The sequence below is a fragment of the Rutilus rutilus genome (assembly GCF_951802725.1).
Source record: "Rutilus rutilus genome assembly, chromosome: 13".
Classification (NCBI taxonomy): Eukaryota; Metazoa; Chordata; class Actinopteri; order Cypriniformes; family Leuciscidae; genus Rutilus; species Rutilus rutilus.
The window spans coordinates 14,023,540-14,151,383 of NC_140218.1; the positions used below are offsets into that span (position 1 = coordinate 14,023,540).

Sequence of the window (127,844 nt, forward strand, 5' to 3'; positions counted from 1 at the left end):
TGTTTCCATAATTCCATTCAAAACGTTAAACTTCCATAGATTATAAATTCAGGGCCCAAAACTTAAACGATTTCAAGTATTTAGTTGTTTATTTGTACATAATTTGGACTTCCAGCTCATAAAACCCACGAAAACAGGATTTAAATTTTTTTGAATATTACATGAAATCACACAGTAATTACACAGTGGTCATGGTCATTGAACCAGGTTTTGGTTCTTTTGGCAGTGTGGGCAGGTGCAAATCCTGCTGGAAAATGAAGTCAGCATCTCCATAAAGCTTGTCTGCTGAAGGAAGCATGAAGTGCTCTGAAAATGTCCTGGTAGACGGCTGCGTTGAGTGGACAGCACAGTGGACCAACACCAGCCGATGACCAACACAGACTGTGGAAACTTCACACTGGACTTCAAGCATCTTGGATTGTGTGCCTCTCCATTCTTCCTCCAGACTCTGGGACCTTGGTTTCCAAATGAGATGCAAAATTTGCTCTCATCAGAAAAGAGGACTTTGGTCCACTGTGCTTTATTAAATCCAGAGTCAACGCAGCCGTCTACCAGGACATTTTCAGAGCACTTCATGCTTCCTTCATTTTCCAGCAGGATTTGCACCTGCCCACACTGCCAAAAGAACCAAAACCTGGTTCAATGACCATGGTATCACTGTGTAATTACTGTGTGAGTTCATGTAATATTTGAAATCCTGTTTTTGTGGGTTTTATGAGCTGGAAGCCCAAATGATGTACAAATAAACAACTAAATACTTGAAATCGTTTAAGTTGTGGGCCCTGAATCTATAATCTATGGAAGTTTTAACGTTTTGAATGGAATTATGGAAATAAATAAACTTTTCCATGATATTCTAATTTTTTGGAAAGGGTCTGTACATCCCAGTGATGTGGGTTCTTGTAAAAGAAAAATGTAGGACGGGACTTGATTTTGTCCATGGGGAATTGATTGGTTTGCTATTGGTCGATCTCAAATGAGTGACAGGTTGTCCCGCCCTCGCGCCAGTAAACGAGAGAAGAGGAGATGTCACTGGAGGAGGGAGGGGAAGTTATTTTGATTAAAGATTGGGGGCACATTCATTACTTTATTTTGATGGTCCCCTTTGGACAATCTGTTGACTACAAGTTGTGGGGTAGGGTTTGGGAAGCTTCTGTTGTGGCATCACACCTTTCGGCACACCCATTATTCCGACCCTCCTTGTTTTGCGTTTTGTGTATAGCTAGTCCATAAATGTTGAGGTGCACTCTATATGGTCAGAGGCATGTGTGCATAATTGGTCTATTATAAGCATCTTTGAAGAGTTCAGGATGATACAATTCATTAAGGAAATGCTCAAAGTGTAAAGCAAATAATTCTGGCCTCAAAATGATTTCGAATTTTTGATGTGCAACACTGGTGATTTTGATGCTTCACTTATACGCAGACTTGAGACCAACAGTGGCAAAACTTCAAAGTTACTACCTTCCTCCTGAGGCTGTATGAAGTCATACTTCACAGGATTATTTACTTTTCATTCTCCATCAATCACAACTCTCTCTCTCTCTATGGGAAAGTGAATGCACCGGAGGAGCTGAAATCTAGCACTGGATTCCAAAATGTGTTCTGTTTCATATAGGTGTGTGAGGTTATATTATATTCTTTTCTGGAAAGTTGCAATACTGACAATACTCCTCAAGGGTCTTGAGATTGAAAGTTCATGTGTTTCAGAGTGAGTGAGCTGTAGTGAAGTTGGGCTTTGGTTCTGCATTTCTCTGCTGTGAGTTTTTATCTGATTTCCATGCCAATTCCATAGCCAAACCATGAGAGAAGTTACACAGGAACTGTCTGAAACAGGTGCTTTCTGCTTTCCTGGAAAGCTTATGCTTCTTGGGGAGTGCTGGGATATCAAATCCCTGTCCTCTTTGCACTTAAGAGGAAGATAAATGAGTTTTAGGACGTCAGAGGATTTGTGATGTTCTGACAGAAAAAGTATCCAGTGCAACCTCCTGCTGCTTTGTTTAGAGCATTCTTTAATCTCACTACCTTCTTGGTGCAAAAGTGAGCCAAAACTATTAAATCAACAAGATCTTAGACTTCAAACATCATAGCAGAGCTAGGCTTTGTTTATCAGAAAAAGAGAAATTGAAGTCTCCTAAATGAGAAATGTCTGACAAACTGTAATACAGCTTAGGTGCATCATTGTTCTTAATCGTAAGCTCCATTCAAACATGGTGATGATATCAAACTATCTTTCGCAGCTGTGGATCACTTTGTTTTATAGGATCTCACAAGCAGCATCTGCAAACTATCCGACGACAAACTCCTGGCACTCGACATGGCCAAGAAAGCTAGTTAAAACTACAAAGAAAGAATACAAATCCACATTTTTCCTTCATCTTGACACTTTTTCTCATCCTCCACAGGGTGACAATGGATGGCTTTAATATTTGTAACTTTTTCAAATCCTGGATAAATGATGTATCATCATCATTAATACCACATATACTTAATGCTGACTGGTGGATCAGGGACGTTTGAAGTCAGTGTGAAACAGAAGTTGCGATTGTTTTTCCTGCCTTATTGTGATGTATATCCCAGTGATGTGGCTTCTCGAACAAGAAAAATGTAGGACGGGGCTTGATTTGTCCATGGGGAATTGATTGGTTTGCGATTGGTCGATCTCAAATGAGTGACAGGTTGTCCCGCCCTCGCGCCAGTAAACACGTCATCAGAGAACAGATGTCACTGGAGGAGGGAGGGAAAGTTATTTTGATTGAAGATTACAGAGGCACGTGAATTTTCATTTTCATTTTGATGGTCCCCTTTAGACTATCTGTTGACTATAAGTCACGTTGCACCTACATGTCGACTAACTCTCGTTAGAGTAAGTGTCCAAACCCCTATAAAACCAGCCATCAGACTGGATTGGGAGACTAACTAAAACCAGCAAACCAGCTTAGACTGGTTTAAGATGGATTTTTCCAGTTGCTAATACCACTTGCCTCAAGACTGGTATTAGCAAGTAGCAAATCATGGTTGTGATGTAAACATATCACATAAACTACACCCTACTCAGTGTTTAAAAGTTTATCATTGGCTACAATTCCTTTCTGGTGAGTATCTAAAAATAAAATGTAGCACATGCAGAGAATTTGAACAATGTTCAAATGGTCAGATTCATGTAAATGTTTACACAAAGAGCAAATCTTTCTTTGACAGTCTCAGTGTCACTGCTGTCTTTGTGCCTTCCATGGTTTACTGTAAACGTATCAGCGCTATCGATCTCTTGTGTGATGGCTTAGTTGAAGTCTATCAGCTCAGTAGGGCAGTGATGCTGCCTGGCTACGAGCTGCTAAGAACTAATCAGAGGTCTTTGCTTTCCCAGCATCCCTGACGTTGACTGCATCCCACTTCCGCCCAGTCACATGACCCAAACGCTACGTTTCCCATCATAGAGCAGAGTGTGTCAGTGCGATTCTTCCAGAGAAACCGGAGATGAACCGCACACACTTAGACGCACATGCCGTCTAGACGTCAGAAAACCTCTATTAATGATTTCCTTGAAAGCATCACAAATGCTGTTGTTGCGTAATATTGGTTTGACTGGCAGAGTTTATGTCAAGGTTTTTGATGCCTGCAGAATATCTGGATAGATCTCCACTAATAATGCAGGAAGTACCATGGTGCTAACAGGAACTGCACCACAGCACTTATCGTAATGTAAGGGATATGTTCACTTAGAGGAAATGATGACAGTGATTACAAATACTCCCGGATCTTCCAGAAAGCAGGAATTTATTTTAATTCTGAGGCTGATGACAAAAAAAAAAAAAAAGACCAAAATAAAATAAAAAATGGCTTGATGGATGTGTGAATGTGGATATATTTACATTACAGGCAACGGAGGTTAGCCAAGAGATATTAAAGATGAGGCAGAAAGTTGTTCTCACCATGAATTACAGTGGGTACGGAAAGTATTCAGACCCCCTTAAATTTTTCACTCTTTGTTATGTTGCAGCCATTTGCTAAAATCATTTAAGTTCATTTTTTTTCCTCATTATGGTACACACAGCACCCCATATTGACAGAAAAACACAGAATTGTTGACATTTTTGCACATTTATTAAAAAAGAAAAACTGAAATATCACATGGTCCTAAGTATTCAGACCCTTTGCTCAGTATTTAGTAGAAGCACCCTTTTGATCTAATACAGCCATGAGTCTTTTTGGGAAAGATGCAACAAGTTTTTCACACCTGGATTTGGGTATCCTCTGCCATTCCTCCTTGCAGATCCTCTCCAGTTCTGTCAGGTTGGATGGTAAACGTTGGTGGACAGCCATTTTCAGGTCTCTCCAGAGATGCTCAATTGGGTTTAAGTCAGGGCTCTGGCTGGGCCATTCAAGAACAGTCACGGAGTTGTTGTGAAGCCACTCCTTCGTTATTTTAGCTGTGTGCTTAGGGTCATTGTCTTGTTGGAAGGTGAACCTTCGGCCCAGTCTGAGGTCCAGAGCACTCTGGAGAAGGTTTTCGTCCAGGATATCCCTGTACTTGGCCGCATTCATCTGTCCCTCGATTGCAACCAGTCGTCCTGTCCCTGCAGCTGAAAAACACCCCCACAGCATGATGCTGCCACCACCATGCTTCACTGTTGAGACTGTATTGGACAGGTGATGAGCAGTGCCTGGTTTTCTCCACACATACCGCTTAGAATTAAGGCCAAAAAGTTCTATCTTGGTCTCATCAGACCAGAGAATCTTATTTATCACCATCTTGGAGTCCTTCAGGTGTGCTTTCATGTGTCTTGCACTGAGGAGAGGCTTCCGTCGGGCCACTCTGCCATAAAGCCCAGACTGGTGGATGGCTGCAGTGATGGTTGACTTACTACAACTTTCTCTCCCGACTGCATCTCTGGAGCTCAGCCACAGTGATCTTTGGGTTCTTCTTTACCTCTCTCACCAAGGCTCTTCTCCCCCGATAGCTCAGTTTGGCCGGACGGCCAGCTCTAGGAAGGGTTCTGGTCGTCCCAAACGTCTTCCATTTAAGGATTATGGAGGCCACTGTGCTCTTAGGAGCCTTAAGTGCAGCAGAAATGTTTTTGTAACCTTGGCCAGATCTGTGCCTTGCCACAATTCTGTCTCTGAGCTCTTCAGGCAGTTCCTTTGACCTCATGATTCTCATTTGCTCTGACATGCACTGTGAGCTGTAAGGTCTTATATAGACAGGTGTGTGGCTTTCCTAATCAAGTCCAATCAGTATAATCAAACACAGCTGGACTCAAATGAAGGTGTAGAACCATCTCAAGGATGATCAGAAGAAATGGACAGCACCTGAGTTAAATATATGAGTGTCACAGCAAAGGGTCTGAATACTTAGGACCATGTGATATTTAAATTTTTCTTTTTTAATAAATGTGCAAAAATGTCAACAATTCTGTGTTTTTCTGTCAATATGGGGTGCTGTGTGTACAATAATGAGGAAAAAAATGAACAAATGATTTTAGCAAATGGCTGCAATATAACAAAGAGTGAAAAATTTAAGGGGGTCTGAATACTTTCCGTACCCACTGTATATTCAATTTCATTGAATTGTTGCTGTCAAGTGCATTGCAATGTCGTCACACCTGACGACATTGCAATGCACTTGACAAACAGATGCTGTCACTACAGCTAGAGCTTTTTCTGAAGAAAATGTGAATCACTTGCTATAAAAGGCAATATGACAATGCTAGGGTGATGGTTGCTAAGGTGTTCTGAGAGGTTTTCAGCACGTTGATAGGGTGTTACACAATGAATTTGGCTTGGTAACTGAAGCCTACATTTGCATATGGAAGGCACGTTTATCCAAAGCAACTTTGAATATACACTATACTGTTCAAAGAGTTGTTTTTTTGTGTTTTTGAAAGTCTCCTATAGGTTCACCAAGACTGCATTTATTTAATCAAAAATACAGTAATATTGTGAAATATGAATACATTTTTAAATAAATGTGCTCTACTTTAATATATTTTAAAATGTAATTTATTCCTGTGATGCAAAGCTGAATTTTCGGGCATCATTACTCTAGTCTTCAGTGTCACATGATCCTTCAGAAATCATACAGCTGATTTGCAGCTCAAAAAACATTACTGATTATTATTAATGTTGAAAACAGCTGTGCTGCTTAATATTTTTGTGGAAACCATTTCCCCCCCAGGATTCTTTGATGAATAGAATAAAAGCTGAATAAAAGATTAAATCTCTCTAAAAAAGACATTTTTACATATATTAATACTATTAAATACTTTTGAACATATAAATGCAGCCTGAGTGAGCATAAAATACTTCTTTCAAAAACATTAAAACATCTTTTTGACAAAAAAGGGCCCTTTTATGCTTCTGAAGTTTAACCTTTTCTTTTCTTTGCTTTGGCAGAGGCTATATAAAGGATTTATTTTCTTTCGGGGAGGAAGAAACAGAACATTCCAGAGCCAAACAGAAATCTACCACTTTGTTTTTCTCTGTTTTGGCTTCCCACGCCAGCAAAGACAGTTCCAAAGTTGTTTGGAGATGCAGGAGAACACCAAGAAAACATGCGGTTGACATGAGTGTGTGAAGCGTCCACTGTTTTCGAGCACATGGGAGGGAAGAAAGTGGGTGTGTCTGTCTTTTTCCTAGGATCTGGCCACCAGACGATGTACTGTTTGACCTTCTCTCCGACACCTCCCTACATCCAAACTTATTCTCTGCCCTGAATCATGTTAAAGGTTAGCGCGTCTTGCCTCCCCCAGAAAACATCATTAGAGATCGCAGAGGAACCTCTCTGGCAGGATGGCATTGTGTGTAGGCTGACTGCGTATGTGATATCTTTGAGGAGAACACTTTAGTGGGTGTCTCCATTTGCACTTTAAAGGCTTAAGAAGGGACGCTAATGACACTGCTTCTGTGCAACAATACACATGGACGCACTTATTTTTTTTCAAACAGGGAAGACAAGATGGGTCTTTATTCAACCTGAAGAGCAAAGCATGCTGTCAACAATTATAACAGATTATCATCCCACGCTACAGAAGTATTTCTAAAAAAGGACACTATTAAAAAAATGAGAGGAGAGAGAAAATGAGAGAAAGCAACAGGTGCCAATATGATAACGTTAGTCGGTTATAAAGGGGAAAAAATAGCAAAGTGTGTATACATTTAACAATAATGAGTAGATAAAATGTACACTGTCATTTAATACAAATGACTTTAATAAAAATATTAAAGCCAGTTGTTTCATTTGGGAAACTATGTTCTTTTTTAAATATATTTTACTTAAAGGGATAGTTCACCCAAAAATCATTTATCGTTTAAAAATAACCTCTGTCACAACTGGTAAGACAAGACGAAGAGCAAGGGATCTATTTGCAGCAATAAAACTTTATTCATAACAAAAAACAAAGAAGATAATCCATAGTGCAGGACCCGTGACAGCTTTCTAACACAAAGACAACACAGAGACCCAAACTGAGGGTTTAAATACAAGACATTTTGGGGCAGTTTACACCTGGCCACTTCATCTGTTTTCTGTGATCGGATAGCATATTCAATCGTGAAAAGAAGGTGTAAATGTTCTCCGAAATGCATTCGAGACGGATTTAAATCCGATCGCTCAAACCACTTCAGGATGTGGTCTGGGCCACATTCCAGACGAAACTGGACAAGAGTAAATGCATCTGGTTGTTGAAACCACATATGTTAATTTTACTCCTCCCAACAATGCTTAAAAAATAAATGTGTGTGAGCGTGTTATAGGCTATATGTCATGTTATAGCCAGATATGACGTGACGGCGCTACTGCAGAACGCATAACCGCAGATGAGCAGCTGAGCACGTATTCATCAAGCCAATGTGCAAACTATCGCAAATCAAAGTGAAAGTAAGTCGCAGACGCTTAACACAATCATCTTCATTAAAAGTAAAGAAACGAAATGATCTTACTAGTGCTGTGTTACTGCTCTCTCCTATAGAGGGTTTTCACTACACGTCATCAATCCGGAAGTCGGCCATTTTGGAGGCACTGAACGTAAACAATGCCACTGACCTGAACGGACTCGCAAATTTGGCTGATTATTGCTGCTGAAAATGGTCGAGTTTTGGACTGTACTAATCGGTCGCACCGGGAAAAAACATTTCGAGTTCTTTAGACTGTCAGAAGTCAAAGAGAAGAGGGCAAAAAAAATTAAGAAATAAGGCATTTGTGGTTGAGAGAGGCACAGCATCAGCCACATGTGTAAATGAAGCGTTGACTATGGCTAAAATGTTGACGTAGTTAACTATGGCTACATTCACACTGTCAGTCCAAATCCGATTATTAGACCTTATGTAGCCCCCCCCCCCCCCCCCCTCCCCCCTTTTCAGCGCTGCGCTCGTTGTTCTCTTTTGACTTCCGGTCTGTATTTTCATTTATTAATGAACGGCTCGTTTTAAAATCTTCCCGGTCGACTGACATTTGTTAAGTCATCTGCTTTAAACATTACAGTCCTCATGATAACTTTCATTAACTTTACATTAAGTAAATCCACTTCAAAAGCGAATTACTCCTGGACAGCAATGCCATAGAAATATACAGAGCGACCGCAAAAACGGAAGTTAAAAGACAATATTCTAAAGATGGTGGCGCCCTTGTTTCTCTGGTGCATAAGGTCTATTGCGGTCTTTGATTTTGAAATGAGCTGACATCTGTTGCTTTCGGTGACATGAACTCCGTTAAATCTGCTTATAGCGCCTGAATTGAAGATCGGATTTATATCCGTTTTGCGAAAACACATTTATGTGACCAGGTGTAAATAGAATCGTTTTGATAAATCAGATAGATATCTGATTATTATTATTATTATTATTATTATTATAATAAACAGGCCCAATGAGAGCTAAACAAAAAAAAGGTGGCGAACATAATCAGTAACCAAGGAAACAAATGAGAACATACTCAGAAACCAGGACAACCAAGGAAACAGGAACTAAATGGGAAAGGGAAACTAGAAGAAACTGAACAAAATAAACTTCAAACTAAAGGCCCCGATATACTTGAAGCGAAATCGAAGAACAAACTGGTGTAACGTCATCACGAATAAAATCGGGCCAAAACGAAGTTCGTTTGGAGTTTTTTTGGGGAGTTCGAAACAGCTTGCCAAAGCGAACTTGCTGGGAAAAGTTTGCTTCGACTGGTAAACCCTTTGTACATTGGTCCGTGGCGATTACGTAATAGGTAAGTATGCTCTGAGGCTCCGCCTTCTTCTCCTGTTCATTTCCTCTGTTGAGTCCGTCGAGGTCAAACGTCCTCGAGTGAAAACATAAACACTGGATAGTCGCTTTATAGTAGAAATTGCAGTGTAATTTTAATTGAAAAGCAACACTGACATGTTTTAATACTGTACAGCTGTTTGGTTTAATGCAATCTCATTGTGTAAGTGCTATATAAATAAACGACTTTACTGACTGGAGTTCCGAATTGCAGAACTCGTGCAAACATCCACGTCGCTTTTCTCACTGCTGTCATTTTTGTTGTGTGATAATTTTGTTATTGAGAGGAAAGTGCGCCGCACATATTTGCATATTCATCTAAACGAGTCAAGATGTTCGCCAACAGTATATCACTGCAAAGGTATTTTAAACTTCTTTTTACCCCTAAACAAAGAGTGAAACAGAACTTTGCTGTGAGTATAACAGGTCATTAAGAGTCTCTAAACACAAAGAACCAAAACCGTGACACCCTCATCATGTTGTCTCAAACATGTATGGCTTTCAGTGGGGTTCAGTGTTAGTTTGGACTCCATTGACTTTCATTGGTCAAATCATTTCTCAAACACACACACACACACACACACACAGAGGTCCCAGCATCACAAAGTTTGAAAAACCCTGTTTTACAGTACTGAAACCTGACAAAAATTGTGTTTTCTTTTCGTACATTCATCATTAAAATAAGCAATTCATTTGTTTGGAGGAAAACAGCCTAGGATTTGAGCGTATGATATAGTGCGTGTTAAAAACCTACTGTGTGATTATTTAAGCTTTATCTGCTCATATTTCTTTGGCCCTTTGCGGATATAGAGATACCTAAATCATTTTCGCTGTCAAGAAGTTATCAAGACCATATGAGGTAATAAAGCAAACACATGTTATTCAATCATTTACAGTAATATGGTCACAAATCCATATTTCTCTACGCTATCAAACCTAAAAAATATAAGCTGTTATTGTTTTCAGTAGCTCTCCATCTGATTGGTGAGACAATTTGTATATTAATAATTGAAACTTTACCTAAAATGAATTATCAAACCGTCTGCGCAACATTTTTGTCATGTTGAACTGTGCTTTTCTGGGATAGAGCCAGGATGAATGGCTGATCACATCACATTTCATGACAGAAGCAAGCTTGCTGCGTTGATGCAAAAATAAAACAAAATGTTTAATTAATGTGAAAGCAGGGGTGAAAAATAAAACAATGGTTCAGGAAGTAGGGTAAATGTTATGAGAGCATTAATAATGTATTTAACATGAATGAAAAATGCATGACCTGATAAACACAACGTTTCCTCTTACTCCAAACATGTTCTTGACAGGACATGGCACAGTGCACCGTGAGCTGCATAAACGACGGAGGAAATAACTGAAGAATCATTTGAAGAATGTATCAGATTACAATATTTTGTGTGTGTATACATATATTAGCATTAAATTATTTCTTTTTAAATGTAAAATTTTTCCACACAAATTTCCGTAAAAATAATACGCACTTAAAATGTTTGCCTGCTATATAATAATTCTACAATATAATAATTTAAAATGTAATGCCAATGAATAGGATAATGCTAATTTTCTCATATTCATATGAAAATGTATTATTTTTTATTTTATTTTACACAAAAAGAAGTTTAATGATGTATTAATGGGGAAACTTCCACATAAACAGCACCATTTTGTATTTTGTTTTTGTGGCAGAAAGCACAAATGATTCATCAATAGTAGTGCTGTATAACATTATTACATTATTTAATTATTATAAGTTTAGTTAAAACAGATCAAATTCTGACCAAAGCATCAGAATAAAAACTACTTTTCATGAATTTTATCACTGTCTTCAACTACACAGTAAATAAGCGCATATGATGCCAGCTTCTCTCAACCAAATTAGTTTGAATTGGCTTTCAGGTGCTTTACTCATTCATGGAAAACATATGGGTAACCTTTCAAATAAATACTCAGAATACTCAGTTTTCAAACTTAGGGTTATTTTTGCCATTAGAACTAAACCTCAACTGAACCACATCTCTGAGCGTAGTTTTGCTCCGTTCAGGATGTGGCGTCCCACTTGACCTTCTCCACACTCTGTGCTTGTATATTGATAGTTTTATATTTTATTAATTGCCTTTCCTCTCTGTCTCGTCCCTCTCTGATGTATCAACAACATGACAGATGTATGATGTGTATAAATAGTTTTGTTTGCCAAGTTTAGTCACAGAAGAAACATGCTGGGATGATGAATAATACAAACAAACAAACGCTTGACATAAAGCAGCAAATCCATTCGTGCAAGCTTTATTTGTAGTATCTTTATTTGTTTGTAGTATCTACAGAGTTTTTTAGTTTGTATGTGCATTAAATATGCATTATGTACTAGAAAATAACTTGCTTGTGGTATGACAGCATTTGATGTCATCAGTGTGTGTCATCACACGTTCAGAGAGGTCAGTACATAAGAGCAGCGAGTGGTCAGCAGTAACTTTATACGATTAGTGAGTCACTGGCTAACAAATCAGATACATTTGCAAATATGAGACGGGACAAATCAATACGGCTCAACTGCAAGATCATTGCAACAGCTCAATGTCTTAAAGGGATAATTCACCCAAAAATGAAAATTCTGTGATCAATCACTCACCATCATGTCATTCCAAACCCATAAGACTTTTGTTCATCTTCGAAACACAAATTAATATATTTTTAATGAAAGATCACAAGGAATCAGAATAAGAAAGATTTTGAGTTCATAAAGAGATCAAACAAATCCTTATGAATCAAGTGGTTTAATCCAAGTTTTCTGAAGAGACACGATCACTTTGATGAACAGATAGGCTTTAGGCTTTTATTCACATATAAACATTTGACAACGAACATACATTCATACAACGAGCATTCAAATATGGTAAATGGAACCTGCTTGATGCGCAAAAACAAACATCATTGGTTCTTGCTGAAGCTCAAACGTGCTGTGTAACATGAGAACGAACATCATTGGTTCTTGCTGAAGCTCAAACGTGCTGCGTAACATGAGAACGAACCTCATTGGTTCTTGCTGAAGCTCAAACGTGCTGCGTAACACGAGAACGAACCTCATTGGTTCTTGCTGAAGCTCAAACGTGCTGCGTAACACGAGAATGACCCTCATTGGTTCTTGCTGAAGCTCAAATGTGCTGCGTAACACGAGAATGACCCTCATTGGTTCTTGCTGAAGCTCAAACGTGCTGCGTAACATGAGAACGAACCTCATTGGTTCTTGCTGAAGCTCAAACGTGCTGCGTAACACGAGAAAGAACATCATTGGTTCTTGCTGAAGCTCAAACATGCTGCGTAACATGAGAACGAACCTCATTGGTTCTTGCTGAAGCTCAAACGTGCTGTGTAACACGAGAAAGAACCTCATTGGTTCTTGCTGAAGCTCAAACGTGCTGCGTAACATGAGAACGAACCTCATTGGTTCTTGCTGAAGCTCAAACATGCTGTGTAACACGAGAAAGAACATCATTGGTTCTTGCTGAAGCTCAAACGTGCTGCGTAACATGAGAACGAACCTCATTGGTTCTTGCTGAAGCTCAAACGTGCTGCGTAACACGAGAACGAACCTCATTGGTTCTCGTGCGTCAAGCAAGCTTGAGCTTCTGTTCATTTTCATTTGTGGGTGAACTAACCCTTTAAGCTAGTTTATATTAAAAATAAAATCAGTTAATTATAGAATTAATTAATAATCATCTATAAATTGTATATGGCAAAATATGCTTACCACTGGAATTTTTTTATTTAATAAAATGACTTATTTCTTTCTGATGTTTTGCTACATAAAAGTAGGAAAACTCTCTCAGCGTGCATGTGATATTTTTAGGGCCTCCGGGGTCTCTGACTATTGGAAATCCCATTAGATATGACTGCCCGTGTTTGTCTCAAAGATCCTTCCGGAAGGGCTGTCTGTGTTTGACAACGTGTCTCAGCTACAAGGCAGATGGGAATCTCTTCAAAAAGACATGATGACGCAGGTAAGGGCCAATAAGGCCAAATCAAATCAGTCAGAAAAGAGCGAGATGTGCAGAGAATGAGAGAGGAAGGAGGATGGAAGGATACAATTTTGAGCGTGTGTCATTCAGAATCAAGGAAAGAGGATAATAGCGTCCTTGTCTGGGTCAAACAAACCCATTACTGTACAAACACACTGAAAAGTTGTCGGTGTCAGATCACCTCTTGAATTGTTCCTCTTTTAATTTAATAGTGTTTATCATTTAACAAGCTGCTTTTTCTGTAACATTGACTAAACTTAACTATATTTTGCACAGTGTAATGGGTAAATATTGTAAATAAAAGATGATTGGAGTATGTTTTACAAGTCTTTCTATACTTCAAAATCTCATATAATTCAAAGTGTTACTTGCCATCTCTTTGTAATTAGTTGTGAAATTTATTAGCAATTTCTGAGTGAAAATTGTTTCAAAGTAGATACTACACCAATTTGTTTGTGTGTGTGTGTGTGTGTGTGTGTGTGTGTGTGAGAGAGAGAGAGAGAGAGAGAGAGAGAGAGAGTATGTGTGTGCGTGGTCTCGTAAACCCTACATTATTGGGAATAAATGTTCCCAAAAAGATGGTAATATCCGAAATCCTTGTCCTTGGGGGACATTTTTTGGTCCCCATGAGGAGAACAGCTTATAAGTCATACTAATTGATGTTTTTTGAACATGTAAAAAAGTTTTCTGTGATGGGTAGGTTTAGGGGTAGGGTTAGTGTAAGGGATAGAATATACAGTTTGTAGAGTATACAAATAATTATGTCTATGGAAAGTCCCCATAAAACATGAACATTAGTGTGTGTGTGTGTGTGTGCGTGTGAGTGTGAGTGTGTGGCAGGTGATGTTCTTGTGAATTATTATTATTGAAACTATTATTACTGTTAATGTGGTCGGATCAGAAACATTTGTCAATAAAAGCTAAAAACACAAAATCAAAACCAAATCCCAAGCAAATGGTTGTATAAACCTTCATATATGACGTGGCACTTAGGACCACTTTGAACACAGACAGTACTTGGACGTTGAGTGGCGTAAATTATTCGGACAATTATGAAAATCATGAGTGACTAACACAATAGCCTTTGATGATGGTCTCTTTCAACAGAATCTCTGTGATGTCACAAGTTAGTTTGATCTCAGTCATCAAATCAAACATAAGCATCATTACAACAGCTATATTGATTGTAATATGGATGATTACATCACCAGCATTGGTTGTTCCGGCCCTTAAGGCTATTATTGTTTATTTATAAGTCAGTGAGCGTTTATTTGATTATAGTGTGCATGCGTGCTGGAGGTAGTGTGCGAGGAAAGCATGCTGAGTGTGGTTTGGCTGGATCAGCAGTGATAGTGCTTTAATGACATGGGGGAAGCCCCAATTCAGCACATTACTTACTGATATCAAAACATCCACATGCAGCGATGCACACGTACACGTTTGTTTTTAAATCATAGTGGAGAAATTCCATGAAATCGTATTGTTTTTATACTGAGCTATGATAACACATTCTTTCTACCTTTGGCAAGAAAAGTAAATGTACACCCTGTGTCTAAAAGTACAGCTGAGTTCCCAGTGTTTACTTTAGACTAGGCCTATATTTAAAAAAAAACAAATCACAAGCAAGAAGCAACAGCTAGCTTTTATAGAACAGTTCAATAAACAAGACTTAAGATACAATATAAGTCCCGTTAACACCAAGATTGGTAACTATTATAACTATATTAGCGTCCACAACAATGGAATGCTTCAGCTCTTTAAAGTCCCCGTGAACCGGAAGTTGCAAACGACTTTTCTCCAGTTTTGTGACTTATTTCCAAGTGAAACGGAATATTGAACAGAGGGCAGGGTTTTACTTTAGCGCTCCTCCTCTCCATCTCTTGCTCATAGCAGACTAACGGTTTGAGGGGAGTGGTTAAGCATTTTCAACCCAAGCCGTCAAACTGACGTCATCAGAAAAGGAACGCCATTCCAGACCGGAAGTAACTTTTCAGATTTTGATTAAAGATTACCACGGCAAACAATTTTTTTCTGTGTATTAACTTGCATGGATTACTTGTTCACCACAAGACTAGTAATCTGCGCTAACAAAGCAAATAGGGTTAATTTTGATTTCATGTCGACTTTAAAGTCGGGCGGGACTTGATTTTTTCCACCAGGAATTGATTGGATGGTTGTGGTTTGCTATTGGTCGATCTCATGTGAGTGACAGGTTGTCCCGCCCTCGCGCCAGTAAACGCATCATCAGAGAAGAGGAGAGATGAGCTGCACGAGGGAGGGGACGTTTTTTTGATGAAAGACTATGAGGGTACATTCATTTAGATGAGGATGAGGATGTCAGGAGAACGGTAAGGTAGAGAGTCAAGGAAGTCTTTGCTCACGGTAGAGACTCTAGGCCGTTGTGGCTCGCAGGTGACGCTTTCCCACGGCTCTCTGCCTCGTCCTGCTCGCTACAAACAGTTTTCAACATTGATAATAAGAATAAATGTTTCTTGAGCATATTAGAATGATTTCTGAAGGATCATGTGACACTGAAGACTGGGGAAATTATGCTGAGAATTCAGCTTTGCATCTCAGGAATAAATTACATTTAAAAAAAAAAATTAAATAGAAAACAGTAATTTAAAATTGTAACATTTCACAATATATTTTACTGTATTTTTGAAAAATCATAATTATTCCAAACTTTTGACTGGAAATTTATTTATTCCCTGTTTTAGTGTCTGGCAGGCAAAAATCATAATTTGGATCACTTATTAAAAAAAAACATAACATCTATGCTGGTTAGTCTGATTTTCGTAATCATTCGTATCTTTAAAGGCACACTATGCAGTTTCTGTTTTTGTCAAACAGCGACCCCTAGAGTCGCTGTGGAGTACTTGTATTTAACGTTACTGTTGTAAATACCACTCACACAGACCGTGCTTTCTTAATTTTCTTCGTCGACTCTGCCATGAATCACGTCTGAAATGCATGCTAGTGTCTTCCATAGAGGCTGCTTCATATGTTGTTGATGTATCTGACGTCGTGCCGTAAAGCAAGTCGTGATTCTCGCGAGATTTGTCGGGGCGCCACCTCTCAAACCTGCATTGCTGGTTTTGCCAGCGGCTATCGGGATGAATCGCCCTACTACGAGTTCGTTTACCATCTAAATGATTCTGAAGCTGTTATATTCAGGTACAAATCTTGCATAGTGTGCTTTTAAAGCAAGCAAACATGCATATAAAATGGGATGAGTTGCATGCTAACATATGTTTTCTACACGGTTAGGGTTTTTTATAGCTGCTATAAATATAGAGGATTATTTTAGTCCACCTTCTGCAGCCTCTGCTGGCAACACACGCAACACATGACAGTAGGAGTATGATTGAAGCATTCCTAAATTTTTGCTTTTATCTTGCTGCAGTCAGGGTGAGAGGGCCAGGGTCAGAACTGGCTTGATATGAAAGTTACAGATTACACTATAAAGGTTTATAGGTTCAACTTAATAACACATGCTTAGAAATGCTCAAAGAGGGGCTTTCTTTAGGCCCTGATTTAGTTTTCTGTCTACTTTTTGATTGTTAGTGCTGTCGCCATGGTGATGATGGAGGGAGTTCATTAATAACTAACAGGATGAAATGGAACGTGTCTGGATAAATCCACACATACGCAGAGAAACTAACTTGGGCTGCAGACAAGGCATTACGAATGACTCCTCTCTCTCTTGCTCTACACCCCACCTCCTTTTCAAAGATGAACATTTTCTGGGAAGATAATGATAATGTCAGAATGTCAGATATTATCTTTCTATTTCTGTGTCTCAATGTCTTCTATCTACTTTGCAGCTTTAATGAATGGAATTATGAATTCGGCCGCAGGCTGATGAAGTCGGATTGGATGAAATAGCGTGGGAGAGGAAAGAAACAGTCGGATTGGATGAAGCAAGACTCTGACAATGAATCAGATAAAGTGTATGATGAATGACTTGAGAGGTGATCAAATGAATGACCAAATCATTCATTAGACTGAATTTGATCAGCCATACAGCTCAGCTTCTGTATAGTGTAAAGAAATAAAACATTAAACCTCTATAGTATCTGAAACCATATAGTTTGTTGTGGTTGGCTGCCAGGGGGTTGCTATGTGTTCTGGATTTCTGAGTGGTTTTAGCAGGGATGGAACCAGAAAGAATTTAAATGAACACTTTTTTTATTTTTTTTATTTTTTATTGTACTTTAGTATATTTTAGAAAAATATACTTGAAGAGAAAATTTAGTTTATTTTTTAAAAGTGTATTTATTTGCACTTGATTACAAATATATTTTAGGTATATTTTAACTGTGTGCTGGAAATGATCATTGTAACTGTTCGCTGTTGTGCTTCAGGAGACCCGAGTTCGAGTCCCGGCTCGTGGACCTTTCCCGATACAGAGAACTCACTTCCTGTCTAGCTACTGTCCTATCCTAATAAAAGGCAAAAACAGCAAAAATAAATAGTAAAAAAATACAATTATATATATATATATAGTATATAGTATACTATAGTAATATATAGTATACTAAGTATACTTGAAGGTGTTTCAATTTAGAACACAAAAGTACACTAAATATACTTAAAGTTATGCTTCATAACAATTTAATTACAACTAAAATATACTTAGTACAAAATTAGTTGTTTCAAAATAGCACACTTCAAGTTAACTAATCATTAACACACTTGAAGTATACTAAATTGGTCTGGCTGCAAGTATACTTAGCTTTTTTTTTTTTTTACCAAGGACTGGCAGAGGTTAGTTGTCACAACGAGTGAGAAAGGTTGAGCGAGAAATGGCAAACAGAGGAGAGTCTGCTGGCAGAAAGCGAACGTGGCAGAATCAACATTGGCTTGGCTTTCAGAGAAGGCGAGAACTTAAAGATTTGAAAAGTTGTAAAAGCGATGTGGAGATGGCATTTTTATTACTCAACAAGTGAGTAAGGTATTTTATTCAACAGATAAGTTGCCATATATGCCATATTAGTTCATTGTAAAGCATTATCTACTGTGAAGGGTCACATTCATCCGCACAGTCAAGCCCCGTTCACACCGCCAGTGATTTTGTCCATGTATGTGGTTACAGTCAAATCATATAAAACAGTGAATCAAATCACTCCGGAACTCTGTTCTGTCTTGCCTGCAGTCGAGACTCGAGCCGGTGAAGTGAGCTCCACTGACAGTCCCTCCTATTGGTTGGCTCGCGAAATTCGCTTCTCATTTGCATAAAGTTGAAATTTCTGAACTTTTGTCGCGTTTCTCACGCCGCTTGACACGCCCACATTCTGTCGCCAACGGTCACTGTAGCTCGTGTCGCCTGAAGTCGCCAGCGCTCCATTGAAATGAATGGAATCATGTCGCTTTGTCGCTGTGTGTCGCTAGCGGTGTGAATGGGGCTTCACTCAGAGCCGAAGCACAACTAAACCAAATGCAGTTTTATTTTGTAACCGCTAGAGGGCCAAAAGTTACATAGTGTACCTTTAAATTTTTCATTTCCTGTTAGTAATTCTGTATTTGTAACAGTTCCATTAACAATTCATTTGGAATAAATAGGCTATTTTTTTTACAATGATAGTAAAAGTATAATACATTTAAAACAATTCTTGAAAATGTTTTACACATTCTTTTAGAGGTGTGTATAGCCTTATATGTATCTTTAACTACACGTTCAACAACCAGTCAGCTACTACACTGATTTAAGCCATGCATAGTTGTAAACTGTAGCTATATGTGTTTGATTCACTAAAAAGAACCATTAGTTTGATACTACACTGGTTGTTCAGTAGCAAAACTTTGTTTATTTTATCATTAAATTAAATTAAATTGTATTTATTATTTTGCTTTATCTTATCTTAGTAACAGGTTTGTAAATGTATCCAGTTCTTTGGGAAGTAGAAAAGTACATTCATTATTACAAGGTTATGGGCCCATGTGCTTCTAAATGATCATAGGACATGAAAAGATATATATATATATTTTTAATCTGCTTGTCACATTCATCTTATTAAGCAAAGATGACCAACGGTAGAAAGTGAGATGACCATTAGTTGTAAAGGCACTGACACCAATAGGTGGAGAACATCAAAGTGGATGGTGGGGTTTTTGGTTGTGTTTAGTCTTTAGTACTGATCTGAGATCAGTTATCTATCTTGGCTAGAGTGGTTATCATTAGAATTTTGAAATGAAAAGCTGTTTTTTGATCCGAGTTTGTCATAGCAGAGTGGGCGTTAAGGGAAGAGAAGTTTGAATTAACTTAACTTGTTCTCAGCTGGTGCCCACATGAGGTGAGATCCTGACTCATGCTGTCACTTTACTGTCTCACATCCCCTTTCATGGCACAATGAAGGAAACTTCTCAGCTACCTTTTTGGAATATTTAATAAAATGTAGTTGTTATCTGCGTAACCACTGTCAAATGTTCAAGTGGAGGTTGATGATTTTTATGTGGGGTTTAGACAATGACTTTTTTGCTTAAGATCAATATGAACATTTATAAATGAACAGAGACCAGCATTTAATCTAATACTGTCTGGTCATGTTCATTACAGCTGTTCATTTTCACAGGGTTTGTTATAGTTTTTGTCTTCTGGTGAAAAATTTGTAAATGTTGATCTTATCATATTTATTCATTTTACTCTTTTAGTTTACTCTTTTAATGTTAAATAACATTTTGTGCAAAAAATTACATAATGTGCAATGATTCTTTTTTTTTTTTCAACAAACAAAAATTCAAAGTAAAAATTCAAACATTTTTATGTTAAAATTTTACGTTAATATTAACGTTTATGCTAAAAAAAATTAAACAAGAAATTATAGAGAGACTGTAACATGGTTCAAGTTCACCTGTGCATTCTTTGTTTCTGTGCAAGTGTAACTTGAAATATGACTTTTTTGTTGTAGATGTATTTCTTAGTGACTGTTTCTGCATGTTGCATCATTATGCCAGTAGGTGGCGTATAGTGGTCTTTATGGATGCTTCTCAATCAGAAGGCTGTGTCCTAAGGCTACATATCTCGGCTGCAACGTCAAAGGATGTCACAATTTAAAAGATCCTTTAAAGGCAGCCTTCATTTCACATCCTTTGCTTTTTGAAGGATGCATCAAGTGTATCTTTTGCATCCTCCAATCACCCACAATCCTTTGCACACATTCCAGTTCACAAAAAAATAAAAAAATAAATAGAATTAGCAGAAAATTATTCAGCACTGAGCTTGTGTAATTTCAATACGAAATGCAAGACAAAAAATTATTTTGGAGTCAAAGGCATTATGTTTTCTTTTTTTGTGTGTAAATAATCACATAATGCTAAACTGTACGTATGGGGGCTCATAATCAAATCTCTCCCTAACTATCCAACATCCCTAACTAACTAACTCATCCCTAACCTTCTGTGTCTTCCCTAGAGTCAAGCATCTTTAAGCATCTAATACCGCTGGTGCAGAGCTGAACTATCGGTCCAGACCTGCAACCACGGTCAAGCACTCAACCCACGAATAAAAAAACCTAATTATTAATCATGAGCCGCATTGACTTACCTGTCCGAAGCCAAACACGAACTAACTGCCCCACCTACCACGAGATTCTCTGATTCTGATTCTCCTGATCCTGATTCTATTCCCTATTTAAAAGAAAAAAAAAAAGATCCCGGACGAGCCCCCATATTGTACCACTGAGAGACTACAGACGGTTGTCGTTTAGTGTACTGCAATAATAGAAAGGCAGTTAATATAATAGTTTTTAATATAAAGTATTTTTCAAATTATAATTTTAATAGTATTTTCGCGTTGTGACCGAGCTGGGGGGAAAATGTATGACGTAAAGCATTTATTGCGGGGGAAGACTGTAGCCTACAAGCCTCTGAAGGACTGGACTAGGAAGGATTCACTAGGATGCAGCCTTCTTTTTGAGAAGCACCCCACGAGTGAGCGTTGGAATCATTCATTCAAATGATTCGTTCAAAAACGCTGCTATTCTTTAGCCTGGGTTTCCCCATGCTGCCTTGTGCGCAGCGCGATTTTATTCACGCTGCTAGGCAGCCTGGACACCATGGACCAGATTTTCCCCTCAAAAAGGGAACCAATCACAGAACGGGGAGGGAGCAGCAAGACGATGACGACGTCTATGCGACACACCGAAGCAGTTTGTTTATATCTATGGATCCAACATGGCAGCAGACGCGAAGTTACCTTTCGATGCAGCCTTACATAGTGTTCTAAGTAGTTTAGAGCGCAAGTTTATTTCGTCTTCTTCCTCGTCGAATTTCTGTCGCTCTACATACGTCATCTGGTATAATTGAAACGATTGGCTATGAGCTACGCACAGGTGCATTTGATAGACATTCGTAGCGCCCAATAAACGGCTCTGGGCATTCGTAAACCACGCCTCAAATACGAGAAAATGAACATGTGGTTCCCAGACCACGTCTCAATGAGACGAGGTCTGACGTTAGCCAGGCTAGCTATTCTTATTAATGAGTCATTGAATCATTTATTCAATTGTTCAAAAATGCTGATTCATTCATGAACCAAACAAATAATTCCCTCCACTGATTCATTCAAAAACAATGAATAATTCAGGAATGAAACACCACTACTGTGTTTTGATTGGTGTTGTAAAGTTTCGCTGGTGGCGCAAAAACAAAGTATTTGGAAATATTTTGTCTGAAATATAAGTTACTCAGAATTAATTTGTTTGTTTAACTGACTGTTGTATAACAACAGAGAAAACGGCTTAATGCTTTCTGCCGAACAGATGGAAATGAATGAGGCTTCATTATCTGAATAATATTTCTGATTGGTTAATTTACATTTACATGTTTTATTCAAAGCGACTTACATTGCATTTCAAGGTACACATTTACATTCTTATCAGTTCTTGCTTTCCCTGGGAATCAAACCCATGACCTTGGCATTGCAAGCACCAACACTCTACTGTTCGAGCTACAGGAAGGCTTTACTTTCAATTTACTAATAACTTCAATTTACTAATGAAGTTAAAGTTGCCAGCCTCATCGTTTGTGCTTGTGCAGTGATTAAAATCCACCTAGCTACATTTTATGCAATATATGCGTTTGAATTATGAATGTTAATTTGATAACATTTTGAATTCATTTTTAAGGAGGCCCAGCCCTTCTCTGACAGAGCATCGAAGGCTGCTTGGTAGGTTTCTCTCTCAGGACAACCTTGGAAAGCCGGAATATTAATACCGTCTCCCCCTCATCTCATGTGACATCAGCAGTGAGATGTTGTCGGAAGGTTAAGTGAATGACTTCAAAGTGTACTTAAGTCAGTCTGCATTTCCCAAATCTGGTTCAGGAAGACCCCCTAAAAATTTTGCTTCAACTCTGACTCACATACTATGCTAACTAGTTGACAAATGTGTCTGGAGCAGAAACATTCTGTTGGGATAATCTGTCTCTGAGTCATTGGATCCACAGTACAGACAAGATTTCTTGGAATGACTGAAATTTATTACATGCACATTTACCTCCCTTATAGCAAATGCACCATATTAGAAATATATATCACTATGAAATGAATATATAACATAATTGTCAACTGAAGGTCAGGAAAATCATCTAATAGATGTTCAAAGAGCCACGTACAAGTTTGTTTTGATGTCTTTGGTTTTTAACCAGCCATTATGAGCGATATTAAGCAATTTGAGCTTAGTTTTGTATTTGCCGTAGTAATCTTTGGCTTTAAAGATGACTTAAGTAATTGTCACTGAATGTATTTAAATTCAACCAAGTGTAAATGAACATCTTGGGACTGAACAGAAAATGGGATTCCCCCTTAAAGTGAACATTTCTAACAATCACCCAACCATGAGCGTGAAATTGTAGCTAAGCACAGATCTCATAATCATATGAACTTCAGTTGTCTTGGTAATCCCAATGATTAACAAATGTGTTTTTTTGAGAGGCGGCTATTTTGTAAGGGAGAGCATCTTGAATCACTTTTGAACTGTATGCAAAAGCTCAAAAACGAATGACATGTTTATACAATTGAACTAAAGCTGAGCTGTTTTACCTAAATGCAAAACAAGGAAAAAGTGTGCAAAAGGCAACAGCACATGATGTTAAAAGTATCAAGGCTACCATCCCCCTAGCTGCTAGAACACATGGCTGTATTTTTCTGAGGCTAAAAAAGGACAGATATTTAAATCCATACTATAGTCTAAAATTAAATCATGCACCTCTTCAGAACTGGACCTGACCTATCAGGCGTTGTGCATGATAGGTTGATAAGATTCCTGCAGCTCAAACAATAGAGTATGGTGCTAACAATGGTGTGGTTGTGGGTTTATTTCCCAGGAAATGCATTAACTGGTTAAAAAAAGTGAATACCTTGAATGCAACGTACGACAAACTGGATAGAAATGTCTACCAAATGCATAAATGTAAGAATAAAAAAGCCCTAACCATGCATTTCAGCATCTTTTTCCAGTGTGTGTGTTTGAAAACCAATTACAATTTATATGGTACTGAAATTACACAATTCACCTTAAGCAGACTTAAGTTTGAGATCTTAAAGTTGTTATTTTCAATTGGTATGGTATTCTGTGTGATATGATATGGTATTCAAAAGTTTGGTGGTCAGTTTTTGTAATACTTTTGTTAAGCAAAAGTAATTAATACTTTAGTTAAGGATGCATTCAATTACTCAAAAGTGTCAAGACATTTATAATGTTACAAAAAATATATATTTCAAATAAACTGTGTTCTTTTGCACTTTCTATTCAACAAGAAATCCTGAAAGAAATCGAATTTTCCACAAAAATATTTAAGATTGTTTACTGTCACTATACAAAGTACAGTAAAATTACAGCAGTCCTTATAGTGCAATCACATAACTAGTGCAAACTAAATGTCCAATTGAAATAAGTAAAGTTAGCCTACCTAAACACAAACACACGCTACCAATACACACAAAACAGCAGCACAGCTGTTTTCAACATTAATAAAAAAAAAAAAAAAAAAGGAAATGTTTCCCAGCTAACAGGGAATGTTCTGAGAGCTTTGGCTAAATGTTCTGGCAAGGTTCTCTCTACATCTTGTAAAAAGGGGTTAACATTTAACATTCACATAATCCCCCACAAAAGTTTTTAAAACATTTTAATAAACTTAATGGAACATTATAGCAAAACGTTCAACATATTTTTGTTAGCTGGGTTGTTGAGCACCAAATCAGAGAGTGATTTATGAAGCTGCTGAAAATTCATCTTTGCCAGCAGGAATAAATTATATTTTCATTAAAATAAAAATGTTTTTCACAATATTACTGTTTTTACTGTATTTTTAATCAATGAAATGCAGCTTTGGTAAGCGTAAGAGACTTCTTTCAAAAACATCAAAACTCTTACCGACCCCAAACTGATGAATGGTTTCGTAAGTTTAAGGGATTTCCATCCCCAGATCAATTTGAAAAATAGCAGCACATCTAACAAAAGCCGCAGGATTTGAGGTATCATTCATGTTCGTAGCAACTGTAGGACTAGTTACACGCTAAGGTTTAATACTTGCCTAAGCAAGCACCACTGAAATCAAAGCAATGGAGGTCTGACGGAAAGGGTGATTTTCATCTTTAATAGAGACAGACAGTTTTAATAGTACAAAATTAGACAGAATGATGGATTATAGAATGATAAAGACCTCAACTGGTCTCTGAATGTGCATTTGATTGGTGTTACAGTAAATGTTTAATCCTCCATCAGGACTGTGGCTTGTGGCAGTGGAGAAACGAGCACTTCTACCATGTTTTTGTTCTTTTAATTCTTTGTTATTATGCAAGAAAACAATTGCAGAGGCTTTTTATTTAGCCATCTAATTGGCTATAATCAAACCATAGATTGTGACACAAGAGACGTTCTCACCTCAACCAGATGTGCCTCATCAGAAATGGATCACAGAGCTCTCTTTCTGTTTCTGCCTCCATTTCCTCACCCGGCAAACTCACGCACACGTATAAAGACCACCAACACACTAATAACTACAACCACCGACACACCCACAACCACTCGGACCTCAGCCACTCCTCTCCTGATAGCCTAAATGGTGGTCATAGGACATTATCATTAGTTCTATCAGAGGACATTTGCTCAGGAAGAGAAACAGAGCCGTGACAGTGGGTGTGGAAGATGAACCCCGCGCACAAATTATGCCGAGACGAGTCAGATGATCTCATCACTATTGATAGTAATGAGTCCAACAGCAAAGAGCACAGATACATCAGATCAAACGGTTTAGGTCATTACCGAGATGCACATGTGCACTCACTCACTCGCAGGCATACCAGACGTGCAATCACAAATACCGCACACAATGAAAATTATACAAATAAGCACACGCATGCCCACACACACGCCATAGAGGCCAGTGTCCACGGTTTGACTTCAAAAGTACTCGCATCTCATACGATTCAACTCATTAACAGTCATTTAGCATGACATGATAAAAGTCATTATACATACACACTCTTAAAAATAAAGTTTCCAATAAGAACAAAAATGGTTTTACAGCTTGACAAGTCATTCCTGTATGAAACTGGTAAAAGTTTAGTTGATTCCACATAGCAAGTAAATATTGTCTTTTTGTAAAGTTTGGAAAAATGTGCAATGATGTATCATTCACAGTAAGTACAATAGAATCTTGATAAGAAAACCTTTTTCGAAATTTCATTTTGATTTTCTCTTTTTATTCTCTAGCAGGGTTTTTATTGTTAACTAAAACAAACTACACTGTAAAAGATTGTATGATTAATAAGTAATGACAACATATGTTTGTACATTACTTTAACTCATCAAAGTAAGTTAAGCAATTTGCAACTTTTTTTAATAAGTTATACAAGATTCAACTCCTTTTTAAAGTTGAAATTACTTAAACATTCAAGTTTACTGTACTTAAAAATTTAAGGCAGCAATTTTTATACAGTGTAAAACTATTAAAAGATTTCTGTTAATTGAAATAAAGCTGAAATAAAATAAAATATAAATATTAGTTGAAAAACTTAAGCCATGAAAATTTTGAAATGTTGCCTTGTAAGCTTAAGCACTAAAAGCATTAGCTGGAAATAAAAATGAACTAAAACTAAAACTGAAATAAAAATAAATTAAACCTTAATAGCAAAAAAAAAAAAAAAAAATTAACTAATGACAAAATCACAAAACTAAATTACAAAAAGTTTACCTAAAATTAACATGAAAAGTAAAAAATGTTATCAGAAAATTCTTTGTGCGGTTTAAGAGTATATTGCGGTTGATTGTTTACCACACTTATTCGACATAATTGAAGAATTTCGCAATGTCGACAGTTATTGAACTGAACTGAATCAACATTGAACTGACGCTGAATAATGACACTATTGTCTTTTTTAGAGCTGCTTTACAGCAGAATTTAATTCTGTATGCATCATTGATCATTATTTTCCTGTTTATCACTGTAAAGCTGTTTTGAAAAAATGTGTATTGTATAAAGTGATATAAATAAAGGTGACTTGACTTGTTGTCTTGAGTTTGAGTCTGGCTTATGACATTTTCTGATCCCAGTCTCGCTCAATCTCTTATTGCTTCCTGTACTCTTTACACGTTTCTCTCTGTGCCACAGGGCCAAATATGATGTAAAAAAGACATATATAGATTCAACGGCTCTTGAGTTTACAAAAGGACATACATGTATGTATAGCATTTTCTTGCTGAAGAGCAAGTGACCTAGTTCAGTGGATTCCTGCATGTTTTCTTCTGACAGCTTATGGGATTTTGATATGTGTTTTCTTTATTCTTTTTCATTATACTGGTTATTCGTTGCCTAACATTCCTGCAGCTCAGTGTGTTTATTCTTGTTTGTATTTTAATCTTTCTTGTTGTTCCACAATCATTAGTCAATCACTCGGCTCAGCGGAACCTGCAGAGAATCACTCAACATTGCTATTAAATTATGTTTTGTAAATATTTTAAAAATGCATGTTTAACAAGTTTAAATGCATTCTGACAATTCACACCTATAATGCGCACAATGGCCTTACATACATAGGGCCTACTTTATGTATTATTAATATAACATTTTTAATCTGTTATTTGTAAAAAAAAAAATATATATATATTTTTTTTATCTTTTGTACATAAAAATGATCTCAATAAAAAATTAATTATTAAAAATATATGAAACAAATTTAAAAATTACATTATTCTTTTATTTATATAATTTGCTATTATAATGATTTAAATAAAATATAAATTATTAAAGCTGCAGTCCGTAACTTTTGGCGCTCTAGTGGTTAATAAACAGAACTGCATGCGTTTACGGAAGAACATTGTAGCCGGAGTTCTTCTCTCTGTTTATCTCTATAACGAGTCACGCAGGTACTGGGTTACTCCGCAGCGGTACGACCCGTACCAGTCTAAAATATTCTGAATACAAACACTTATTATAGGTGTCCCGTTGATTAAGGCCCCGTCCACACTACTGTGTTTTCGTTTAAAAACGGAGACCTTTTGCTACGTTTGCACCTCCCGTCCACACTAAAACGGCTAAAACGGAGACCCAAAACGGAGGACTTTAGAAACGATGACGTAGTAGAGGCTCACGCTCGGCTCTATGATTGGGTGTCATCAGTCATGGCGTATATCTTTGCTAGCAGCTGTTGTGCACGTAAATTCTGCATTTTACAATGCTATAACTACCTACATGCGCCGGAGGCAAGCTATTATTCGAGCGATCTGTGACAATTCCCGTGTGCAGCGGCGGTATCGACTGTACATGGAGCGTCGGTTTTGGGTTAACCCGGGAAGAACCAGCGCATGGTGGGATAATTTTATCAGTGAAGTTGTGTTTACACCGGCACGCGCATGCCCAGTGTTGGTGAATGGTCACGTGATCCGCGTTTTCAGTCGTTTTAATGTGGACGGAGATCAATTCTAATACGCAGCTAAAACGCTGGTGTGGACGGAGATCGTATTCGTTTTAATTCTCCGTTTCTAAACTAAAACGCAGTAGTGTGGACGGGGCCTAAGACAAAAACACGGTTTGAAAAATGGTGTACTCCCTTAAAGGGGTCATATGATGCAATTTCTTTTTTTCCTTTTTCTTTAGTGTGTTATGTAGTTGTTTGTGCATGTATAAATCTGCAGATTTACAAAGCTCAAAGTGTCAAACCTAAAGAGATATTCTTTGTGAAAGTTAAGGCTCAGCCACGCCTTCCTAAAACGCTTCATTCAAACACGCCTCCACAAATCTACATAAGTCTGTGGGGGCAGAGTTTCATAACAACGCCCAAATGCATACGCAAAGAAAGAAGGCGTAACTTTTATTCTCGCTGTATTATTGTTGCCGCCGGCGCCGCCATGTCGTGGAGACGCTGTGTTTTTCGTTGCGAAAGCCAAACTACTTTGTTCGGCCTTCCAAAAGAGGACACAATTCGAAATCAGTGGTTAAGCTTTATTTGCAACACTGTTCCAGAACAGTACAACCAAAATATTCGACTGTGTGCTGCGCATTTTTCGGAGAACTGTTTCCAGCACCTGGGAGAGTACAAGGCTAGCTGAGCACAAAGACTGGTTCTAAAAAGTGGGACAATTCCATCATTGCAAGTACATTTTGGCGGTTCTGACTCACAGACACAGCCTGTAAGTATGTTTTCATATTTTAAGAATTTGCTACTGACTATTCAAACGAGTTTTGAGCAATATAGAGATAGCGCTTGTTTGTCGTTTCTACGATCACAAATGCAGACATGGTTTTATGTTTACATAGTGTTCTCCCAGTGTTCTACCAATCTGATACGATCTGGTCCAGTCGCGCTGGCAAAGTTGATCGATCAGCTTGGTCATTGCGTTTTCCGGATCAGATTAGGGCTCGAATTGATAAGGTAGTACTGACATTATCACCTGTCATTATTGCTTTGGGAGCTGATGTTCCAAATATGGTAAGGGGCGTGACATTTCCGTCACACGCTTAAGGTATTTGGGCCAATCACAATGCCCTGGATCGCTGGCCAATCAGAGCACACCGCGCTTTTCAGAAGGATGAGCGTTGTAAAAATCGTCGCGTTTCAGAAAAGCGGGGCATAGAGGAGCAACAATAATGTACGGTATGTGTAAAATAATTACTTTTTTTTTAACCTAAAACCACGTAAACACATTGCATCAAACCAAACACACAAAATAATGTTCTTTTTAGAACCATCTTATGACCCCTTTAATAATAATTATTATTTTTTTAAGCCATTTTTCTACCCTATTTCTGGAAGATGGAAGAGAGTGAGAGAGAGACTGATATGCCTGAGATCTGCTCATCTTCAACACCTTTCCTCCACAGGTGGCAATCTGAAACTCATCTCTCTTGCCTGCTGATTTTGGCATGTAGGCCTAGCTGTTATCTTAACTTAACCTTTACAAACTTTTGAGAAAAAAGAGAGAAATATCCCTGACACGTCCAGAAGCTTCCCATGCCTGGCGTGGCTGCTGTTTCCCAGTCTTACAACAACAGCTCAGCGAGTGTATGTAAACAAGACCTCTACACTCAGCTCCATCATTTCATATCACAACTATTTTCTTTTTGATGGGGAATGTGTTTTGCCCTCCCCTGACAATCAGTCTCACTGGAAACTGTGCGCACACACACACGCAGACACAAATTTACACAAAGAATTTGGCAGGGTTGTTTGAACTAAGTTACAAAAAAAACCTGTTGCAACTGCAAACAGCACGTCTTTCATTTTGTCACTCGGCACAGATCTGCATGAAAACAATTCGTAGATAAAGGCCGAACTGACAGCGTGACATCATTCAACAATCCTTCAATCTGTCTTATAACTCAGTCTTACAAAAGACTCTTCTGACACATAATCAGTCATAATTTGTGATTCTATGCCAAATGACAATTTCAAAATGCGTGTAAATAATCCGCAGGATCACGCATGCCTTTCACAAATACTTTAAACACCTCTGTGTTTAAAACACCTGCGTTCCCGAGGAGCCACACCTATTGGCACTTTGCACGGAGACTACAATTGTAAAATACAGCCCACTGCAAAATGATCAGTTTCTCTGGTTTTACTATTTATAGATATGTGTTTGGGTAAAAATAATAATCGTTGTTTTATTCTATGAACTACTGACAACATGACAATATTGTCATTTATTTGCAGAAACCGACAACTGGTCAAAATTATAAAAAAAGATGCAGTGTTGTCAGACCTCGAATAATGGAAAGAAAATAAGTTCATATTCATTTTTAAACAACACAAAACTAATGTTTTAACTTAGGAAGAGTTCAGAAATCAATATTTGGTGGAATAACCCTGATTTTCAATCACAGCTTTCATGCGTCTTGGCATGCTCTCCACCAGTCTTTCACATTGATGTTGGGAGACTTTATACCACTCAAGCATCTCGGCTTTGTTTGATGGCTTGTGACCATCCATCTTCCTCTTGATCACATTCCAGAGGTTTTCAATGGGGTTCAGGTCTGGAGATTGAGCTGGCCATGACAGGGTCTTGATCTGGTGGTCCTCCATCCACACCTTGATTGAGCTGGCTGTGTGGCATGGAGCATTGTCCTGCTGGAAAAACCAATCCTCAGAGTTGGGGAACATTGTCAGAGCAGAAGGAAGTAAGTTTTCTTCCAGGACAACCTTGTACGTGGCTTGATTCATGCATCTATCACAAAGACAAATCTGCCCGATTCCAGCCTTGCTGAAGCACCTCCAGATCATCACCGATCCTCCACCAAATTTCACAGTCACTAGACATTAGGAGACACTAGCCATTACCATTACCCTTCAAATTGCGCAAATTGAAATTGCGAATAGAAAATATGCTTAAAGTCCGCGTGAACCGGAAGTTGCAAACGACTTTTCTCCAGTGCTGTGACGTATTTCCCAGTGAAAAGGAATATTGAACAGAGGGCAGGGTTTTACTCTAGCGCTCCTCCTCTCCATCTCTCGCTCATAGCAGACTAACGGTTTGAGGGGAGTGGTTAAGCGTTTCCCAAACCAAGCCGTCAAACATACGTCATCAGAGAAGGTCCTCCAAGGCAGAGGGGAGGAGCATTTTCAGATTTTGATTAAAGATTACAAAGCCAAAAAATTTTTTTGTGTGGATTGACTTGCATGGATGAATTGTTCACCACAAAACTAACAATTTAGGCAAACAAAGTAAATATGGTCAATTTTGAATTCATGTGGACTTTAATGGACTTTAATGGACTTTAATTTTCGCAAAAACTCCCATTTATCGTTTTTTCCTTACCATTAATGCTTGGATAACACGTCTATCTCCTTCGATTAATAATAATGGCTAGTGTGGCGGCTGCAATATATTAACCTACCAACATTCGTTGCCATGATTTTTGGAATGACTTCTCGCAAGAGGGAAAAATTACGTTTTAGTCGCATAACATCAGTTAATGGAAACGCCATCATTTCGCAATACTTTATCGACATTTAAAAAAAAATAAAAATAAAATAAAAATAAAAATCGCTAAAGTTTTGCGCAAATCTCTAATGGAAACGCGTGCCTACTGTGGCTTTTAGGCCTCTCCAGGTCTCCGTCTAACCATTAGACAACCAGGTGTTGGACAAAGCTGAAAATGTATGATCTGGGATTGATGATTCTCATTTGCTATAAAAAACATTACACATTTCAATTGGTGATCGCATCAAGGATCACTCAAATTTCGACATGCATCATCAAAAGCAGTTGTTAAGAACTGTGTTACTTTTAAAAGTATGTGTTACAATATTGCGTTGCTCCCCAAGCGGCAACATTCTAATCTGAAAAATGAAGCCTACCCGGAAGTGCGAAAAACTGCAATACATCGAAAATCCACTAGAGGGAGGTCCCAAAAGGGAGCAAATGTCCATAGACCACCATGTTAAAATGTCCGTTTTCACAGCATAAATTCATGTTTTTACAGGTTGGTCCCATGGACTTTTATTGTATTTTTCGATAGCTTCCGAGTGCCTGACAACTGTGAGGGGGGTGAATTTTTTTCTAACTCGTTAGTTTAGATCGTATTTAGATATAAAATGTATGACAAATAAGGGCGTGGTTAACTTTGATTGACAGCTTGATTGACAGCTGATAACGAGCATAGGCTCGTTCCAAGGAGAATGACAACATAAGAAGCGCCATTTTTGAACACAGTTGAAATATAATACTACTGTTTCTGTATCATGAAATGTAGTTTGAAGAGTTTTTCAGGCGAGAATGTAGTTGTTTAAAGCTCAAATCTGTGGTTTATTTAAAGATTTATGAAAATTTTATCCAGTTGTGAGATCCAGCGATGACCGGGCGCTCGGCGCTCATGTACCCCGCCTGGAACAGTCTTTCCTCGGCTAGTCGTTCTGACGTTTGCCGCTGACTCTGGCGTCTCTGTAGTGGTTAAACATGAGATATAATTCATCTTGTCTATATCTAATGGGCGATTTTTGGTCTCGTGAATCTATAATTTGTTCCCTGGGCAATCGTTTTGGCTGTGGGGAAGTTTCATAACTTTATAAGCTATTTAACTTTACCGTTGTATGGTTAGACTAGAGCGCTGACTTTGTATGTTTGACTGAATTGTTTGCTTTATTTGTATAGCTTCTTGTACCTTTTACTTATACTTTTATAATGGCTAATATTGCTAAAACTGAAATTTAACAAAAAGAGACTGGGTTGAGTTTTGTCATTTAAAATTTTAATACAACGAAGATGATCTATATGTTGTTTACTGCAACATCTGTTGTTTAGTACAAATGCACATATTGCCTGGACCATATTAAAATGTTTAATATTTTATATTTAAAACGAAAAGAGGCAGGTTTGTGTTTTATATTTTGTTTTTTTATAAATAGGCAAACGTTATGTGCAGTGAATATAATCAATACGCGTTGCCTGAACCACATTTGTGTGGCTATAATGTTTAAGATTTCTTTAAATGAAAACGAAAAGAGTTAGTATGGTGTTTTATAACATATTTCGTTGCCTAAAATATACACAGAGATAACCGGAGTAGCAGAGCGAGCTGAGTGACGCGCACTGCGTCAGAAGGTGGGCGGGGTTAGGATTTTCCAAGATTTTCCAAGATGGCGCCGCCCATACCCCCCATAAACGGCTTCAAAACCGTTCTTCAGAAAGTCTATGGGTGACGTCACAGACGCTTTGTCCATATTTTTTACAGTCTATGGTTGCTCCCTAAAAAAGTAACTAATTGCATTACTTAGTTACTTTTTATGGAAAGTAATGCGTTACATTGCGGGCGAAGAAGAAATATGCGATAGAAGCATTGCCCATGTAAAATAGCGCGATCATCAAACATTACACAGCGTACAAATCTAAACTGCCTAATGTTACCGAATAAAATGTTGAACCCATGAAGAGATATAGGATTGTTAAAACTTTTGGGGTGTTGATGGACGCTCTAAATCTGGGAAGTATTTTTAAACGCGGTTTTCTCAGCTTTTTGTTCAAAATGTTGCTTTTTTAATTAAACCTACCCAAAGTGTCAAGTGTTAATAAAAAAAGAATGCATGAGTGCTAGAATAAAATGTTTTTGTTTTTCTTCTAAGCAGAGGCTCTGTTCTTTCTTTTGATATATAGTATGTTCAGATATTCACAACAAAATATTCTGGGGGCCATGAAAGTTTTTTGAAAATTATCACAAAAGCTGGCGCTATCTGCCAACTTTAAAAAATAAAAATAAAATACATCTGGCGGGGAAAGAGTTAATTGTATCACATGAGCTAAAGTTTAATCGTGATAATGCCTAAATCTCATTATAATCGCATTATAAGGGCGCATGTAAACATAGTTATTGATATTGCTGTTTATTTCATTGTATATATCGTCAAAAAAGTTGTAATTAAAGTCAGTCTCTAGGTAGTTGTAGAATCAACCAAATGCAACGGAATTGAATAATTTGTCTTGCTTGTACAAGTATTGTTTTGATGCCAGTGTACTTTACCTTGGTTACAAAAGGCTAATTTACTCTCATTGAGGAAACAATCAAATTAGCAAACAAAAACCAACACATATTCACCAACATCCAATATAGCCTAATTTGTCTTGTAAATGCTTTGTCAAAGAGCTTCCTAATGGTGTAGGACAATAGTAACAGGGAAAGAGAGAGAGAAACAAAGCCAAAAATAAAAAACAGATTGTCAATACTGTCTGCCAGTTTAAGATGATTCTCATGCAACTGCCTTCCTTGAAGAAAAGAAAAGTAGATATAGGACGTTTATAGGATAGTTTGTCATGTATTTGTTACTTCAAAATATGGCAGCCATTTAACAAAAGAAATTTATATCAATTTTGCCAACAGAGCCATGTATATTACAGAGTAGTACAATTATATGGACTTCAAGAAGTTCAGCCAAGGTGGAATAAAAGAACACAATAAAAGAAATGTATTGGACTTAAAGAATCCCCAAGTGGTCACATAAAAAATGCTTCAGCATCCAAATGCTAGCAGAGGAAACATTTAGTCCATTTCAGAGCTCAGAGGACAAAGGAGGATAAATAGACAAACCAGATGGGCAGTCTGAGAAAGACTCCAGCATACGGAAAGGTGAATGAGGATGCAATGAGGATATGAGATTGACCACTTTTCATCAACAAAAAGCCTTATTTCTACTGCAAGAATGAGATCGTTCATTTAAGTCTGAGAATTCTGTGAAATTTCAGAATGAGAAAAAAGAAATGTATGGTGTGCTGCAGTGTAACCAAAGACATGCCACCATATGTCATGTAAGAATGCCATCATTTCAATTCAGATTTACTAATTTCCCTTACATGCTTTGTTTGCTTACAATAAAGTCTATTCTATAACGGGGCCTGGTGTTTTCCCTTGAAAACTCTTCAATGATGTATGAGGCAATCCTTTGAGTGGCATGTTTGAATTATAGATTTCCAGATATTTACAGCAGGGTTTCTGCAGGTTTCAGTAAGTAAAATTTAAGACCTTTTTAAGACATTTTAAGACCATAAAGATTGACATTTAAGACCTACACGACGCATTATCCAAGTTAGATAGATAGTTACCTCGGGATCATTTCTATCTATCTATCTAGAATTATCTGATGTGTGTGTGTGAGAGAGAGGGAGAGGTAGATATTTTTTTAATAGAGAATTGTACTTTTGCATATTATACTGTAAAAACACAATTATTGTTGATTTTAGTTGATCATAGCTGATCATAAATAGAGAGGAAATTATCACGGTTATCACAGAATCCTGGTCAAAAAGTACTAATACTACAGAATGAAGTCAATTCAACAAGTTTTATGTCGAAAAACAGAAAATAACAAATTGATTAGCATCAATATGCACTTTTTGTTTACGTAAACATTAAAATACCATTAAAAATGATGGCCAGATTTTAAAAGTCTCTTGCAACATGTTATCTACTAACATGTACAAGTTCAAATAAAGTTTTGACAAAAAAGATTTTATACAAAGATACCTCATATTTCAGCCTAATTTTTTATAAAAAGAATGAGTCAAAAAAGATAAATTACTGACATTTACACATTAGCTTTATTTATTAGTAGTGTTTGGGTGCACCCCCATCCTTCATGTTGACTGAGCTTTCAATGTTGTTATGGAAAGGGTTGATTGGTTGGTTCCTGTCACATGACCTGCGGTGCGTTTGCGGCATTCTGAAAAGTTTAGATTTTTTTCATCTCGTTGCGCCTGGTAAAAAAATTTGCGCGTCGCTTCAATTATGAGTGCGCTTGCCGCGCGACTACATTTGAACAAACTTGAGCGCGCAAAAGACGCGATATGTGAACGGCCTCTGGCGAGCTAGCTCATATCAAGCGTATTGGTAGCACGCGAGCGACGTGTTGGAGACCCCTGCTCTAGGGCTCTGCTTTGTAGGCTACAACTCGATACTTTTTTGCTAGCCTGGTTAAAACCAGACCATTCTCAGTAGTAGCCTAACTGAGTTATGGTCTGGCAAAGCTTCATTAATAACTCATTTCCAAAGGGGCGTCACCAACGGACGTCGCTCAAATGCCTCATCTGGGCGCAATTGGATAGACCTAAAACCAATCAGAGCTATCATCATCGTGTAAAGCCATATGCTGCGTCCCAATTCGCCTAAATTACACTACGCCATAAAAGTGTACTCTTTTTGTGAAGAAAAGGTATTTACTTTTGAATGTGTAGCAAAAATGTAGGCAAGCTTTGGGACATACTACTTCGTCATCTTTATCGGACGGATCTGTCGCGTGCATCCTGTCACGTAAACTGCCCTGTCAATCATCTTGTCACAGTTCAAATCCTCTATTAAATCTAATTTAATTTCCTACCGTTTCGGAGAGAAATGTAGTAGCACATTCATCTGCCAGTGGGTCTTTCATGGAGACTGTCCTCATGTGTTTGCAATTTAAATATAATGCATTTAAAAGTTGATGCGCTTCACCAACGGACGTCGCTCAAATAATCAGAGCGATCGTCATCGTGTAAAGCCCGCCCCAACGTTTCTGATTGGTGGCGCGATTTCGACGGATTAGAAATTGGCTTGAATGAGCTCTTTGCCAGGCTACTTGCAAAGCAAATCTAAATTTGCTGGAAGTTGTCTGGGTTTTCCGAGGCTACTTTTTTGCTACTTTGTAATAACTTTCTGCGGCCAGCGTTTCTGGAAATGAACGAGGGTAAACACTTTTTTAGACCTGACTAAATGAAATTTAAGACCTAGGATGAAAATCTGGCCGTTTTTAAGGCCTTAAATTTAAAGTTCAGAATTTTAGACTTTTTAACACCCCGCGGAAAGAAACCCTGTACAGTTCTCGCAAGGTTTATTTTAATTACTTGGTACAGAGGTCGAGAAATGTTGAGATACAAAGATATCAAGGAGGCAGAATTTCCATCACTTCTTGTTCCAAACTTAATTTTTAATTTAATTGTTCAGCAACTTAAAATACTTCACCCAAAAATGAACTGTAGCCTACTGTTAATTTTTTTTTTAAAGAAAACACTAAAAACTTGTTAATTTTTTTTTTACTGTAATTTATCTTATAGCATAGTGAAACAATGATATTATATTTAATGGGAAAATACATATAATTTTACGGTAACATGCATGACTCATCACATTTTATAATATTAGGTGTTTAATGCTACAATATTGTTTGTTATTTCTGCCTTGCTTCTCAAATATAATTTGCAGATGTGTATATTAAAACTTGGCACATGAAAACCGCAAACAAAATATTTGATTTTGTTGCATGAACTGCTTTTATGTTGATTTTTGGAGCCTGACATCCTCTGTATATGTAATGAAATGTAATTTTACAGTAACTTGTTGCTGCAAGTCAAATATTTTTCAGTGAAAGACCCTAAAGGACTTTTCTCCAGATGTTGCTGCAGGACCCATCACATTTTATTAAATTGAATTTAATACTTATGCTTTGTTATCAGTTATGTCAAGTGTTTAATGCTTTTGTTTGTTATTCACGCAATCCTTCTCAAATATCATTAGGGGATGTGCATATTAAACTTGGCACGTGAAAACCACACAAAATGTTTGATTTTTGGGTCAAACTATTGCTTTAAATGTCTTGCTTACGCCACCAATTCATGAGAATTGAACAACCTTTCAGATCCCATGCAATCTAAATCTTCAACCAGTAGGTTGACCGTCATTCTTTAGGTCTCGCTGTACAGAAAAGGGTTTTATGATATCTGTAGTGTAATCACTTTATCATGTGTACCTGCCTTTATGAGCACTTCACTTCACTGATAAGATAACCACACACATTAAGCTGTTTCCATGTAAACAATCCAAAACAGTGGAAGACAATGAGTTTCAACAAAGTTTTAACTGCATAACGTTATGTTGTTATAAAAAGCACACAGATTCAGAGGCCTAAGCAAACAGGGCCCTCCTCATATTAACATTTATTTTCCCTTAAGTTGTTTCCCTCAATGTTCAGGTTTAATTCTGTGTAAGACAGTGAACACTTATATTGTTAGGTGTTGGTCTAATTGACTTTTAGGGGCCCTAGATGGTTGCCTACCTTTGCCTAGTGTTGAGTCCGCCCATGCAGATCACCGTTCGTGACCGGGATGGGAGCCAAATTGCTCCATGTTCTCTTTTGCTTTGAGGGAGTGGTATGAACGAAAGCAAACACAAACTAATCCGAACTCACTTTTCTCTGGTCTGTTTGGCTGACTGTTTCTCTTGCGCTATCATTACCATTACGCAGAATAATTACATCAGCTGCAGCCACTTCCAGGCATCGATCTGTAACTCGAATCAATCCTCTGGAGACACGAAGGGATGAAATGGTAATCTATGGTGGTGTGTGAGGGGAAAAACCTGATTTTCAGGCACTATAAGAGTTCCAGTCTGTGCAATGGTGGGACAGTTCCTGGTATAGCTACGTCTCTTCCTGCAAGCACAGCTTTCTAAGTGCTTTAATGAGATAGTGGGCAAGAAAAAATGTCCATGGGATGCTGCATGTGAGAAACGGGAATAAGAGGATGTGCAGCGTATGTGTGACGAGTTTCTAATTAAAGACACGGCGATGTAAGCCCTCGAGGGACAACTCCTTCCGTCTGGCAGCCTCAATAAATTGGCGAGAATTGACGACGAATGTTTTGAGACATTTACTACAAGCGGCGCGCGCGCTCAGTGTCCACGAGGAGCTTTCACTGGAGTTTTCTCAAGTCTCGGAAACATCAGCAAGGAGTCTGACCACTCAAACTTCCCACGCTTGAGTATAATAAAGGACGATTCGCTTGAAAGGATAGTTCTCTCTCTCTCTTTTTCCCAGCTCGTTCTGCAAACCTTGCGTGGTTATATAGGCACCGGACACTCGAGACTCAATAAAACACACCGCGCGCTCAATTGCCTCAGGCTGTGCCGATTGAGAGAAAGAACAGCAGCCAACGACCGTCCTCAGGTAGGTTTACTGGAGGCATTGGTGATTCTTTTTTTTTACTTTTTTTGTTTTGTTTTTTGACCATATCATACCTAACCTAACGTTATTGCTTACACATTTTTTTCTCCGGAACTATTTTGATTTACAAAAGGATTGTAAATTAGGAGAAAAATCACTACGCTTCTATGGGCTAGATGCTTTAAATGCGAATGTGTAGTTTCTTAGCTTGTACTTTCATAGTTTAACTAGTTACTTTATCTACAGTAGCCTATCAGTCAGTTTGAATTTGGTGAATTTCAATTCAGTCTGAATTTATGTTTAGGAGCTTATTGCACATATCTCTTTAAGAACTTTGGTGTGCTCATTTATATTGTATGTCTCGTATATTTTTCCATAAAACTCCTAATAAAACGAATAATGGTTAACAATAAAATCTAGGTGCAACGCTGAGATTATTTGGTCTTGGAAGAATATGCTGAGAAATTAGTTGATACTGAAACTTTTGATTGCATATGTGGGTATCTTTCCAAATCTGAGCACAGTTTGAGACATTGTTGAAATCTGTAACTCTAGAGAAAACACGTGTGAGTTTCTGGGATCTCTTTCTCTGGAGAAACATCTGAGGAGCATGACACTTCTTGTTTTGTTCTTCATGCAATTAAATCGCTGTCGATGAGAAATAAATGAGTTTGGATTACCTAAATGATTAAAAACTACTTTGTGAATGACACAAGAATGACTAGGCGTGTCCAAACTGCCTGGTAGTGAAAGTGAAATAACACTTCTTTTTTAAGAAATCGTAAAAGCTTCCAAAGTTTATTTTTAACGTAAAGTGGACTTTTGCATCTTATAAACCCTGTGACTTCTTCACCAGGACCTGGGCAGTGCGGGACGTGCGCGCACTCTGGTTGCGGGAGCGATGTGCGCGCTGCGTGCTCCGGTGATGCTAATGGGGCTCGTAATGTTAATCTGTACCTCCGCACAAACCGATGCCAGGGCGAACAAGGTCGAAAAAACATTCAGACGGATAATGGACATCACGAGACAGGTGGAAAACATATCTGACGACGCGAGCGCGCAGGAGACAGAGCGCGCACTCGAGCCAAAGGACGCTCATAATCTCAAAACGGAAAGTGGGGAAACAATTTTAGGTAAGCAGAGCATTAAATGTCCACAAAACTAAAAATGTATGTTGCCATTGCATTGGATAATTAAATGTGGCAAGTTACATTTAATAATAATAATAAAAAAAAGATAGCACACTTTTCAAGCAAACTGTATGTTTTTAAATTAAGATAAAATGACACTTACTGGTTGTCACACCTTATAGTGGAACATGTCCATGTATGCTTCCACCATAAATCACTTTGAGACCAGTTACTTAAAAGTCATTGCAAAAATAGGTCTAGCTAATTACACTTTTCTGAACCATTTCAGTCTATAATGTTGCCACTTGGTTTGATATTTTATGTAATGCAATGAAATCACACTCTATATGCCTTATTTTTCCTTGACCTATATTTAGGAAGGATATGACTTACCCACTAGGGCACTAGCCAAAATCTTAACTCTCAAAGCATTGGGTGAAACAGTGTTGCATTGCACTGTTGAGTGCCAACTAGTCAGACACGTGATATTGGTGATCAGCGACTCCCAGTTATATCAGTGGTCTCTGGCCTAGGATTTTATAAGAGAGACAACAAACTACATGTACTTAAAAAAGTACTGAACATACATTTGTGTTGAACGAATAATTATAATATTGGTGAGTGTGTCTAAGAATAGGTGATCATGGTGTGTACAGAAAGTTTTTTGGGGGGGGGTCTAAACCGCTTAGTTAGAGCATGATCATTGCTGGGGAATGTTGAGCTGAGTATTTGTCTGAGCTTCAGACTCGTCCCTCTTGCAGGATCAGCGGATATTCAGGATTTGACCTTTGAATGTTTCTTTCTCTTTGCAGAAATCTTTCCCAGAGACCTCAGAAAGAAAGAGAAGGTTATAAAACACTTAACAGGTGAGAGACTTTTGAGTTTTCTGTGACCTCAAAGCAACAAAGGAAAACAAACGTGTTGGAGAATTTTAACTGGGCTGTTTTCCTTCCATCAGGTCCTCTTTATTTCAGTCCAAAATGCAGGAAGACTGTTTACAGGCTTTACCATAACACCAGAGACTGCACCATCCCTGCATGTGAGTACAGTCAAGCTTTCCCATCTCTTCAACCCCACAAACAGGTTACACCTCTGCCCACATGCACCAGGACCCTGTACAAACTTTATATTCATGAGTCTCAATGTCGGCTAGGTGCCCCTGATTTACCTCTGCACATGGAGTTTTAACACAGAAACAGTATAGGCTACAAATTCAGGACTCATCCAGCTGATTATCCCACTCATCAGGCTTTACTCCTGTCCTCAGACTACAAAAGGTGCGCGCGACTCCTGACGCGACTGGCGGGGAGATGTCAAGAGGGTTAACTTTACCAGGTAAGACACTTTTAATTCCTTTTTTGGTTACACTTTATTTTTTGATAGACCACTTTACACATTCTACTGACTATAAGTAACTTTGCCAACCAAATCTTATTCAGTTGCAACTCTTTAGAGTATTAGTAGACTGTTAGGTTCAGGTTAGTTGAATAAGTTGATATGTACTTGCAAAGATACTTATAAGCCACGTTTCCACCGAAATTACCCCGGAACAATTTGTCCCAGGAACTTTTTTCCCTCAGACCTGTTTCTGCGTTTCCAAGTACACTGAAGATTAGGCAAATTAGTCCGGTGACGTAGGACTGCATGCACAGCAACAGATCAACAAATGCGGCATGAACTCAACCAATCAGCATGTTCAGTGCCCAAGTCCCACCCCCGAAAGTTCCTGAACTTTGAAAAAGTACTACCTCACAAGCAGGGACTTTCTAAGGGGTAAATTGCTCCCTGGAACTTAATTTAGACCCTGGTTCCTGCGGACAAAACAAACAGAGTGCCACCCCAAAGTTCCTAGTTCCTGGGGAAAGTTCTTGCAGTGGAAACGTGGCTATGGTTAGTAAAATGTCTGTAGAGGTGTTATTAGATATTAAGCAGACAGTCTAATAATACTATAATGACAGCTGACATGTAGTTGCAAAGTTACTTATAGGTAGTAGAATGACTAAAGTGGACCATCAATATGAAGTGTTTCCCTTCTTTTATCACTGAATGAAGGAAAATTGAGAGTTACAAGAAATTGGAGAAGAGATGGAGAATGGGATATGCAGGGTTCCCATGATCCTGGAAAAGTTGATGTCATTAAAAAGCCTAAATTTAAATAATTACATCTATATGCATTGATTTAAAAGTATAATATTTAAATTTGTTTATTTTAATTTGTCAGTTTTAATTTCACATTTGTCAGAATTTGTGGGAACTCTGGATACTACACAGATTCAAAACAAAAAAAGATGTTAGATATGTAGGTAAATTACAAAAGTACAACAAAAAAGGGATTTATTCCCCACTTTCAGAGAGGATGCATGCAGCTAAAGGTTTTGAGACCGAGAACACATTCCAGGATTAGATAACTTACAGATAAACCTCCGTGTCTTAGCGTTAAGATCTTTCGGATGTGATTTAAGCATGTATATAAACTTTACATCAATGCTTTGGAGACCACTTTAGAAGGAGTGCATGTAACAAACACCGTTTCCCAATTTTTCACAGAAGGGAAAGAATTTTCACATGCATCCAAGTGCACACATGTATATGAACACAGCCAAGTCTGAAACATCACTAAACTTCACATCCTTTATCAAGCAGGTTGAAGCCAAACCAGAGTGACCCCAAGAAGGAGGAAAAAAACAGCAGTCAAGTGCCTTTGGACAAGAGAAGAAAATTTAAACCAACACGCAACATTCCACATAATCAGCATATCGCGTCCAGAACACTGCTTCTGCCTCTCCGGAGAATTGATAGAGCAGTAAATGGACAGAGTAATGGGATGCACTTGCCCAAGGACGGTGTGATGGACTCCGCATGGAGCCGATGTTAAAATACAGGACGTCAGAGAAAGAAAGCAAAAAACGCATCTGGCGTATTGGGCTCTGAACCTGTCTGCCAAAAAAGAAAACCATTTTTCCATCGTTTCATCGTGAAAAAAAGGGATTGTCGTGGTTTTCAGTTTGTTCCCATCAAATAACATGACTCGCCACAGCCAGTGATTTTTTCGTGCGACATGCCTCGATGGGGTTACAATTCAGAGCTATGACGAGAAATTGTCAATTATGGTTCATTGCAACGAGAGAGCTTTCCTTTTCTCTGTGCTAGAACTGAAAACCAGTTAACTGCATGAACGTTTCCTTTCGCTTCTGTTTGCCAGCAGACAGGTTGCCTTTTGCAGTAAAACCGTGACCAAAAGCTTTTAGTTTTTGTGTGAGACTGAGTGTGTGACTGTGGAATATATTCAGTATATTTTGATATGTAAATATTGTACAAATGAGACCTATAACAAACATATCAGCGTCTGACGTACGACTGCTTCGTTGGGATATGTATATTTAAAAGACAATATATTTAAATAAATTATGATTGTTTAAACATTGCTGTCTTTGATATAAAAGTACACCAAAAAATTTGAGGTTAATCCTTTACAGCATGAAACATAGTCTCTCTGTGTAGTTTAACAGCTTATCTTGGCATCTGAAAATATTTTTTTAGGGAGTTCATGACCTCTTATCGCTCATGGTGGATGCTTTGGATGCTTCTGAGATATTGAATTTTTTTTGTCTGTAACCACACCAAAGATAATGGTCAATCTGTTGCTAAATATCTTAGCTCATCTGCTAAAAATCCTCCAGAGAGTTTCCCAAAAATATGAAGAGGATGAATAAGAGAGGAGGATAAAGGGGGGAGAGGTGGTGGAGAACAAAAAAAAAAAAATCAGTCATGTGGCATCCATCTTTCCTCATCTAAATCACCTAGATCCTAATTAATCAAAACAAGTGGCACAATCATATTCGAAGAAACGAGGGGAAAAGCCATAAACCTGTCATAGAAATGTACAAAAATTTTGCTAAAAAGTGGAAAAATAATTTCATGCGAAAGTAATTTCAGCATTTTTTGCCGGTTTATTTTGGTGAATTTACCCTTTTCAGAGAGTATGGTCAACAGAAGCAGTTTACAGCTGCTCACACAAGCATCCTATGACAACTTATTTTACAGTTAAGACAAAGTGCTTCTCTATATGCTGCTATCATTTGGCTTGCGTGCTTCGCTTATGAAGACACTTAAAGAATGTTTCAATCAGATATTTATATGTGAATTTCTCATGATGAGGCGTTGAAGGGTTCCAGAGGATGGTCGTTGTGTGTTTGTGTGTGTGTGTGTGTGTGTGTGTGTGTGTGTGTGTGTTATGAGTGCTGCTCCAGGAAGACTTTGCAGCACCTCGCACACTGTTCATACACCGTCTCGAAGTCTTTATCACTCCCCTGTGAGCAAAAACAAACAGAAACCATTAAAGACACCAGATTAAAGACAGCACAGCTGAAATGTCTTGATAATTGGTTATGAGCATATTTAGCCCTAATTTACTGCCAGTGTTTTTTCTCTAAAATACTTTAGTATGACTGAACTGAAACAATACTTTTTGTGCCTAATTTGAGCTTAAAAGTAATACCTATGAACTACTGTTGTCAGATTGTTTTATTATTGGCAAACAGTGGAGCTGCACAAGTATTACAATACTGGCCAATAGAATTAATCTGTCTATATAAACAACAACAACAACACTAAAAAACTAAAATCAGTCATTTTAGTTACAGTCATTAATGCTACAAATGTGCTTAGACATCACAACATTATAATGTATGAACAATATATATTTCTTCTGAGATTTGCTACAGAACACATTTAACTGTGTTATTAAATTATTAGCATTTTTAAAGATTAAGTTTAAGTGTTTAAGTTTAAGTTAGATGAAAGCAAAGCTAAATATGTACATGTAAAAATAGAGGAAATTAGATTTATATAGGCTGCCATTGACTGCAATATGGAATAACAACAATATGGAGAACAGATAAAATATATATCACATCAGTGCTATTTTAGTATTTTTAATATACTGTTATAATATTTAGTCATATTTTAAAATTGGCGTTTGTATATATTTTTAGTTTTAGTCATTTTATTTTTTTCTATTTAGCTTAAATTTTTTTATATTACAGTTTATTACAGTTTAAGCTTCAGTCATTTTAGTACTTCAACTTCAAACTTATTTCAGTTAGTTGACAAGGCAACATTTCACATTTTTAAGTTTTAAATAGATATAGTAAACAATAACAACACTGTTTCGCACAATTGGTTTCTTCTATTAGCCCAGTCTGAGAAGTTCAAAAGCCAAAATAGCTGTCGATCTTCTGTGAACACACACAATACCATCCCTATCTAAAGACACTGCACTCAACAGACCACATTTTCTGTAACAATTGAATCTTGGGAGATCAAAACAAAAAAAATTAATCTAGGCCTATCTGTAGAATGAGCATCACCGTAAGAGCAATTACAGGGCTGCCCCCTAATAGTCGACAAGAAGAGGCTTAGTCGACCAAATTTTAACTAGTTGGTTAGTCCACAGGAATTGGCAAAGTCACGCAGTCCGTGACAGACAGATCATAACACGACTGGTCCATGTGTTATGTAGGGCAGGAAATCCAAATGTTCGCCTATTATTCATCGACCTCAAACGTGGCTTATCATGTAAACCATGCAAGTAGTAGCCGCTTTACATGGCCGCTCCCTTTACGTTAACCTAAATAAATGTGCGCTAGTATTAGGCGCATATCCAAGTGTTCGTGAGGAGTGTGGAAGCTAAATTAGTAGTTTAACTTAAAGGGGTATTTACGGAAAATTACCCAAAAATGAAAATTAGCCCATAATTTACTCACCCTCATGCCACCCTACGTGTATATGACATTCTTCTTTCAGACGAATATAATCAGAATTTCTCAAAAAATGTCCTGGCTCTTCCAAGCTTTATAATGCCAGTGAATGGCCGGTTTCTGTTTTGAAGTCTATAAAGTGCATCCATCCATGATAAAAGTCCACACGGTTAAAAAAGGCCTTCTGAAGGGAAGCGATGCAGCCGTCTAAGAAAAATATCCACGTTTAAAACGTTATCGACTAAAATAACTAGCTTCTGGCAGACGGCCTACGCAAGTCGACTTGCGCCAAAAGACTAAAGGCCATTGCACACCGAGTCCGAAATTCGCATCTGAAATTTTCGCACGTAAAAAAAAAAAATCGACCTCACGTTATGTCAATCATGCTTGCACACTGTCTACGAAACTTTCGTCCGTAAAAAAAAAATTCGGATTGGGTTCGATTTTCTGCGTTTTTCGCATCCACAGCCAGTGTTTTGTGAGGTTTTTTGAAAATTCAGAGCCACCGTACAGGCGAACGACAAAATCCAGAATGACGTCTGACAAGTTGATACACTTCGTCTCGCAGCACAAGTACTGTATGAAAAACAAAATGCGGATTACAAAGACACTGAATAAAATATAACCTGTATACAGCTGTTCTGTCTGCCCAGCGCTTCTGCCGGCCGCGTGTGTGCGTGTGTGTGTCCGTCCATAGACATACTGCCAGTTTCTGTTCAGGATCGACTGGTTCACGGAAATTGGTGGTCTTCTTTTTAATATGTGGCTCCAGTATCGCTAGCAAAGCATCAAACTGTTCCACTGACATTCTGAGGTAAATTTTGAATCGTTTGGGATAATTTCGCAACTCGCAAATAATGGACCCAATATTTCCTCTTTCTTATTCTCTTTTTAAGAAGAAAGAGGGCAACAAATTCATCCTCACTGCTTGACGAATCCATTTAGTATTTTTTGCGTTTTTTTTCCGCAAAGGTTTAATAAATACGCATCGGACTCAGTGTGCAAGGTTTCTGTGCGTGACGAATTTTACTGCTGACGAACACGAAAAAACGCATACGAAAATTTCAGACTCAGTGTGCAATGGCCTTAACACTTGACGATGTATGACGTAGGAGTAGCCTAAAGCTTTGACACCTCGCGCGGTTCAAACAAACGGAATGGGCAACAAACTCAAGCTCCTCCCACATTTCTCTTTAAAAATTCTCGTTTTAGACTTCTAATTCGTGAATGGTGTTTTGTTTTGCTCTATCCTCTGCACTCCCGGGTTCGTCAATGCATCATGCATCAGGTCAAGGGTTACTCTTTCGCCGTAAGTCGTTGCGTACGGCTGTCGGAAGCTAGTTATTTTAGTCGATAAAGTTTTAAATGTTGATATTTTTCTTAGACTGATGCATCGCTTCACTTCAGAAGGCCTTTATTAACCCCCCTATTAACCCCCCTGAGCTGTGTGGATTACTTTTATCATGGATGGATGCACTTTATGGACTTCAAAACAGAAACCAGACATTCACTGGCATTATAAAGCTTGGAAGAGCCAGGACATTTTTTAATATAACTCCGATTGTATTCGTCTGAAAGAAGAATGTCATATACACCTAGGATGGCTTGAGGGTGAGTAAATCATGGGCTAATTTTCCTTTTTGGGTGAACTATCGCTTTAACGTGAATTTCTCTCTAAAGGCGCATCCTTATCCCATCTATGGAGATGGCAAGTCAGAACTGTCAACTTCATCTTTGCAGCGGACACTGACTCAGAAAACACTAGTTTGTTATTATATTGTTAAAGTCCTCCTGTAGTCATTCAATTTTATCCCTTAAAACTCATCTTTGATCACCGAAATGACATATTTAAATGTTTTTTCATGCTTTAAAATAGCTTGAATGTAACACTACACCCTGGCCTTATTTAGTATTCAAGATTCTATGAATATGCAAATTAGCCCCACCTCCACTCACTCACCAACAAACGGTTTGACAAACACCAGTGATTTCAAACCGTGTTTTTGAGACTGTCTGGTTCACTGCAGTTTTAAGGAGAAAATACTCAGCAATGGGTGTTGATTCATGAATTTGCACATGGTTTGTCTTAAAGCATATTAAAAACATCACATAGACATAAACAACATTAAAAACTTGATTTTCACCACAGGGGGACTTTAAAATGTTCAGAATGTTCATCTGTTTTTTCTGACCCATTCATAATCCAAAATTTGAAATGCTCACTATAATGGTTTAGTATATCTCTGTAATAATTCAATTAATATCCTAAACGTCTAACAAGTGACTACTAGTCGACTAGAAAAATCTTTAGTCTGGGGCAGCCCTAAGCATTTGGCTGGCGAATTGGAGCGCACAGCAAACATAGCACAGCGTACAGGCCAGTTTCCTATTCTGCACTGGCAGAAAGACCTACACAATTCAGCCAGCTGGTTGTCTGCCATGAAGAAATACAAGAAAGGAAACATACAACTTTACACCTTTCAGCATGCCAAGGATAATCTTCAACAACCTCAGAATGGCTGCGACACACATGTTCTGGAAGCCTTCAGCCTAGTGAAACATCTTCACAATGTGTCCTTAATCAGCCCTTAGACACCTTCTCACCTAAAAGCGAGTTTGCTGAACTTCACAGATGTGGCTTGGAGAGCTGGTGGTGAGAGCGGGATGACCTGACAGTATCTGGAGGGGTGAATGCTAATGATCTCAGATGGGGTGGCCCGTCAGGGGCTTTCCAATTTCTATTTCTCAACACACTCAACCTTTCCCTCCCTATCATCTCTCATAATCGGACACTGCTCCCTTCCAAACATCAGTTTTGAGGTTTTATCTGTTGGCTAATAACTTTTATGTCATACTTGGGTGTTTGTGACATGTTGTGACACTAAACATCCCTTTTTAATACACTTAATAATACTCTTACATTGGCTTTATTTCAACAAACATTGAACGCATACAGATTTATCCAGAGTTTTTGGCCTAATTGTTAAAGAGATACATCACCCAAAACAAGCTGCAATTTTATCGTAATTTATTCACCGCATGCTGTTGCAAAGCCATGTGACTCTTTCCTCCATGAAACACAAAAGGAGATTATTGGATAATGTCGACACTCTTTTCCATGCAATAACAATTGAAGGAAGGCTAAAGTTCTCAAGCTTCAAAAAGAATGCAAAAGCACCATAAAAGTGGTCGATCCAATTTTTTATCTACATTCAAAGTCTTCTAATACTGTATAATAACTTTGTGAGGAACAGTCCAAATTTAAGTCATTATTCACTGAAAATCTTGATCTGGTTTAAGAAACTTCAACATAAGCCATTTTCAATGAAAACTTTTCAACCGAATCAATCGTTCACGAATCAGACTGATCTGGCTCTTCAGTTCAACTGCATTCAAGTGTATCAGTAGTACATCATTTTATTTGTCTGTTCCTCAAGCATGAGTCATAAGGAATTATTTGTAAAGTTTATTTGTATTATAAGTTTGAAAGCCTCAGCCCAAATCACTGAAACTGTATGGAGGCTCCTTAAAAGAAATCCTCTTTTTTTGTGATCCAAGGAAGAAATACAGGCTTTGAATGACACGAGGACTGAATTTTCATTTTTGACTGAAGTATTCCTTAAAAGCTGTCCTCACCCACAAGACATTAATATCCAGTGAGTGTTGACAGTTTGCAGAAACTCTGCAAATGGAGTACGCCTTAAACACACACAGATATCCACTGAGGAATCCTCATTCTTAAACATCAGTCAGGGGCCAGGACCACACAATGCATCAAATTTTCATCTTTTCTGAAAAGATCTAGACTGAGGACATGATTTATTGGCTAATTTATTGCATAAGTACATGATTATGCATTTATCCAAGCACACCACAACCAAATAAGCAGCTTGCAGCATTCCCAAAAAGTTTTCTTTACACGATCAACAACCCTCAACCAACCACAACACACACCAATAAAATGTGTATAATTTAAAAATAAAATTATAAAAAATTAGGACTGTCAGCGTTAACGTATGCGATTCATTTAAAACCCTTAATGCACTAAATTAAAGCAAATAACGCCAAGTAACTTACCGAAGCACGTGAAATTGTGTCATTAACGTGCTTGCGCCTTGATGATCTTAGAAGTCGGGAGTTTATCACTCCGCGCTAATGTAAAAAAACCCAGGCTGACTACATCAGAGATGGCAGAGAGATTAGTGACTCGCAGCTAGTTTTCAGTGAATTATTCATTAAAGTGTGTTTCGCTTTAAAACACATTCTCTGTCATGTTCTGTGATTGTTTCTGAAGTGCACTGTGTGAAATACAGACTGAACGGAACGTCAAAACATCCTAGGCCAGATGATATGTATGTTGATGTATGTTGCTATGTTTAGTAATTCTGAATGGATCTGTGTATTGTAGTAGGCATATGCGGTCAGGTCAAGGCGGTTGGATTAGATTTTTTTTGGCATTTACATGTGGTTCTGTTCAGTATTGTAACTTGACTAAAATGTAGACAAGCTCTTTGCTGATGCACTGTACACATACTTTACATTGAATTAAAAAAAAAAAAATTACTTCATGTGTGCTTTTGTGTGCATGCATTTATAAATTAAACGGACTCCTTATAACATTTGGTTATTTGGTATCCTTTTGAAGTCTTAAAATGTCCTTTTTTTTGGAAAGATTTACCTTATGAATCACCCTTCAATCTGATTGTTTACTTTGCTGGATAGAGCAAATGATGGCAAAATGAACGTGTTAAACAAGATGGTGTATGTCTAATTTTGCGATTAATCACACAAAAAGGTGCGATTACATTTTTTAAGAAGTCCTATCAAATATAATCATCAAAAATACATATTAGCAATAGTCCTGGCCACAAACTCACACCATTAGTCAAGCTACTGCTGTTTGTCAATGTCGGACTGGTCAGGATGCACAAAAAGAGCAATGTTTCAATAGTGCCACAGTGTTTTCTAAAAAATTAACCTTACGTTCTCTTTGTCTATTAAGCAGGGATAGAAGTATTTCAATATCCAAAAAAGCAATATACAAAATGTGAAATTATGAATCATCATGAATCACAAGAATCCTCCTTCCAAACAATGATTACATTTTTAAGACGAATGTGAAAAGGAAGTGATGATTGTGGGAAACATCCAAATGATCTAACATCGCTAGGTTGATTTGAAACGGTTCGCACACTAGACAGCTGGAGTCGCGATTATGGGATGAACATGAACCCTAAGACGTCATATAAACTCACAATATGTTCTTAGACCATAGGATTCTGAGGCATATGTCCAATTGATTGGATCTTTCATAATATCTATAAATAATGATAATATAGCCTAATATAATATAAAAACAGGTTTCTTCATTTTATTTTGGGCCTTTGGCTACTTTCATTGAGTATTTGGCAATAGATGACCAGGGTTTGGCACAGATCTTGCTGTGTGCATGTGTGTACACTTACATAGTACGGATCTTGGATAATAAGCTGTTTTTCAGGATCGTAGGAGCCCAGCAGCTCAATCTTGGCTTTGCTGTTTTTTATGCTGCTTGCCTTCTTGTTCAGATCTCTGTAAGAAAACAGTACACACAGCTTAGATCCTGTGCAGCCAATGAACTGGTGCATAATCATATCAATGGTGCGATTTCTTAAATTCTTCCAGATTCATTCACAAATATGATTTAAGCGCAAATGAAACTTGACAGGAACTGTCTGTTCTTTCTGCAAGTCTCCCAGGACCAGGATGTTGCAACACACACACACACACACACACACACACACACACACACACACACACACACACAGCTGAAAAAATCTAAATAAATTACTCATAACAACACACATAACAACGCCAAGGTACTGATAGCTCATGTGGTTAATCATGAATGACGAGACTATTAAAAACAAACAATAATCACTAGGAATATACAAAACTATATATCTTCAAACTAGTCTGTGGGTTGTTTGAAATATGTTTTTTCAAACTGAAGAGAAAATAAAATAATACAGATAAATATATTTAAAAAGTGCATCAAATGCACCAAATTTGACATTACTGTTTAATTCAGGATGGATATATATTTAATCAAAAATATTTTATTCTATTGACAGCCTTTTTTATTCAGCAAGGATGTATTAAATTTATATTTAAGACATTTATAATGTTACAAAATATATCTATTTAAAATAAATGCTCAGATTTTTTAACTTTCCATTCATCAAAAACCCACAATTGTTTTAAACATTGATCATAATAATAAAAAAAAAATTCAGCATATCAGAAGGATCATGTGACATGAAGACTGGAGTAATGATGCTGAAAATTCAGCTTGGCAAAGGAATAAATTACGTTTTAAAATGTATTCAAATTGAAAAGTGTTGTTCTAAATTGTAATAATATTTCACTACATTACTGTTTTTATTCAGCATTTTCTTTTGCTGAATTTCTGTGCCTTGGTGAGCATGAGACTTTAAAAACATTACAAATCTTACCGACCCCAAACTTTTGAATGGTAGTACGTTAAAATATATAGTTGCCTTTAAATTTTAGGAAGGGAGTACCTAACCTCACAAGAAGATAACGATATCTGGGGGTCAGTGGCATAAAAAAGTTTGAATGATTATTAAACTAATTGGTAGTGCTGCACGACTAATCATATTGCTATCGCGATGTCAAGCCTACGCGATTATATGACGCAAAATGTTGCGATTTTATATTAAATAAACAAATTAGCGCTGTTAACGCAATTAACGCAGCATCTGTTCATTTTTGGCATCCTTTGGCTAGTGTTACATGATCTCGCTCTTATTCATGCAAATGCTTTTAAACCATTCATGCGCGATTAGACAAAAATGAACGCGCTGCCTGTGAATGTCATGACTGTGACGCACAGAAAGACTCGCGGTAATATCGTGCGTGCGCACAAAACAGCATGCCAGAATACAGTTCTCTTTCGAGCTTGAACGAACAATAACACACACAATTATGCCAAAATGTCTTTTTGTCGAGTATCTTCATAACATAAGAGTAGTCTTATGATGAACGTGAAGAGTTGTGACTCGTGAGAGAATGAGGCGTGTGAGATCCGCGTCTCTGACAGCAGCGACTGACTGGTCTTAAAGGGACAGTACACAGTAGCCACTAATTATATCTGTCGCTAAAGTTAATCAAAGAACAAAGGGAACAGAGAAAAACACTCACTGCTCTTGACTAAATAACTTTTTTCTTTAGGCAGATTATCACTAATCTGTGTGTGCATTTATTTTCCTTGAGACCCAAGCAAGTTGACTCATGAAACCATTTGTTTATTATATCGCAATCGCAATATTGACCTCAATTATCGCAATATGACATTTTCCCCAAATCGTGCAGCCCTACTAATTGGTCGTTCAGCATCTTGACCAAGAGTCTCATTAACTCTCCAGTTCAGAGATCATCCCTTCCAGGTTTGAACCTATGGCCTTTATGTAGGATTACCAGCTCAGACCTTTAACCTTTAAGGCACACCACCCATTCACATAATAATGTCAAAATATAGCAGGAAAAATACAACAATTGATGACCTCACATGTATATTTTCAATCTTGATTAACCCAAGACAGATAATCATCGCTAAAGCTTGACTCTGAGATCGCGTCAGTCTGTCGTGCTGAGCAACGGAGAAAAAGCGGAGACCTGGAACTACAGAGAAAAGACAAGGAATCTAAAGAACTCAGTAATCTTCTTAATAAGCACTGGATCTAGCAGGAACATGTGATTCCGAATACCCCTCCCCACCCCCCATAAAGAAAAAAGACCTTCCTGCGCCCTTTACTTTATTATACCACTCATGGTACGCGCACAGACTGCTGACAGATCCATGATATAATTCATTCACTTAGTTCTGCACGATATCAAACATCATTCTCATGTCAGAACGGTAAATGTCAAGGGCCAAGTTGCTGCTCATCACTTTGAAGCTTGTCAAATCGAAGAGAAGCACACTTTTCTCAAATGCTCAGCAAATGTTCCCTAAAACTGTCGAGTTGAGACCAATAAAACAAGAAAATGCATGGCAGAAATAGAAACACATGGCAGCAAGTAATATAAGCAGAGGTGGACAAAATATACAACTTCCTTACTTGAGTGAAAGTACAGATACTACTAGGCAAATATTACTCCGTTACAAGTAAAAGTACAGAAGTACTCGTTTTAAAAATATTTAAGTATCAAAAGTTAAAAGTAAATGTCAATGCATTGTTTTATTATTGTTGTATGTAATACTTACAGTACCTTACACCTCTGAGGTAACCTAGGTCCTAGTAAATACACCTACCAGTTAGTAGTATTTCAGAGCTTTTAAAATGTTATAAAACCTATAGAAATGAAACAACTGAATTGACAAAAAAGACAGCCAATCCTCCCACCCCAACAAAAGAAGTACACATATATGTGTATCCATTCAGGCACATTTGAATCAAGTGGTCTGTAAAACTGTAAAAACCCAGCTACACAACCACAGCTGTATAAATGCCCAACAGCAATACTGCCGAGGATCTCTTTTCATCCATTTTGCCACCAGTTGAATAGCGTTCAAAGAAAATGATGGGGAAATCACTGAACTTCACGTCATGTGACCCTACAAGAGTGATTACTGATAGGCTGTCTGTCACCTGCAAAAAACAATCACGTTTCAGAGATGGAAAAAAAAAACATCCCCTGACTGACGTTACTACTTTCTACTCAAGGATCTTGACAGAAATGTAGTGGAGTAAATAGGACCATATTTGTCTTTCAAATGTAGTGAAGTTACAGTAAAAAGTTTCCAGAAAAAATAATACTCAAGTACAGATACTCAAAAAAGTGTACATAAGTACGGTACTTAAGTAAATGTACTTTGTTAATGTCCACCTCTGAATATAAATAATCGGGGTGTAAAACGTTTTGAGCTTGTCCACTTTCGACCACTTCCAGAGGTAGTAAAAACGCATTAGATTGGATTTCTTTCGCAGTGTAAATGCTCGTGGTCGAATGCGTATGAACAACAGCAAAAGTCCGCCTGCTCTCCACCTACTGACCCAATGCGTAGTCTTGTGTAGACCCAATGTAGTCTTGTGGCTGTCAGAGCAGAAAGGAAAGTTGCTGCTCTCTGTATGTTTTTCCGTCCTCTCTAGGCACGTTCATATGTAAATTGTGCGATCTTATTTCGTACATTAGATCGAAAGATCTAAAAAAGCCCATACATAGACCCTTACCTTGAAGAAATCAGTACAGAAGAGGTCGAAAGTGGACAAAAGAGACGGATTAAAACAACAGGTGTAAACAGGAATGTGTCTCCCTCGTCTACTTGTGATCAGATCGACCAAAACGTCTTAATACAACGGCCATAATCACTGAGACAAGCATGTAACTGACAGTATCAAAAACAGGCAGCCAGGCGGAGCTTGAAACACACATCGCACCCATCTGTCTCATAAAGAGAAGCATGCAGAGGTGAGCGTGGTTGATCATATATAAGACTACACAGGATTGATACATACAGGATTGATTTATTTATATACACACACACACGCGCACATATCTAACTTTATATATGCACACACACATACCATATACATTCATAGGTAATGTTTTTTGAGGGTGGGGGTGAGGGTGTCATATCTTACACAAGATATCAGAATAGCCAGATTTAGGATCCCACCACCAAAATCCCAATTGAACCCATGCACATACCTCAAGTTGCTATCGTCCATGCAGAGGATGTGGTCAAAAGTCATGAAGTCATCTTTGGTGACCTAACAAACAGAAAGACTGTGTAAGTAACCCATGTAACACTTCATTCACATTGTCCATGCAGTGACCCACTAAGCACGGGCCAGTGGTTTCAGCCCACAGCCCCCCCCCCTCCCCCATATCCTCTCTCCATTTTCATCTCTAATTCTTCCTGTCTTTCACCAAAAGAGGCAAATATGCAGCCAAAAGAGCACATTGCTGGCTTGGACAAGTTCCATGGAACATAAGCAAAAGGCCAGAGAACGAGAAGACGTGCCGTCTTTGCCTGTTCGAACATTCGCTCCCATCACTCAAGACATGGAGGTGAGAAATGGATCAAAGCACATCTGTGGCTGCATATATATGCGTGCATATATTGAGCAAGAACACATTATTCATCTGGGACACCACTGCACGGAGTGAGCCATGATATAAATCTATGTTTCCAATTTACAAAAACAACAAAGAGCAAAAACTTGAAATCTTGAACAACACATACGTGTGTGCGTGTGTGTGTGAGGGGGGTGGGGGGTGGGACGCCTGTTTGGCTACATGTGTTTCCTAGTATAATTGGGGGCTGTTGATTTGTGTGAGGTCAGCGGGACAAAGATGTCTTTAGTGTGAGCTCAGCTCCGTACAGCCCCGTATGAACCTGACCTCTAAAGGCCGAGCTAAAGCTTGCCCACATGACTGGAATATCTGACTGACGGCTGGAATCTGTGGGTGGAAAGCACGCGAGTTTGCAGTTTCTCTTAGTAATAGGTCAGTAATAGGCCAGACCATGTAAGCCTATATTTCAGGCAAAGTGATACAGCAGCCAACTTATGTTTGACAGGTTTCAATGAAGCCATTTAGGTTGTGATGACCAACAACATAAAACTAAATTAAAACTAGTGGAATAATCAAAATGGTTAAAAGAGAGAAAATGTACAATCATAATGAGAGAGAAACAATAACACTCAGACAGCTTGAAGTGAATTCATTTGTTTTACCGCACCTCTCACTAGACGCGACTGTTTATTGACCGTGCTCACCATAATGTGAACAAGGGCAAGGTGCGCTCTTGTGCGAACACTGAATTGTTACTGAAATCTTGTCACTGAAATCTTGTCACAGATTTCTCTAGGTCACCGATTTCTGCACCATTTCCTAGGCTTAGGGCTTACTGTTGTCACACTGCTCAGCTACTACAGCCACTTCATTTGCCCTATCTGCCTGAAACTAAATTATGTAATTCATATTTAAAGTCTGCGTGAACCGGAAGTTGCAAACGACTTTTCTCCAGTGTTGTGACGTATTTCCCAGTGACAAGGAATATTGAACAGAGGGCAGGGTTTTACTCTAGCGCTCCTCCTCTCCATCTCTCGCTCATTACAGACTAACGATTTGAGGGGAGTGGTTAAGCGTTTCCCAAACCAAGCCGTCAAACCTACGTCATCAGAGAAGGAACGCCATTCCAGACCGGAAGTAACTTTTCAAACTTTGATTAAAGATTAAATTCTTTAACTTGCACGGATTAATTGTTCACCACAAGACTAGTAATATGCGCTAACAAAGTAAATAGGGTCAATTTTGATTTCAGTTGGACTTTAAGCAATAGGCTATCACACGAGCAAGAGCGCTGTTGTTCCAAATATCAACAAGGAATGTCATATGTTAAGACCAACTGCAAGTGTGACGTTTTTATAAAACAGTTCAATAAATAAGTTAACATCGAGTAACTTACGTTTGAGTCACAATATTTCGAGTTAGAGAATCACTTGTTGCCACCTACTGGCGTAACTTAGTAACCTGCACACATAGTAACAGAAAAATCCCCACTACTTGAGAAAAAAAAAAGCCTTTGGCCTGGTTTCACAAACAGGGCTTAAGGCCTCATTATACTTCTGCGTCGGACCTACGCCGGAGCCTATACGCCGTAGGCAACGTGTTGGTTTTAATTTATACTTCTGTGTTGTTGTCCGCGTTGACGCGCACCTAGGGAGCATGTGAAACCCCGAGGGAGGGGTTCTGGCAGACCAATCACAGCGCTGGCGTCCGCGTAGAATTGACGCGTTGTTACATTTTTGGAGAGGTGCACGTCAGGTTACGCCGTAGGGTACGCGCGCTACACACAGCCTACGACGTAGCTACGGCGGCAGTTCGACGCAGAAGCATAAAACAGGCTTTAGATTAAGCCAACATTAGGCCTTAGTTCAATTAGGAGATATAAGTAGCTTTGATAAACATGCCTTAGAAAAAAACATTACTTGTGTGTGCATCTCGAGACAAAACAATAGCACAGACATATTTTTTAACATGTCAGTGCAAGTTGCTTTCAGTTAAAACAGCTCAAACATGCATTTTAGTCTGTGACTAGGCTTAAGCCTTGTCTGTGAAAGCGGGAGTTTATATGTTTGTCTGTGGGACCCAGCAACAGCACCAGTACCGCTTCCCTGAAACGAAGGTTAGTTATTTTTAATTGATCTCTTTTTGATTTATGTATGTGCTATGAAAGATATGCTTGTGATACATTATGGACCAAACATGTCTTATCACAATACACACCAAACACTATTTGGAAGCCAATTCAAAACAACAAACTCTGTGGAGAATTTCCTCAAGAAATGTACAAGATATGGCAGAAAACACAGAGGGAGATGGAGTCAAGAAGGGGTCAACAGCAGTCACGGATGCCTGTCAAAATCAATTTATAGGCAAGAAGTTAAAAATAAGGAAGAAAGATAAAACATCTATGGTGTGTGACAAAGATAAAGTGCTTTTGGCTGTAAATTACGATTAGAGAATGCTCACACCAGTTCTCTTGCCAAAACTGGCTTTATTTGTGTATCTGCAAGGTTTCCGTATGAGTAACACTGACTGAAGTTAGTGAAATTTTGATCAATGTGTCATTAACATCGTACTGTACATCAGTACTGTGCTGAAAGCTTCTTGCACTCTTTCTCCTACATCTATCCAGCTTATTTTTAATGTAAGAGCGTTAACTTGAATGTGCAAAGCTTCCAGTTATATTGTGCTTGGTATATATGCTGCTTTATATTGCAAACTGTTATTTGTTATCATGGAATTGTATCTTGTTGTCGTTCTCATTAACACACTGGTTTGTAGTGCAAATAATTCAATGTTATTCCTCTAGTTATATTTACCTATACCGGAAATCTCACACATTCAGAGAAAACAGCATACTTCCGCGTTGTAAAATAAGGTGGATATCACATGTACAGACAAAATCCCACATCTGCAGTACCTGTCGTGCCCTGTGATCTGTCTCTATGTCATGTTTCCTGAGGCAGGCCAGACCACGGGCGTCAGGAGCGCTGCCAATATTCCAATCTGAGGTGGCACCAGAGTCTATAACCCACTGTAACACACAGAGAACACGGTTCTAAGTGCTAATCAGGACCCCGCCGTACCTGCCGCGCCACGTGCCTCATGGACACGCCGTGTTTCTTCATGCAGGCCAGGCCACGGTGATCCGGGGGGTTTCCGATCTCATAGGTGGACGTGGCGGCACTGTCTATTCTCCACTGAAGACACACATACACACAGCATTGATGATGATGATGAAATTATACACACAAACAGAACAGAACAGAAGAATAGCATTTATCTGAAGAACTTGGTCCATATATACTGTGTGTTACTACATGAACAATCGGATCATGTTGGCCAAGTATTCTTTTTTGAATATTTCTGGCCTTGAACTTTAAGGCTGGAATGAATCTGAAACCATTTCTTTGTATTTCATCTTTTGACTCATGTCAAACTTTTTGTACAACAACATGTCATGTTTGTCCCTTGTGCAATCTCAGTAATAAAGTCAAATCTCCATAAGAGCACGTGTATCTGGCAAACAAAAATAATCACGACACTGATACACTCATCCAAAGGGAAGATGAGGTGTTAGGCTAAAAGTAGTTCAGAGATTTTTGCTCTGGAGTGCCAATGTCACTTTGTTACATACCTGCTAGAACTTTAAGACCAGATACATTACATTCATCCAGAAGATGATGTACTGTTGAAATCTATTCACTGAAGCACATGCGATTATTTATAGTCTTTGCAAGCTAAGACCAAATGTTGATATATACATCATTCAATAAAAGAAGCATCACAAGCAGTGACATACCTTGTCCACCACCCCACTGTCTGTGGCCATCTTCCTGAAAACAGCCTCAGCAATTGGGGATCTGCAAATATTCCCTGGGTATTGAGGAAAGGGAAGAATTGTATTGCTTTAGATGCCATGTAAATTACAATTTACATGTGACCAAATTCCATATACACAAACATGTACAAAATGTATCACATCATCACTCCAGTCTTCAGTGTCACATGATCCTTCAGAAATCATTCTAATATGCTGATCTGATGCTCAAGAAACATTTCTTATTATTATCAATGTTGAAAACAGTTGTGCTGTTTTATATTTATGTGGAAACAGTGATACATTTATTTTTTCAGGATTCTTTGATTATTAGAGCAAAAGAACAGAAATATGAGTCTTTAACACATTCTTGCCTAATTGAAGTATTCATCTCTTCAAAAAAAAAAAAAAAGATATATATATATTTCTGACACCAAACTTTTGACAGTAATGTATACTTATATATTTTATGTAGGCTACTTGACTACTTGCCATAAAATAAAAATAGCCAAATACATAAATAACAATACAATTTTATGCAAACTGTAAAGTGGATAATAAAAATTACCCTAATAACGTTATGAAAATGTGTAAACCTTAGTAAATGGGATTAGGCCTAGTTTTTGTGTTGAGCATGACTCACCCCGGGCAAGTGGAAAAAAAAATGTATTAGCCTAAAACTATGTTTAAGAGAATAAACATACGGGTGATCAATGCTGAAAATATACATACAGTGTAGCTTTAAGCGCCAACATTAACACGAAGTGTTTATTAATCCTATACAGCTCACGATTCATTCACTGAACGAGGCCAATAAAAATCGATTGAAACGGTGATGAAGGTTTGACGGTTTCCTCCAGCTGAAATGTTACTTCATCAGCTTCCCGTCTAAACATCACAAGTTAGAGAAGGTCTGGCGATATTTTATAATCTTTCTTACCCAAGCACACGAATAACACCGACCTTCCACCGGGAGCCGCCATATTGGTTACTTGAGGGTTGTCCGAATTTCCGCCTGTACCAAATTCACCAACAAAAAAAGTTTGTAGGTTTTTGAGGACATACATAAAAGTGTTGAAAATAAATAATTGTTTAAAAAAAAAAGTATTTTTAAGATATTACTAGTGTACAGTATATATTAATAATGTGAAAACCTGACCTACATACACACCTATACTTTAAATTCTCTCTCATATACATCATTACTATGACGTCCTCTAACAACTTTAGTATCACACAAAGTTTCCAGAGCATAGTTCTGAGAAAATGTCTTGTGTTATGGTTTGCCAGTAGGCTATGCCTAAACTGCACAATAATGATTAAGAAACTATTCCCTGGTGTCTTTTCAGGCTTGCATAAGCTTAAACAGTCCCGATTCTATTATTGGTATCATTATCCCGAGGAATGGCGTTTACAGATCTAGGTGGTCAGGTTGTAGGAAAGTCCTGTTTTCCAGACCATATTTAGAGGAAGTTTAGATTGAACTATTTTTTTCACTCAGCTGCCCGGCCTGCTTAGCCATTTTTTCTCTGTTATAAATCCAGATTATACTTATTGCTCGTGAACACCAGATGAGTGAATTTACTACACAGCAAAATATATGTGCATGCACATCTGACAAAGTCAGCATAAGAAACTCAGAGAGCCTAAAGGCTATAGAGTTGGGCCAATAGGATCTATGCAGAAATGTAACATAAATCTATGGAGTAATGTTATAAGCAACTTTCATCTGCAAAGAAAATCTCTTGAATAGAAAATAATACATTAAGTTACTTTTTTTTTAACACAAGTGCTTTACGTGTTCATGAAAAAAAGATATGTATAAGTCCATTCATTTAAGAAAATAACAATAAAAAAGGAATGAACAATAAGAAAAAGTTGCTTTAAAAAATGAATAAAAAGATATAAAGAATAAATTGAACAATCACTCTCTGTGTTAAATGTGTTGTATGGAAAATGTGATGAGTAATTGGTCTTTTTATAAACTTACACTATACCGGTCAAAATATATATATATTATTTTATTTTTCAGCAACTATACATTAAAAAAATATACAATATGAAAAATTTCTAACCTCCCCAACTCAAAATTTTCTAGTGACTGGTCACATCTAAATTTTTCAATTGGCCCAAGTGAAATTCTGTACATTTAATTTGATAATTTACAGAATTTAACTTGGACCAATTGAAGAATTTAGATGTGACCAGTCACTAGAAAATTTTGAGTTGGGGAGGTTAGAAATGTTTTAGTGATGATAATAATAATAAATGTTTCTTGAGCCTCTTCAGCATATTAGAATAATTTTTCTGAAGGATCATGTGACACTGAAGACTGAAGTATTTATGAAAATTCAGCTTTGTCATCACATGAAGAAATAAAATTGCATTAGTAATCAAATTTCACAATATGTTTTACAGTATTTTTGATCAGATGCTGTGGTGAGCATAAGAGACTTCTTTCAAAAACATAAAAAAAAACCAAACTGAACCGGTGAGTGGGATTCCAATGCATAGTATAAAGGTAACAATTTGGAGATTCCCATAAATTTCAGTAATTGTAGATAAGATAAGTAAATGTCATAGGTGGTATAGGTATCAGCTTTCCTCCTTTGGCTTTGATGCATAACACTGTCAAAGAGAATGACTAGTGAGAAATATAATGAAAACCATATTCCAGGATCAGTGACACAAGCAGTGCCAAACTTTAAGGGAGGTGATGAATCCAACCTACTGAGAAATCCAGCACAGCTTCTCTGTACAACAACAAAATTGATATCCATTGACATAGTCATTCTGTTTTGACTGAACAGAATTATTATGCAGCACAAACTGTTAGTGTTAGCACACAAGCCATGCAGATATTAATATACATCTTGATCTCTGCACTGTAGCGTATACATGCTGTATTCACAAATTCAAATTCAGCTGGTTTGCAGCTGCTCCGCACACAAATCTTTTTAAGGTTTACTTCTCGATAATGAACTTTCATTAATTATGTCTTCACGTTAACATCCTCAGCCCTGCATACGGACTAGAGGCTGACATTTTTTCGGGAATCCCACGGGTCACGGGATTCCCGTGGGATTCCTGCAGGATGGGAGTCATCTTTGCTATTAATCACGGGATTTGGACGGTACAGGATAAATGGTTAACGGGAGCAGACGGGAGCGGGAATTAACCAATAGCAAAGATGACAAAAAAAGAAAAAAGTAAATGCACCATTTTGTAGTTTCCTTTTAATACGCCTACAATGTAACGCAATTAAAAAATAACTGAAAACTGATTATAATTTAACCAACAGTAATTCTGGATTGCGTCCACCAACAAGTAAATAGGAAATAAGCGAATCAGAACACTGCGCGCCAAACCAGCAGTATGTGCGCAAGCGTGAACCACTAGTGTTTCTGTCTCACTCTGGATCTGCCACTGCATCACATTTCTCTCTGCGTGGCGTGGAGTGTCCGTTTTTATGTCGGCTTTCATGTTAACTGGTTAGAGCTTGTGTTAGAGCACAATACCTGCGTGACACACACACTTCTCGAGCCGCGCCGAAACCGCGTGCTAGAAATAGAACCGCAACCGACGCCTATTTTTCACACGACACGCAAGAGTGTTGGAAGTTTTCAGACAAAATTGAAGGCGCAAATACATATTAATAAATTACATTTTGATGCTTGAAAGTCTCTCGGTTTTGACAAATGCATATATAATTGCAATTTAAAAAATAGGCCTAATTATCGATTTTCAAATATTGCCCCTGTCAATAGGCCTACAGAACGAAATATTCTGCCGACGTTGTCTTTGCTGTATCAGGCTATATATATTATGTTTAACATCCAAATGTAGATGGTCTGTCGGCGCACAGAGCCACGCAGTCGCAGACAGCACGTGAAGTTCGTGAACACCGAATTCCCTTTTCTGTCTTATCTATTTGTGTTTGAACAGACATGTGCACGAAAAAATAAGCCAGTGTCCGTCTCAACGAGTTTCCCCGTAAACGCAGTCAAAATAAAACGGATGCGTGTCATTACCGGTATTAGATACGTGCATTCGTCTTAAAGGGACAGCACCCAATATACCTGCAGCTGTTTGTGTCACCAAAGTTAATCAAACAACAAAAGAGAAAGAGAAAAATCATGTTTTGTCAAAAGATAAACTGTATTAATATTTAATACAGTTAATTTACCTGAAAAACATAAAGCACTGCTTTATTTCTGTTTTATTGTGTATACGTTTATTTGTGTTTTATTGTATTTATATTTGTATTATGTTTATTAGTTTCTATGCAGATGCACTAGGCCTACCCTACACAATTACCCCAATCATCCTAGAATTATTCATTCTTTACAAAAAGAGCTATTCAAATCATCAGGTGAAATTGTTTTCAGGAAGTAGCAGTAAAGCAAGAAGAAGTGCAAGATAGTTTTTCTAAATTTCATTTGACTCTATGTGCCTATAGGGGTGGGTTGGGGATGGTGGCAATGTAGTATCTGGATATTTGCCGCGGGACGAGGGCTTCGATTACTGTACCTCTCTCTTTTTTGACCATACATGTGTTTGCACCCCTGTATGTATTAACTAAACACTAATTGAAGAAAAAAATATATGGGAGCGGTACAGGAGCAGGAGTCAGTTTAAACAGGAGCGGGATGGGACTGGGAGTCAATTTACCAGGAGCGGGATGGGATGGGATTATTTTTTAAACTTTGGTCTGGGAGTGGGACGGGACAAGATTTCTTTCTATGGGAGTGGGACGGGACAGGAGTGAAAATCCACTCCCGTGTCATCCTCTAATACGGACACAATATGCTGTCTTCAGGAAATGCCTGTCAGATTTGAGTAAATGAAAAAAAAGTCAATTTATTCCCCATTTGAACTTTCTTTGTCTGCACTTCATCCACTTATATTGTAAGTGAGCTATAATAAAATCTCATTCGGTCATGTGCACATCACTGACGCATTATTTAAGACATAAATTGTAATGTTGTGTGTTGAGAGACATAATCATAACTCACCCCAGACCTAAATGATTAACCTTGGAGGTCATTCAACCACATTGCTGTTTCCTATCAGAAATCTTGTCTGGAATCATTCATATTTGTTCAGAAAAACCTTGACCGATCCTTAGGTGTGGAACGGACATTTTGCTTTGTGAGATGTGTAAACAAGTTAGAAGTTTGAGGTTTTGGTTGTAATTTGTCCTGTTGCGGTTTCACATGTTAAAATTCATATGATGAAGAGGGCTCTGTATTTTTGGAGTAACTCTCATTGTGGGTTTTAGGATTTGCATTCCACTATCAATGTGTTGATTGAGTCTGTATACAATTATTGTTATTATGGGTTGTTTGAGATGCAGCATGCATGAATATTTAAAAATGTCCACGTGTTTCAGGCCAGACTGACATGATAATGAGTCTCACTCTATAATATATCTCATCTGGTACTTTCCAGCTTACTGCACAGCAGGCCCCTTGAAACACATAAATTACATCCGCACAAATTCCTGGTTCTGACTTGGTTGAGGTAAGAAATGAATTCTGGGCTTCACTTAAGTTGCTTTCTGAAGTCAGCGTTTTAGTGCATTTTGCACATTGAGCAATGCACAAACACTCCACAGAAATCCAGCCGGGGAAAAGTCTTGCCAGGGTGTTGATATGATGTCGTTACAGTGGTGTTTGATGTGTTGCTATGCGGTTGCTAGGGTGTTTTGGGTGGGTGCTATACTGGCCATGAGTTGTTTTATTGTTTGCCAGGTGAAAATCATTAGATGGCTTAGGAAAGTCAGAGCAACTATAAGTTATTTTATTGATTCAGAAATTATGTATAACAAACAGCAGGTCGTTAAGTGCACATCATGCGTGATCTCTCGCGCGCACACACACACACACACACACACACACACACACACAGTACATAGTCCCTCCCCACTAGTCTGCTGCCATCTACTGGTTTCATGGAGATCCTGCATTCATCTAGATCTCCTCCCAATGTCTTTCTGCCATTTATCTAATTATGTTTTTATGTGTTGCATGTGTTGCTTCTTTTCATACTGACACATGATATAACACTTATATGACTTCAGTCCCACACACAAGGATACACCAAACAAAAGTTCAGCAAGCCAGATCTGTCAAAAAACGTTTTCCATTGTTTGACTTTGACTCTACAACCCAGCACAAAAGGAGGAAATATGATTGAATCAGGTCACACAATGCATAAACAGATGTTGAGGAAAAAACAAGAATCAAGTCAAGTATGATATCCTTTAAAAAGATGTGTTGTCACAAAGGATCGATGAACTGTATTTTTTCCCTCCATGGGAAATATTCCCAGTACACTGTAAAAAATGATTTGATTAATAAGGTATGACAAAATGTTTTCACATCGCTTTAACTCAAAAATAACTCAAACCTTTTATAGGAGTTTTTTTCTTTAAAGTTTGATGTAATTCAAGTTGAAATAACTTAAACATACAAGTTGATTGTAGCCTACTTAAAAATTTAAGGCAGCTACATTTTTTTTTTTTACAGTAGACTAGTTCCAGCCTCCCCTAAAATCGTTAACTGTTTAATTTATTCTTATACAATATTCCTAAAGAGAATAATATATATATATTTTTTAAATGTATTTGCAAGCCCTTATTTTGGAGCCGTTAGGTTACATTTTAAGTTTCCTGGCAGTATTCCTCACCTTTAAATCTCCCGTGCCGAGCTCGCGCTGCCTTGACCTGTTAGTGGGTGGAGTAGGTGAGTATGAACAGGTAAAGGTGTGCGTCAGTATGTGCGTTTTCGTCAACCTACTATATCGGACCCCTCAACACATTTTGCAACAGTTGCGACACTGTTGTGGATTTAACACAATAGCCTACTAATCTAGACTGGATAATGCTGAAGAAAACGCAAGGCACGGGCACGGCCGACGTGGACGCGTCGCGCATTCTTGTGAAGGGGCCCGAGTTTTTGAGAAGACAACTGGAGCGAGAAAGCGAGGCGAATAAAGGACGCATCAGTGCTGTGGAGAGGCTGGCAGCCACTAAACCTCAATATGTAAAAAGCCAACAAGTGGCCAGCATCGGGTCTGCCTCCGTAAGCAGTCAAGGTTCTTCAAACGGGCACGGTTCCGTTAGGAACGCCGCAAATGTTGGTGTTAAGGACATACCGTCGCCTGAAGACGACAGCAATGTGGTAAGACGTAGCAGCTCGAAGAAACGACCGGACTCGATTTTATTATACAGACAGAAGTGTGAACTCATGAGAGGGTTGCCTGGCGGGAGGAGATTTAATAAAAAGTCATTATTCTCTCTTAAAGACAAGACAAACGCATTTTCTGAGGCGCGTGAATCTGACGTTGAGGTAAACGACAGAAAAGAGCGTGCGCTTTGCGCCACACGTGAGGAGGACTGCGTGAAAGAGTCCAGTCAGGTAACTTTACCCATCTCAAATGGGCAGCCAGGACCTCCTCCTCACAGGAGAGTCACTAGAACCCAAGAGCAGGAGCGCAAGAGCCGGAGAGGGGTGGCGCGCTCCAGCTCTGACATCAGCTCACGCTATTCGAAAAACTTCGCGGACTTCGACGTCTTCTTCAAATACTGCGGACTCGAGGGTGACGTGATTGATTCCATTGGCAAGGAGAACTTTTCCGCGCGCTCGGACGACCTCAGCTCCAGAATGCGGAGCATCAGCGTCTCGACGTCAGATGACGCATTCTCGAGGAGCAGCGACGGCCTGCATGAGGAGGAATTGCAGGAGACTGTCCGTCAAGGCCAAGGGTTGTCAGTCATCGAGCGCAACGCTCGGATCATCAAGTGGCTTTACAGCTGCAGAAATGCAGCGGAGTCGGGAAAGGTTCTTCGAGATCTGGATTAATGGGTCATGGCTGCAAACGATTTTTTTTTTTGTGTGTGCTCAACAACACATAATGTCACGGCTACTTGATTTAAAAAATACTAGCCTATTACATCCCTTAACTGTTACCATTAGAAAAAAATGAACCTTTTATTTTTAGGAGTGTATGCCTGGCTGATTTGGCTGACATGTTCATTACATTCATGTTCAACTAATCGGCTAATTCACCAATTCTAAAATTTCTTAAAGGGTTTTAGGATGTTTTTTTTTTTTTTCATTTGTGAGTGGGTGAAATAAGGTCTGATGAACATTTTGTTTTACTACATACATTACACACACCTACCATTTGAAACCACTGTTCTTTGAAAACATAAGTTGATAACAGTTTGCTATATAAGGACTAGAACAGTTTTGTCAAGCATTTACACAACTTTGTAGTTGTAGTCTTTATTTAACATCTTGTTAGCAGCTAGACTGTGTGTAATTTCTGTTGACATGAACATTTTTTAAATGCTAAACCTTTTGTACTGTATATACCAGTACTTGATCCTGGTTAATTATTACACTGTATCTACCTAGATGTCATGTTACTTGATTTTATAATATATTAAAAGTTGTCGTTTTTATATCCCATTGCAGTTTATTTCCATTGAATTCTGTGAAAACTGCCTTTGCACATAAATCTATAGTTTACAGATACAATCGTTGTTTTAGTCAAACAGGCCATGATACAAGCCTGTCAGGAATGCAGAAGGGAACACCTGGTCCTGAGATATGGAAAGATATGGTTTCAAACAAGCCGTTTTGTCCATTGTTGCGTAACAGCGGAAGCGATGGACAAAAAGCAAGTACATTCACATCCAATGTGGGTGTGTATAATTTGTGCCACTGTCACTCAAGTTCAAAGATTAGGTGTCTGTTTATCCTGACTTAATACTGACTGTCTACTCATGTCTTCCCTGACTCACTATGCCTTGGAAATGGCATAAAATTGTGTTTGAAGTAACTTGACAAGGTGTGTGCACTGTTGAGTCAAACAACCTTGCACAATTATGTAAAAATGCTGAGTAAATATGAATACCAGTTAGGAAAATCTTACTTTCTTACTTTTCTATCACTGTTATCTAAAGGGCAGTTTACTTTTGGATAAGGTAATGCAGGTGTATAGTAATTTAATGATCATAAATGCATATTTATAATGATAAAAACAACTTTAAAACACATTTTATGAATGTTAACTAACTGAACCTATGCTTCTTTTCATCATTTTGCACATGACTGAACATTTGAGAAAAAAAAAAAATTCTTCTTCTGTCAGTGTTTTCGCATGCACACAAAAACTTACCCCTCTGGCCTCCTAAAGCAGACTATGGCAGGTTAGATCTTGCAGAGGGAGTGTTCGTGGCCTTTACACTACTTTAAATTATTTTGGAAAAGCTGTTATTTTTGAATGCATGTGAGAATTATTCTAATCTTTTAGCCCGCTCATTCAACTGTAATCCAACCTGACAAGTTTGTCTGAAACCGCATCAAAAGCAAAGATGTATGACTGTCCGATGAGTTTTTGGAATTTGTCTCTGTTGAGATAATTATGAATTACGAAATACTCTTCAAATAGTGTTACAATTTAGCTGTTGTCCATTCTGTTCAAATGATCCAGGAGTCCGCCTTATTGGTACGGTTAAAAAGGATACCATTCTTCATTGGCAATAAACCTACACACAACAAGTACTTGCTATATGCATGCAAATTATTATTTATGCAGCATGGATGGACTGTACCTTTTCTTATGGCAAGACTTCTCAGCTCGGTTTGGACTTTCATCTAGGTGGGGTTTTTACCTTGCACAAATATGAGTCAGATGTCACATAATAAGGATATATCAGTAAGGGCTTTGAGTCAAACCTCTATAACATAAATGGTTGTTGTCTTAACGCATTATAGTCCTTCACGTCTATTGTGATCTCAAAATTCCGGCCAGTTGATAATACCTAGAATATCAAAATCGACTGCTGGCGGTAGATCCTTTTCCTATTTAGCACCAAAACTTTGGAACAATCTTCCTAACATTGTCCGGGAAGCAAACACACTCTGTCAGTTCAAAGCTAGACTAAAAACACATCTCTTTGACCTAGCATACACATAACACATTATAGACTTCTATAATTCCATATTGGGCTGCATAGATGAAGAATGGCGTCTACGCTAATATTAGTCTCTCTGTTTATACCGAGGTTTACCGCAGTCCGTCGGATCCAGGCCGTATCCAGATCTGATGAAGGACCAGCGCCTGGACGCGACGACAACGCAGTCCTGAAGTGTCAACAGACTCTCCGTTTCCTGAAGTGAGGTGGACCCCGGCCGTATCCAGATCAGATGGTGGATCTGCACCTGGACCTAGCCATGACGCATCCTGAAGTGCCAGCCTCATCAGTCCTGTGAAGGCCTCATCATCGACACGACCAATCTGACTTCTGACCTGTAATGCTGCCTGGATCATAATCATACACTGTTCGCTCGTTGGCCAGAGGAGAACTGGCCCCCGACTGAGCCTGGGTTCTCCCAAGGTTTTTTTCTCCATTCTGTCACCTGATGGAGTTTTGGTTCCTTGCCACTGTTGCCTTGGCTTTCGGCTTGCTTAGTTAGGGACATTTAATATTCAACAATATTATTGATATGCCTTATTATGGGTGGACAATGATGCAATTTTCTTCTAGAAACAAACTTTGTTGTATAATTTTCATGTTATCAATGTGAAGCTGCTTTGATACAATCTGTATTGTAAAAAGCGCTATATAAATAAAGGTGACTTGACTTGACCTGACTGTAGCAGTCATTATGCTGCAAAGTCTTGTTGGGAAATTGTTTTGAATTATGTCCTCCATATAAACATAAAGACATATCCTACTGTCATTTATTAGAGTAAACAAGTGAACACAAAGAAAGCACATTGACAAGTGTCGACTGTACAGTATAATGAAGGCAGGTTTTATTTGCAATGTGTTCTCAGGACAAGGTTTTTTTCTATGTGCCAGGTGTTGAAAACTACAGTAGTCGACATTTTGAAGTGGATCAAAACCTTTTATCAAAGTTATATGAATTTTGAACAATACCCGTTCTTGTCTTAGGACAACTTTGATAAATGTTTTTGATCCCCTTCGACTGTTGACTATAGCCTACTGTAATTTTTGGGTAAGACTTAAAGGTAAATGAAACTCAAACAAATAGGCTACATAAGTAAATAAATCGAATATAAATACAATATAAAAAGTAAATAAGTATTAAAATACAATAAAGATTTAATTTAACAAATAAAATGTAATAAAACACCTTACAAATTAGATATAAGACTTGATGATGGACATTGTTACTTTTTCTAGCTGCTGTGCATTTTAATAATTTTATTTTTAACTTGATTTGAACTTTTTCTATTTTCTCTCATAAAGCTCTGTACTCACTGCAGGCTGAGGGGGTGACAAATAAACCTAGCCTATATTATACTTCTATCCAAAACCAAGCAGTGGAAATGTTTATTTTGTGATGTTATTATCCAACATGATTGGTCAGTCATCGCTCATTCTATCCATTTCCCTTCCCCCCATTACAAAATCAAAACATGACAACATGTGCAACGTCTGTGTCACGTGTAAGAAGCTGCGGAGACAGAGAGCTCGGGATAATTCGGCGAGTGATCGACAGCGTCACGAACCAATCAGCTTGGGAATTCCGGGTAGCAACACAATAAATACATATACGATGGCCAATCACAATCGACGGGAGGCGTGTCTTACATTCCGCTTTTCTGACTGTTTACTTCCGTCAATATTCAACGAAAAGCAGAAAATTATCACCATAACAAAGGAAACGCTGTAAGTAAAGTTAAATATACGTCTGTTATCAATGCAAATACATTACTTTGCGCGTAAAACAACAATAGAGGTAGAGATTTAAGCTGTCTTTAGTGTTTTGTCGACGTTTAGAAAGATAAGGTTCTTGGCAGGCTTTGCATTTGAGCAAATTTGTTGACAGTAACGTAGTTGGTACAGAAGCCAGAGTTTAAATGCAATTTAAAAATTAACATCAAAATGCAAAATGTTTAATGTAATGTTTTACATCAAGATTGTGAACAAAGGCTTTTTAAGCTTTGAATGATTGTTATTGTGTGTTGTCTGATCAGATCATAATGATAAAGCCTTTGATGTGTTATAATGGTTTGAGATAAGAGTCTCTTGTATTCAGGTTTTTGGAGCAGGTGGAAGAAGATGCCTTTCTTGGGCCAAGACTGGAGATCACCAGGCTGGAGCTGGATCAAAACTGAGGATGGCTGGAAGCGCTTTGAATATTTCAGCCACAACTTGGGAGATAACATCAATGAACTTGGCTTGGAAGAGTAAGAAATGCTATGAATTATATCAATATAATGTGGAGTGATTGTTGGATCTTGATCTAGAGAGAGGTTCAAACCTGCAACCTTTCAGTTACCACCTCCGAGCTTTAACCACAAGGCTACACCACCCAAAGAAAGCGTTGAGAAACAAACTAAAAAGGAAGTGTGTATGTGTCATGTGTGGGAAGTCAGGTATCCGTGTTTAGAACTGTGTTATTGTGACCGCCTGTGGTTATTGTCTGAAGTAGCGTAGAACAGACATCCACAATTTGGTTTTGTGTGTATTCAGACACAAAATACTGACACGGTCCTTTATCTGACCATGCTGTCATGGACACAGACCTGAGGTTGGTCAGACTGAGGAAACGTGGTTGTCTGGTTTCTGCTATGTGGGGATGCAAGTAGTTATTTGGATAGCTTTAGGGTGAATCTGCATCCTATGTCTGTGTGTTAAATTTCACCAGACAAAAGACCGAACACTCACCTGTGTGTGTTGTGTAAGCTAAAACGTCTTCAGATCATAAGGACTCGCCTCATTCAGCAAGACTGGGATTAATAATTGAAAGGAACTTGCATTGGCTTGTTTATTTGCACTAGGTTTTATTGCATTCGGTGTCAGGTTTATGTCTACTAGTTAGTACTCTTCTAAATTGCAGTCTAAATTGCATGCTTGCCATCTGTTGATCACATGATATAATACTTTTTGTAGGTCGCTCTGAATAGGAGCCTCTGCTAGATGCCTTTAATGTAAACGTAATGCCTAAAGCTTATTTTGGGATTGTCATGATTAACTTTACCTTATTAACTCTCCAGATTGGACAACGACAACAAGGAGAACGTCTACGTGGGAGATGTCTGTGAAGTAGCTGCCAAGAAGAGAAAAAAGGACTTTTTCAACAACAACACTAAGTCACAGTGTAAATATGACATCATATTTAATTGCATCACCCTCACACTTAATTACAACAATGATCTTAAATTTCAAAGTGAATTAGAGTTTCTTTGGAGAATAGGCAATTATGCAGTTTAGCAGTCGTTATACAAAAATATATCACACAACAATGATCTTAAATTTAAAGGGGTAGTTTATCCAAAAATGAACATTTTGTCATCAAGTTGTTCCAAACAGTTGACGGTAGCTAATGACTTCCATAGTTGGAAAAAATACTATGGGAGTCAAACTGTCTGGTTCCCAACATTCTTCAACAGATGAAAGAAACTCGTACAGGTTTGGAACAACATGAGGGTGAGTAAATGATGACAGAATTTTTATTTTTGGGTGAACTATCCCTAACAGGGAGCTAGAATTTCTGGAATAGTGGGCCATTATGAAGTTCAGTGGTCATTATACACATAATTGACCAATCAGAATGAAGTTTTCCAGAGCTGTGTAATAATTGCTAATTAGTACATATTTTTACGTAATGCTTAATTACTTAATACTTAATTATCACAACAATGATCTAACATTTTAAAAGTGAACTATAGTTTTTTGGGACAATGGCCAATTATACAGTTAGTGGTCATTATACAAAATATGACCACAGAATGCTATATTAGACCAATCAGAATCAAGTTTTCCTATGATCTGTGTAATTACAAATTTAATAGTAGTATTTTTTCACATCCCACCCAATTACAGATAAATGCAATTAAAAACCTAAGCAGTTAAAGGGATAGTTCACCCAAAAATGAAAATTGTGTCATCATTTACTCACCCTCATGTTGTTCCAAACCTGTATGCATTTCTTCTGCTGAACACAAAAGAAGATATTTTTGAAGAATGTTGATAAACCAAAGAGTTTCCGTTTCCATTGACTTCCATTGTATTTTTTTGTCCATACATTGGAAGTCAATGGGAATCAAAACTGTACCAACATCCTTCAAAATATATTCTTTTGTGTTCAACAGAAGAAAGAAAGTCATACAAGTTTGTAAACTAAATGATGACGTAATTTGAATTTTTGGGTGGACTATCCCTTTAAGGATGTAATATATGGGTTAAATATATTTTATCCTTTTTCTTAGTTTTGTTCCAGGAGAGGTGGATCTACGTTCAGAAGGAGAGTACGAGAGAGGTGAGAGGAATTATGTCTTAGCATCATAAGACTCAAAAGTAGCAACATAAAAGTAGTTCAAGACTCAAAAAGTAGCAACATAAGTCACATAAAGCTATACGTCATTGTTTATATTTTACAGTTCTGCCAATACAATCTCTTTCAATGCGCACCGTGTGTTTGTTGTTCCAGAGACATGGGTACTGTACGCTTGGTGAGGCCTTCAATCGTCTGGACTTTTCCAGTGCCATTCAGGATGTGCGGCGATTCAACTATGTAGTCAAAGTAAGATGTTCTGATCTCTGCTGAACAATTGCTGAATACAATTGAATACCTCTCTCTATTGAAATCACAGGCCTTTATCACACTTCCGTGTTCGAAAAGCGGAAAAAACTTCCGCTGAAGCCTGTATCAATAGCTCATAGAACATGATTTTTGGGATTTTTTTAAATGTAAAAATCAGCACAGATATTTCTTCTAAAGACACCATCCTCAGTTTACAATCATTAATTGAGTATTGTGGAACAAAAAAAAAATGGTGATGATTCCGACTCATATTCAGTGATTTAAAGGAGAGCGCGCAAGCCATACTGTATCAGAGTCTGATCACCTTATTTTATTACAGAACTGCAATAATACAATACAAACAACCAATCACATTAAAGAGCATTACAATTAGACTTACTTTATGATGCAATCATCAATAATTAGATCAGATTGAAGTTGTTTAAATAAAGGAATATTTCCAGGCCATACGCAATAAAAAATAACTGATTTGATCATCGTAAGCGTGTCATATCCTCCGTGTTTAAGTGCTGTGATTGGATTTGTACTGTTGACAAAAATGGGTGGTAATGTAATGCAAAAACAAACAAAAATATAGCTGCGAGCAGCGATTGCGGGCCCAAGCCGGTGGCACCGCCACCCTGGTGCCTTAGTGTAGGCACCGGGGTGGCGGTACCGCCGGCTTTGGCCCTCCATCGCTGCTCGCAGCTATATTATATATATATATATATATATATATATATATATATATATATATATATATATACCGTTCAAAAGTTTGGGGTCAGGAAGATTTTTAATGTTTTTAGGAGAAGTCTCTTCTGCTCACCAAGGCTGCATTTATTTGATTAAAAATACAAACAAAAACAGTAATATTGTGAAATATTATTCCAATTTAAAACAGCTGTTTTCTATTTTAAAATATTTTACACTGTAATTAATTTATGTGATCAAAGCTGAGTTTTCAGAATCATTACTCCCGTCTTCAGTGTCACATGATCCTTCAGAAATCATTCTAATATGATGATTGATGGTCAATAAATATTAATTATTATTTTCAATGTTGAAAACAGTTGTGTACAGATTTTTTTTCAAAATGTGTTGATGAATGTAAAGTTCAAAAGAACAGCATTTATTTCAAATATAATTTTTTTTAACATTATAAATGTCTGTACTGTAACTTTTGATCAGTTTAACTCATTCTCGATGAATAAAAGTATTGATTTATTTTATTTCTTTCCCCCAAAATTAAAATTAAAATTATTATTGACCCCAAACTTCTGAACGGTAGTGTTTAATGTTACAAAAGCTTTAGATTTCAGATAAATGCTGTTCTTTTGAACTTTCTATTCATCAAAGACTGTACACAACTGTTTTAGACATTTAAAATAATAATGAATGTTTCTTGAGCATCAATCATCATATTAGAATAATTTCTGAAGGATCATGTGACAGTGACGACTGGAGTAATGATGCTGAAAACTCAGCTTTGATCACAGGAATAAATAACAGTTTAAAATATATTAAAATAGAAAGCAGCTGTTTTAAATTGGAATACTATTTTACAATATTACTGTTTTTGTTTGTATTTTTAATCAAATAAATGCAGCCTTGGTGAGCAGAAGAAACTTCTCTGTTATGTGCGCGCCACAGACTGCACGCACGTCCGCTTAGAGTTCCGCCTTTTGCCTTCCGTCAATATTACGTTATTAGAAAAATATTTTTTTAGAGAATCGATTTTTTGATATTTGTGAATCGATTCAGAATCGTCCACGTCCGCATCGCGATGCATCTAAGAATCAATTTTTTCTCCCACCCCTAGATTTCATACAACAGGTTAATAAACAGTTACAATTAAGTCACTTACATTTTAGATGCAATGTTGACTGTTTTTGTTCTGTTTCAGCAGCGAAAATAGTTAAACAAAGATCACGGCAGAACCATCACGCATCACGTGTTTTCTCATAACTGAACGATTCAGGATTTTTAACGAATCGGTTGACTCAAAGATTGAATGATCAATCCATAAACATCTGTCTTAATCATGATCGACTCATTCGAACGAATCGTTTGAACGAATGAATCAATGACTCGCTTATTAAGATGGATGCCTGGCGACACCTAATGGGGGTTTAGTGTTGTTTAAAAGCATCATTCTTTCCCACATGTGTGTGATTTGTGTGTGCAACATTATCATTATTTTTCTTTCACTATTATATTAGCGATTTAAAAGCACCCACTCGTGTCACACGTCGATTAACCGGTGGGAAAATATCCTCAGACACATACCTAATAAATGTATATTTAAATACAATATTGGCCTACCTGGTAAAAAGTTTTATATACTATTTTGATGTCCTTTTGGACACAAGAGGGCAGTATAGCCCTATGTTTGCTTTTTTGTTGAACCAAATAGCACTAAATAGCCTGTTTTTAACTTTTTCATTCTTCTTGAATTGCAAAAACAGAATAAAATGGGTTTAGTTGTGATATTTGTATACTTTTATATAGAAATAAATGGTATATAATTACATTTTTAGAAGATTTTTACTTTAATCCCTCGCCATAGCAAAACCGTTTGAGATATTTATTATCCATTCACAATTTAGCATATTTAATGTAGTTTCATCATGTTGAAAAAGTTTGGTACGAATAAAATAAATAGTTTAAGAGGAGTGGCTAAAAATTCAGAGGCTGATTTTGCAAAAAAATTCACATTCAGACCAAAATATCTGACTTCCTGATGGCCAGAGCTATTGAATGTAAATTAGAAAGTTGTCCGGCTTGATGAGAACAATATACAAACTATTTTTTCTTTACTGTAGTTAAAAGTAACCCCCCCACTTTTGTCAAAAGCATGTTGAAAGTGACACACTTCCTGCTGCCAGTTGGTGGCGCTATAACTTTGACTCACAATAGCTACATCCATCTGATCGGCCTCTTACCACGAACACACTGCTGAAGTTTCATCAAGATCAGTTAATGTATGCAGAAGTTATTCCACTTCCGTGTTTCTCTTTTCTCGCCATAAATTCGATTCCTCGCCACAGCCAAACCGTTCGAGATATCAAAAATCCGTCCGCAATTTAGCATCCTCAAAGTCTTGACTACATGCACACCGAGTTTGAAGGGGACACGGTGAATTTTCTAGGAGGAGTATTTCACATTCCACAGCAAGCGTTTTCCAAACAACCCATAATAGCCGACTTCCTGTTGGGCTGGCGTAAAACTTGACCGGGGTAAAGTTGTTCGGCCCGATGAGATCTATATGTGTACCGAGTTTCATATTAATTCATGCGAGCGTGTTTGATATATGGATCAAGTTTTAGAACCCCGTTCAAGGGGGCACTGTTGAGCCCCCCAGCCACGCCCGGGTACCAGCTTCAGCCCGGCCCTGATGTCCGTGGGTTCTGACCTGTGTGCAAAGTTTCAAGAGTTTTTGAGCACGTTAAGGACCCCAAAAGCCCCTGAAACCTTGATTAACAATATAAAAGCAATAGTCAAATCCCCCCCTCCCCTCACACACACACAGACACAGAGAGAGGGAGAGAAAATTCTTCAGAAAATCCACATTCAAACCAAAATATCTCTCTTCCTGTTGGTCGGAGATGGTTCATGTAAATTAGAAAGTTGTCCGGCTTGATGAGAACAATATACATAACGATTTTTGTGACTCTACTTAAAACTAAGCCCCCATTTTTGACTAAAGGTGGCGCTACTGAGCCCCTCACCACGCCCGTTTCTGAAACTTTGCACATGTCTACCGGCTAATAAATGTGATGTGTCTGTCGAGTTTCATCCAATTTCAAGTATGTTAAGAGTCTCAAAAGCATCTGAAAAGAATATTAAAGTTTGATGCGTTGCCACGGCAACAGTATTTAAGATATCAATAAACCTTTCACAGGTCTACATCTGCCGTGTGTTTACATTATACACATAAAGTTTGAAGCAAATCGGGTAAAAATAAGAGGGTGATTTCAAAGCATTTTGAAAGTGACACACTTCCTGCTGCCAGTTGGTGGCGCTATAACTTTGACTCACAATAGTCACATCCATGTGATCGGCCTCTTACAACGAACACACTGCGGAAGTTTCATCAAGATCAGTTAATGTATGCAGAAGTTATAACACACTTCCTGTTTATCTTTTCTCGCTATAAATTCGTTTCATCGCCACGGCCAAACCGTTCGAGATATCAAAAATCCATCCGCAATTTAGCATCCTCAATGTCTTGACTTCATGCTGACCGAGTTTGGTGTGGATCGGATCAATTCCCTAGGAGGAGTACATTAAATTCCACAGCATGCGTTTTTCAAACAACCCATAATAGCTGACTTCCTGTTGGGCAGAGCTAATAACTTAGAGTGCGAAAGTTGTTCGGCCCGATGAGATCTATATGTGTACCGAGTTTCATACTAATACGTTCTTGTATGTGTCCAAGATTTAAGATTGTTTTCTAGGGGGCGCTGTTGAGCCCCCCTGCCACGCCCGGGTACCAGCTTCAGCCCGGCCCTAATGGCCGCACGTTCTGACCTGCGTGCAAAGTTTCATGAGTTTTTGAGCACGTTAAAGGCCCCAAAAGCCCCCGAACCCTTGAAGAACAATAATAATAAATATAGCTGCGAGCAGCGATTACGGGCCCAAGCCGGTGGCACCGCAACCCCGGTGCCTTTAGTTACCTAAAGGCACCGGGGATGGCGGTGCCACCGGCTTTGGCCCTCCATCGCTGCTCGCAGCTATATTTATATATATATATATATATATATATATATATATATATATATATATACAGTGAGGAAAATAAGTATTTGAACACCCTGCTATTTTGCAAGTTCTCCCACTTAGAAATCATGGAGGGGTCTGAAATTGTCATCGTAGGTGCATGTCCACTGTGAGAGACATAATCTAAAAAAAAAAAATCCAGAAATCACAATGTATGATTTTTTAACTATTTATTTGTATGATACAGCTGCAAATAAGTATTTGAACACCTGAGAAAATCAATGTTAATATTTGGTACAGTAGCCTTTGTTTGCAATTACAGAGGTCAAACGTTTCCTGTAGTTTTTCACCAGGTTTGCACACACTGCAGGAGAGATTTTGGCCCACTCCTCCACACAGATCTTCTCTAGATCAGTCAGGTTTCTGGGCTGTCGCTGAGAAACACGGAGTTTGAGCTCCCTCCAAAGATTCTCTATTGGGTTTAGGTCTGGAGACTGGCTAGGCCACCCCAGAACCTTGATATGCTTCTTACAGAGCCACTCCTTGGTTATCCTGGCTGTGTGCTTCGGGTCATTGTCATGTTGGAAGACCCAGCCTCGACCCATCTTCAATGCTCTAACTGAGGGAAGGAGGTTGTTCCCCAAAATCTCGCAATACATGGCCCCGGTCATCCTCTCCTTAATACAGTGCAGTCGCCCTGTCCCATGTGCAGAAAAACACCCCAAAACCATGATGCTACCACCCCCATGCTTCACAATAGGGATGGTGTTCTTGGGATGGTACTCATCATTCTTCTTCCTCCAAACACGTTTAGTGGAATTATGACCAAAAAGTTCTGTTTTGGTCTCATCTGACCACATGACTTTCTCCCATGACTCCTCTGGATCATCCAAATGGTCATTGGCAAACTTAAGACGGGCCTTGACATGTGCTGGTTTAAGCAGGGGAACCTTCCGTGCCACGCATGATTTCAAACCATGACGTCTTAGTGTATTACCAACAGTAACCTTGGAAACGGTGGTCCCAGCTCTTTTCAGGTCATTGACCAGCTCCTCCCGTGTAGTTCTGGGCTGATTTCTCACCTTTCTTAGGATCATTGAGACCCCACGAGGTGAGATCTTGCATGGAGCCCCAGTCCGAGGGAGATTGACAGTCATGTTTAGCTTCTTCCATTTTCTAATGATTGCTCCAACAGTGGACCTTTTTTCACCAAGCTGCTTGGCAATTTCCCCGTAGCCCTTTCCAGCCTTGTGGAGGTGTACAATTTTGTCTCTAGTGTCTTTGGACAGCTCTTTGGTCTTGGCCATGTTAGTAGTTGGATTCTTACTGTTTGTATGGGGTGGACAGGTGTCTTTATGCAGCTAACGACCTCAAACAGGTGCATCTAATTTAGGATAATAAATGGAGTGGAGGTGGACATTTTAAAGGCAGACTAACAGGTCTTTGAGGGTCAGAATTCTAGCTGATAGACAGGTGTTCAAATACTTATTTGCAGCTGTATCATACAAATAAATAGTTAAAAAATCATATATTGTGATTTCTGGATTTTTTTTTTTTAGATTGTGTCTCTCACAGTGGACATGCACCTACGATGACAATTTCAGACCCCTCCATGATTTCCAAGTGGGAGAACTTGCAAAATAGCAGGGTGTTCAAATACTTATTTTCCTCACTGTATATATATATATACATACACACACACACACACATATATATATATATATATATATATGTATGTGTGTGTGTATATAAATATCTATCTATCTATATCTATATATATAGATATAGATAGATAGATATTTATATACACACACACACACATATATATATATATATATATATATATTTATAAGACAGAAAATATTACTTGTCTTACCTTATTCTGATTTTATGATACACTCAAAATATTCCACAACAAATCCTTTAAATTTAATGTAAAAATAAAAACGAAAGTAAGCAGTGTTGGTCTCACGTAACCCTCTCATTAGAATCAAAATGTTTCAATTTTTGCGATGTATTTGGATGCTAAACTATTCTTTATTATAGGCTTTGTACTTCACTCGTGTTCCAATATCGATGGAAAAAATCATCCTCTTCACACGCGCAAAAATGTTCTTGGAAACATCACAGTGGAGCTCTGCTTACTGTGAATGGTACAGATTGTACTACTGACTATTTAAACAGAGCAGTGTAATTCGTTTATGTTAGGTTGACTATTTTTATTATTATATTGTATTAGGGCTATAATGAATGTCAAGATTGCAATTCTGGAATGTGTGTGTGACGCGGTTGCGGTTGAACAGTGGACACAAAAACATAAATAAAATGTTTTAGTTAATTCCTACATCCATAGGAATACATTGAAAATGCTCGCTCTACTCCGCACCATTATCAATGTCTGTGCGGACGTCTGTATTTTACTAGTATATAGTATACTATAGTTAGCGATTTAAAAGCCCTCAGCGGTGTCACATGTCGATTAACCGGTGGGAAAATTTTATCACAGTCACATCCCTAATATATTTATATATAAATACAATAGGCCTACCTGAAAGAGAATTTTACTTGCCCGACCAGAGTATAGCCTGATTAGAACGTCAATAACAAAAAAAATAACTTGGGAATCACTAAAACGAGAGATTATTCTAATTTCATTACATTCATTTTAAGTTGCAATCAGCAGTTAATAATAAATGTATTACTGATCAATGGTAACAAGGTTGCACTGCTGAGGCTCATGCTGCTTCTCCAGGAGAATTGTAAACAAATGAGCGCAGCACACAAAAAAGCAACCCAGTTAACAACATACTGACTATAAAAATTACAAATATGGAGTTTTTATATATTTTATAACATATGATAGAGTTAAGCAACCTCACTTGACGAGTAGGCAACTATTTCCTGAATACAATCACGATTGAAACTGTGACATTGATTTCATACAACAGGTTAATAAACAGTTACAATTAAGTCACTTACATTTAGATGCAATATTGACTGTTTTTGTTCTGTTTCAGCAGCAAAAATAGTTAAACAAAGATCACAGCAACTTGTTTTCTCATTACTGAATGATTCAGCATTTTGAAACGAATCGCTTGACTCAAAGATTCAATGGTCAATCCATAAACATCTGTCTCAATCATGAATGACTCAGTCATTGGAATGAATCGTTTGAACGAATGAATCAATGACTCGCTCATTAAGATGGTCGCCTGGCGACACCTAATGGCGGTTTAGTGTTATGTTTAAAAGTATCATTCTTTCCAACGTGCACCATTATCAATGTCCGTGCGGATGTCCGTTTTTTTACTTTCACTTTTATATTAGCGATTTAAAAGCACCCGCTCGTGTCACACGTCGCTTAACCGATGGGAAAATATCCTCACAGTCATATACCTAATAAATTTATATTTAAATACAATAGGCCTACCTAGTAAAACGTTTTATATACTATTTTGATATCCTTTTGGACACAAGAGGGCAGTATAGCCCTATGTTTGCTTTTTTGTTGAAACAAATAGCACTAAATAGCCTGTTTTTAACTTTTTCATACTTCTTGAATTGCAAAAACAGAATAAAATAGGTTTAGTTCTAATATTTGTATAATTTTATATAAAAATAAATGGTGTATAATTAAATTTTAAGAATATATGAGATGTTTTCTGATTCCTTTTTTGACATTATTTTAATCCCTCGCCATGTCAAAACCGTTTGAAATATTTAATATCCGTTCACAATTTAGCATCTTTAATGTATTTTCATCGTGTTAAAAAAGTTTGGTGTGAATAAAAAAAAAACACTTAGCAGGAGTGGGTAAAAAGCAGAGGCTGAATTTGCAAATAAATCCACATTCAAACCAAAATATCTGACTTCCTATTGGTCGAAGCTAATAACTGTATATTAGAAAGTTGTCCGGCTCGATGAGACCAATGTACGTACTGATTTTTAAAACTGTGGGTAAAACTAACCCCCCCACTTTTGTCAAAAGCATTTTGAAAGTGACACACTTCCTGCTGCCAGTTGGTGGCGCTATAACTTTGACTCACAATAGTCACATCCATCTGATCGGCCTCTTACCACGAACACACTGGTGAAGTTTCATCAAGATCCGTTAATGTATGCAGAAGTTATACCACTTCGTGTTTCTCTTTTCTCGCCATAAATTCGTTTCCTCGCCACGGCCAAACCGTTCGAGATATCAAAAATCCGTCCGCAATTTAGAATCCTCAATGTCTTGACTTCATGCACACCGAGTTTGGTGGGGATTGGATGAATTCTCTAGGAGGAGTACTTCGCATTCCACAGCAAGCGTTCTCCAAACAACCCATAATTGCCGACTTCCTGTTGGGCTGGCGTAAAACTTAGAGCACGAAAGTTGTTCAGCCCGATGTGATCTATATGTGTACCGAGTTTCATATCATTACATGCAAGTGTGTTTGATTTATGGACAAGTGTTCGGATCCCATTCCAGGGGGCGCTGTTGAGCCCCCCTGCCACGCCCGGGTACCAGCTTCAGCCCGGCCCTGATGGCCGCGGGTTCTGACCTGTGTGCAAAGTTTCAAGAGTTTTCGAGCACGTTAAAGGCCCCAAAAGCCCCTGAAACATTGAAAAACAGGAATTTTAAACAAATCTCACTCAAAAGACAAATCCCCCCTCCCCTCTCACACACAGAGACACAGAGAGAGGGAGAGAAAATTCTTCAGAAAATCCACATTCAAACCAAAATATCTCTCTTCCTGTTGGTCGGAGGTAGTTAATGTCAATTAGAAAGTTGTCCGTCTTGATGAGAACAATACACATACCAAGTTTTGTTGCTGTTGATAAAACTAACCCCCCCACTTATGACTAAAGGTGGCGCTACTGAGCCCCTCACCACGCCCGTTTCTGAAACTTTGCACATGTCTACTGGCTAATAAATGTGATGTGTCTGTCGAGTTTCATCCAATTTCAAGTATGTTAAGAGTCTCAAAAGCATCAAAAAAGAATATTAAAGTTTGAAGCGTTGCCACGGCAACAGTATTAAAGATATCAAAAATCCTTTCACAGGTCTACATCTGCCGTGTGTTTACATTATACACATAAAGTTTGAAGCAAATCGGGTAAAAATAAGAGGGTGATTTCAAAGCATTTTGAAAGTGACACACTTCCTGCTGCCAGTTGGTGGCGCTATAACTTTGACTCACAATAGTCACATCCATGTGATCGGCCTCTTACAACGAACACACTGCGGAAGTTTCATCAAGATCAGTTAATGTATGCAGAAGTTATAACACACTTCCTGTTTATCTTTTCTCGCTATAAATTCGTTTCATCGCCACGGCCAAACCGTTCGAGATATCAAAAATCCGTCCGCAATTTAGCATCCTCAATGTCTTGACTTCATGCTGACCGAGTTTGGTGTGGATCGGATCAATTCCCTAGGAGGAGTACATTAAATTCCACAGCATGCGTTTTTCAAACAACCCATAATAGCTGACTTCCTGTTGGGCAGAGCTAATAACTTAGAGTGCGAAAGTTGTTCGGCCCGATGAGATCTATATGTGTACCGAGTTTCATACTAATACGTTCTTGTATGTGTCCAAGATTTAAGATTGTGTTCTAGGGGGCGCTGTTGAGCCCCCCTGCCACGCCCGGGTACCAGCTTCAGCCCGGCCCTAATGGCCGCGGGTTCTGACCTGCGTGCAAAGTTTCATGAGTTTTTGAGCACGTTAAAGGCCCCAAAAGCCCCCGAACCCTTGAAGAACAATAATAATAATAAATATAGCTGCGAGCAGCGATTACGGGCCCAAGCCGGTGGCACCGCAACCCCGGTGCCTTTAGTTACCTAAAGGCACCGGGGTGGCGGTACCGCCGGCTTTGGCCCTCCATCGCTGCTCGCAGCTATATTTATATATATATATATACCGTATATATATATATATATATATATATATACATACACACACATACATATATATGTATGTATATATATATATATATATATATATATATATATATTATTGTTCAAAAGTTTGGGGTCAGTAAGATTTTTAATGTTTTTAGGAGAAGTCTCTTCTGCTCACCAAGGCTGCATTTATTGATTAAAAATACAAACAAAAACAGTAATATTGTGAAATATTATTCCAATTTAAAACAGCTGTTTTCAATTTTAAAATATTTTACATAGTAATTCATTTCTGTGATCAAAGTTGAGTTTTCAGCATAATTACTCCAGTCTTCAGTGTCACATGATCCTTCAGAAATCATACTAATATGATGATTGATGCTCAATAAATATTCATTATTATTTTCAATGTTGAAAACATTTGTGTACAGATTTTTTTTTTTTTCAAAATGCTTTGATGAATGTAAAGTTCAAAAGAACAGCATATATTTCAAATATATATATTTTTAACATTATAAATGTCTTTACTGTAACTGTTGATCAGTTTAACTCATCCTTCATAAATAAAAGTACTGATTTATTTTATTTCTTTCCCCCAAAAATAAAATTTTAATTATTACTAACCACAAACTTCTGAACGGTAGTGTTTAACGTTACAAAAGCTTTAGATTTCAGATAAATGCTGTTCTTTTGAACTTTCTATTCATCAAAGACTGTACACAACTGTTTTCGACATTTAAAATAATAATGAATGTTTCTTGAGTATCAATCATCATATTAGAATAATTTCTGAAGGATCATGTGACAGTGACAACTGGAGTAATGGTGCTGAAAACTCAGCTTTGATCACAGGAATAAATAACAGTTTAAAATATATTAAAATAGAAAGCAGCTGTTTTAAATTGGAATACTATTTTACAATATTACTGTTTTTGTTTGTATTTTTAATCAAATAAATGCAGCCTTGGTGAGCAGAAGAAACTTCTCTGTTATGTGCGCGCCACAGACTGCACGCACGTCCGCTTAGAGTTCCGCCTTTTGCCTTCCGTCAATATTACGTTATTAGAAAAATATTTTTTTAGAGAATCGATTTTTTGACATTTGTGAATCGATTCAGAATCGTCCACGTCCACATCGCGATGCATCTAAGAATAAATTTTTTCTCCCAGCCCTAGATTTCATACAACAGGTTAATAAACAGTTACAATTAAGTCACTTACATTTTAGATGCAATGTTGACTGTTTTTGTTCTGTTTCAGCAGCGAAAATAGTTAAACAAAGATCACGGCAGAACCATCACGCATCACGTGTTTTCTCATAACTGAACGATTCAGCATTTTTAACGAATCGGTTGACTCAAAGATTGAATGATCAATCCATAAACATCTGTCTTAATCATGATCGACTCATTCGAACGAATCGTTTGAACGAACGAATCAATGACTCGCTTATTAAGATGGATGCCTGGCGACACCTAATGGCGGTTTAGTGTTGTTTAAAAGCATCATTCTTTCCCACATGTGTGTGATTTGTGTGTGCAACATTATCATTATTTTTCTTTCACTATTATATTAGCGATTTAAAAGCACCCACTCGTGTCACACGTCGATTAACCGGTGGGAAAATATCCTCAGACACATACCTAATAAATGTATATTTAAATACAATATTGGCCTACCTGGTAAAAAGTTTTATATACTATTTTGATGTCCTTTTGGACACAAGAGGGCAGTATAGCCCTATGTTTGCTTTTTTGTTGAACCAAATAGCACTAAATAGCCTGTTTTTAACTTTTTCATTCTTCTTGAATTGCAAAAACAGAATAAAATGGGTTTAGTTGTGATATTTGTATACTTTTATATAGAAATAAATGGTATATAATTACATTTTTAGAAGATTTTTTGTGTTTCCTTTTTGGACATTACTTTAATCCCTCGCCATAGCAAAACCGTTTGAGATATTATCCATTCACAATTTAGCATATTTAATGTAGTTTCATCATGTTGAAAAAGTTTGGTACGAATAAAATAAATAGTTTAAGAGGAGTGGCAAAAAATTCAGAGGCTGATTTTGCAAAAAAATTCACATTCAGACCAAAATATCTGACTTCCTGATGGCCAGAGCTATTGAATGTAAATTAGAAAGTTGTCCGGCTTGATGAGAACAATATACAAACTATTTTTTCTTTACTGTAGTTAAAACTAACCCCCCCACTTTTGTCAAAAGCATGTTGAAAGTGACACACTTCCTGCTGCCAGTTGGTGGCGCTATAACTTTGACTCACAATAGCTACATCCATCTGATCGGCCTCTTACCACGAACACACTGCTGAAGTTTCATCAAGATCAGTTAATGTATGCAGAAGTTATTCCACTTCCGTGTTTCTCTTTTCTCGCTTTAAATTCGATTCCTCGCCACGGCCAAACCGTTCGAGATATCAAAAATCCGTCCGCAATTTAGCATCCTCAAAGTCTTGACTACATGCACACCGAGTTTGAAGGGGACACTGTGAATTTTCTAGGAGGAGTATTTCACATTCCACAGCAAGCGTTTTCCAAACAACCCATAATAGCCGACTTCCTGTTGGGCTGGCGTAAAACTTGACCGGGGTAAAGTTGTTCGGCCCGATGAGATCTATATGTGTACCGAGTTTCATATTAATTCATGCGAGCGTGTTTGATATATGGATCAAGTTTTAGAACCCCGTTCAAGGGGGCGCTGTTGAGCCCCCCAGCCACGCCCGGGTACCAGCTTCAGCCCGGCCCTGATGGCCGTGGGTTCTGACCTGTGTGCAAAGTTTCAAGAGTTTTTGAGCACGTTAAGGACCCCAAAAGCCCCTGAAACCTTGATTAACAATATAAAAGCAATAGTCAAATCCCCCCCTCCCCTCACACACACAGAGACACAGAGAGAGGGAGAGAAAATTCTTCAGAAAATCCACATTCAAACCAAAATATCTCTCTTCCTGTTGGTCGGAGATGGTTCATGTAAATTAGAAAGTTGTCCGTCTTGATGAGAACAATACACATACCAAGTTTTGTGATTCTAGGAAAAACTAAGCCCCCATTTTTGACTAAAGGTGGCGCTACTGAGCCATTCCACCACGCCCGTTTCTGAAACTTTGCACATGTCTACTGGCTAATAAATGTGATGTGTCTGTTGAGTTTCATGCAATTTCAAGTATGTTAAGAGTCTCAAAAGCATCAAAAAAGAATATTAAAGTTTGATGCGTTGCCACGGCAACAGTATCTAAGATATCAATAATCCTTTCACAGGTTTACATCTGCCGTGTGTCTACATTGTACACATAAAGTTTGAAGCAAATCGGGTAAAAATAAGACACTGATTTCAAAGCATTTTGAAAGTGATGTACTTCCTGCTGCCTGTTGGTGGCGCTATAACTTTGACTCACAATAGTCACATCTGTGCGATCGGCCTCTTACAACAAACACACTGCTGAAGTTTCATCAAGATCAGTTAATGTATGCAGAAGTTATAACACACTTCCTGTTTCATTTTTTCGCCATAAATTTGTTTCCTCGCCACGGCCAAACCGTTTGAGATATCAAAAATCCGTCCGCAATTTAGCATCCTCAATGTCTTGACTTCATGCACACCGAGTTTGGAGGCGAATCGATGAATTCCCTAGGAGGAGTACATTAAATTCCACAGCATGCGTTTCCAAACAACGCTAAATAGCCAACTTCCTGTTTGGCTGGCGTAAAACTTAGAGCACGAAAGTTGTTCGGCCCGATGAGATCTATATGTGTACCGAGTTTCATATTATTACATGCAAGCGTGTTTGATTTATGGACTCGTGTTCGGATCCCGTTCCAGGGGGCGCTGTCGAGCCCCCCTGCCACGCCCGGGTACCAGCTTCAGTCCGGCCCTGATGGCCGCGGGTTCTGACGTGTGTGCAAAATTTCAAGAGTTTTCGAGCATGTTAAGAGCCCCAAAAGTGCCCGAAAGGTTGACAAAATAATAATAATAATAATAAATATAGCTGCGAGCAGCGATTGCGGGCCCAAGCCGGTGGCACCGCCACCCCGGTGCCTTTAGTTACCTAAAGGCACCGGGGATGGCGGTGCCACCGGCTTTGGCCCTCCATCGCTGCTCGCAGCTATATTTATATATATATATATATATATATATATATATATATATATATATATACACACACACACACACACACATATATATATATATATATATATGTATATAAATATCTATATATATACATATATATATATATATATGTATATAAATATCTATATACACACACACACACACACACATATATATATATATATATATATATATATATATATATATATATATATATATATATATATATACTTATATATATATATATATAAATATAAGACAGAAAATTTTACTTGTCTTACCTTATTCTGATTTTATGATACACCCAAAATATTCCACAACAAATCCTTTAAATTTAATGTAAAAATAAAAACGAAAGTAAGCAGTGTTGGTCTCACGTAACCCTCTCATTAGAATCAAAATGTTTCAATATTTGCGATGTATTTGGATGCTAAACTATTCTTTATTATAGGCTTTGTACTTCACTCGTGTTCCAATATCGATGGAAAAAAATCATCCTCTTCACACGCGCAAAAATGTTCTTGGAAACATCACAGTGGAGCTCTGCTTACTGTGAATGGTACAGATTGTACTACTGACTATTTAAACAGAGCAGTGTAATTCGTTTATGTTAGGTTGACTATTTTTATTATTATATTGTATTAGGGCTATAATGAACAGGCTGCGATGTCAAGATTGCAATTCTGGAATGTGTGTGTGTGTGTGACGCGGTTGCAGTTGAACAGTGGACACAAAAACATAAATAAAATGTTTTAGTTAATTCCTACATCCATAGGAATAAATTGAAAATGCTCGCTCTACTCCGCACCATTATCAATGTCTGTGCGGACGTCTGTATTTTACTAGTATATAGTATACTATAGTTAGCGATTTAAAAGCGCTCAGTGGTGTCACACGTCGATTAACCGGTGGGAAAATGTTATCACAGTCACATCCCTAATATATTTATATATAAATACAATAGGCCTACCTGAAAGAGAATTTTACTTGCCCGACCAGAGGATAGCCTGATTAGAACGTCAATAACAAAAAAATAACTTGGGAATCACTAAAACGAGAGATTATTCTAATTTCATTACATTCATTTTAAGTTGCAATCAGCAGTTAATAATAAATGTATTACTGATCAATGGTAACAAGGTTGCACTGCTGAGGCTCATGCTGCTTCTCCAGGAGAATTGTATACAAATGAGCGCAGCACACAAAAAAGCAACCCAGTTAACAACATACTGACTATAAAAATTACAAATATGGAGTTTTTATATATTTTATAACATATGATAGAGTTAAGCAACCTCACTTGACAAGTAGGCAACTATTTCCTGAATACAATCACGATTGAAACTGTGACATTGATTTCATACAACAGGTTAATAAACAGTTACAATTAAGTCACTTACATTTTAGATGCAATATTGACTGTTTTTGTTCTGTTTCAGCAGCAAAAATAGTTAAACAAAGATCACAGCAACTTGTTTTCTCATTACTGAATGATTCAGCATTTTGAAACGAATCGCTTGACTCAAAGATTCAATGGTCAATCCATAAACATCTGTCTCAATCATGAATGACTCAGTCATTGGAACGAATCATTTGAACGAATGAATCAATGACTCGCTCATTAAGATGGTCGCCTGGCGACACCTAATGGCGGTTTAGTGTTATGTTTAAAAGTATCATTCTTTCCAACGTGCACCATTATCAATGTCCGTGCGGACGTCCGTTTTTTTACTTTCACTTTTATATTAGCGATTTAAAAGCACCCACTCGTGTCACACGTCGATTAACCGGTGGGAAAATATCCTCAGACACATACCTAATAAATGTATATTTAAATACAATATTGGCCTACCTGGTAAAAAGTTTTATATACTATTTTGATGTCCTTTTGGACACAAGAGGGCAGTATAGCCCTATGTTTGCTTTTTTGTTGAACCAAATAGCACTAAATAGCCTGTTTTTAACTTTTTCATTCTTCTTGAATTGCAAAAACAGAATAAAATGGGTTTAGTTGTGATATTTGTATACTTTTATATAGAAATAAATGGTATATAATTACATTTTTAGAAGATTTTTAGTGTTTCCTTTTTGGACATTAATCCCTCGCCATAGCAAAACCGTTTGAGATATTTATTATCCATTCACAACTTAGCATATATAATGTAGTTTCATCATGTTGAAAAAGTTTGGTACGAATAAAATAAATAGTTTAAGAGGAGTGGCTAAAAATTCAGAGGCTGATTTTGCAAAAAAATTCACATTCAGACCAAAATATCTGACTTCCTGATGGCCAGAGCTATTGAATGTAAATTAGAAAGTTGTCCGGCTTGATGAGAACAATATAAAAACTATTTTTTCTTTACTGTAGTTAAAACTAACCCCCCCACTTTTGTCTAAAGCATGTTGAAAGTGACACACTTCCTGCTGCCAGTTGGTGGCGCTATAACTTTGACTCACAATAGCTACATCCATCTGATCGGCCTCTTACCACGAACACACTGCTGAAGTTTCATCAAGATCAGTTAATGTATGCAGAAGTTATTCCACTTCCGTGTTTCTCTTTTCTCGCCATAAATTCGATTCCTCGCCACAGCCAAACCGTTCGAGATATCAAAAATCCGTCCGCAATTTAGCATCCTCAAAGTCTTGACTACATGCACACCGAGTTTGAAGGGGACACGGTGAATTTTCTAGGAGGAGTATTTCACATTCCACAGCAAGCGTTTTCCAAACAACCCATAATAGCCGACTTCCTGTTGGGCTGGCGTAAAACTTGACCGGGGTAAAGTTGTTCGGCCCGATGAGATCTATATGTGTACCGAGTTTCATATTAATTCATGCGAGCGTGTTTGATATATGGATCAAGTTTTAGAACCCCGTTCAAGGGGGCGCTGTTGAGCCCCCCAGCCACGCCCGGGTACCAGCTTCAGCCCGGCCCTGATGGCCGTGGGTTTTGACCTGTGTGCAAAGTTTCAAGAGTTTTTGAGCACGTTAAGGACCCCAAAAGCCCCTGAAACCTTGATTAACAATATAAAAGCAATAGTCAAATCCCCCCCTCCCCTCACACACACAGAGACACAGAGAGAGGGAGAGAAAATTCTTCAGAAAATCCACATTCAAACCAAAATATCTCTCTTCCTGTTGGTCGGAGATGGTTCATGTAAATTAGAAAGTTGTCCGTCTTGATGAGAACAATACACATCCCAAGTTTTGTGATTCTAGGAAAAACTAAGCCCCCATTTTTGACTAAAGGTGGCGCTACTGAGCCATTCCACCACGCCCGTTTCTGAAACTTTGCACATGTCTACTGGCTAATAAATGTGATGTGTCTGTTGAGTTTCATGCAATTTCAAGTATGTTAAGAGTCTCAAAAGCATCAAAAAAGAATATTAAAGTTTGATGCGTTGCCACGGCAACAGTATCTAAGATATCAATAATCCTTTCACAGGTTTACATCTGCCGTGTGTCTACATTGTACACATAAAGTTTGAAGCAAATCGGGTAAAAATAAGACACTGATTTCAAAGCATTTTGAAAGTGATGTACTTCCTGCTGCCTGTTGGTGGCGCTATAACTTTGACTCACAATAGTCACATCTGTGCGATCGGCCTCTGACCACGAACACACTGCTGAAGTTTCATCAAGATCAGTTAATGTATGCAGAAGTTATAACACACTTCCTGTTTCATTTTTTCGCCATAAATTTGTTTCCTCGCCACGGCCAAACCGTTCGAGATATCAAAAATCCGTCCGCAATTTAGCATCCTCAATGTCTTGACTTCATTCCCACCGAGTTTGGAGGCGAATCGATGAATTCCCTAGGAGAAGTGTTTCAAATACCAGACCATGCGTTTCCAAACAACCCATAATAGCCGACTTCCTGTTGGGCTGGTGTAAAACTTAGAGCACGAAAGTTGTTCGGCCCGATGAGATCTACATGTGTACCGAGTTTCATATTATTACATGCAAGCGTGTTTGATTTATGGACACGTGTTCGGATCCCGTTCCAGGGGGCGCTGTCGAGCCCCCCTGCCACGCCCGGGTACCAGCTTCAGCCCGGCCCTGATGGCCGCGGGTTCTGATCTGTGTGCAAAGTTTCAAGAGTTTTCGAGCATGTTAAGGGCCCCAAAAGTGCCCGAAAGGTTGACAAAATAATAATAATAATAATAATAATAATAATAAATATAGCTGCGAGCAGCGATTACGGGCCCAAGCCGGTGGCACCGCAACCCCGGTGCCTTTAGTTACCTAAAGGCACCGGGGTGGCGGTACCGCCGGCTTTGGCCCTCCATCGCTGCTCGCAGCTATATTTATATATATATATATATATATATATATATATATATATATATATATATATATATATATATATATATATATACATATATATATATATTATACAAACATATATATATATATATATATATATATATACACACCGTTCAAAAGTTTGGGGTCAGGAAGATTTTTTATGTTTTTAGGAGAAGTCTCTTCTGCTCACTAAGGCTGCATTTATTTGATTAAAAATACAAACAAAAACAGTAATATTGTGAAACATTATTCCAATTTAAAACAGCTGTTTTCCATTTTAAAATATTTTACACTGTAATTAATTTATGTGATCAAAGCTGAGTTTTCAGCATCATTACTCCCGTCTTCAGTGTCACATGATCCTTCAGAAATCATTCTAATATGATGATTGATGGTCAATAAATATTAATTATTATTTTCAATGTTGAAAACAGTTGTGTACAGATTTTTTTTCAAAATGCGTTGATGAATGTAAAGTTCAAAAGAACAGCATTTATTTCAAATATAATTTTTTTTTAACATTATAAATGTATGTACTGTAAGTTTTGATCAGTTTAACTCATTCTCGATGAATAAAAGTATTGATTTATTTTATTTCTTTCCCCCAAAATTTAAATTTAAATTATTACTGACCCCAAACTTCTGAACGGTAGTGTTTAATGTTACAAAAGCTTTAGATTTCAGATAAATGCTGTTCTTTTGAACTTTCTATTCATCAAAGACTGTACACAACTGTTTTCGACATTTAAAATAATAATGAATGTTTCTTGAGCATCAATCATCATATTAGAATAATTTCTGAAGGATCATGTGACAGTGACGACTGGAGTAATGATGCTGAAAACTCAGCTTTGATCACAGGAATAAATAACAGTTTAAAATATATTAAAATAGAAAGCAGCTGTTTTAAATTGGAATACTATTTTACAATATTACTGTTTTTGTTCGTATTTTTAATCAAATAAATGCAGCCTTGGTGAGCAGAAGAAACTTCGCTTAAAAATCTTATTGACGCCAAATTTTTGAACAGTAGTGTATATATATTATATTAAAATGTAAGGGATAAGACACAGATAATTTTACTTGCCTGACCTGATTAGAACAATGAAAAAACTTAAATGAAAAAATGGAATCACTAAAACGAGGGCGCGATTGAACAGTGGACACATAAAAACATACTCTGTCATTTTGTTCAGAACATCATTCAAACTGCAAAGTGTTAACTTATATTTTTGTACAGTAGCAAAAAACACAACATTGTGCTTTTTTAAAATACATTCAAGCAATCCGCCTAGAAAATGAAACTAAAATGCTCACGGCTGCACAGGCATTCATAATGGTGCGCGTCCTCAGCGAGGAACGAGCAGAACAGAGTCAACGTTTTTTAGGTCATTCCTCCTTCCATAGGAATTTATTGAAAACGCTCGCTCTGCTCCGCACCATTATCAATGTCAGTGCGGACGAACATATTTTACTTTCGTTTTTAAGTTAGCGATTAAAAAGCCCTCAGCGGTGTCACACGTCAGTTAACCGGTGGTAAAATATTCTCACCGTCACATACCTAGTATATTTTTATATAGATATAATAGGCCTACCTGATTTTGAACACAAGAGGGCAGTATAGCACTATGTTTGACTTTATTTATTTATTGTTTAGACTAAACAACCATTCTGGCAGTTTTTAAACTTAAACTTCATTCTTAAATTGAAAAAAAAGAATAAAATGAGTTAAGTTCTGATATTTGTATACTTTTATATAGTAATAAATGGTGTATAATTACATTTTTAGAATATATGACCCTTTGAGTGTTTCCTTTTTAGACAATACTTTAATCCCTCGCCATAGCAAAACCGTTTGAGATATTTATTATCCGTTCACAATTTAGCATCATTAATATATTTTTATCATGTTGAAAAAGTTTGGTGGGAATAAAATAAACCACTTAGATAAAGGTGTCTAAAAATTCAGAGGCTGATTTTGCAAAAAAATTCACATTCAGACCAAAATATCTGACTTCCTGATGGCCAGAGCTATTGAATGTAAATTAGAAAGTTGTCCGGCTTGATGAGAACAATATACAAACTATTTTTTCTTTACTGTAGTTAAAAGTAACCCCCCCACTTTTGTCAAAAGCATGTTGAAAGTGACACACTTCCTGCTGCCAGTTGGTGGCGCTATAACTTTGACTCACAATAGCTACATCCATCTGATCGGCCTCTTACCACGAACACACTGCTGAAGTTTCATCAAGATCAGTTAATGTATGCAGAAGTTATTCCACTTCCGTGTTTCTCTTTTCTCGCCATAAATTCGATTCCTCGCCACGGCCAAACCGTTCGAGATATCAAAAATCCGTCCGCAATTTAGAATCCTCAAAGTCTTGACTACATGCCCACCGAGTTTGAAGGGGACACGGTGAATTTTCTAGGAGGAGTATTTCACATTCCACAGCAAGCGTTTTCCAAACAACCCATAATAGCCGACTTCCTGTTGGGCTGGCGTAAAACTTGACCGGGGGAAAGTTGTTCGGCCCGATGAGATCTATATGTGTACCGAGTTTCATATTAATTCATGCGAGCGTGTTTGATATATGGATCAAGTTTTAGAACCCCGTTCGCTGTTGAGCCCCCCAGCCACGCCCGGGTACCAGCTTCAGCCCGGCCCTGATGGCCGTGGGTTCTGACCTGTGTGCAAAGTTTCAAGAGTTTTTGAGCACGTTAAGGACCCCAAAAGCCCCTGAAACCTTGATTAACAATATAAAAGCAATAGTCAAATCCCCCCCTCCCCTCACACACACACAGACACAGAGAGAGGGAGAGAAAATTCTTCAGAAAATCCACATTCAAACCAAAATATCTCTCTTCCTGTTGGTCAGAGATGGTTCATGTAAATTAGAAAGTTGTCCGTCTTGATGAGAACAATACACATACCAAGTTTTGTGATTCTAGGAAAAACTAAACCCCCATTTTTGAGTAAAGGTGGCGCTACTGAGCCATTCCACCACCCCCGTTTCTGAAACTTTGCACATGTCTACTGGCTAATAAATGTGATGTGTCTGTTGAGTTTCATGCAATTTCATGTATGTTAAGAGTCTCAAAAGCATCAAAAAAGAATATTAAAGTTTGATGCGTTGCCACGGCAACAGTATCAAAGATATCAATAATCCTTTCACAGGTTTACATCTGCCGTGTGTCTACATTGTACACATAAAGTTTGAAGCAAATCGGGTAAAAATAAGACACTGATTTCAAAGCATTTTGAAAGTGATGTACTTCCTGCTGCCTGTTGGTGGCGCTATAACTTTGACTCACAATAGTCACATCTGTGCGATCGGCCTCTTACAACGAACACACTGCTGAAGTTTCATCAAGATCAGTTAATGTATGCAGAAGTTATAACACACTTCCTGTTTCATTTTTTCGCCATAAATTTGTTTCCTCGCCACGGCCAAACCGTTCGAGATATCAAAAATCCGTCCGCAATTTAGCATCCTCAATGTCTTAACTTCATGCACACCGAGTTTGAAGGCGAATCGATGAATTCCCTAGGAGGAGTACATTAAATTCCACAGCATGCGTTTCCAAACAACGCTAAATAGCCAACTTCCTGTTTGGCTGGCGTAAAACTTAGAGCACGAAAGTTGTTCGGCCCGATGAGATCTATATGTGTACCGAGTTTCATATCATTACATGCAAGTGTGTTTGATTTATGGACAAGTGTTCGGATCCCGTTCCAGGGGGTGCTGTTGAGCCCCGCTGCCACGCCCGGGTACCAGCTTCAGCCCGGCCCTGATGGCCGCAGGTTCTGACCTGTGTGCAAAGTTTCAAGAGTTTTCGAGCACGTTAAGGGCCCCAAAAGCCCCTGAAACCTTGAAACACACTGAAATCAATTGGAAATTCCCTCCCACCCCTCACACACACAGAGACAGAGAGAGAGAGAGAAAATTCTCCAAAAAATCACATTCAAACCAAAATATCTGACTTCCTGTTGCTCTCAGCTAATAAGTGTGAATTAGAAAGTTGTCCGGTTTAATGAGAACAATATACATAGCGAGTTTAGTGACTCTATGTAAAACTAAGCCCCCATTTTTGACTAAAGGTGGCGCTACTGAGCCCCTCACCACGCCCGTTTCTGAAACTTTGCACATGTCTACTGGCTAATAAATGTGATGTGTCTGTCGAGTTTCATGCAATTTCAAGTATGTTAAGAGTCTCAAAAGCATCAAAAAAGAATATTAAAGTTTGATGCGTTGCCACGGCAACAGTATCTAAGATATCAATAATCCTTTCACAGGTTTACATCTGCCGTGTGTCTACATTGTACACATAAAGTTTGAAGCAAATCGGGTAAAAATAAGACACTGATTTCAAAGCATTTTGAAAGTGACATATTCCTGCTGCCAGTTGGTGGCGCTATAACTTTGACTCACAATAGTCACATCCATGTGATCGGCTTCTTACCACGAACACACTGCTGAAGTTTCATCAAGATCAGTTAATGTATGCAGAAGTTCTAACACACTTCCTGTTTCATTTTTTCGCCATAAATTTGTTTCCTCGCCACGGCCAAACCGTTCGAGATATCAAAAATCCGTCCGCAATTTAGCATCCTCAATGTCTTGACTTCATGCACACCGAGTTTGGAGGCGAATCGATGAATTCCCTAGGAGGAGTACATTAAATTCCACAGCATGCGTTTCCAAACAACGCTAAATAGCCAACTTCCTGTTTGGCTGGCGTAAAACTTAGAGCACGAAAGTTGTTCGGCCCGATGAGATCTATATGTGTACCGAGTTTCATATTATTACATGCAAGCGTGTTTGATTTATGGACACGTGTTCGGATCCCGTTCCAGGGGGCGCTGTCGAGCCCCCCTGCCACGCCCGGGTACCAGCTTCAGCCCGGCCCTGATGGCCGCGGGTTCTGACGTGTGTGCAAAATTTCAAGAGTTTTCGAGCATGTTAAGAGCCCCAAAAGTGCCCGAAAGGTTGACAAAATAATAATAATAATAATAATAATAATAATAAATAATCCTACCGGAAACAATAGGGCCTTCGCCCTTTCAGGGCTTGGGCCCTAATAATCCTACCGAAAACAATAGGGCCTTCGCCCTTTCAGGGCTTGGGCCCTAATAATAATAAATAATCCTACCGGAAACAATAGGGCCTTCGCCCTTTCAGGGCTTGGGCCCTAATAATAATCCTAACGAAAACAATAGGGCCTTCGCCCCTTCAGGGCTTGGGCCCTAATAATAATCCTAACGAAAACAATAGGGCCTTCGCCCCTTCAGGGCTTGGGCCCTAATAACATAAAAAATTTAATTATTTACAGCTTTCCTGTAGCTCAAAGAGTAGAGCCAAGGTCATGGGTTCGATTCCCAGGGAAAGCAAGACCTGATAAGAATGTAAAATGTGTACCTTGAAATGCAATGTAAGTGCTTTGGATAAAAGCATCTGCCTAATGCATAAATGTAAATGTAAAATGAAATCAGTCCGATTATTCCTTCTGCAGTAACTTGGCAGTGCTGCTCGTTTATCTCATGACTGGCAGTTTCTCAGATAATGTTACAATCAAATGAAAGATGACATGGATAGTAGAGTATAATGTAAGTCTAGATAAACAGTTTTAAATATTGACGTTTATTATTAAAGGTGCTCTAAGCAATGTCACGTTTTTTTTAGGCCAAAACATTTTTTGTCACATACAGCAAACAACTCCTCACCATCCGCTAGCTGCCTGTCCCCTGAACACACTGTAAAAAAACGTGGTCTCTGTAGACACCACAGGCTCCACAAACAGCAACAAAAACAAACTGGGCCAGCCTGGACCACAAAACATAACAGACTGTTCCAGCCAATAACCGACAAGAAGGATTTGGGGGTGGGGTTTGGGGGGTTAGTGTGTAGATGAGGAGGAGGGAGGGTCTAGCTAGCCTCCGTTTTGTTTGACAATACTTTGAACGTCAACAAGAAGTGGCGTCACCCAACATCACTTAGAGCACCTTTAAGTTAAACTAAATTACCAGTAGTTAAATTTTCTTCTCAAAACTGGCGTCCGTCCATTGACAATAATGCAGTATATAGTATATTTATAGTAAATAGTACGTTTACGCTACTAATCGGAGCCGGATGTGATGACGCACGGACTGTGATAAAGGCCTATTTTCTCCCACTTCACCCTCTCTGTTTCTTTCCCTCTTAGCTTCTGCAGTTGATTGCCAAGTCCCAACTCACGTCTTTGAGTGGAGCTGCTCAGAAAAACTATTTTAATGTCCTGGAGAAGATTGTGAGAAAAGGTGAGCTGGTCTTTCAGCATTATTCACAGACTCCTTTTTCTGTGAATGAACACTTTCATGCAGAAGCCATACTGGCCTGAAATATGTGCATCTACAAAATGATACAGTATTAAAAATTGGCAATGAATCGCTATTGGTTTGTTTGGCAGTTCTGGATGACCATCAGAACCCTCGACTGATCAAGGCGTTGCTGCATGATCTAAGCTCCACCCTCTGCATCCTCATCCGAGAAGTTGGGAAGTCTGTGTTGGTCGGCAACATCAACATTTGGGTCTGCCGTTTAGAAACCATCCTAATCTGGCAACAGCAGCTCAACAATTTGCAAATTCCAAAGGTAGTCTTTTTCACAGTCTTTATATGGGCTAGGGAAGTGCAGAAATATTTTTCAAAAACCTACCTGATATCTATTTGATCAAAAAAAATAAAAATAAAAAAGATAGAAAAAAATTACATTTATATAAATGGAATAGTCAATTTCAGCCACATCTAGTTGGTTGTGGGATGACTAATTCATATGCATAATACGCAATAAATATATATATATATATATATATATAGAGAGAGAGAGAGAGAGAGAGAGAGAGAGAGAGAGAGAGAATATATATATATTATTTACGTTATCAAATTATATAAATAATGTATATTTAAGATTGCTGTCTGATAAATTTTTGGACTAAAGTGAACTGTTCAAACTGTTGTATTTCTTGTGGTTGTACTTGACAACAACCTTCTGTTTGTATTTACATGCATAACGCTAAATATGTTTCTTTGCAGCAACTTTCAAATGGGATGACACTGAGCGACCTCCCTTTGCACATGCAAAACAACATTCTGTACAAGTTTGCTGATGCCTGTGACATCATCAATCTGGGACAAGCCACACCAACACTGCACGTGCTCAGTGAGGACCGGCAACTGTGGAAGAAACTGTGCCAGTTTCATTTTGCTGAGAAACAGGTGAGGAGTAAGAATTTATTAAGTCACTCATAATTGGATGTTAAGTCAATTGGAGAATATCATTCGTTTTACCATCACACACAGCATCACAAATACTATATCAATATTTATATTTTCAAGATTTCAAGTGGTCAGAGGTGGCCCCAATTGAAGTATCACCTAGATATGAATGTCTGTTTAGGCACTTATGAATGAGGTTTTGTCTGAGATTCTTTTATATGAATCATTTTGGAGATTCAGAATGGCTGAAAATTGAGTCAGCTGCTTAATTTGAGCACAAGATGGCAGTACAGAGGGATCATGCCAAGTGTGCCGCAGAAGCCCTGAAAAGTAAAGCCAAAGCATTTCGATCGCCCCCTGGTGGCTGGCTGCAGTATAGGTATTAAACCCCGCCCTCTCCGTATAATCCAATGGGACTTGAGCCAAACAAAAACAAAAAAATTCCAAAATGGTTTCTGTCATTTTAGGCAGTTCTCATCACGCAGACGCATGTTCAAGTCTCCGTTTTCCCTGTAAGTTTGGTTTTAGTTAGTTACTTGATGCTATAAAATGGGGTTTAGCGCCATGATTGACAGCTGTGCTTGCGATTGAGTCTGCGGGAGTGGGAGTATGTGCGGTGTCATGAGAAATCGAGTCCCCCCCCCCCTGGAATTGGGTCTCCTTTAGGACCCAGGCGGTAATGCCTGATCAAAAGTTGCTGTCACAATGTCTTGACTAATTATAATTTATAACCTATTTAACTATTGCATGATGTTTATTACATTAAGTGCACAAACAACATGCTTGAAATATAGATTGAATGCCTATGTATTGCATAATAAATCAAACTGGAAACCCAAGCATGCCTAACAATATATATTTTTTTTTATAAGGAAAAGGATTGTTGCAACATACTATGTTCTGTAAAAGTAATTTAATATTAATTGTACACAATAATTGTAATGTGGTATAGTATATAAAACATTTTTGATAAATTAATTGTCATTCTATGTTCACACAAACATCATTAATTTGAAACATGTAATTGAACTATATTGAACTATGAAAAAAAAAAAATCTAAAATAATATAAGCTAAGCTAGCAGGCTAATCGGAGAAATTCTCAAACAGTAAGAATTAGAAATGCTTGATTTCACAACCTATAGCTTCAGTTATATGCTTGTAAATGAACCATGTAATTTAAAATACATTAATGGTCATTATAAACGATATAGATCATAACGTGTTTTTGCAGGAATTGTAATCAGGTGCTAAAAATACTACCCATTAAAAGTCAGTTAAACCAATGGGATCTCTCACGGATTTCTCACCCCAGGATCACTACTGCGCAGACTCGGCCTCCGAACCACGGAATCGGCAACGACCGTTACTGGGATATATTTGGCTTCAGTTTTCTACAGTGAAAGGAAGCAGAGATGCACAGTCTATCCATCATGCACACAGGCCTATAAACCACTGGCGTGCAAGAGAGGTCTCTGTTTCTCAGCAGAACTCACAGAGGTCTCTGTGTTTGTGTGTGTTCAGTTCTGCAGGCACTTGATTCTGTCAGAGAAGGGCCATGTGGACTGGAAGCTGATGTTTTTCACACTTCAGAAATACTACCCTCAGAAAGAACAGTACGGAGACACTCTGCAGTTCTGCAGGCACTGTAGCATCCTCTTCTGGAACGTAAGAAATCCTTTTTAAATGTCAAACATTCTGGTCCGTGAAGGACATCCATCCGGATTATGTGTCTATTTAGATATAAGTGCTCTTCTCAAATGTTTCCCAGTGTTGTGATCTTCTAGAACTGCAGTTTGGAGTCAGAAACCCCTTATAGACCCACATGTTAATAGTTAAGCATCAGTTTGATTCAGTGATTTAAAAATAAATATATATATTTAAAACATAAATGTAATTTATTCCTGTGATGAATTCAGTGTTAGAAGCAGTGCTGATTTAGAAGCATTTCTTATTATTACCATGCGGTTGAAAACAGTTTTTCTGCTTATTATTTTCGTGGAAACTCTAATTCAATTTTTAGTAAATGTTTTTCAGCATCCTTTGATGAATATAACGTTTATTTATTTGAAATATAAATCTTTTGTAACATTATAAATGTCTTTACTGTCTCTTTTGACCAATTTAAACTCCCAAAATCCCCAAACTTTTCAGCGGTTGAATAATTATGGATAGTTATTATGAATAGTTCACCTAAAAATGACACTACACTCAGTTAAATAAATGATGACAGATGTTGAAGTGTTAGTTCTAACATACATATTTTCACTTCAAAAAGTTTAATTTCAACAGTTTTAGGTTATATCTTCTAAATTTGCCGTCTGTGATATCAGCCCTCTTCTTGTACCCTTTGACCTTTGATTATTTTCCTGTTCTCCTCCTGGTCCCTTATCTCCCAAAGGACAGACACCTGGCTTTGATCTTTAAGGTACATGCTAAATCTGATATTAATGTGCCAGCTTTTTGAAATCATTGTCTGTTAATAAAATGTGTTTTGTTTCATCAGTCCTTTTTTCTTTTTCTCTTCACCTGTCGTCTTTTTCTCTTTCTGCCCGTCATTCGTTCTTACACTTCAATCCATTCAAATCAACTGGACTTGATCTGTCTTGTTTGTATTCTTAATATTTGAGTAGATATATGTATCTTTTTTGTAGAATCTCTTTTTTTCAATTTCTTGTGTGTTCCACATCAACGTTACACATTAAGGCTGTGTGTCCACCAAAGCGTTTTTCTCCCGAGGCTAGCATATTTTTCCAGTTTTTTTTTTTTTTTTATGTGAGCACTGCGTTTTTAAAACGGCAGCAGTGTGATCAGGTGCTGAGTGTCTATTTCACTCTGAGTGCTCTTCTTCTTTTTTTTTTATACCGGTCGCAGAGAGTTGAAGAAAGTTAAACTTTGCGTAAAACGCAGCGCTCATCACTGTCAATTTTTACCCAGCCGTCCAATCACAGTGGAGGAGGGGCGGGACAAATACCACACCGACCAACTGTCACATTCTGCTTGTTCAACGATAACAAATGACAACAACAAGCAAAAACTAGTGGCAGCGCAGGTGTGTTACATTGTGTCGGCATTTTTATATTCAGAAACAAACTATCTGCGAAATCAGATACTAGTAACAGTTCCACGGATTTTACGCATCAGCACATAAAGCATCTCAACTGAAAAAAGCACAGCAAGGTATTTTCAGAAGAGCCAGTTTTCAACTGGCAAAAAAATGCTTTGGTGGACACATGCGCTAATGCTCATCTCTGCTGATCACTTGAACATGCTTACAGTGTCAGTAACTATAATTTTTGCTTCTACTTAAGAGTTAGGAATTAGAACAGATCGCTAACACTGAGTATTACACTTCAGGTGTGTTTGACCTTTTCTAACTATTAGAATTACGAATCAGAATATCGGAATTCTATCAGAATTTTTGTCTGACGGATGATTGATAGAGGGACCCTAGCAACCCAACAGTAGTTATGTTTTCATCCACCTATTTTTATGCGGATTTAATAGAAAAAAAATGCTGGATGGAAACGCCAAGATGAGCATGCATTCTAAAAATCGTATGCGCTCAATTGAAGCAGATGATATTTTTTATCCGATAAGAAGACATGCTCATAAACTATGATGGAAACACATTAACCGAATAATTCCCTTGATGCACAATATAAAAACCCATGTGACTTTGCCTCAACAGAGGATGTGATCGGATAACTGGACTAACCAGTGGACCGATTTCATTGCCTGATCCAAAGTCTGTCGTCAGAATGATTTGGTTTAATTCCCTCCCAGAACGGTCACATGATTGCATTCCCAAACATCAGGCATCTTAACACAAAATAACATGACAGTGTTTATGCCGTTTCAGCAAGTCATTTATGATATACGATAAAAGAGCCACAGTGGCTTCCTCGATTACAGCAACTTTATTACTGATATTTTGCGCCAATTTCCCAGTAAGTGGGGACTTTGTTCTCCTGATCACATGGGATGGAAACCCTATCCTATTTTGTGCATAAGTTAAATGTATGGAATCTTTGTATGGAAACATTGCTAATGTGGCTGCAACTTTTGCATGGACAAAAAGCACTGCCGTTTTCCTCCAAAAATGTTGAAATCTGATTTTGACCGCCCTCTCTTTCCATAGCAGGACTCGGGACATCCTTGCACGGCCAACGATCCCGACAGCTGCCTCACCCCCGTCTCTCCCCAGCACTTCATAGACCTCTTCAAGTTCTGAAATTCAGAATGCTCTCGGACCTCTCCCCTTCCCACCTCCTCTGGAACACCTGCAAACAAACACCTCTAACCAAGACTCTGAACCTTTTTCCACTCTGTGCTCCAACCATGTTTCTTATTCTCCTTGACGTTTCCCAGACGGTCGTTCTATGATTAAAAAGTGTGAAAGCTCAATCCTCTGACAATGTAACGAATGATTGAATTTTCTCTTTGCCTCGCTCAAATTTTAAGGGCTTATCATGGAAAGATGTCATAATATTAGTGTTCATTTCTTTTTCTTGTTCCCCGTTGTGTTCATCTGTTCTTCGAGCACGCGAAAAGAGGCGGGATTTGGCAAGGATTGTGTGTTAAAAGCAAAAAAGCAAAACAAACCTGCTTTTGGGAAAGACGAACTGAAGGGAAAAGCGTGGGAGATCCTAAGCGGAGGTTATCTTGTCTTTTCGTGGATGTGTTTTCGTTTCTGTACCGATGGAATGCACGTCAGAAATAGTCGTAGGTTAATGTTTACGTGAGTTCTTGTGTTGTCTTGTCGTGCTGTGCGTATGTATTTAATGCGTCAACACTAAAGTCTACATTTGCATTTGCTGCACAAAACAACTTTTTACGATACACTTTTGTTAAGTCTGTCGTGAGGGCAGACGGAAAATCTAATGTAAGCTTTGCTATTTATGAACAAATGTATTTTATATCCTTTCTCTGAACTTTGTAATATTCCTTTACTATTACTGTAATATAAATGTTATTGAAATGGCTGAACTGTAGGATGTGTTTGGTACTATCAAGCATTTGCCAGATATATTATTATCTCAAATAATTAAAACTTTTGAAAAAAACCCCCCCAAAAAACAAACATTTGTTTGTTTCCATCTATCTGAACGCATAATCTCCTCTGCTTCTTTCAAAAATTGTAAAATAATTAAATCAGCTATTTTAGTTCACAAATTAGCACGGAAAATTAAAATAAATCATTTATAAATTATTTTGTGCCTCAACATTGATAATAAAGAGCTAGACTTTTTGATGAAATCTGAAAGATTTCTGTCCCTCCATTGACAGTCTACGCAACTACCACTTTGATGCTTCAAAAAGTTCATAAAGAGTTTGTAAAACTAATCCATATGAATTGAGCGGTTTAGTCCAAATTTTCTGTAGAGATACGGTCGCTTTACACTGAAAATATTTAATTAGGCTTTTATTAAACTTTGATCAGCGAACATAAACAGAAACTCAACTGAACCTGCTTGACACACGAGAATGAATCTCATTGGTTCCTCCTGAAGCTCAAATGTGATGCGTAACACGAGAATGAGCATCATTGGTTCTTCCTGAAGCTCAAACGTGATGCGTAACGCGAGAATGAACCTCATTGGTTCCTCCTGAAGCTCAAACGTGATGCGTAACGCGAGAATGAACCTCATTGGTTCTTCCTGAAGCTCAAACGTGATGCGTAACACGAGAATGAACCTCATTGGTTCCTCCTGAAGATCAAATGTGATGTGGAACACGAGAATGAACCTCATTGGTTCTTCCTGAAGCTCAAACGTGATGCGTAACACGCGAATGAACCTCATTGGTTCTTCCTGAAGCTCAAACGTGATGCGGAACACGCGAATGAACCTCATTGGTTCTTCCTGAAGCTCAAACGTGATGCGGAACACGCGAATGAACCTCATTGGTTCTTCCTGAAGCTCAAACGTGATGCGGAACACGCGAATGAACCTCATTGGTTCTTCCTGAAGCTCAAACGTGATGCGTAACACGCGAATGAACCTCATTGGTTCTTCCTGAAGCTCAAACGTGATGCGGAACACGCGAATGAACCTCATTGGTTCTTCCTGAAGCTCAAACGTGATGCGGAACACGCGAATGAACCTCATTGGTTCTTCCTGAAGCTCAAACGTGATGCGGAACACGCGAATGAACCTCATTGGTTCTTCCTGAAGCTCAAACGTGATGCGGAACACGCGAATGAACCTCATTGGTTCTTCCTGAAGCTCAAACGTGATGCGGAACACGAGAATGAACCTCATTGGTTCTTCCTGAAGCTCAAACGTGATGCGGAACACGCGAATGAACCTCATTGGTTCTTCCTGAAGCTCAAACGTGATGCGGAACACGCGAATGAACCTCATTGGTTCTTCCTGAAGCTCAAACGTGATGCGGAACACGCGAATGAACCTCATTGGTTCTTCCTGAAGCTCAAACGTGATGCGTAACATGCGAATGAACCTCATTGGTTCTTCCTGAAGCTCAAACGTGATGCGGAACACGCGAATGAACCTCATTGGTTCTTCCTGAAGCTCAAACGTGATGCGGAACACGAGAATGAACCTCATTGGTTCTTCCTGAAGCTCAAACGTGATGCGGAACACGAGAATTAACCTCATTGGTTCTTCCTGAAGCTCAAACGTGATGCGGAACACGAGAATGAACCTCATTGGTTCTTCCTGAAGCTCAAACGTGATGCGGAACACGAGAATGAACCTCATTGGTTCTTCCTGAAGCTCAAACGTGCTCTGTAACACGAGAATGAACATCATTGGTAACACGCGAGAATGAACCTCTAATTTAACAACTGTGTTTTTTGAAGCTACAAAAGGTGTCATAAAAAAATATATATGGCTTTAATTTTTTTTTTTTAAGTTTGGGGTCAGGAAGATTTTATTTATTTTTTTGAAAGAAATTAATACTTTTATTCAGAAAAGCTGAATATCAAAAGTGACAATAATACCTTTATTATGATAGAAAATACTTCTATTTCAGATTGCTGTTTTTAAACTTACTATTTATCAAAGAATCCTGAAAAAATGCATCAGTTTCCACAAAAATATTAAGCAACTGTTTTCAACATTGATAATTGAGCATTAAATCAGTATATTAGAATGATTTCTGAAGGATCGTGTAACCACAGGAATAAATTAATTTAAAAATATATTAAATTAGAAAATAATATAAAAGTTATTTTAAATTACAATCATACTTCACAATATAGCTATTTTACTGTATTTTGAGCAAATAAAAGCAGCTTTGGTGAGCATAACAGACATCTTTCAAAAACATTGAAATAAATCTTATCAACTCCAAACATTTGAACAGAAGTGAACACTGGAGAAACACACTAAACAAAACAAGACCCAAGTATAAAGTGTAACTCTTTATTTAGATTCACAAGCTTATGTGAATCCTTGGAACTACAACATATAGATACTGCCATTTAAAATCATAATACAGAAAAAGAAAATCATTCAGTAGTATCAAGGTAAAATCAAAATAAGACTCTTGCAAAGGCCCCAAATAGAAAAATCTGAAGAAAAATATAGATAAATCTGAAACTAACAATATGTAATCACATTTGTGGACTAATTATATAAAGCTAACATGAACAACTGAGAGCAGCAAACCCACTTACTCTCAAAATCTGATTATAAATAAATCTCCTAAATTCAGCAATAAGACACATTCTTCAAGCAAACCAAAGATATTACAGACTGTTTAATGGCATAGGTAAAAGGTTGATGTATAAAATATATTTCATATTAGACTTATAAATGATGATTGTCATCTTTAGCGTGTTGAGGGAGTTGGAACTCTTAAATCGAGGCACAGCAAAGAAAAATGTAGCCTACTCCATGATAAAACAGCACAGCTCTTGAGGTCTTTGGAAGGCTTGGTTTGTAACAGCAATCATTATTAACGGGATCTGGATGCTCATCCCATTCCTGGAGATCCAACCTACTTCAGAGCTTGTTTTTCTCAAATGAATCCGAAGACTTTAAGTATGTTTGATTAGTCAAAATCTCCAGGGGCAGGACTGAGCACATACACATTCAATTTAAAGGGTTAGTTCACCCCCAAAAATTTTAATTATCCCATAATTTACTCACCCTCAAGCGTCCTATAGGAAGAAAGTCACATAGCTACACTTAGATGGCTTGAGGGTGCGTAAATGATGGGATAATTTTCATTTTTGGGTGAACTAACCCTTTAAAACCCTATATGTTGTATAAAGCCACAGTAAGTTATCTTCCTTGAGACAGAAAAGTCAATAAAAATGATCAATATAGCAAGTAGTTTGGGATTTTAGCAAGGAGGAAATTATTGCATAGAGTAAGTAGCCTACAGTCCATTATGAGTGTGAATCAGCAGGCAGTAGCGATTCTAAATCTACTCTGTGGAAGGCGTTTCTACTTCATTTCACATTTAATCTTTAACTACATATCAGAGTAAATTAACCACAGCTGAATCTGCGCCATATAAACATTACAACGCAAAACGCATCGATCTCTAGTCAGCAGCGATTATGGAGATTGAGACGCGATGCGCCCTCTGTCTGTGACGGAGGGAACTGCAGCATCACTCAAACCAATCGCCACGAATAAAACGTGGATTTAAAGGCACAGTTTACCTAAAAATAGGCATTCTAGCTTAACTTCTTGACCTTTATGACGTTCCAAACCTGTGGAAGTTGTTCAGCAGAAATGTCCTGAATGCTCTTTTCCATACAAAGAAAATGATCTGGGACATGTTCATAGCAGTAAACAACAACTTATTCTTAGGTCTGCTCCTCAGATAAATTTATCGTACAAAAAAAAAGAACACAAAGAATATAGCGCACAAGTCACTTGTACTATATTTATCATATTTTCTTTTCTTTTCTTTCTTTGTCATTGTAGCAGCTACAATTTCATTGTATGGACAATAGTAGCCTACTTGGGGGGCATTTTGCTAAACTACTTATTTTGTGTTCCAGTGAGGAAAGTAAGTCAATTCAGCTTTGGAATAACACAAGGGTAAATAAATGATGATAAGATTTTCATTTTTGCCTGAACTGTTCCTTTTAAAGGGATAGTTCACCCAAAAAAGAAAATTCTGTCATCATTTACTCATCCTCATGTTGTTCAAAACCTATATGAGTGGAACGTAAATACTGTGGAAGTTAATGGCTATACCGTCAACTGTCTGGTTACCAACATTCTTCAAAATATCTTCTTTTGTGTTCAACGGAAGAAAGAAACTCATACAGGTTTGGAACAACATGAGGGTGAGTAAATGACAACATATTCATTTTTGGGTGAACTAACCCTTAAAGTGTTTAAATGTAATTTATGGGCTTTAAAAGTAATCTAGAAATCGTCAGTGACGTCAGACACCAACTGCAAATACATCCAGTGACTTCTCTGAAGGAGCTTCATTCAAAAGTTGGAAAAGCATTTTATATCAAATTATAAAAGTGAAAATATTTTTGATTGACAGGCATTTTGAGCAGGCACTCTTGGTCTGAGGGTCCTACTTTTCCCATCTGTGGGCTGTCCAATTCGAGTTGTATACAAGGGGGCGTGGCCATTCTTACAAACATTAATATTAAATCATTTAAGCCCCTCCCAAGTGCTCTCTGATAGGCTGGCTGGACTTCTGCGACGAACGGCAGCTAATTTATCTCTTGCCCGGGCCGCCCACTGGGCAGGGCCGCCATTCTGTGACTCAGTCAGACTAGCGTAGCGAGACGAGTCCTCCTCCGAACCCAAGCCAACCCAGGACGGCAAACCTAGAGAATGCGGCAAAGACAATGACAAAGGGGAAGACAGCGGGGATGAGTCACTCTTCTTCTTCTCCGGCTCATGTTTTTCCTCCTCCTTTCCGTCATTCAGCTGAGGTGGTTCCCAGCCCTCCATCTTATCAATCTTCCTCGTAGGTGTGATTTGCTTCATCGTCATGGTGATGCTGTCCCATAGACAGTGTGCTTTGTCTTTTTCTGTGTGCGGTTTGCTCTTGTCGTCCTCCCAGGTTTTCTTAGCAGACCTGAGAAAGAGAATGAAGGAGCATGATTTAATCTAAACTGAAAAAGTTCTACTTAAACAACTTCTTATCATCGTTGCTACTGCTTACATAACTGAAAAAACACTCAATAGCTGAGCAAACAAAGTATGCAATAGATCTCAGAGCAGATATTAAAAAAGTAATTATTATGATGATATATTTTTAATGTTTTCAGAAGAAGCCTCTTATGCCCACCAAAGCTGCATTTATTTGATCAGAAATACAGTAATAATGTATATACAGTACATACACATAGAATACAAATATAAAAAAACGAATATTGTGAAATATTTCAAATTTAATATTATAATTACTGTCTGTTTGAAAATGTGTTAAAATGTCATTTATTCCTGTAATGCAAAGCTGAATTTTCAGCATCATTACTCCAGTTTTCAGTGACACATGATCCTTTTAGAAATTAGGCCTATTCTAATATGCTGATTTGCTGCTCAAGTAACATTTATGCTTATAAATCAATGTTGTAAACAGTTGTGCTGCTTAATATTTTTGTAGAAACCATGATACAGTTTGTTTCAGGATTCCTTGATGTACAGACATTTCAAAAGAACAGCATTTATAAAATAGAAATCTTTTGTAGCATAATAAATATCAAGGTGATATCACTTTAATCACCTGAATGCCTCCTCTGAAAAGTATTAATGTCTTTATTTAAAAAAAAAAAAAAAAAAGATCCCAAACCTCAGAACTTTTTTGTAATATTTATTAATTTCATAAATGTTACTGAACTTACTTACCCCAAACTTTTGAGTGACAGTGTATCATGATTTCCCCCCAAAAATAAGCAGCTAAAACTGTTTTCAACATTGATAATAATAAGAAATGATCTTTCTGAAGGGTCATGTGACACCAAAGACTGAAGTTATGATGCTGAAAAGCTTTGATTACAGGAATAAATTACATTTGAACATATATTAAAAAAAAAAAAGAAAAAAAAAAGTTATTTAAATTGTAATAATATTTCACAGTATTACTGTCTTTACTGTAGTTTTGATCAAATAAATGCAGCCTTGGTGAGATTAAGAGACTACTTTCAAAAACATTAAAAAACTAATGTTTCCAAACTTATGACCGGTAGAGAGAGTGTGTGTGTGTGTGTGTGTGTGTGTGTGTGTGTGTGTGTGTGTGTGTGTGTGTGTGTGTGTATGTATGTATGTATGTGTATATATATATATATATATATATATATATATATATATATATATATATATATATATATATATATATATATATATATATATATATATATATACACACATATACATATATATATATATATATATATATATATATATACATATATATACATATATATATATATATATATATATATATATATATACACATATACACATATATATATATATATATATATATATATATATATATATATATATATATATATATATACACACATATACATTATATATTTTTAATGTTTTCTAAAGCCTCTTATGTCCACCAAAGCTGCATTTATTTGATCAAAAATACAGTAATAATGTATATACAGCACATAAACACACACATATACATATACTTCAGCAGGAAGGACAGAGGCCGGGCCACCGAGTGCGATTTTTATTTCGGACACTTGATGGTTAAGTGGCTTATTTAAAGTTACACTATGTTTATGCACAAAACCATACATGTCAAATTTTCCATTGCTATCTAAAGATGTATTTATTTCAACTTGTATTTCATATAGTATGAATATCTTCATTTCTAGGCACTCAAAGTGCTGTGTGTGCAACTTAACTGTTTGGATACATTAATCCAACTTTTATATGCAGAGTCAATAAGTAAGCCACTGGTTCATTTCCCCAAAGACTGTAAACACTGCGTCTCTGTGGGGCTTTTACAACATGGCTTTGTTTGCTTCAGCTTTCCAACGTGTCAATTTCTGGCTCAACCAACAGCAAGAATTGAAGGCAGACCAAAATATTTAGATAATGTGGCTTTGAAATTTCCCACCAAGCACATGAAACGCCGAGAAGTCTGTAAACAGCAAATAATCTGGAAAGCTCTCTGTTCTATTTTAAGTATTTATTTCTGTCTACAAAGTAAACATATGATAAACATCCATCCATCCATCTATCTATCCATCTACCCATCTATCTATCTGTCTGCCCATCCATCCACACGCATAAACTTTTAGGTTAAAATAGCTATGGAAAAATAAATACTGTTACTGTAATATAACATTACTCATAAATGTATGCTATAAGATTTCGGTCATCCTACCTAGCCCGACCTACTGGGTATAATCATCTAAAATTATTATAATCATCTAAAAATACATATTGAACTTTGATGCTTGCAAAACATGGTCACACTTTAGATTAGGGTCCAATTCTCACCATTAACTACAACTTGTCCCTCAATAAACTCCTTATTACTGCTTATTAATAGTTAGTAAAGTAGTAAAGTTTAGGTATTGGTAGGATTATGGGATGTAGAATACCAATATCCTAGTGATACGCATGCTAATAAGCAACTAGTTAATAGTGAGAATTGGACCCTAAACTAGAGTGTTACCCAAAACATTCACCAACTTCATCTAACATTAGTAAATAAAGCCAGTCTTACCCTCTTCTGTGAGAGACAGTGACTCCTGTCAGCAAGATGTGTTCATCGTCCTGAGACGGAAACAACTTTTTGTCTCCTTTCTCTCGCTTTGATTTAACCTTCTTTGACTTTGAATCCTACAAAAAGTCAAAAACATAGTCACGAACCATAGAGAAATGGCTTGTTTAATCATACAACAGGGTTCAGTAAAATGACTGCTTGTGTGTGATGTGTCAGAAAGCCTCAGCTTTGGTTTCTCAGTGAGACGGAAATACAGATGGTGAGGGATGATTGCAGGTCTAGGCCTGGCACAAAGACAACTAATCACAAAGACGCACTTCATCTTGAATCCAGGAGCAGAAAGCTGGATCTGACGGACACAAGGCATCACGCAGTAAAAACAGGAAAGGCCTATGTTGATTACAGTGGGCTGCAGGGACGGATATCTGAGCAGACGCGCGCGTGTGTGTGTGTGTGTGTGTGTGGTTTGGGTCATTTGGTGATCTGACACATTCCTTCAGACTCCCTCCTGCCTGCGTCCAGAATGACCCTCAGGATTTGAAATACCGGCCTGGATTTGCAGCTTATTATATAGGAAAGAACCTTTGACACAATTTCTGGCTCTCTTTCACAACTTGCTCGTTTTTCTGACTTGTACAGAATGTCCTTCCCTTTGACCAAAAGAAAAAAAAAAGAACAATTTTATCATCATACTGTTGGGTCATATTTCACAGCAAAATCAAAAATAATTTTTTTAAGAAATTATATTTTGGATGAAATATCCATCCATCCATCCATCGATAGACAGATAGATAGATAGAGAGAGAAAGAGAGAGAGAACAAATCTTATTACCAGTGTTACTTAATTATCATTGTGATACTATTATAGTCTTTATTAATATTTTGAATCAGTTGGCATTTTTAATTTTCTATAGTTTTTATTAATTTTATTTCAGGTTTAGTTTTTTAATACATCAAGTTAAACTAAATTAAAATGAGAAATGTTGCCTTGGCAAATAGCTGAAATAAAATAAGTTTTATTTTATTTCAGTTAACATTTATTTTAAGTAACTTTTTTTTTTAGCTTCAGTTTTGGTAACCCTGCTCATTACTGTAATCCACAAAAAAATGCTCATTAAAATTTCTCAGTGCTTCATGGTGTTATTGTTGCACTGGACTGTTTTCATTAAAGTAATCAAATTAGATTTTTGGGGAAATTTCTGCCAAACATTTAAAAACCAAGTGTAAAATGTGCTTGCTTACATGGTCATGGTCAATTATAAATACCAAAAACCATCTGCTAAAAAACATTCTAACATCCAATGAAGAATGTGTTAACAAGTAAACTTTATTATTGTATACAAATCATCCGGATTGGATGATTTTCATTACATTATATTATTACAGTAATGCAGCCTGGTTAAAACCAGACCATTCTCAGTAGTAACTGAGTTATGGTCTGGCAAAGCTTCATTAATAACTCATTTCCAAAGGGGCGTCACCAACGGACGTCGCTCAAATGCCTCTGGGCCAATCAGAGCTATCATCATCGTGTAAAGCCATATGCTGCGTCCCAATTCGCCTAAGTTACACTACGCCATAAAAGTATGTACTCTTTTTGGGAAGAAAAGGTATTTACTTTTGAATGTGTAGCAAACAAGTAGGCAAGCTTTGGGACATACTACTTCGTCATCTTTATCGGACGGATCTGTCGCGTGCATCCTGTCACGTAAACTGCCCTGTCAATCATCTTGTCACAGTTAAAATCCTCTATTAAATCTAATTTAATTTCCTACCGTTTCAGAGAGAAATGTAGTAGCACGTTCATCTGCCAGTGGGTCTTTCGTGGAGACTGTCCTCATGTGTTTGCAATTTGAATATAATAATGCATTTAAAAGTTGATGCGCTTCACCAACGGACGTCGCTCAAATGCCTCTGGGCACAATTGGATAGACCTAAAACCAATCAGAGCGATCGTCATCGTGTAAAGCCCACCTCAACGTTTCTGATTGGTGCCGCGATTTCGACGGATTAGAAATGGGCTTGAATGAGCTCTTTGCCAGACTACTTGCAGAGCAAATCTAAATTTGCCGGAAGTTGTCTGGGTTTTCCCAGGCTAACAGTAATGGGAATGACTTTACACTTTACAGTCATGAAAATTTTGTAATGCAAATAATGGTAATGATTCTAAAACGGGATTCATTTTTCTAATGCAAACATAATTTCTCATTTGTACAAATTTTGTATTTTTATTTTAGGGTGAAATATGACAGGAATTTCTCTGTGAGATTCACCCAAAAGCATCGTATTCATTTGTGTGTGTTATACAGATATTCAATATTTGTTGCTGCAAGTCTGAAGGACTTAAACTCACCACAGAATTACCAAACACTAAAAAAGGTAAAAGCACGTGGTTCATTTTATTCGTCACTCCCTGTCTTGTTTCAAACCAAAGACCTTTGTGTTCCCTCACTCCACTGTGAACTAAAACATGCCATCTGATTATGCGCGAACACATAAACGCTTGTTATGTCGGGACCGGCTCTTATTAGCAGTTCCAGCACATTTATTTAGCATTTATGAGCATTAGGAGTCTTAGGGCACATTACTCATTCCATCGGATAAACAGACGTTAGGATCGGGCTCGTCTTTGACCTCAAATAAAACACAACGCTCTCTTTTGGCTTCCGTCTATCGCTTCATCTTTCTTGTCCTCCCTATCTCGGCTTAGTTTGTTAAAGCACGCAGTGGAAATAAACAACTGTCGCTTTAACTTGAGGTTGAGCTCCTGCCGTCGCTGGAGGACACAGCAGAAGTCTCTGTGAAATTCCCTTTTCGGTTAGCCTCTTTAAAGGGGTCATATCAAGGAAAATTGATTTCTCATGATCCTTTGAGATTAAAAGAGTTCATTGTGCTATGAAAACATACTGTAACTTTCAGAAGACAAAACATTTGAGTCCAAACAGAGCATTTATTTTAACTAATGTAAAGTGCACATTAAATGCTGGCAGGTTTGCTCCTGGGCGCTCAATTTCGTAAGCAATTCTTTAAACCAATCACCTAAATCGTCAATTCCAAAACTAAAACTAAATTAAAGTTCCAACAAATCTTCATTGGCAAAACCTCTATATCCAGGGCCATCGTTGAACTCAATAAAAAGTTCTAATTCCAACCAGAAATTATAACCATTGAGGAATATGAAACTACAATCCTATTAAAGGTACAATATGCAACATTTTCTGCCGCTAGAGGGCGCTACATTCCAAACAACAACAGCGGCGTAGCTTGATGACGATGTGAAGGAACATGGAATGATGGGAACTGTTGTTTTCAACTCCACCGTGGATGTAAATCAGTCAGACGGGAATCGAAAAATCATGTTCATGGATGAGGTTAAGTTCTATTTCGCAAAAATCGCAATTTTCTCATGATTTAAAAATAGTTGGAAACATTTGGGATATTGTAAGTAATCAACTTAACAAAATATATAACACTGGCCTTGAGATTTTGGGATATTTTAATGTAAAATTCTTACATATTGTACCTTTAAGACTAGCAAATGAAGTAATCATGAAATATACAGTACCTGTCAAAAGTCTTTTATGCTCATCAATGCTGCATTTATTTAATCAAATACAGTAAAAACAGTAATATTGCTAAATATTATTACAAATTAAAAGAACCGTTTTCTATTTGAATATATTTTAAAATGAAATGTATTCCTATGATGGCAAAGCTGAATTTTCAGCATCATTACACAAGTAATTCAGTGTCACATGATCCTTCAGATCCTGATTCGCTGCTCGGGTAACATTTCTTATTATTATCAATATGTTGAAAATAGTTCTGCTGCTTAATATTTCTGTGGAAAGGTGATACTTTTTCAGGGTTCTCTGATGAATAGAAAGTTCAATGAACAGCATTTATTCATTACATTTATTAAATAGAAATCCTTTGTAACCTTATAAATGTCTTCACTGTCAACTTTTGATCAATTTAATGTGTCCTTGAGTATTAATTTCTCTATTTTTTTTTAACCTTACCACAAATGTTTGAATATTATAGCCTAAATGGTATCCACAACAATGTTTTTCAACATTGATAATAAATGTTTCTTGAGCAGTAAATCAGCATATTAGAATGATTTCTGAAGGATCATGTGACACTGAAGACTGAAGTAATGATGCTGAAAATTCAGCTTTGCATCACTCATCTTTCTATAGAGAAAATTAATGGGAATTTTACTCACATAAATGAAATATTTGTGCTTTATGTTACTTGGAAATATCATAAACATCATAATACAGTTACTTTTGAATACCTGTCAATGGATAAACTAATATTTTATTTATTGCATTTAACAGCTGCTCATGCCAACATCAAAACACGTTAACCCATGATTATACAGAAGGCAAAAAAACTGTCTTTTTAATTCTGGTCACAGAATAGTTTATTTGATAATATAAAATATGACGTGACATTTAACAGCAGTCCACTGAAGGAAAGCAGGCCACTGAATGTTTGCTAGTCTCAAGAGTCAAGACTGTTATGCTATTGTCCAGATTGTTCTGAAAGAATGTGTCACATCCTCTCTGTACATTTAACATATAATGCACGACACACACACACACACACACACACACACACACACACACACACACACACACACACACACACACACACACACACACACACACACACACACACACACACACTTTCTACTCTACACTGTACCATCAAGCTATAAATCCATTCACAAAGAACTAACAAAAAGCAAAAAAAAACAGCAATTCAGTGTTTTATATCAGGCTTTTTGCGTCACATCCTGACAGTGTTGCTATGGTATTGTTTCGGACTCTGTCAACAAATTTTAGCATTTCTGTTGAACAAGGCGTTATGCGTGTGTGCATTGGTGTGTGTTTACCTTTGTTGAGGGGCTCAGAACTTCCTCTGTTCCCTCGGAGTCTTTATCCTGAAAAGCAAAGGAGCACAAAACAATGAGAACATGCGCACACACTTAAACACATGCTAATGTAATGTAACGAACACACACAAAAATGCAAGGAATATTTTTAGCATGCTAACAAGGTCTTATTTGGGGACGTCTTGAAAATGAGCTCAAACACAGTCACAATGGTAAGAAGTAGAAGACTCCTAGAATATCCCTCATTTCTGAGGTGATAATCAGATCTATCATTATTAAATGTAATCCATAACTATTTTGGGTGATCTATCATAACTGCTCTGGCATTCAACTTCCTGTTAAGGGTCTGACCTCTTCCCCTTCCTTCCTGCTCCACCTGCACCAGTGCCGGCTCCTGGAAAGTTCCTACTCACCTCTCTTTCGCACTTCCCCACACAGAAGCTTTTAGCACTAGTGCAACAAACTGAAGAACAAAGGATGCACATTAGGTGTGTAATTGATGCTTTCTCTGCCATAAGGAATTATGGGAAATGTAGGGTCGTCACCCAAGACTGTCGCCCTTATAAATTGGTGTAAGTTTTATTGCTATAATACTTCATCAAGAAGAGCACACAAGTCATTTTGATGCTTCATCTGCCATAAAGAAACATGGGAAATGTTTGTCACCCAAGGCTGCCACTCTTATAAATCTGTAGTTTATAGAGGTCTATTATTCAGAGAGGTCTAAATACTGGAGAAATCTGCCATCTTTGCCTTGGGAGTCGGGTCAGTAAGACTTTTTGAAAGAAACAATTACTTTTATTTAAAAACAAGGGTGCATTAAAATAATCTAAAGTGACAGTAGTGACTTTTATATTACTACAAAATAATTCTATTTCATCCAAGAATGCCGGGGGGAAAAATTATGTTTCGACGAAAACATTAAACAGCACAAATGGTTTCAACATTAATAAAAAGTGTTTTGTGAGCAGCAAATCAGCTTATTAGAATGATTTCTGAAGGATCATGTGACACTGAAGACTGGAGTAATGATGCTGAAAATTCAGCTTTGTAAAAATTGTATAGGGTCAAAATATTGATTTTTAAGATATTTTTAAGTTGAAAATGATAGTTTTGAGAATATGTTTGAGATTGCGGATATGAGCCAGATGCTGAATGTACTGGGAATGTATGTACTGATAAAACATCTGCGCAAACTGAACAAAATATGCTTTATTTTATTCTTCAGTAATTGTTACTCTATATTATATTATAGCGACAGGTAGAGATACATTCCTGTTAGATATACACTCACCTAAAGGATTATTAGGAACACCTGTTCAATTTCTCATTAATGCAATTATCTAATCAACCAATCACATGGCAGTTGCTTCAATGCATTTAGGGGTGTGGTCCTGGTCAAGACAATCTCCTGAACTCCAAACTGAATGTCAGAATGGGAAAGAAAGGTGATTTAAGCAATTTTGAGCGTGGCATGGTTGTTGGTGCCAGACGGGCCTGTCTGAGTATTTCACAATCTGCTCAGTTACTGGGATTTTCACGCACAACCATTTCTAGGGTTTACAAAGAATGGTGTGAAAAGGGAAAAACATCCAGTATGCGGCAGTCCTGTGGGCGAAAATGCCTTGTTGATGCTAGAGGTCAGAGGAGAATGGGCCGACTGATTCAAGCTGATAGAAGAGCAACTTTGACTGAAATAACCACTCGTTACAACCGAGGTATGCAGCAAAGCATTTGTGAAGCCACAACACGCACAACCTTGAGGCGGATGGGCTACAACAGCAGAAGACCCCACCGGGTACCACTCATCTCCACTACAAATAGGAAAAAGAGGCTACAATTTGCACGAGCTCACCAAAATTGGACAGTTGAAGACTGGAAAAATGTTGCCTGGTCTGATGAGTCTCGATTTCTGTTGAGACATTCAGATGGTAGAGTCAGAATTTGGCGTAAACAGAATGAGAACATGGATCCATCATGCCTTGTTACCACTGTGCAGGCTGGTGGTGGTGGTGGTGTAATGGTGTGGGGGATGTTTTCTTGGCACACTTTAGGCCCCTTAGTGCCAATTGGGCATCGTTTAAATGCCGCGGCCTACCTGAGCATTGTTTCTGACCATGTCCATTGTCCATCCCTTTATGACCACCATGTACCCATCCTCTGATGGCTACTTCCAGCAGGATAATGCACCATGTCACAAAGCTCGAATCATTTCAAATTGGTTTCTTGAACATGACAATGAGTTCACTGTACTAAAATGGCCCCCACAGTCACCAGATCTCAACCCAATAGAGCATCTTTGGGATGTGGTGGAACGGGAGCTTCGTGCCCTGGATGTGCATCCCACAAATCTCCATCAACTGCAAGATGCTATAATCCTATCAATATGGGCCAACATTTCTAAAGAATGCTTTCAGCACCTTGTTGAATCAATGCCACGTAGAATTAAGGCAGTTCTGAAGGCGAAAGGGGGTCAAACACAGTATTAGTATGGTGTTCCTAATAATCCTTTAGGTCGCTAAAGACCCGAATATGTAATAATGATTGGCGAAACATTCATGCATTTAAGGGTTAAGAAATGAAAAGCTACACACTTTATCAATTAGGGTTAGAAGAACTGTTCCTAAAAATATAACATGCTAGAAAAATAATAATCACTGCAATAATGATCCGATCATAGACTCTTAAGCATTTGCCTATTTTTTTTTAGGCTGGGCAGTGTATAAATTGTAAATACATATAAAATATATACCCTGACTCTTCCGCCAACACAAAAAGTCAGAGCTCAAAGAGCAAACATTATAATTCTGATATTATTCATACGAAGAGAGAGAAAGATCAACCTGTTCTGCATTGTCCATGTCATTCCTCCCACTACCCACAATCCTCTGCCTCCTTCATTTTACTCCCTCTGACTCGTTGCATCAATGCCTCATCCCTCCACCCCAACTTACCAAAGCACTTGGCCTGATTACAGTACGAATACTCTCCCGAGTGCTCATTTATAAGTGAAGGATTGAGGCATGTTTTCGGATATTTTACCCTCTGGACTTTGTCATTTCTTATGATCGTGGCATATTAGGGACAGCTCAGGCCTAACTTTCCTGAAAAAAAGCTTATGATTGAAGAACATGGGGTCAGAGTAGAAGAGTCCATTTATTCCGCCTTCAACTGATTTATGAAGGAACATTAACCACAGTATCAACAAGACGGCACCTCAAAATAATGATGTTTACCAACTGGCATCCTGACATGGTTTAAAATAAAATCAACGCTCATGAAATAGCTTGATATAAACTGCTGGAACAGAGAGGAGATTCATCTCGATGAAAACCTGTTTATAGGAGGAAAATCAAAACTCTACTAGAGGACCTGAACTGAACTGGAGCTGTATGGAAGTTTAGGGTTTCGTTTGTCCTCATCCGTTGGGCTTCCTGCTTTACATACCAAGTTCTGGGTGAACAAACTCACTAGCTGCCGAAGGAAGCGGATCTCACTGAAATATCCCTTTGTAGACTGAACAACATTAGAACATTACTTCCCCTCTTCCACGACCACAACCCTAGTACCACCACTGAATGAGCAATAAGCGTGAATAACAAAAGTACTAGCATGTTTTTGGAAATGGTACTATGGAAATAATGGTTATTTACCATAGCAATAGTGCGATTTCATGGTATATTCTCTGTACCTTGCATGCCTTTACAAAGAAAGTACTGTGGCAATACCATGGTACAGTATCAAATGGAAATAGTATGGTAGTCCAAGGAAATTCCATGGTCAAAAAAAAAAAAAAAATGTGTCAATACAAATTGTATCCAGTATGGTATATCATGGCATTTTTATGTTTTTAAGCACAGTACAGTGGTTTTGCACATGGTGCTACTGCTACGGAAATAATGGTTATTAGGATATTTACCTGAGAAATACTGAATTTTGTGGACATGTACTATAGTAGAAGGCCTACCATGGTTTTCTTTGAAGTAAGAAAAGTTTGATGTTTTTCCTTAGAAAAAGTACAGATGGTAATACCATGTTACTACTAATATGAAATATATTATGGTCCAGAAATTCATATACCATGGTATTTACATGATGGTGCTCCAAGGTAACTAAGAAAACCATGGTACACATCCAAAAATCATGGTAGCACCATAGGTGTGTTGTCAGGGGCTTTTTTGTAAATCCCAATCAGTACCACAATACCAAAGTACCATGGTATTTCCATGGTTTTGGACATGGTACAATGGTTTTTTTTATATATATATATATATGGTAATACTGTGTTTTTGGTCATTCATTCTGTTTAACATTGCTGAAATCTCCTTTATCTTTTCAAAACATTAATTAAAACCATAAATTACCATGGTGTTACTAATTTTTTTGCAAAAAAGTACTGCGGCAGTACCATGGTACAGTGATGGAATAAGATGATTACTATGGTATTTTGAAATGCATATGAACTTTATATTAAATACTATGGTACTTTGAAATAAACCATGGTATTTACTTGGTAATCCATGCATGGCACTTCTGAGAATACCATAGTAATACCATGGTTCAAAATACCATGGTACTTTTTTGTACACCTGATAATCATTCCCCTCATCACCTCAGTTGTCACATAAGTTAATTTAATAAGTAGCAGTTAGGGTAATATATTTGATTGCTGCATATAGTAGGCCTATTAAAAAAAAAATCTGGCAGGTCTTCTATCAAATGACAACTTTCACAAAGAAGGAGAAGTGGACCAACCTGGTCAAAAACCATCAGACAGTTTGGTCTAGCAGAAAGATTAGTGTGTCATAATGTCTCTCTCTATCAGAGCTTTTGATTGCTCTCTTTCCCATCTCTAAGGTGATGGGCCGTTTACAAGGAAAAAGGAAACTAAAAACGGAAAACATTTCATGCGTTCATTTACATGACAACAGCGTTTTAATGGCCTGAAAGCACAAACTTTTGAAAACGTGTTTCAAAGTGCAAGCTTTTGGAAACAGTACCGTTATCGTCTCCGACGTGTAAACTGCAAAAACGCAAATTTGTGAAAACGGTGACGTCATGCGCATACGTATTACGTGTTCAGTCTATAGGCACGTAGTGTTTTCTTTACAAAGTGACATCGCCAACTACTGGCCTGGCATGAATAATACAGTGTTTTTAGTTGTTTTCACAGATCAGTGTGAACAGGGATCGTTTTGACCTCGTTGTCGCCTGTATGCGAAAAACACAAAGGAAAAACTTTTCTGTTTTTAGTACATCTTGTCGTTTAAATGTACCCTCAGATCCAAAACATGTTTGTGGATCAGATTCTGTTGGGAAGAATGTGACTGAGGCCTAGTCAAGGCCATCACACTGGCCACAGAACGCAGTGAGAAGCTTTAACTTTTCACTGCAAGCTTCTGAAATTACATTGAAAAAAAAAAAAAAAAGAGTTTGAGGGGGAGAGAAAGAAAGCTTATCTGCAACCGTCTCCTGCTGTTACGCTGTAGGGACCTTATCGGACTCCTGCAGACTAACAGCTGACAGAACATTACATCTGAAAGGGAGGACGGCGCGGAATGCCATGAATCTGTATTGAAACTCAGCCACAGCAGAACCACATTTAATTAAGATCAATTTATGTTCTTATCCATGAAAATCAGAACAGGAATACACAACATTATGCATTATATGATATGTGCTCACTTATGACTATGGATTCCCATTTCCACCACATAAGAAAAAAAAAATTCATGCTTTGGTAAATCACTATTATGATGACAGTCTCAGTCTTTATCTCATAATTTAGATTTTTAAATCTCATAGATATGACTTAGCCTAAATATTATTTATTATATATTAAATATTATGAGACAAGTCAAAATTATGACTTTTTATGTCAATCTCAACATTTATTTAGCCATTTTCAACTTTTCAAGTCATAATTTCATCTTTTAATCTCATGAATATGACAGTATGTGATGCAAATAATTTACAAAAGCATGTATTCCATAGCCCTAAATGACATACTGTCACTCATCCTCAAGAATGTGGACTCTACTATTATTCTATAACATCATACTCATATGGGCTCTATTCTTCTATAATATCATACTCATAAGCACATTTAGCTATATTCATAGTCCTATTACCTCATTCCATGTTGACAGTACTCATATTCCTATTTGACAGTAATGGCCGATGACAAGCTTACAAAGAAACATTCAGTTATGATGTAGGCTAGAATTCTAAATATGATGTTTCCATGAGCCACAATTCCGATTAATACAGGCCAACTGATTCCATTTTGATTTCTAAACCAAAATATGGCCTAATCTGTGCATGTCACTCCTATTAAATATGACATTTAAATAACCGAGTTATTATGACGCAAAAAAGCACGTAAACACACTGTAACAGTTACTCAGTACTTTAAAGATAATTCTCAAATGCTCTCTTTTCCCCTATACTTGCATGCATACACAATTTTCCCGTATTAGTATTATGCATACACTGAAATAACCTTTTTATCGTCCTCAAAAACTTCATATTGTCATACAAGAGCGATTTCAAAACAAGTGGATTAAATTATAAATAATTTCAAAACTAATGGTTTCGCTATTGTTGTCATAATCTGACTTTACGACTCACTCGGGGGCGCATACGCTTTATAAACAGTAACGTTACAGTTACCTTAGTACACATGCAGAAATATGAAACAACCAAACTATGAGACACGATCACATCTGATCTCTGAAGTTTGAACTGAAGCCCACGGGCAACATCCCAGCTCACCTTCCTCGCGCGCTCGTGATGCCACGCCACGTCGTCCTCCTCTGACGCTTCATCCACCAGAACTTTGCTCTTGCTCTTCTTGAACATTCTATCCGCTGTATATCAAAAGCGCAGTATTTCCAAACCCATGAGATGCAAGTGGAGACTCTTCGTGAGAAGATCGCGGTTAAATCAGAACAATAACCCGACTGTGAACGCGCCCTACCTCACGCGCACGCTCGTTACTTTCCTCCGGCCACTATCTCCTCCTGATGATCGTCTGAGACCTCGGCTTGGTTCTGTTGGGCTGCAGCACCTGGACAGCCGCTCCTCCCATTGTGGATCAGATTGCCGCTGATCATCTAGTTGTCATGGTAACGGGGGCGGGGCGATGCCCCCCTCAGACCCTCCTACCGGGACATTAGGTCTTATGAACAGTCAAATGATGTCTCCTGAGTTTTAGTCTAGTGTAGAAGTTTTTCATTTACTAAGCAGACTTTAGTGAGTCCCAAAAACTGGACACTTAACCCACCTTTAAAAATGTAGGCTATGTCAAATTATCGAAATTTTGAAGCAAATAATAATAGCCTACAACTACACATTTGTGGCACTTTGTGGGTGTGTCTTCTCATGTGTTTTGTTTTTTATATATATTTTTGAACATTTTTCAAATAGAATTGCTGACCCTCCTATTATAATTTCATAGTTAGGCTATATATATATATATATATATATACAAATTATTATTTTATTTTAAGTTTCCAGAACATCTGAAATGATGTATTCTGTTTAATAGCATTACATTTTTTTTGAATAAAATTGCAAATTCCTATTATAATTTTATAGCTAGCAATTTATGTGTTAAATACACAAAATCAAATAATTGTTTTGCATTATATATATAATGCATCTCAAAAGTACTTTTCATAACATTTTGTTATGGACAAAATTGTTCCTTGTGGTGGAAAGAACTAAATAAATGCAGGACAGTCATAATTTGTGTAAAAACGAACAGTTTTAATTTGACCTTTATAGATTTGAAATCTGTAAGTTTTCATAAAAATCAACTCTGGGGACAATAAAGGTGGCCAAAATTCAAGAAACAGCCAAATGTGCTGTTTATACTATGAAAGTGTTCGCTTTCATGTGAATAATACAGTCAGTGTGAAGTGCTAAGAAGCATGTCCATTTGATTTTCAGTGTAATGTTTTAATAAGTGTGTTTAATCTGTATTAGTCTAGCTGTATTAGTCGGATAAGGTATATAATGCATAAATGTGTTCATGTGATGTGAATGTTCCCATGCTTTAAATGTGAAGAATATATTCTTTGTTAACTTCTTAAAGAGTTTAAACACATACAGAGTACATTATGTCTTAAAAACACATGCAGAGTACTTTTAAAGCCTCCCATGGGCCTTTATTGAGGAGATTATGAAATTGAAAGTTATGAACACGTTTATGAAGTTTACTGTTTCCCACTTTTGGCTCTGGCGTACATCGAGACTGCTAACTTGGAAACAGCAGCTTACACTGCTTCTAAACAAGACAGAGAAGCTGACCTTATCTGAGAAAACACAAACACACACACACACACGCACGCACGCTAACCCCCCTTCCCCCCCAACCCTACACACACACACACACACACTACAGATCAGAAGGGTCTAATCAGACATCTTTATACAGGCATGTTTACAGTAAATACATAAACACAGAACCTGTGTTGAGCTTTGGTGTGATAAGAGTCTGGTCTAATTATGATATGCACAAATATGATCTGTGAGACTGTGGGCTGACCATTCAAAAGTTTGTGGTCCGTAAGAATTTTATAATTAATTAATTAATTAATTAATTATTTTATTCAGCAAGGACACATTTAATTGATCAAAAGTGACAGTAAAGACATTTTAATGTAACAAAAGGTTTCGATTTCAAAAGAATGATGTTCTTTTGAACTTTCTATTCATTAAAGCATCCTGTAAAAAAGTATTATGGTTTACACAAACATATTAAGCAGCACAACTGTTTTAAACACACACACACACACACACACGCACACATATATATACACATGTATACACACACACACACACACACACACACACACACATACATATATACACATGTATACACATACACACACACACACACACATATACAAATATATATATATATATATATATATATATATATATATATAAGTATATACAATATACACAAAAGTATATATACTGTATTTATATATTTCAATATTTCACAATGTTACTGTTTTTTTTTTACTGCATTTTGATTTAATAAATGCTTCGTTAAGCATAAGAGCGTTCTTTCAAAAACATTTAGAATTTTGTTTTCCAGTCAGTATAATCAATGTGAAACAGCATTTGCTTCCATAGTTTGAAACAAGGTATTCAACAAGAAAAAGGCAGGACTGGATTTGATTTGTATATTGTATATGCTTGTCTCCTTCCGAGCTTCTAACAAGATACATAATGTTTCAACATCATTTCTGAAACGAGTTTGTGTGTGTGTGTGTGTGTGTGTGTGTGTGTGTGTGTGTGTGTGTGTGAGTTGAGAGAAAGAGCACCGTTAATTTATAAATCTCCTTTTATAAAAGCCCTCACCCATATCAAGTACATAAGACAGTCGGGTCACACGCTGACTCATCCTGAGGATATTACCCCTATTCTCTCTTTCTGTGTACACTTATTTA

General features: G+C 37.7%; 5 protein-coding genes across 12 annotated transcripts; 3 read left to right on the top strand and 2 right to left on the bottom strand.

Moving 5' to 3' along the window:
* Positions 1-38,413: 38,413 nt before the first annotated feature.
* Positions 38,414-43,715, top strand: alkal2a (ALK and LTK ligand 2a). Of its 3 annotated transcripts, none has more exons than XM_084427823.1 (6): positions 38,414-39,171; positions 40,025-40,301; positions 41,111-41,164; positions 41,257-41,337; positions 41,566-41,633; positions 42,942-43,715. In XM_084427823.1, the coding sequence occupies exons 2-5, from the start codon at positions 40,070-40,072 to the stop codon at positions 41,622-41,624; spliced, it is 426 nt and encodes a 141-aa protein (XP_084283949.1). In that variant the 5' UTR covers positions 38,414-39,171; positions 40,025-40,069; the 3' UTR covers positions 41,625-41,633; positions 42,942-43,715. The 3 variants fall into 3 exon arrangements, with proteins under 3 accessions (XP_084283949.1, XP_084283947.1, XP_084283948.1); XM_084427821.1 differs by having other exon boundaries at positions 38,539-39,171; positions 41,547-41,633; positions 42,939-43,715; XM_084427822.1 differs by having other exon boundaries at positions 38,544-39,171; positions 42,939-43,715.
* Positions 43,716-44,215: 500 nt separating this feature from the next.
* Positions 44,216-61,271, bottom strand: acp1 (acid phosphatase 1). Of its 2 annotated transcripts, XM_084427819.1 has the most exons (7): positions 61,129-61,271; positions 60,898-60,972; positions 59,940-60,013; positions 59,224-59,337; positions 55,772-55,833; positions 51,523-51,628; positions 44,216-44,608 (listed from the first exon to the last, which is right to left on the bottom strand). In XM_084427819.1, the coding sequence occupies exons 2-7, from the start codon at positions 60,938-60,940 to the stop codon at positions 44,531-44,533; spliced, it is 477 nt and encodes a 158-aa protein (XP_084283945.1). In that variant the 5' UTR covers positions 60,941-60,972; positions 61,129-61,271; the 3' UTR covers positions 44,216-44,530. The 2 variants fall into 2 exon arrangements, with proteins under 2 accessions (XP_084283945.1, XP_084283946.1); XM_084427820.1 differs by lacking the exons at positions 59,224-59,337; positions 61,129-61,271 and adding an exon at positions 59,058-59,171.
* Positions 61,272-66,721: 5,450 nt separating this feature from the next.
* Positions 66,722-69,143, top strand: fam110c (family with sequence similarity 110 member C). The gene has a single exon (XM_084427126.1). It carries the CDS (start codon positions 66,842-66,844, stop codon positions 67,820-67,822), a length of 981 nt encoding a protein of 326 aa, XP_084283252.1. The 5' UTR covers positions 66,722-66,841; the 3' UTR covers positions 67,823-69,143.
* Positions 69,144-71,567: 2,424 nt separating this feature from the next.
* Positions 71,568-105,808, top strand: fbxo25 (F-box protein 25). 4 transcript variants are annotated; one of them, XM_084428235.1, is made up of 11 exons: positions 71,568-71,670; positions 72,041-72,191; positions 73,002-73,105; positions 74,217-74,266; positions 74,438-74,530; positions 99,774-99,867; positions 100,017-100,201; positions 100,642-100,824; positions 102,348-102,491; positions 103,225-103,251; positions 104,965-105,808. In XM_084428235.1, exons 2-11 carry the CDS (start codon positions 72,064-72,066, stop codon positions 105,055-105,057), a joined length of 1,101 nt encoding a protein of 366 aa, XP_084284361.1. In that variant the 5' UTR covers positions 71,568-71,670; positions 72,041-72,063; the 3' UTR covers positions 105,058-105,808. The 4 variants fall into 4 exon arrangements, with proteins under 4 accessions (XP_084284361.1, XP_084284363.1, XP_084284364.1 ...); XM_084428236.1 differs by having other exon boundaries at positions 71,574-71,670; positions 104,968-105,808; XM_084428237.1 differs by lacking the exon at positions 103,225-103,251.
* Positions 105,809-108,197: 2,389 nt separating this feature from the next.
* LOC311302437 (testis development-related protein) lies at positions 108,198-125,753 on the bottom strand. 2 transcript variants are annotated; one of them, XM_084428314.1, is made up of 5 exons: positions 125,360-125,475; positions 125,155-125,249; positions 118,381-118,428; positions 113,478-113,593; positions 108,198-110,855 (listed from the first exon to the last, which is right to left on the bottom strand). In XM_084428314.1, the coding sequence occupies exons 2-5, from the start codon at positions 125,239-125,241 to the stop codon at positions 110,423-110,425; spliced, it is 684 nt and encodes a 227-aa protein (XP_084284440.1). In that variant the 5' UTR covers positions 125,242-125,249; positions 125,360-125,475; the 3' UTR covers positions 108,198-110,422. The 2 variants fall into 2 exon arrangements, with proteins under 2 accessions (XP_084284440.1, XP_084284439.1); XM_084428313.1 differs by having other exon boundaries at positions 125,155-125,753.
* Positions 125,754-127,844: the final 2,091 nt, after the last annotated feature.

Excerpts from the sequence above, each read along its gene's own strand:
- alkal2a (XM_084427821.1), top strand. The coding sequence starts at position 40,070 with ATGTGCGCGCTGCGTGCTCCGGTGATGCTAATGGGGCTCGTAATGTTA. Across the intron at positions 41,165-41,256 it reads GGTTATAAAACACTTAACAG|GTCCTCTTTATTTCAGTCCA; the intron begins GTGAGAGACTTT and ends TCCTTCCATCAG. Across the intron at positions 41,338-41,546 it reads AGACTGCACCATCCCTGCAT|GCTTTACTCCTGTCCTCAGA; the intron begins GTGAGTACAGTC and ends CCCACTCATCAG.
- acp1 (XM_084427819.1), bottom strand. The coding sequence starts at position 60,940 with ATGGCGGCTCCCGGTGGAAGGTCGGTGTTATTCGTGTGCTTGG. Across the intron at positions 55,834-59,223 it reads TGAGGCACGTGGCGCGGCAG|GTCACCAAAGATGACTTCAT; the intron begins GTACGGCGGGGT and ends TCTGTTTGTTAG. Across the intron at positions 51,629-55,771 it reads ATGGACGATAGCAACTTGAG|AGATCTGAACAAGAAGGCAA; the intron begins GTATGTGCATGG and ends GTTTTCTTACAG.
- fam110c (XM_084427126.1), top strand. The coding sequence starts at position 66,842 with ATGCTGAAGAAAACGCAAGGCACGGGCACGGCCGACGTGGACGCGTCG.
- fbxo25 (XM_084428235.1), top strand. The coding sequence starts at position 72,064 with ATGCCTTTCTTGGGCCAAGACTGGAGATCACCAGGCTGGAGCTGGATC. Across the intron at positions 73,106-74,216 it reads CAACAACACTAAGTCACAGT|TTTTGTTCCAGGAGAGGTGG; the intron begins GTAAATATGACA and ends CCTTTTTCTTAG. Across the intron at positions 103,252-104,964 it reads ACCTGGCTTTGATCTTTAAG|CAGGACTCGGGACATCCTTG; the intron begins GTACATGCTAAA and ends CTCTTTCCATAG.
- LOC311302437 (XM_084428313.1), bottom strand. The coding sequence starts at position 125,241 with ATGTTCAAGAAGAGCAAGAGCAAAGTTCTGGTGGATGAAGCGTCAGAG. Across the intron at positions 118,429-125,154 it reads ATCACGAGCGCGCGAGGAAG|GATAAAGACTCCGAGGGAAC; the intron begins GTGAGCTGGGAT and ends TTTGCTTTTCAG. Across the intron at positions 110,856-113,477 it reads ACTGTCTCTCACAGAAGAGG|GTCTGCTAAGAAAACCTGGG; the intron begins GTAAGACTGGCT and ends TCTCTTTCTCAG.